At 40.8% G+C, this 102,500-nt stretch overlaps 2 protein-coding genes across 4 annotated transcripts in view; one reads left to right on the top strand and one right to left on the bottom strand.

Annotated features, from left to right (window-relative positions):
- LOC143025354 (uncharacterized) overlaps positions 1 to 6,890 on the top strand; it is a 266,866-nt gene extending 259,976 nt beyond the window's left edge. For both annotated transcript variants that reach the window (XM_076184888.1, XM_076184887.1), the window contains 2 exons: positions 2,584 to 2,887; positions 6,072 to 6,890. In XM_076184888.1, coding sequence (XP_076041003.1) covers positions 2,584 to 2,663 — 80 coding nt within the window. In that variant the 3' untranslated portion in view covers positions 2,664 to 2,887; positions 6,072 to 6,890. The remainder of the gene's footprint in view (positions 1 to 2,583; positions 2,888 to 6,071) is intronic.
- Positions 6,891 to 13,462: 6,572 nt separating this feature from the next.
- On the bottom strand, positions 13,463 to 89,830 carry Gnf1 (germ line transcription factor 1). 2 transcript variants are annotated; one of them, XM_076184891.1, is made up of 19 exons: positions 89,591 to 89,830; positions 84,372 to 84,537; positions 80,514 to 80,707; positions 79,240 to 79,768; positions 78,154 to 78,350; positions 69,709 to 69,888; positions 59,075 to 59,165; positions 58,107 to 58,294; positions 50,866 to 51,121; positions 50,611 to 50,679; positions 44,579 to 44,725; positions 43,991 to 44,214; positions 43,696 to 43,890; positions 41,292 to 41,443; positions 37,517 to 37,634; positions 23,569 to 23,714; positions 20,781 to 20,994; positions 19,082 to 19,261; positions 13,463 to 13,634 (listed from the first exon to the last, which is right to left on the bottom strand). In XM_076184891.1, the coding sequence occupies exons 1-19, from the start codon at positions 89,591 to 89,593 to the stop codon at positions 13,536 to 13,538; spliced, it is 3,348 nt and encodes a 1,115-aa protein (XP_076041006.1). In that variant the 5' UTR covers positions 89,594 to 89,830; the 3' UTR covers positions 13,463 to 13,535. The 2 variants fall into 2 exon arrangements, with proteins under 2 accessions (XP_076041006.1, XP_076041004.1); XM_076184889.1 differs by having other exon boundaries at positions 58,107 to 58,297.
- Positions 89,831 to 102,500: the final 12,670 nt, after the last annotated feature.

A 102,500-nucleotide genomic window follows, 5' to 3' on the forward strand; every position in this document is an offset into this window, starting at 1 on the left:
CTTGTCGAACGCTTTGCTAAAGTCAAGGCAAATAACATGGTAACTATTATTATTATCTGACGCCTTATGTACGTTAGTGTAAAAAGATAGAATACGTTAGTGTAAAAAGATAGAAGATTAGTCACACATGACTTACCCTTGGAGAAACCATGCTGTGAGTCACGAATCAAATTATGTCTCTCAATGTGATCTCTGAGTCTACTATTAAAGATTCAAACATTTTACCTATAACTGATGTCAGACTGATTGGCCTGTAGTTACATATAGACGATTTGTCTCCCTTTTTGAAAACAAGAACAACGTTTGCCTGTTGTCAAGCAATAGGCACAAAACCAGTGTCTACCGACTTATTACATATTTCAGTTAACTGGTCACATATTTCAAATTACACTCTATAAGCACTCTCGGAATTTTTTCATCTGGACCCGGGAATTTTGTAGTTTTAAGTTTTTCAATCTGACTACTACCTTACTAATGCTGATATTTGATAGTCTACTTTCTTCATCCCTACTGAAAATCGGATCGCAGTCAGGTACCTTATCTAACCTCTCCGTAGTAAACACCGAGAGAAAATATTTGTTAACTTCCTCGTTCATTTTTTCCTCCGATTCTATCATGACAGTTTCGTCGTTTTTAATTGGGCCTATCCTTACCCTATTTTTTGTTCTATGGAGATGAAAGAAGCCCTTGGGGTTAGATCTCGCTTATCTGGCAACCTTAATTTCGTAGTTACGTTTAGCTGTGCGCGTATTCTTTTTAACCAGTCTTGCCATATCGTTATATTTGGATCTAAGGTGTATTTCCCCGTTTTTTAATCTTACATAAAGTCTTCTTTTTATTCCGATCTTCTGTATTGACTTGAGAGGAATAAATTCATTTTGTGCATTTAGAATTAAAGCTGTTAGGTTACTGTACATTTCATCCAAATCGCTGACCGGTGTGATGACCTCGTGCTTGCAAGTCACCTGACCCTAGGTACGTATATTACCATCCGTGACCTGACCTCTGACCACACTAATGACGTCCGGACTGTCCGTATATCTTACCTCGTCACAGCCCCCTGGGTCGGTCTCGTAAGTGATCAAATGTCGTATATACTCTCTCATCAAAATTGACTCTCCTGAAGTCCGATATTAGAATGTTATTCGTACTATTTAATTCTTCCCAATTAATATTAAATCTTATTTCTTGATGATCACTAGAGCCTAGAATATCTCCCACTTTTAAGTTACTCGTTAGGTGCTCATCATTAGTTAGAAGTAATTCCAGAGTATTCTCTCCCCTCGTAGGATCGATATTAATTTGTTTTAGGAAATTATCCTGCACAGCATTTAAGAACTTTTGCGCTTCCTGATCTACTAAAATTTCCTAGTCAATGTTCCTATAATTAAAGTCTCCCATGATCACAACGTTTTTGTACTGGGGCACCCTGCGAATTTCATGAATCAGGGGATCAGTCTGCTCAATGCTGAGGTTAGGTCTATATAGGACGCCAATAATAAGTTTCTCATTTTTGCCTATAATCTCCACCCAAATAAATTCCGTACTATCCTCTCCCTTAATCGAACTGTTGGTAATACAGTTTATTGTATTTTTAAAGAAAAGTGCAATTCCTCCCCTACTCCCAACCCTGTCCATGTAAAAAAACTCATATCCTTCTATCTCGATTTCCAGAAGCAAATGCCTATCGGCCATATTGATCCAGGGTTCAGTAATAGTTATATACAATTTCTCTACGCATGCTTTATCTCGCAGCAAATAAATTTTATTTATTACGCTTCTGCTGTTTTTATAGTAAACTTTTATTTTATCCTTTCTCCATCTGATTAGGTGACTCTTTTCACAGTCCCTCTCTGAGCTGTTTCTATTGCTTAAACCATATTCCGATACTTACCCGTCGACTCCCACATAATCTACCCGAAAAAAACCTGGAGGATACCTACTTCTCGCTCAAGGGTTTCGGCAAGGAGCCGAAATCCTTTGGGTGACAAGTGCACCCCGTCCCTTGTATATAGATGGTTCTTACCGTAAAAGCGATCCCAGTTGTCAACAAATGCCCATCCATTAGCCTTACAGTGATGGTGAGGCAGAAGTAAGTCTGCCTGCTTTTGAATCCTGCTTCTTCAAGATCTTGCCTCCCTCTTCTTAGGTAGGAGATGAGACGAAGTGGAGAGAGATGCAAGACTGTGAAACAAAATTCATTGCTGTTGAAGAAAACCCAACCACTTGTGGATGTATGCTTGTATGTGCAATCCATATATTGACATCTGATAATGGAACTGCACATATGTAGAATCTATAATTTGCACTTCACACTACCATGACACAATGTTTCTTACATTATGCCATGACAAACGCCTGAATATTTTATTCTACTTTAAGGAGCAGTGATCAAAACCCCATTCAAAGTGAGGTTGAGCTTTCAGGATTAAAAAGAAAATATTCTGGCATTTGCTACCACAACCAATCAGACAAATGGTCCCACTGGGTGACGCAAAACTAGATTTTCATATTATGTAGGCCAGAGGACTTGAACTTCTTGCCTTAACTGCCCGCTCCCCTCACATTTTGTATATTTTACAGGGCCACACCATGGTGATATCACACTGCTCTGTGTTGTCATCGTTGTCACTATCACAGGATGTGACACTAGCAGTCAGTAGCCAGCCATGTCAGTAAACAATGAAAACACGTCGCATGAGCAGTCGGAGTCCAAGCCAACTGATGAAGAGGAGAAGAAAAAGGGTTTGATGAAATTGTCTCTGCAGAACCTCTCCAAGAGAAAGCAAGTTCAAGAAAGCAAAGGAGGCAGTGAGAACCGAGGCGCGATGCAGGTCATAGACGAAAGAACAGTCATGACGAAAAAGAAGAAAACGTACACCAGTGGGTAAGTTTAAAAAAATCGATATGTCCTTTCAGGAAAGACTGAATAATTTTGTTGGGTAGATGTGTTCTCCGAGTCTGTTTACTATTACTGATTCAAGCATTTTTCCTATAACCGATGTCAAACTGATTGGCCTGTAGTTGCATATAGACGATCTATCTCCCTTCTCAAAAACAGGAACAACGTTTGCTTGCCTCCAAGCAGTAGGCACAAAACCGGTGTCTACTGATTTATTAAATATTTCAGTTAACTGGTCGCAGATTTCAATTTTACACTCCTTTAGCATTCTCGGAAAAATTTCGTCTGTACCCCGGTGTTTTGTAGCTTTAAGTCTTTCAATCTGCTTGACTACTTCTAATTTACTAATGCTGATATTAGACTACTTTCTTCATCCCTTCTGAAAATCGGATCGCAGTCAGGCACTTTATCTAACCTCTCATTAGTAAACACCGATAGAAAGTAATTGTTAAACTCCTCGCTCATTTTTCCTCCGATTCTATCATGACATTTTCATCGTTTTTAATTGGTCCTATTCTTTCTTTATTTTTTGTTCTATAGAGATGAAAGAAACCCTTTGGGTTGGATCTTGCTTGACTAGCAACCTTAATTTCATAATTACGTTTCGCTTTACGTGTATTCTTTTTAACCAGCTTTGCCATTTCGTTATATCTTGATCTAAGGTGCGTTTCCCCGTTTTTATTGTTTTTATTTTACGTAAAGTCATCTTTTCATTCTGATCTCATGTTTCAATCTGTCCGTCATCCATTTGGGAGTATTACTATTTTTCCGTATTGACTTCAGGGGGATAAATGTATTTTGTGCATTAATAATTAAATAAATTAGATTGCTATACATTTCATCCAAATCGCTGACCTGTCTGTTGAGCCCTCGCCCCCAAATGACCTGACCCAAGGTATGTATATTACCCTCCGTGACCCGACCTCTGGTCATGACCTGACCCCCGGTCACGCACCGAGACTCGACAATGTCCGAAACGTCCGCATGACATTTCATATTCAATTTCAAATAGGTTTTTATATTGTCAAAGTTTGCTCTCCTGAAGTCTGGTACTTGGACGTTATTCGTACTTTTTAATTCTTCCCAAATAATATTAAATCTTATTTCTTGATGATCGCCAGAGCCTAGACTATCTCCCACTTTTACGTTACTCATTGGGTGCTAATTATTAGTTAAAACTAAGTCCAGAGTATTTACTCCCCTCTTAGGATCGGAAATAACTTTTTAGGAAATTGTCCTGCACCACATCAAGGAATTTCTTTGTTTCCTGATCTCCTATTAAAGTTTCCCAGTCAATGTTTCTATAATTAAAATCTCCCATGATCACAACGTTTTTGTACTGGGACGCTCTGTAAATTTCATGAATCAGGGGATCAGTCTGCTCAATGCTGAGGTTAGGAGGTCTGTACAAGACGCCAATAATAACTTTCTTATTCTTGCCTATAATCTCTACCCAAATGGATTCCGTACAGTCCTCTTCCTTATTCGAATTGTTGATAATACAGTTTATTGTATTTCTAACAAAAAGTGCTACACCTCCCCCACTCCTGCCAACCCTATCCTTGTGAAAAAACTTGTATCCTTCTATTTCGATTTCCGGAAGGAAATGTTTATCAGCCATGTTGATCCAGGACTCAGTAATAGCTATAATATCGAAGTTCTCTACGCATGCTTTACCTCGCAGCTACGGTAATCAATTTTGTCAATTATGCTTCTATTAATTGTACAGTAAACTTTAAGTTTATCTTCCCTCCACCTGCTTTGGTGATTCTTTTCACAGTCCCTCTCTAAGTTGTTTCTATTGCCTAAACTATATTCTGATACTTCCCCACCCCCTGTACTCCCACGTAATCTACCCGAAAAAACCCTGTAGGATGCCTACTTCTCACTCAAGGGATTCAGCAAGGAGCCGAAATCCCCTGGGCGACAATTGCACCCTGTCCCTTGTATATAGATGATTCCTATCGTTAAAACGGTCCCAGTTGTCGACAAATGCCCATCCATTGGCCTTACAATGTTTTGCCAGCCTGCAATTCATTGCAATAGCCCTGGAATGCCACATAACTCCAACTCTATCCCTCGGAAGGATTCCACATACAACAGGAACATCTCCCCTATTTATAATCTTGTCTAGCGCATCCCAGAACCGCGCAAACAATTCCTCACTCCCTAACTTACCTATATCATTGCCCCCGGCACTTAAACAAACTACAGGGTCCTTATCTTCCCCTACTAAACACTCTTCAATCTCATCTCTAATATCTCCTATCCCCGCGCCGGGGAAACACACCTGTGTCCTATGTTTCCTATCTTTATTGCAGAAAGCCCTGTCTAAGTACCTCACTTGACTGTCTTCTACAACCAAAATCTTACCTATGGGCAGGGATCCAGCGTCTGCCCTTCCCTTCTTCTCTTGAGTTTCATTTGCTTCTTCCTGCAGATTTGCTAGTGCTTGAAATGAGTACTTGCAAGCGAGCGGGGCTGGTGAGGACTTTTTTCCACTATTCTGCATCTCGTTTTTCGTCATTTTCCATCCAAGCTCATAGCTAGTTTTGTCTTCCGTATTTTGGACCTTCGAGCGGAGAACTTGATTCTCCTATTTAAGGCACTTTACAGCATCTTCCAAGGCTTCAATTCTACTAAGTAGAGATTGTACCTCATCGGCGCTGAACACAGTAACACAACCACTCACCTTATCACTAATTATCGCACTTCTAGTACAGAGCCCTGGCTAGCCTGGAGCCATACAGGATCCCAAATCGTCCCCTACTCCTAACAAATGTATTTGAAACTAAGCTAAACAGAACTGAGTTCACCGTATACTTTGTTGTGGCCATTGTACTTGTATATCCCTTATGATTTACCAGTACAACATACTCTGTCAGGTTGCCTCACACATGATCAAGCATGTATTTACAGACTGTTGAGTTCTGGTGTTACAGAGCAATGACCACAAGACTGAGTTGGAAAACCTTTGGGTAGAATCTAGGAGGGTGATTGGATTCCTTCAATGCTATATTCCACTAATACTGTGGCCTAACCAACTACAACTTGCAGTATTTCCAGTTCTCATACTGCTGACAAACTAATCAGTATAATTGACATATAACCCACACTCTTTTACTAAACTACCTCTGTATCTACAAATCCTTGGCACTTTCTGTGACAGGAGCAGACAGGCTACCAGCAGCAATGGCAGACTAAAGCAGAACCTTTCCAACGAGCAACACAAGAAGAACATGGAGCTGGATCGCCTCTGTGGAGCTGCTTTGGATGCCCACTCTGGACTTCGACTATATCTTCTGCTTACTATGCCCCATCCTCCCACAGCAAGTCCTCCTCCAAGTTCTATAAAGCCCTTGTTGAACAATAAACATTACAAATGGTTGAGTAGTAGTGGTGGTCACTAGTGTTTGACTTGCTACTTTTTTATTGGAATAAAGTGAAAAACCTCCCCTCACACACCCAACACAAATTTAAAGAGGGAAATACAGAAAAAACTGGAGGGTACAAAGAGCAATTATTGGGTAAATATCTCGTGCAAGAAAATTACAAATCTAGAGAACTATGTAAATCTGTAGAAAAAAGGCTTACACATATTTTGTAAAATGAAACCAGTATAAATAATGTAAAAAAAAAATTCATTCTAATCGGGGAAGAGGAGGAAATCTATCAACTATTTGGGTCTGGGGACAGTTGGCTTGAGGATGAGGGAAGTAGAAATGGGTGAGGAACAGAATGAGTGGTGATGGTGAGAGGTTGGACATAGTTTGGAGAGTGAGAGCTTGGAGGAAGTAGAGCTTGAGTATTTGAGGTCACTCTTGGCAGTGGGGGCAGGAGTGGTGGCAAAGGTAAATTATACAGGAGGCAATAAAAGTGTTTGCTACTATCGTTCTCTTTCAATATACCTACAGTAGTTCCTCCCAGCCACATACCTCCTTACTACTCCATACATTTGCCCATCTACTTTGGCATTAAAATCCCTCAACACACACACACACACACACAAAAAAAAAAAAAAAAAAAAAAAAAAAAAAAAAAAAAAAAAAAAAAAAAAAAAAAATAATAATAATAATCCTAAAATCTCTCCTCCCCACTTTCCTAACTGCCAGGGCTATATGCACTTGCAAATGCCCATATTTTCCATCCCAATGCCATCTTTGCCCACAAGTAGTTTCACAATAATGTAACACAGACAATAAAACATTTTTTACCCAAAAAGATCTATAGGAAGGCCCAAGGACTGTTGCCAGCCACTGTGGAGCTACAGGTTTCAGTCATTAAATCTTGAGGTACCAATTATATATTAGCATACATTCAGTGTTCTTCCTTAGATCTGTAGTTTTAATGGAAGTTTGAATTACTCCCCTTGGCTATTACTCTACATCCCTCTTAAGTATTTTGCTTCAATTGGGTCTCCAGGGTTAATATGGTGTACAAATACAATTACTAACACTCACAACCACTACTTCTGAGTTCACATTGTAGTATCATCATATGAAGGATTTGTATAGCAAAGTGGTAGCAATAGACCATTCATACCCTTTTATTAGTGTATAAACAAATAAACTCTAGCCAGGTGTATTGCCAGTGAAATACTGAGTCAGTAATATCTGTAAACTGTACCAGTTCCTTCCTACTTACAGTTGTTACATTTGTTATATATATTGTAGGTTCTTTGTGCTCTTCTGAACACCTTATAGATTTTGGCATGTTAGTTCAGAATGAATATCAAAGCTGTCATTGAAAATATCTATCAAATCTCCAATTTGCAATGTAGACTTCAAGAAAAATAAAGTATATATTAATATAAAGGAATATAATATCATTGTAGAAATGAAATTATTGACTTTTTTCTCTGAAATCTGTTCCATGAAATACTGTGAATAAAGTCACTCAGAATATTCATTAGTATCTAAAGCCACATCCACACGGTCGAGCACTGTCCGCCGGGCATGAGGGCTTTGCTCGACAACGGGCAATTTCATTGGGCAAACCATCAAACTGTCCATTCCCGGCACCATTTGCGGGCAGTGGATGGAGGGCTGACATCGCTGCCAAACGCATGAGGTGAGGTGCGAGCAAAGTTAGCAAACCCGCTCAGTACAGACCAAAGTTACCTTACTACCAAGACGTGCTATTGGTGATATGCTTTTCCTCATGTTTGTCTCTTGCCTTTGTATATATGGCTCCACTTTCGAAAGGAGAAAAGCTGATTATGTTCATTCTCATGTAACTGCAAAACAATTGTTCATTTTCATCCTGCAATTCACGTAGGATTGTCACTGAGCTTCCCATTAAATCACGTGTTTGTAACCACTCCCGGCATCAGGCATGTTTCCGTGATTTCTTGTTTTTCTTTTTAATGCAGGCAGCAATTATAATGCTGTAAAGTGCTACCTTCTTTCCAAGTATGGCGGGAACCATGGTTATTGTACCGCACTGAATCCCTCCCTCCCAACCTCTGCTTGCGGCCAACTAACCTCCAACCACCATCGTCAGCCATGTGGAATTTTTGCGGGCAGAGTCTGCGGACTTTGCCCGGTGAGGGCAAAGTCTGCCAGGCACAGCTCGACAGTGTGGACAAGGCATAAGACCTGCTCAGTTGAGTTTGACTGTGGTATAGATAGAGTCAAGTCATTCCTCATGGATTTGGATTTACCACTTTCATGTGGAATGAAACTGCTAAGCAAATTGCACCCAAGATTAATACAACTTTCCCATAGACTGCTAGTATATATGGGGGTGAACTCTAATATTCTCATGCCATCCAACAGTATGTCTCTGAAGAATTAAAATGGTTTTAACTCCTGGCAGATTATCCCAATTTTAACATGGACAAAGGTAAGGATTGAGACCTGGGACTGATGAGGGGCCTGTAAGGCAGGATATCACTGTCACTGATCCCATAACCCACCAAGGAACGTTGCACTGTAGAGTGATGTACCAATTTCATCCAGTTCTCTTGGTCATGAGCAAGGGCTTGAGAAGTGGCAAAGCCCATGGTTTCTTCAGTTGTCCCTGTTTTCTCTTTCCCTGGACTCTTCCTTGGAGAAGTGTCTTGGTGTAGTAGTCCACTTGACCTGGTTGTGTGACCATACCATTTAAGCTTGCATTTCTTTACTGTGGTCTGCAGTTCTTTGTACTGGCCAAAGTGTTGCCTGGGGCAAAGGCCTTTTGGTATGTATGTATCTATGCACATTTGATGCTGACTTTCAGCACATATCAAAGACCTGACAGTAAAAATCAGCAAGAAAACAAATCCATCACAAGCACTGACTTGTGACACCAGAAACACCAATAACTATTTACAAGCAGTTCATACATACATACATATACCAAGGGCTCTTTCCCCCTTACTGAGGAGGTAGCTAAAGTCAAAAGGCATAATTCCACTCCCATCCACCATTCCTCCCTCCTTCTCAACTTGGCTCCCCATGGATGACAGGTCATCCCTGCATCTCACATATTGCCCTGGGTCAGAACCAATATAGCAAGACCCAGCACATCCACAGCAAGGCCACCTCATTTAATTGGCAACCCCCTTCCTCTCCGTCCCCTCATGCAGAAACATTGAAGACAGGGTTAAATCCCTTCGGGCTGCATCAGAATATCATTCACACATAACCACTCCTTTCTATTCATCACAGTATCATCTATACACAGCCATTCTCCACTCACCCCTAACAGATATCCCTCTCTTACTCAATGCCCCTTTCACCCCATCTATCCATCTCATCCTTGGTCACCCCCTCATGTTCACTCTTTCCACCTCTGTTTTTCAAACTTCTTTTACTAATCTTTCTTCACTCATTCTTTCCCAGTGTCCAAACCATCCCAATACTCTTTTATCAACCATATCTTCCATCTTTTCCACCTGTCCTCCTTGTTTCTCACTGCAACCTTGTAACTCCTACCAGACTTCTCAGACATTTCATCTCGAACACATTTAAACTTTTTCTCTCTTACATTCCATGTCTCTGCCCCTTACAATGCTGTTGGCACAATTACCCCTTCATACAGTCTCCCCATAGCATCCATTTCCAAATGTCTACTTCTCATTATACATTTTAATCCCCCAAACCACTTAATACTTGCTCCTCTCAATCTACATTCTACCTCCACCCCTCCTCTTCCCATTCCTACCATGTGTGACCCCAAATACTTAAAGCTATCCACTTCCTCCAGCCTCTCTCCTTTAAGACTCACTTTCAAATTGCTGTCATCCTCTACCCTTGTACATCTCATCACCTTACTTTTACCCACATTTACCTTCAACTTGCTCCTCTAGCATACCTTTCCAAACTCCATTGCTAACTCCCTTAATTCCCCTCTGATCCTGCCACAAGTGCAGTGTCATCAGCAAATGACAACTGCATTACCTCCCACTTTTCTTCATTTTCTTTAACCATCTCCAATCCTCTGCCCATTACCCTCCCATACCACTCCATCCATGTACATATTGAACAGCCATGGCGACATGACACATCCCTGGCAAGAGTGCCACCTTTACCTCAAACCACTCACTCTCTCCATTTCTAATTCTAACACAGGCTCTACTACTATTATAAAAACTCTTGACTGTCCTTAATAGTTTTCCTCTGATCCCATATATCTGCAATACCTCCTACAGTGCCTTCCTGTCTACCTTCTCATAAGGCCCAAAAAACATGCTTACCCTTTCCTAAACTTTTCTCACATATCTGTCTTACTACAAAAATCTGATCCCAGCAACTTCTGCCTTTCCTAAATGCATGTTGTTCCTCACCAATTACTCCCTCTGCTCCTCTCAATCAAAACCCTCCCATAATCCAGCACTCTATCCTTCCTTAGGTACATTAAACAACCTCACCAGCCAGTCAACCATAACTATACCTCCCTTTTTTAGACACTCCACATAACATCCAACTAACCCAGGTACTTTACCTGCTCTAATCATGTTAATAACTACTTGCAACTCATCTTTTCTTATTTTTCCTCATTTATCACTGTCATTTTCTTAGTGTCTCTCACTGCAACCAGTTCCCTCCCAATCCTCCTTCACATTTGGCAACTCCCTAAAATACTCTGCCCATCTTCCCCTTACTACTGGCTCTTCTGTTATCATCTCTCCATCTGTACCTTTAACCTTTTCTTCTCTATTTGATTTGTCTCTCCTTCCTCTCTTAATTTCCTTACAAAATATCTCTTTATTACTTTCAAAATTTTGTCATACTCTTCCCCCATTTCACATCTGTTCTCCTTTTTGCCTACTTTATCTTGTTTTGCTTCCCTTCTTTTTTCTTTGTATCTCACATGTTTCTCATCCTACTTAGTAACCAGTATATGAATGCTTATTTCTTCTCATCTACCACCTTCTTTGCTTCATCATCCCACTATTCACTACCCTTCTTATTCCCTTCCATCACACACCATCTTTATACACCTTGTTACTCCCTCCTTGAAACATCCTCATTCCTCTTCCACTCCTACCTCTACTATCCTTCACCTCCTTCCACATTTCTCTCAGCTTCTTGTACTCCTTTTCCTTTAAACAGTTTACTCTAAGCACCTCCTTACCTTCTGTACTTTTCCTCTTTCTCCATCTATCCTCCACTCTCAACTTTCCTTCCACCAAAAACTTATCTGATATTCTCCACCTTTCTCCCCTAAGAACATGGACATCCAAAACTCTCCCTACTCTTCTCCTGGATACCACTACATATTCTATTAAAGCACTATCAACCACCCACCCACTACCCTCTTCCATGTGTACTTGTGTTTTACTTTTTTTTTTTTCTAAGCTCTGTGTATCATCAACTCTTTATATACATGTCCTCCAACAACTCTCCTTTATGACTTTTTCCTGGCACTCCAACTTCCCAACCATTCTGTCCATTGGTTCATCTCCTACTCTAGCATTGAAATCTCCCTGTACCAGTACATTGACATTTCTCCTTAAACCTTCTATACACTCGTTTATATATGTCCAAAAAGCCTCTACACTCTTCTATCAGGCCCATATGCACTTACGATGACCCACTATACACGATTTTAAGAATAAACTGGATGCAGAGATACGCAAATGGGTCACTATGAGGATAGCTCTCATTCCATAAAATACAACTAGGTAAATACATCTCCCTAATTTCACCTTTATCCACATTAACCTTGAAGAAACCTCCTACTCACATGGACACTTGGAACAAACTGGACGAAAAATAGTGTGTGCAAAAACCATTCATGAATTTAAGAGCAAACTAGACACTGCGAGATACAAAGGCGGGACATCACAAGTGTAGCTCCCCTTCCTGTAAAATACAACTAGGTACATACTCACAGGCAGTTCATAAAAACTATTATTGACCATATCTCCAAAGCATGGTTCCCAACAATCAGCAAGATGAACACAAACAATTTACAAACCTTACAGAATGGTGCATTGAGAGTAATACAAAGATGTACCAAAACAACCCCAATTTGACACTTGAATACAAGAACCAAAATTCTCCCCATAGAACACCACATGAAACTGACAAACATAATGCTGCACCAGGACCCTAAATACCACACACCCATCACACTACATCTCACAAGCACCCTGAACAGGAGAGACACACACAGAGACACTACACCAGCAGCATACTACTCAAACACCTTTAACAATCTACTATATATACACACATATATCAAAGGCTTTTTCCCCCTTACAAGAGGTAGCAAAAAAAAAGGCATAAAATTCACTCCCACCCATTCCATCCCCATATAATCCACTCCCATCCACCCCCAGATAGGGTACACAAAATTACACACACTAAGATTGTGGTGAGGTTTGGTGCCTACTTCCCATGTGTACCTTGTTCATCTCAGCCATTGCGATATGACACATCCCTGTCTAAGTCCCACCTTTACATCAAACCACTTGTTCTCTCCATTTCTAATTATAACACAGGTTCTACTATTCTCGTAAAAACTTGACTGTTCTTAACCTACATATACCCTATATATCTGCAAAACCTCCCAGTGCCTTCCTGTCCACCCTCTTACAAGCCTTTTCTAAATCCATAAAGGCTTAAAAAACATTCTTAACTTTAGTTCAAGCTTTTTCACTTCTGTCTTACCACAAAAATCTGATCCACACAACCCTGACCTATCCTAAACCCACACTTTTCCTCACCTAATCCTCTCAATCAAAACCCTCCCATAAGCCTTCCCAACTACACTCAGCATACTGATCCTTCTGAAACTACTACACTCACATCTGTCCCCCTTTCCCTTGTAAAGCAGAAATATACAGGCACTCCTTCAGTCCTCTGACACTTTTAGACAAACATTAAAAACTTCACCAGCTAGTCCACCATCACTGTATCTCCCTTTTTTTAGACACTCCACTGACACCCATCTAACCCAGGTGCCTTGCCTGCTCTCTGTTAAATATATTCATTAAAGTATTATCACTTTAATATGTATGGCATTGATATGTGCTTTGACTTGGCCAAGTCTCTTATTAGAAGGAAAGGGCCTTGAGTATCATTTGGTAATGCACCTTATATAGAAGGGTAATAAAAGTGTGCAGTTGGCAAAAATCAAGGAACATATATTTATAACACTTCCTACTATTTTTTTTAAATATTCATAAAAGGATTACACAATCTTACTTTCCTCTCCCTCTTCCTCTACCACCACCTCTACCTCTCCCTCTGGTGCTGGTTCCCGCATTGCCACCTTGCTTTCCTTCTCCTTTAGTTCGTTTCTGTGGGAATAGAAAAGTGTGGCAAAGAATTATATTCAAACACAGCTCAATGCTTGGAAGTTTGAAATCCTTAATCATTGTGACAAATTCATCACTATTCAGGATGGAACTATTCAGTCTAATTCAAATACTGCATATGTATAAAATTTTGGGTACAGAGGTGAGGTTATATTTGATATATGGGTTTGTGAAACCATACAATAGGCCCACTGCTCACATGAACACCTGGTTTTCACTTGAAATTTTTAAACATGAAAATATGGTTTTGGTTCTGAGAAATTCATTTCTATAGGACTGTTGGCAAATGCCAGCAAAAGCCCACCTTGCCTTGTTCTTTTGGTTATGACTTTGGCACATTTAATGTTAATGTTAAACTTCTTTCTTTTATTTTAAAAAGTTATGTGATGAAATTACACACATATATACATATACCATTGGCCTTTTTCCCCCTTACAAGGGAGGCAGCCAAAAACAAAGGCATAAAATCCACTCCTACCCATTCCATCCCCACATACATACACACAGATTAAATTGGAACTGTACATGAATTTGAGTCTAGGTATGTTAGAAAATCAGATTATAGGAGACGGCACCCAATGAGCCTTGCTCCTTTCTTATAAACTACAATTAAGTAAATACATGTATCAAGGACTTTTCCCCCATACAAGGGAGGTAGCCAAAGACAAAGGCATAAATCCACTCCCACTCATTTCATCCCCACATACTGCACTCCCATTCACCACCCCTCCCTCTCCCTCTTTTCTTGGCTCCTCCTGGATGACGGGTCATCCCTGCCTCTCAGCCATTATCCTGGGTCAGAAGCAATGCAGCGTGACACAACACATCCACAGCAAGGACACTCAATTAAATTGGGGACCCCACCCTCTCCATCCCCTCATGTGAAAAAGGGATAGGGAAAAAATCCCTTCGGGCTGCATCAAAATAAATATCACTCACACATACTCCTTCACCTAGCCCCATCCCTTCCATGCATCTCAGCATCATCCATACGCAACAATTCTCCGCTCACCTCTATCTTGTCTTTTCCCAACCTTCCTCAACAGACATTCCCCTCTTTCCCAAGGCCCCTTTCACTCCTCTCCTTCTCATCCTTGGTCACTTCCTCATGTTCACTCCATCCACCTCTGCTTTGCACACCTCTTTTACTAACCTCTCTTCACTCATTCTTTCCAAGTGTCCAATCCATTCTTATATTCTTTCATCCACTCTATCTCTCAACTCCCATTCCACCCCTGCTCTACTCCTCACCTTGTTTCTCATTCTAACCCCTACCAAACTTCTCATGCATTTCATCTCGAACACATTTAAACTCTTCCTCTCTTATGTTCCATGTTTCTGCCCCATACAGCCCTGTTGGAACAATTACTCCTTCATACAATCTCCTCTTAGCATCCATTCCCAAATGTCTATTTCTCATTACACTTTTTAATCCACCAAAACATTCACTTGCTTCTCAATTTACGTTCTACCTCCACCTTCACTCCTTCCTTTCCTGCCACATTCACCCCCAAGTATCTAAAGCTATCCACTTCCTCCAGTCTCTCTCACTTAATACTCACTTCCAAATGGCTCTCATCATCTCCCCTTGTACATCTCATCATCTTACTTTTACCCCACATTTATCTTCACCTTCCTTCTTTTGAAAACCTTCCCAAACTCTGTCACTAACTTCCTTAATCCCTCTTCTGATCCTGCTACAAGCACAGTATCATCAAACAAAAAAGTGGCTTATCTCCTATTTTTTCTTTCCTTTTTTATCTAAGCATCTCCAATCCCTGATCCATTACTCTTGCCTCTTGCACCACCCCATCCATGTATAAATTGAGCAGCCATAGCAACATGACACATTCCTGGTGAAGTTCCACCTTTACGTCAAACCACTCACTCTCTCCATTTCTAATTCTAACACTGGCTCTACTACTCTCGTAAAAACTCCTGACTGCTCTTAGCAGCTTTTGTCCTATCCCATATATCCGCAATATCCCCCAGTGCCTTCCTGTTTACCTGGTCAGCCTTTTCCAAATCTATAAAGGCCCAAAAACATCCTTACCTTTTCCTAAAGCTTTCTCACATATGTCTTACCACAAAAATCTGATCCACAAAACACCTACCTATCCTAAACCTACACAGTTCCTCACCAATTACTCCCTCTGTTCCTCTCCTAATCCTCTTAATCTAAACCCTCCCAACTACACTCAACAAACTGATCCCTCTGAAACTATTAGACTCACACTTGTCTCCTTTTCCCTTGTAAAGCGGAACTATACAAGCACTCCTCCAGTCCTCTGGCACTCAACCCTCTTTTAAACAAACATTAAATGACCTCACCAGCCAGTCCACTATCACTGTGCCTCCCATTTTTAGAAACTCTGCATGACACCCATCCAACCCTTGTGCCCTACCTGCTCTTATCATCTTTATAACTACTTTCACTTTAAAAGATCTTACTTATCCTCCATTTTCTTCATTCATCACTGTCATTTTCTTAATGCTTCCCACTCCAACTACCTTTCCCTCCCTATCCTCCTACACATTTAGCACCTCCCAAAAATACTCTGCCCATCTTCTTCTTACTGCCATCCATTTCATTATCATCACTCCATCTGCACCTTTTACCTTTTCTTCTCTACTTGATCTGTCTCTCCTTCTCTTAATTTCCTTTAAAAACATCTTTTTATTTCTTTCAAATTTTCTGTTATACTCTTACCCAATTTCATATCTATTTTCCTCTTTCCCTCCTTTATCTTATGCTTTACTTCGCTTCCCTTTTCTTTGTATCTCTCATATGATTCTCTCATCCTATTTTGCGACCAATCTGTGAATGCTTGTTTCTTCTCTTCTACAACCTTCTTTGCTTCATCATCCCACCACTCACTACCCTTCTTTCTAATTCTTCCTGTCCTCCTTGTTCCACACACCATCTTTGCACACCTTGAAACATCCTCATTCCTCCTCCACTCCTAGTTCTACTCTATCCTTCACTCCCTCCCAAACTTCTCTCAGGTTCTTTTTGTACTCCTCCTTTTCTTTCTCATTTAAGCAGTTTACTCTAAGCACCTCCCTACCTTCTGTCCTTTTCCTCTTTCTCCATCTATCCTCTACTCTCAACTTACCTTCCACCAAAAAAATGATCTAATATTCCCCCACTCTCTCCCCTAAGAACATGTACATCCAAAACTCTTCCTTCTCTCCTTGTTACCACTATATAGGCCATTAACCCCTTCAATACGAGCCAAAATCTCGAGGGCAGCATTAGCTGCCAGACGTGCGATGTTGCGTCATAATACTCGCATTATAAAAAATAAAGTCACCGCTGTATTAATTGTTTTCTCTTTCACCCATGAATTTTGATAACCATAGAAAATATGATGAAGCCAGTTTACAGAGTATGGGGGTCACACAGGTACAACTACAATAAATATAATCAAGACGCCGACGTCGGCATCCTCGTGTACCCACTTGCTCCTCATGACGCCTACGTAGGCGTCACCGTATGGAAGGGGTTAACCTCTTGAATGTGATGACGCCTATATATGCATCATGAGCCATGATGGGGCATATGAGGATGCCAGCATTGGCTTCCTGATTATATTTATTTTGCATCTGTAGCTCAGTGACCCCCATATTCTGTGAACAGGCTTGATCACCTTTTTTGTGATGTTATACTTATAAAGTATGAAAGAGAACAAGTACAACAGAAGTAACTTTATGTTTTGTAATGTGCATATTGTGATACATCACTGTACATCAGGGACGCTGATGTGGGCACAAATAATTGACTCGTATTAAAGAGGAAGCCCTATCTACCACCCTTTCATCCACCACCTTCTCCCATGTGTACTTATGCTTGACTTTCTTCCTAAACACTATTTGCTATCATTAACTCTCCACTATGATTTTTTCCTGGCACTCCACACTTCCCAACCATTCCATCTATTGGTTCATCTCCTGCCCTAGCATTGAGATCTCCCAATATGCCAGATGAATGTACCATCACAAATATAAGGTATGTTTTCATATCATCTTTGGCATGTGAAAGCCTGTCAACTTACTCTTTCAACTGTGTTTTTGTGTGGATGTATCATGTGGTACTGGTGGTAGGTGAGGGTAAATGTGGGCAAAAGATGCAGGTTGCAGGCAGGAGATAAATGAAAAATGAGAGGCCAGAGGAGGTGAATTACAGAGCAAGGGAGGCAAGTATAGTAAATGTCTGCATGAAATGAAAATGGTTATGAGAGGTATGTATTTAGGAATGTGTACAAATAGGTTATATAGAGTCATTATGCACAACACTATATAGAGCAGACTAGGAATCTAAGGGAGGCTGAAAAGAAGAGCCTGAATGTGTTACAAAAATGAATGGTGAGAAATGTGGAGTTAAGGTGGAGTGTGAGGGTGGCAAGAGTGGTTGGATATGGAAGATTGATGTGTTGAGGTGGTTTGGCATATGGGAAAAATGAGAAAATGCTTGTAAAATGAGTGAAAAACAGTTGTAGATGGTGGGAACTTGGGAGGAGGAAGACCATGAATTATATGAGATATGGAATGTTTGCAAAGTAGGTTAATGAGAGTGCAAAAGATAGGAGTGAATGGAGGGAGCCTGTGAATGGATGAAAGGATGAAATGGCCTGAAGAACAAACAAAACCATTCCTTCAGGCCACATAATACTTTTGTCCATTTCTCTCTTCATTCACTCCCATTTTTTCCAATCTTTCTTATTTGACTGATATTCCTCTTGCATTCAATGATCTCTTTACCTTTTCCATCCATCTCATTCTTCATCTTCTTCTTAAGTCCACTCCATCCAATTCTACTTTCCACATTCCCTTTGCTAGTTATTCTTTATTTTTTTCCATCTGCTCACACTACCTCCACTCTAATGATTTATCCTATCTGACCACCCACATTCTATGCCTCACCTACCATATTTCTCAGACACTTCATCAACACATTCAAGTTTTTACTTTCTGACTTTGCTTCCTATTGGCTACCTTGGTATATTGATGGATAGATACATACATTTTCTGCTTCCCTTTAATTCGAAGTTCATTCTATACAATGCCATGGGTACAATCACACCTTCATACTTTTGGATCTACTTTTTTCTTAGGCCCAGCTACACTCAACTACCCCAGATGCAACAACCACATGGAAAACACATACCTTACCTGATACTACCATGTCCTATTCTTTCCACATAGCTACACAAAATTTCCTCGCAGTGCCTTATAGGGTGAACTAGTTTCCTGGGGCCAAAGTTCTCCTCCAAGAGAAAACCAGGTCAAAGATTTGACTAAGAGTAATCGATCTATTGCATAGTTCTTTCTGACAGGCAACCTGAATCTCCCAGGAAACTGGCTACAGCTACCATTTAACCCATAAATCACTCGTGTAAAAAGCCAATACAATATATTTTTCTGCTTACCTTTATCATGGCATCACTACCAATGTCATCCTCCTCTTCTTCATCCTCTTCTTCATCTTCCTCTTCTTCCCCTTCCTGGCTTGAGGCTCCTCTACCTGCTTTCTTCTTTATTGTTGAAACAACAGAGTATGGGTTCAGGTGAGGATCCTTGTTATAAGCTCTTGTGAAAGCTGCTTTCACCTGCCATATTAAAAAGAAGACAAGTTACACTCTTTATAAAGGAACTATGAATTCAGGTATATTTTTCCTCTGATGACATTCTTTTTGAGGGTGTACTTGGGAGAAATATTTTCCTTTCTTAGATGACAGAAGATAGGGGCGAGTGGAGAATGGTTGCATATGGATGATGCTGTGATGTATGGAAGAGAGTGGGTGGGGGATGGGTGAGGGAGTATGGTATTTTGATGCAGCCCGAAGGAATTTCTCCATGTCTTCTCTTTTTCTACAGGAGGGGACTGAGAGGGGAGGGTCACCAATTAAATGAAGCAGCCTTGCTGCATTGCATCTGACCCAGAGCAGTGGGTGAGATGCACAGAGGAGCCAAGAATAGTGGGAGAAAGGGGTGGTGAATGGGAATAGAGCACCTGGGGATGAAATGGGTGGGAGTGGATTATGCCTTTGACTTTGGCTACCTTCCTTATAAGGGGGAAAAATCCCTTGGTATATGTATATATGTATGTAGGTGACAAATGTTATCCTCGATGAGTTGAGAAACCTGTTACTGTATTAAAAACATTATGAATGGTTTGCTGAATCCCAATCTTTGAGAATCAACAATAAGAAAAGAAAATCGAATTTGGGTTTCATGTAATATGACACATCTATGTAACTTTTCAAACACAACAGTGATGGAGATGGGTGGCATTTGCAACAAACTTTGAGATAATACAACTGCCCCCTTTTAAACCTTAATGGGAGCTACCAGGTACTGTCTGAAAAATGGTGCTCCATTGTCTGGGACAGGATGGAGAACCCATGGAGAACCCTGCTACCACCCTAACCTCAAAGTCACCCATTCTCTCCATATTCATAAGAACATAACATAAAAATAAAGGAGACTGCAAGAGACCATAAGGCCTACACTAGGCAGCTCCTAAATCATCTTAGTATTCTTTGATCAACCCAATCTGCCAACTCCCTTTCCAGCCCTACTCTGACTTTACCTGACCTCATTTCTCACTATATCCATTCTCGATACCCCTTAAACACTTCATCTCAAACACATTTAAGTTCCTACTTCCACCAGAACATAACACCTAAGCACTCACCTATGCAAGTGATCTGATGACTGCCCAGCATAACAACTACAAAGTAGCAGCTAAGGACACCAGAATGAGTGGTCATCATGGCAAAAGTCAAAAAGTTCTAAGCCAGTACAAGTACAAAAACAGGCCCAGCCATTGAATCAAATTCCCCTAGATCCAATCATCATGCAGAGGTCAATAAATACTGCATGCTACACTGTATGGCACATTTGTATAAAACACTAAATATTTTTCCCTCAAGTGACCTATGGGCTTGTCTGGTGACCAATGCTAGTTACCTGGGAGCTGTGGATCTCCTACAAAGGAGACCTGAGTTAAAACAGATTGATGAAAACAAGGCATTTATCAAATTTACTTGACCATGCTATCAAAAGATCATAAGAAACAAAACACATAAGCACGCTTAAACAACTACAAATGCACGTGTAACATACTTTGCTGTCTACAGAAGCCATTGGGTCCTTCTTGCCAGGCCATTGTGAAAGCTCAATGACAGCATCCAAGTCTTCTCTTTGGAGGTCGTATGAATTGAGTGCATTTACAGCTTCTGGCACTCCTTCCTGACCTTTCTTAGACAATGGAGTTGTGACTGCATTGCGAATCATTGGGCTGTAGTCAAGGCCCACATCCAACTTATTGCCTGATATTCTGAAAAAGCAAATTTAAATACAAATAAATAATACAGTCCATTTAGCATTTTCAATACTTTGTTGAACTTCTTCATTTAGGAAGTATACTTTTAGAATCAAATTTCAAATCATGTCAGATGCATTAGTATCATTAATCAGTTGATAGTTTCACCTTCTGCTAAATGATATGACACTATGCTCAATAAGATATATATCTATCTATACCAAGGGCCTCTTCCCCATATAAAGGAGTAGCCAGCCAAAGCATACGCCCACTCCCACTCTTTCCCTCTTATCTTAGCTTGTTGTGGATGAAGGGTCATTCTTGTCTCCTGCACACTGCACGAGTAAAGAGCAATGCGCTATGACACCGCACATCTACAGCAGGGCCACTTTATTTACACAATGACCCTCCCTTCTTGTCCCCTTATGCAGAAAATAGTGAAGATGGAGAGAAATTCCTTCAGGCTGCATTAAAAAAAAAATCATCCATACACAACTCATTCTCCACTCACACCTAACCCTTGCCTTCTCCCTTCCCTACTCAAAAGAGAAGTATGATAGGGGTTACTAGGGTGGATAGAGTGAGAAATGAAGAGGTGAGGAGGAGAACAGGGGTGGAAAGGGAGTTGGGAGATAGGGTTGATGAAAGAGTATTGGAATGGTTTGGAAACATGGAAGGCAGAGGTGGAAGGAGTGAATATGAGGGGTTTACCTAGGATGAGATGGATCGATGGGGTAAAAGGGGAATTGGGAAAGAGGGGAATGTTGGTTGAGGAAGGACAGGAGAGGACAGAAGACAGGGGTGAATGGAGAATGGTTGTGTATGGATGATGCTGTGATGCATGAAGAGTGGATAGGGGATGTGGGGTGAGGGATTATGTGTGAAAAATAAGTTGACGCAGCCTGAAGGGATTTCTCCAAGTCTTCTTTTCTGCATGAGGGGACAGAGAGGGGGGGGGGTCGCCGATTTAATGAAGCGACCTTGCTGTGGATGTGCTATGTCTTGCAACACTGCTTCTGAGCCAGGGCAGTGGGGGAGATGCAGGGATGACCATCATTCAGGAGGTGCCAAGATAAGAGGGAGGGAAGAAGGTGGAGGTGAGTGGAGTATGTTAGGGATGGAATGGGTGGGAGTGGTTTTTATGCCTATGCTTTTTGGCTACCTCCCTTATAAGGGGGAAAAAGCCTTTGGTATATGTATGCATCTAGCTACATTATATTTTTCTTTAATACCACAAACTACTATGCACTTTTTTTTTTTTATCCACTGTGTCTCTGACCCAATTCTCTTTCTCCTTAATTACTGTTTCTGTTTCTGTGTGTGTGTATGTGCGCGCATGTTTGTGTGTGTGTTTTTACCTAATTCAGGTATACAGGAGAGGAGCAACACTCGGGTCCCATCTACTACTCTCCAATTTATCATACCTAGCTTGGAATTCATGTACAAATCAAAACTTAATATATATCCTTGATTTCTAATTACCATATTTAGTTTAAAATCTAAATATGATATGTGTGTGTGTGTGTGGGTGTGGGAGGGGGGCCTTTCGGAGTGGGAACGAAGTCATTTACCTCTATAACCAAGTGCTGTAAACTTTTGACAATGTGGCCACATTAAATGGGGCTATGCCTTGAGGCTTCCTAATCTTTAAGTGATCAAAGGAAGTGGAGGGGATCATTTAACTCTTTCTGTTATGTGTTACAGGAATATTAACCACTTCCATACGGTGACGCCTACATAAACTGGCTTCATCATATTTTCTTAGGTTATCAAAATTCACGGGTGAAAGAGAATGAACGAGTGAGCACTGACATTTTTTATAATGCGATTATTATGATGCAACATTGCACGTCGGGCAGCTAATGCTGCCAGATGTGCGATGTGCCCCGGAGTGAAGAGGTTAAAACTCCCTCTTATGCACTAGTGGTTCCATATGACAGCTGCATTGAACTTGGGTGGTTAGTGATGCCATGTGATCGTGTCCTACTGAAGAGAAAACCCCCACCCTCTGTAGCCACAATCAACCTGTATCAAGTGATGGGGTCACATAAAATACACAGCCACACATCAACATGATACACACCTCTCGTGTTCACACATGGGAAAGGATCCTCTCATGCAGTGACCTCATGACGGATACATGAATAGGACAGATGCCTGATATCACCAATCACCCACATAACCACTATACTCTCAAGAGATGATATACATAGATGCATGACTCAACACCAAACACAACTACACACCTTTATTAATATGATGTAATTCAAGAGCCATAGCTCAGACAATGATGTAATATACAACAACTATATTGTAAATCAAACCTGGCACCTCATATAATTAGAAATACCAGATCAGCAGTTTGACCTGTGATGACCAGGTTGGTCGGAGGACCAAGCAGTCTGGTGAGTGAGATCCAACAGGCCACTAGCTTTTAAGTGGTTGAAGGGACTAAAGACACTTGGATGTTTCTTTAACCAGCATGGAAACAAACCCTTAAGCAAACATCTGGTATGAAACAAAATCTGTTAGTGATGTCACCACACTGATGGGACAGATATCAATCGGGCAAATAATACTGGGACTTACTTCAATCTCATGTGGACCTGTATCTCCTGCATTAGTCGATCAAATTTGTTGCGTCTGCTGTTGTTCCCCAGCCACCTTGGGAACTCAATTTGTGATGTCAAGTGACCTGACATGTAGTACCCAGGAAGAACGGAGCTGAACACAGCCTGAAATGAAATTACTTAGTAACAAGTAATCCCATGCACTTTTTCCATTTTATATATACAAACATACTAAGGGATTTTTCATCCTTACAAGGAAGGTAGCCAAAGTCAAAGGCATAAATCTACTCCTACTCATACTCCACTCCCTTTCACCACCCCTCCCTCCCTCTTTTCTTGCTTGGCTCCTCCTGGATGACAGGTCATCCCTGTTGCCTGCATCTCGCCCACTGGCCTGGGTCAGAAGCAATGCAGCAAGACACAGCACATCCACAGCAAGGCTGCTCCATTTAAGTCACGAGGCCCCCTCTCCAACCCCTCATGCAGAAAAAGATAAATCCCTTCAGGATATATATATATATGCTAATAAGAAACACTGGTAACTTGTGTTCAATTATACAAGAGTGACCACTGGGAAAGAGAAGCTAAATGAAAATAAGCACTTTCGTATATTACATCTTCAGTGCAAAACACATTCAAAGGAAAGATTACAAGAATATATATATATGCATCAACAGAGGAATGTGGGACAGAAAACGAGATCAAATTATATCACAGAATTTGGTCACTCAGCTACAACTACAATATAAATGTAATCAAGACGCTGATGCCGGCATCCTTGTATATCTATTTGTGCCTCATGACACCTATGTTGGTGTCATCATATTGAAGATGTTAATAAGCAAATGTTTGACTGTACTGGTGTTCTTGAAAACTACATTTATGTTAAATCTTTTTAATAAATCTGGGATATTTAACAAATTTTCTTGAAATGGTAAAATTAATACATTATGTTTACTGAAAGTTAATTTTGTCTGGAGATTGTGAAATGTTTTCCTTGCAAAAGTGTAGGCACCATCAGGAATTGGTTTACGTTATTTTGAATTATACATACATACATATACCAAGGCTTTTTCCCCCTTCCAAGGGAGGTAGCCAAAAAGGTAAAGGCATAAAAACACTCCCACCCATTTCATCCCTAAATACACTCCACACCCCTCCCACCCTTCCTCTTATCTGAGCACCTCCTGGATGACGGGTCATCCCTGCACCCTGCCCACCGCCCTGGGTCAGAAGCAGTGTCGCAAGACACAGTACATCCACAGCAAGGCCGCTTCATTTAATCGGCGACCCCCCCTCTCCGTCCCCCTTTGCATATAAGGCGAGGACGGGGAGAAATCCCTGCGGGCTGCGTCAAATTTACTCACACATACTACCCCACCCCCCAGCCCATTCCTCCTCATGCAGTCACAACATCATCCATATACAACCATTCTCCACTCACCTCTGTCTTCCGTCCTCTCCCTTCCTTCCTCAACAGACATTCCCCTCTTCCCCAAAGCCCCCTTCACCCCATCCATCCACCTCATCCTAGGACGTCCCCTCATGTTCACTCCCTCCACATCTGCCTTCCATACCTCTTTTACTAGTCTTTCTTCACTCATTCTTTCCATGTGTCCAAACCATCCTAATACTCTTTCATCAACCCTATCTCCCAAATCCTTTTTCACCCCTGTTCTCCTCCTCACCTCCTCATTTCTCACTCTATCCAGCCTAGTAACCCCCACCATACTTCTCAGACACCTCATCTCAAACACATTATTTTGAATTATACCCAATGTTAAAAAAAATTGATTTCTTTGTCAATGTATTCTTCACTGCAGACATGTAGGAAACATAGTTGAGATGACTGCATATTTAATCTCTTTGATATGAAGACATCTACATAGGCGTCATGAGGTGCGAGTGGGTATATAAAGATGCTGGTGTCGGCACCTTGATTATATTTATCTTGTGGTTGTAGCCAAATGACCCCTGAATTCTGTAGACCGGTTTGATAATGTTTTCGGTGTTCATTATTACTCAGTGAAAGAGAACAAGTAATATACCAGTGACTTCATATTTCATAATGAGAGTAGTGTGATGCAATGTACATTAAGCATCTGATATTGTGTGCAAGAATTTGACTCGTATTGAAGAAGTTAATGCTAGGATGACTGCTGATTAGATGAAGCAGGCTTGCTGTAGGTGTGCTGTGTCTTGCTGCATTTTTTCTGACCCTGGGTGGTGGGTGGGATGTGGGTATGGCTCATCATCTGGGAGGGGGTGGGATGGGAGAGAGGGAGGGGTGGTGAATGGGAGTGGAGTATGTGGGGATGAAATGGATGGGAGTGGATTTATGTCTTCTGACTTTGGCTACCTCCATTGTAAGGGGGTAAAAGCCTTTGGTATATATGTGTATGTAAGATGGGTAGAATAATAATGAATGTAAAAATATACATTGATTGGCTTATGATATGAATTTGGGTCTATTTTCGTTGATGGAGGATATTGCAATCTAAGAAAGGTAAAGAGCCATCTTTCTGTTTCTAATGTGAATTTAATGGAAGCAATAAATGTGTTCAATTTAGTTAAATACTCATGTCCTATAAAAATCTTTCCAACCTTGTAACAACTACCATACTTCTCAGACATTTCACCTCATACATTCAAACTTTTCCTCTCTGCTTCTCTTAAATTCCATGTCTCTGCACCATACAGTGCTGTCAGCACATTCAGCCCTTCAGATAATCTAGTCTTTGTATTAATTTCCAAATGCCTATTTCTCATTACACTTTTTAATTCCCCAAGACATTTACTTGCTTCTCTCAGTCTACAGTTCATCTCCACCTTCACTTCTGTCACATCTGACCCCAAATACCTAAAACTATTTCCTCCAGACTCTCTCCTTTAAGACTTACTTCCAAATTGCTGCCATCATCTCCCTTGTACATCTCATCACCTTACTTTTACCAACATTTATCTTCAACTTTCTCCTCTTGCATACCTTTCCAAACTCCATCAATCACTCCCTTAATCCCCTCTCTGACCCTGCCACAAGCACAGTGTTGTCAGCAAACAGCAACTGGCTCATTTCCCACTTTTCTCCATTTTCTTTAACAATTTCCAATCCCCAGCCCATTTTCTCACATTCACCTCCAGCAACACCCCATCCATGTATACAGTGAACAGCTACAGTGACATGACACATCCCATTGCGAGGATTAGGAGAGGAACATTGGTAGTAATTGGTGAGGAACAGTGTGGGTTTTGGAAAGGTAGGAAATTGTGTGGATCAGAATTTTGTGGTAAGACAGATTGTGAGAAAGATTTGGCATAAGGTAAGGATGTTTACTGGGTCTTTATGGATTTGGAAAGGCTTAAGACAGGAGAGACAGGAAAGCACTGTGGGAGGTTTTGCAGATATATGGGATCAGGGGAAAGCTGTTAATGTCAAGAGTATGAGAGTAGTAGAGCCTGTGTTAGAATTAGAAATGGAGAGAAGTGGTTTGAAGCAAAGGTGGGGCTGCATCAAAGCATATATTACAATCATTAATTGTGCATTTGGGACCTGGAGAGATTTGACGAAGTAGGATTTTTAAGTGCTTCTCTTATAATCTGAGTGTGAATGAATTTTTTGTAAGGATATATTGTATGGTTCAAGTGGAAGGTTGTTGTTTAAGTAATATGCTGGTGTGTATTTACCATGTTGTATTACATGGGAAGGGGAGCTATGCTTGTGGTGACCCGTCTTTGTATCTTGCAACATCTAATTTGTTCTTAAATTCTTGTATGGTGTTTGCACACACTATTGTTTCATCCAATTTGTTCCAAACATGCACCACAATGGCATAAAATCCACTCCCACCCATTCCATCCCTAACATACTCCGCTCCCATTCATCCAACTCCCTCCCTATCTTGGCTCCTCCTGGATGACAGGTCATCCCTGCATCTCGCCCACTGCAGTGGGTCAGAGGCAGTGTTGCAAGACACAGCACATTCACAGCAAGGCCACTTCATTAAATCAACAACCCCTCTCTCCGTCCCTTCATGCAGAAATGAAGATGGGAAGAAATCCCTTTGGTATACATCAATTTATTTTTCATGTATACTCCCTCAACCACCACTCCCTTTCATGCATCATAGCATCATCCATACACATCCATTCTACATTCACCCCTATCTTCTGTCCTCTCCCATCCTTCCTCAAAAGACATTCCCCTCTTTCCCAATTCCCCTTTTACCCTGTCCATACATCTCATCCTTGGTTGCCCCCTCATGCTCACTCCTACCTCTGCCTTCCACACCACTATTACTCTTTCTTCACTCATTCTTTCCATGTGTCCAAACCATCCTAATGCTTTTTCATCAACCCTATCTCCCAACTCCCTTTCCATTGTAAATATATGTATTTTTTTTTTTGTTATAGCTGGTGTATATGAATCATGTTACTAATGATTGGAGGTGTGCTGAATGTGTATGGTCACCAAGTCATTGAACGCCTAATACTTAAACTTGTCACACCATATATTCCCCTTGCTGACTCACAACACGGTTTTAGGCCACTACACTCCACAAACACTCTTCTGACAAACCTCACACAAAGAATTTTTGATGGCATCAATTCAGATAGGCCCCACCACAGAACACTTCTTATAACATTGGACATTAGTAAAGCTTTTGATGCTATCCCCCGCCACAACCTAACAAATAAAATATATAACACAGACATGCACAATAACACCAAAAGATGGCTGGCCAATTATCTGGCAGGCAGGAATGCTCATGTGTCATATAATGGCCAATCATCGCACATCAGAAACGTTAAGAACGGAGTACCGCAGGGCTCAGTTCTATCCCCCACATTATTTAATCTATACATGCATGACTTACCCACGCCAGACACCTCAGAAATACAAATCTCTTCTTACGCAGACGACATAACAATCACATGCACACATCGTAACACAGACAAAGCTGCAGAAATAATCCAGCCTTACCTTGACACACTCAACACATGGTTCATCACAAACAGACTCAAAATAGCTCCAACCAAATCTACAGCAACACTTCTCACCAACTGGACAAAAGAACACAAATACATACCTCATCTCTACATCAACAACACTCTAATACCACACACAAACACACCGAAAATTCTTGGTGTAACATACGATACATCCATGTCTTTCAAACAACACCTCACAAACATAAAAAACAAATGCACACCTAGACTTAACGCACTTAAGTCAATCACTGGAACAACATTTGGACAAAACAAAGAAACTAATATAACAATATACAAACAATGTATACGCTCAGTGATGAATTATGCGAGTCCTGCATGGGCTCCTAATCTCAGTGAGACACACCACAACACCCTTCAAATCATACAAAACAAAGCCCTAAAAACAATTACAGGCTGCACAAATACATCACCTACAGACCATTTACACCATGAAACAAAAGTCCTCAAAGTCAAGGAACACCTCGACATGAGAGGCACACAAACACTTGCTGCAGCCACCACAAACACATCACACCCGTTACACTACATAGCAGAACACCCACACACACCAAGAAACATTAAAACTACACCCAAAGACCTTTATTACACAAAGATACTCTCTTCTCTTCCTCCACAACCACCAAATACCAGCCTCCGGAAACATATTCATAATCATATCACTCACCGCTCCATTAACACACTGAAAGACAACACACTGCTGCATGCCAGACCCCCTGATATCCACCCTTCTGAATCCTCTCTCCCACGTAAGGACAGAGTCCACTTGGCCAGACTGCGATGCGGTCACCACCCAGCACTTCTAAGCTACCAGAGGAGGCTGGACGACCGTGTTGTGAACAGCTGCCCAGGATGTAACACTTCACCCCATACCATACAACACATAATGGAAGACTGCATTATACACAATCATGCACGCAAACAACACAACATACACTCTATAAAGGATTTGTGGGAAAACCCAGTCTCGGCTGTGGCCTTCCTTGGGGAGACGGGACTGCTCGGACAGACAGTCTAGGGAACGACAACAACAACAACAACAACTCCCTTTCCATCCCTGTTCTCCTCCTCACCTCGCTTCTCACTCTATCCACCCTAGTAACCCCTATCGTACTTCTCAGGAACCTCATTTCAAACACATTCAAACATCTCTCTTCCTCTCTTATGTTCCATGCTTCTGCCCTATACAGTGCTGTCAGCACAACCATTCCTTCATACAATCTCCTCTTAGCATCCATTCCCAAATGTCTATTTCTCATTACACTTTTTAATCCACCAAGGCATTTACTTTCTTCTCTCAATCTACATTCTACCTCCACCTCCACTCCTCCCTTTCTTCCCACATTCACACCCAAGTATCTAAAACTATCCACTGCCTCCAATCTCTCTCCCTTAACCCCTTCACTCCGGGCCAAAATCTCGCGGGCAGCATTTGCTGCCAGACGTGCGATGTTGCATCATAATACTCGCATTGATACTGCTGTATCAATCGTTTTCTCTTTCACACGTGAATTTTGATAACCATAGAAAATATGATGAAGCCAGTTTACAGAGTATGGTGGTCACGCAGGTACAACTACAATAAATATAATCAAGATGCCAACGTCAGCATCCTCACGTACCCACTTGCTCCTCATGACGCCTATGTAGGCGTCACCGTATGGAAGGGGTTAATACTTCCAGTCTGCCGCCACTTTCTCCTCTTGTACATCTCATCACCTTGCTTTCACCCACATGTATCTTCAATTTCCTTCTTTCGCACACCTTCCCAAATCTGTCACTTACTTCCTCAATCCCTCCTCTCATCATGCTACAAGTGCAGTGATATTTGCTAACAAAAACTGGCTTATTTCCCACTTTTCTTCATTTTCTTTAACCATCTCCAATTCCTGGCCCACTACTCTTGTAAAAACTCTTGACTGCTCTTGAAAGCGTTCCTCCTATCCCATATATCTGCAATATCTCCCATAGTGCCTTCCTGTCTACAATCATAAGTCTTTTCTAAATCCATAAAGGCCCAAAAAACATCCTTATCTTTGCTTAAGGTTTTTTCATATATCTGTCTTACCACAAAAATCTGATCCACACAACCTCTATCTGTCCTAAACCAACACTGTTCCTCACCAATTATTCCCTCTGTTCCTCTCCTAATCCTCTCAATCAAGACCCTCCCATAAGCCTTCCCAACTACACTTAACAAGCTGATCCCTCTGAAACACCTACACTCATACTTGTCCCCCTTTCCCTTGTATAGTGGACCTATACAGGCACTCCTCCTCCAGTCCTATGGCACTATACCCTCTCTGAAACATACATTAAATAACCTTATCAGCCAGTCCACCATTACTGTACCTTCTATTTTCTTTTTTAGACATTCTGCATGACACCCATCCAACCCAGGTGCCTTACCTGCTCTCATCATCTTAACAACTGCCTTCACCTCATCTTTCCTTATTTCTCCTCCATTTTCCTCACTAATCACTGTAGTGTTGGCTTGGATTATATTTTCATCCAATTTATTGCAAGAGTTTACACTGCTAAATGGAAAGATATACTTTTTTTTTTTTTTCTAACCATGGCCTCTTGTCCATCTACTCATAAAATTAATCCTTTTCTGTCCACTTTCTCTAAGGCTGTTTCCAGTTTAAAATAACAACATCATATTGCCTCTCTCTTCACTCCTCCAAAGTGGTGAGTCATACATACATACATATACCAAGGCTTTTTCCCCCTTACAAGGGAGGTACCCAAAAAGGAAAGGGCATAAAATCATTCCCACCTATTCCATCTCTAAATACACTCCACACCCCCTCCACCCTCCCTCATATCTTAGCACCTCCTGGATGACGGGTCATCCTTGCATCTTGTCCACTGCCCTGGGTCAGAAGCAGTGTCGCAAGACACAGCACATCCACAGCAAGGCCTCTTCATTAAATCGGCGACCCCCCTCTCCGTCCCCCCATGCATAAAAGGAGAAGATGGGGAGAAATCCCTTTGGGCTGCGTCAAATTTTGCTCACACATACTACCTCATCCCCCATCCCCCCGTCCATTCCACCTCATGCATCACAACATCATCCATATACAACCATTCTCCATTCACCCCTGTCTTCTGTCCTCTCCCGTCCTTCCTCAACAGACATTCCCCTCTTCCCCAAAGCCCCCTTCACTCCATCCATCCACCTCATCCTAGGACGTCCCCTCATGTTCACTCCCTCCACATCTGCCTTCCATACCTCTTTTACTAGTCTTTCTTCACTCATTCTTTCCATGTGTCCAAGCCATCCTAATACTCTTTCATCAACCATATCTCCCAACTCCCTTTCCACCCCTGTTCTTCTCCTCACCTCCTCATTTTTCACTCTATCTAGCCTAATAACCCCCATCATACTTCTCAGACACCTCATCTCAAACACATTCAAACTCCTTCTCTCTTCCTCTCTTATATTCCATGTTTCTGCCCCATACAGTGCTGTTGGCACAATCACTCCTTCATATAGTCTCCTTTTAGCATCCATTCCTCATTACACTCTTCAATCCACCAAGGCATTTACTCGCTTCTCTCAATCTACATTCTACCTCCACCTTCACTCCACCTTTTCCTGCCACATTTGTACCCAAGTATCTAAAACTATCCAGTTCCTCCAGTCGCTCTCCCTTTATGCTCACTTCCAGTCTACTGCCACTTTCACCCCTTGTACATCTCATCACCTTACTTTTACCCACATTTATCTTTAGCTTTCTTCTATCACATACTCTCCCAAACTCTGTCACCAACTTCCTCAATCCCTCCTCCGATCCTGCCACAAGCGCAGTGTCATCCACAAACAACAGCTGAATCACCTCACAACTTGTTTAATTTTTTCTCATCTTGGTTGCTGCCCTTTGTGTTCTCTATCCTAGTTTCCCAATGGGGAGTATTTTGTGATGTTAACCCATATCATCATCATGTCAGGTCATTGAAAGAGGGACAAATTACACATAATTTGAGATTAGGGGACATCACAAGGTTATGAAAAAGTTAAAAAATTCTACACATGTCTGATGAGTAACTCCTGGAACAGCCTTAGAGCTGATCTTAAACAAACTAGAACCATACATTAATTTGAAGTAAAGTATGAAAACTGGGGAATAAATGACTGAAGTATGTGAGGAATTTGTTTTCCATACTGTACATTAATTCTAGGGATGAAATAGCACAAGCTGGAACCACACATCATTTAAAATTGAATTATAAGAACAGGAGAGTGAGTCAGGAACCTACAAAGCATAGATCCTGTCCTTTATTAGGTAAGAGCCCATAATGGCAACATCATCCCTATATCTACTCACAATCTCTCTCCATTCACTTGTTTTTTGCACTCTCTCCAATCTGCTCATTAGACATTTTATATGCATCCAAAGTCCCATTCACCCCATCCATCCAACTCACTTTTTTTTTTGGTACTGGAGCCACAGCGTCTACGTTGTGGGATCACCCCCAAACCCCAAGAGTTGGGGGCCAAACGGCAGCAACCTGCCCTGGCCACCGGCTCTACGCAGGTGGCACCGATCCCCAAGAGGAGCTATGTCTGCCTTGGGGAGTACCACAATCCTTCTTCTCAACATGCAATATTACGTTTTTTCTGCACCGAGGGGTGATTTTCCGGCGATCACCCCTCTTCTACTTTTAGCCGGAGATGTAGAGAGCAATCCTGGGCCCACCACAAAATACACATGCCCAACATGCTCTAAACCCATTACTTCGAGCAGACAAAGGGCTCAGTTCAGTGCAATATGTGCAAAAACTGGGCCCACCTCACTTGTACAACACTTGCTGACACAAACCAATACACAAACACTTGGACATGTTCTACCTGCCCTCCAGTAACCCCACTCCCACCTCCCCAACCACAGCCAACACCCTTACCCATTCCCAATTTCCCTTTGCCCTTATCCCCAATCAGTACTCCCCTTCCTTAGTCCCCAATCTCTCCTTTCCCCCCCTCTAACCCAGATCCTATACCTTCCCCATTAACATCCCAACCTCAACCCCAAACGGCAACATACAACACATACAGAACACACAACATCAACATTGACGGTATTAACACGAAAAAACATGAACTCGAACACTTTCTTAAACAACACAACATACACATTGCAATTATACAAGAAACAAAACTAAGACACTCACACAAAACACCATCATTTCATAATTACACCACCATCAGACAAGACCGGACCGACGGCAATGGCGGTGGACTCATCACCCTGATCCACCACTCCATCTGTTTTGTGGACACAAGTGCCACAACCAAAATTCTCCTCCCTACCACAGATAACACTACAGAAATCCAATCCATTCGAATCCACACAGGCAACAAATCAACACTGACAATAGTTAACATGTACATTCCCCCCCAATCATCCCCCACAGTTCCAAACACCTTCAGACCTCAATTTAGCCAACTAGCCTCAATCCCCAACCTGATCATGGGTGGTGACTTCAACGCCAAGTCGTCTGCCTGGTATGTCGACAACCCTGACACAGACAGAGGGCTTGATATACAGACTCAGTTTGACTCATTGACTATCATGAACAACACACATATCCCCATGCCTAACCCCAACAACATCATGGAGAGTGGTCGGAACCCTTGGTTCTGACCACCTTCCAATCATCATCACCACCAAAACAAGATGCACCCCAGTTGGCCACAGACACACATACACCAATTACAAGAGAGCTAACTGGGAAGCTTTTACTGAAGAGACAGAACAACATTTTGAAACACTTAACAGTACACCAATCACAAACATAAACAATGCTGTGCACACTTTTAATACAATCATACAAAATGCAGACAAGAGATACATCCCTAGAGGCAACAGAAAATCACACAACCCCAACTTCACACCAGAAATCCAAGGCCTCATCAGACAACGAGACACACTTAAACACAATACCCCCACACCTATCCCTCAAAAGATAGCAGACCAAATACAAACACTAAACACTGTGATTGCCAATAAAATACACGAACAAAAAACACAAAATTGGCAAAACTTTATCAATACACTTGATCACAAAATAAAAATCACCAGCAAATTGTACAAAACACTCAATAGCATTACACTATCCAACAGTAACACAACACGCTCTCACGCAGCAATAATCACAACAACAATCTACCCTCAAACAGACAACAAGCAAACATACATACATACATATACCAAGGCTTTTTCCCCCTTACTAGGGAGGTAGCCAAAAAGGAAAAGGCATAAAATCATTCCCACCCATTCCATCCCTGAAAACACTCCACACCCCTCCACCCACCCTCCCATCTTAGCACCTCCTAGATGACGGGTCATCCCTGCACCTTGTCCACTGCCCTGGGTCAGAAGCAGTGTCGCAAGACACAGCACATCCACAGCAAGGCCGCTTCATTAAATCGGCGACCCCCCTCTCCGTCCCCCCATATAAAGGAGAGGACGGGGAGAAATCCCTTCGGGCTGCGTCAAAATTTTGCTCACACACTACCTCACCCCCCATCCCCCCGTCCATTCCACCTCATGCATCACAACATCTTCCATATACAACCATTCTCCATTCACCCGTCTTCTGTCCTCTCCCGTCCTTCCTCAACAGACATTCCCCTCTTCCCCAAAGCCCCTTCACCCCATCCATCCATCTCATCCTAGGACGTTCCCTCATGTTCACTCCCTCCACATCTGCCTTCCATACCTCCTTTACTAGTCTTTCTTCACTCATCCTTTCCATGTGTCCAAACCATCCTAATACTCTTTCATCAACCCCCTCATGTTCACTCCCTCCACATCTGCCTTCCATACCTCCTTTACTAGTCTTTCTTCACTCATTCTTTCCATGTGTCCAAACCATCCTAATACTCTTTCATCAACCCTATCTCCCAACTCCCTTTCCACCCATGTTCTCCTCCTCACCTCCTCATTTCTCACTCTATCTAGCCTAGTAACACACTCATAAATAATTTTGCACAGACAAGCCATCTCACTTCTCACCCTGACGACCGATGCACTATTCGACGTAAGAAAGACTTTCCCACAGACTCAGACTATACACCCTTCATAGACAGTCAGACAAAACACATAATACATAATCTCAAACACTCATCTGCCTGTGGCCCTGATAACATAAGTAACATCCACCTAAAACACATTGGACCACAAGGTATACACGCACTCACAAACATTGCAAACTACAGCTATTCACACAACACTATACCCGACATCTGGAAGCATGGTAAAATAATCACCATTCCAAAACCAAACAAAGACCCAACAATCCCAACATCGCACCGCCCAATCACACTTCTCTGCACTCCCTCTAAAGTCATTGAACGCCTAATACTTCAACTTGTCACACCACATATTCCCCTTGCTGACTCACAACACGGTTTTAGGCCACTACACTCCACAAACACTCTTCTGATAAACCTCACACAAAGAATTTTAGATGGCATCAATTCAGATAGGCCCCACCACAGAACACTTCTTATAACATTAGACATTAGTAAAGCTTTTGATGCTATCCCCCGCCACAACCTAACAAATAAAATATATAACACAGACATGCACAATAACACCAAAAGATGGCTGGCCAATTATCTGGCAGGTAGGAATGCTTATGTGTCATATAATGGCCAATCATCGCACATCAGAAACATTAAGAATGGAGTACCACAGGGCTCTGTTCTATCCCCCACACTCTTTAATCTATACATGCATGACTTACCCACACCAGACACCTCAGAAATACAAATCTCTTCCTACGCAGACGACATAACAATCACATGCACACATCGTAACACAGACAAAGCTGCAGAAATAATCCAGCCATACCTTGATACACTCAATACATGGTTCATCACAAATAGACTCAAAATAGCTCCAACCAAATCTACAGCAACACTTCTCACCAACTGGACAAAAGAACACAAATACATACCTCATCTCTACATCAACAACACTCTAATACCACACACAAACACACCGAAAATTCTTGGTGTAACATACGATACATCCATGTCTTTCAAACAACACATCACAAACATAAAAAACAAATGCACACCTAGACTTAATGCACTTAAGTCAATCACTGGAACAACATTTGGACAAAACAAAGAAACTAATATAACAATATACAAACAATGCATACGCTCAGTGATGACACACCACAACACCCTTCAAATCATACAAAACAAAGCCCTAAAAACAATTATAGGCTGCACAAATACAACACCTACAAACCATTTACACCATGAAACAAAAGTCCTCAAAGTCAAGGACCACCTCGACATGAGAGGCACACAAACACTTGCGGCAGCCACCACAAACACATCACACCCGCTACACTACATAGCAGAACACCCACACACACCAAGAAACATTAAAACAACACCCAAAGACCTGTATCACACACAGATACTCTCTTCTCTTCCTCCACAACCACCAAATACCAGCCTCCGGAAACATATTCATAATCATATCACTCACCGCTCCATTAACACACTGAAAGACAACACACTGCTGCATGCCAGACCCCCTGATATCCACCCTTCTGAATCCTCTCTCCCACGAAAGGACAGAGTCCACCTGGCCAGACTGCGGTGCGGCTTCCACCCAGCACTTCTAAGCTACCAGAAGAGGCTGGATGACCGCATTGTGAACAGCTGCCCAGGATGTAACACTGCACCCCATACCATACAACACATAATGGAAGACTGCATTAAACACAATCATGCACGCAAACAACACAACATACACTCTATAAAGGATTTGTGGGAAAACCCAGTTTCGGCTGTGGCATTCCTTGGGGAGACGGGACTGCTCGGACAGACAGTTTAGGGAACGACAACAACAACTCACTTTTTTTTTTCAATACAAGCTTACAATTTCAAAATAAATGACTAGAACATAAGAGTATCTTGTCTGTCATACCTGTGTAGGAAGTAGACTCCAAGCATTATATGATCGTAGTGTCTTTTCAACCAAGTCACCATCAGCAAGAATAGCTGCAGTCTTACTTAAGCTGTTCAATAAAGCTTTCCTGTCACCTCTGTCAATGAAGATAGAATTTTTATATATACATAAATTCCAAAAAAGGGCTTTTCCCCCTTATGAGGGGTTATCTGAAGGAATGGTTGTGCCCATCACACTGTACGGAACACTGAATTTAAAAGAAGCAGAAAGGAAGAGTCTAAACAACTTTGTGATGTGTTAAAGAATGATGGGGTGTGGTTTATGAAGATGAGTAGAGTGGAAAATGTGGAGAAGGAAAGAGAGCTGGCAGATAGGATGGATCAAAGAATGCCAAGTTAGTTTGGGCGTATGAAACGAGTGAGAAAAAAAAAAAAAGCTAAAAATGTGGAAAGTGGAAGCGGATGTAGGAAACAAGGGAAAGGCCAAGAATATGGTGGATGGACAAGTTGAAGGGGGCAGTGGATAAAAGGGGAATGTCTATTGAGCAAGGATGAGAGGGTGCAAAAGATGCAACTGAATGGAGAGTGGCTGTATTTGGATTAGGATAAGAGACTGAAGGTGGAGGAAGTAGATGAGGATTAGTGGGAGAACTTTAATATTTTAACATTTTGAACCCAAGGGTCTTGATCACAAAGGATGAGAATATGATACTACCTAGAGGGATGTTTTTGTCTATTCCATACAGTATCATTAATGGATAATTCCCAAGGGAATTTCTCAGTCTTCTCTTTTTCTGCATGAGGGTATGGAGAGGGGGGTCACTGATTTAATGAAGCAGCCTTGCTGTGGATGTGCTGTATCTTGTGACACTGCTTCTGACCCAGGGCAGTGGGCGAGATACAGGGATAACCCATCATCCAGTGGGAGACAAGATAAAAGGGAGGGAGGGTAGTGAATGGGAGTGGAGTATGTGGGGATGGAATGAGTGGGGGTGGATTTTATGTCTTTGTTTCTTGGCTACCTCCCTTGTAAGGGGGAAAAGCCTTTGGTATATGTATGTATTTATCTATATATTATTATTTTGCTATATAATGTAGCTGTGGGTGGTACACCAGCCTTGTCTGGCAGGCCCTACTAGGTGCTGTCTTGCTGCATTGCCTCTAACCCAAATTATGTGACAGGGGACAGAGATGTCCCTTCATCCATGAGGTGCTAGGATGAGAGAGACAGTGAACAGGTTTAGGATAGGTGTAGGACAAGCAAGTGCTTTGACTTGGCCCTGATAAGAGGATGCTTTGGTATGTGAATATTTCTCAGTCATTCCCTACAAGTCATCAAACCCTGATACCTATCCAGTTTTCATCTCTCTCAATGCTACTTGCAACTCTTGCTCTAGCCTTATCAATCTCTGCATCTTCCACCACAGTTAAAGTCTCCCTATCTTCCTCTGTATTCAACAACCCCTTCAATTACTCTACCTATCTTTTTTCCACAGTATTTACTTCTATTAACAACTGTACATCTACTTCCTTTATACTCTCTTTTCTATTTGACTTGCTTCTTAACACTTTCATCCTTACAAAACATCTTTATACATAAACAAAATCCATTTAACATTCCTCCTGTGTCATGAACTCATGGATAAAGTATCATCCTAATCCCTTACCACACCACATGGAACAAAGAGGATGCAGTGAGGTACTACACTTCTTCCACAGCATATCTTGGCCCTAGCTGGAGCTGTTTTACTTCCCTCGTGCAGAAAAAGAGAAGACGGGGAGAAATCCCTTAAGGCTGCATCAAAATGTCATTCACACATAATCACTTCCTAACCCACATACTCCTCCCTCACTCCCTTCCATACATCACAGCATCATCCATACATACATATTCCAAAGGCTTTTTTTCCCCTTTATAAGGGAGGTAGCCAAAAAACTAAGGCATAAAAACCACTCCCACCCATTCCATCCTTATCACACTCCCCTCCCCTCCACCCTCTTATTTTGGCAGCTCTTGGATGACAGGTGATCCCTGCATCTTGTCCACTACCCTGGGTCAGAGGCAGTGTCATCCATACACAACCATTATCCACTCACCCCTATCTTGTCTTCTCCCTTCCTTCCTCAACAGACAACCCCTTCTTTTTCAAAGCCCCTTTTACCCATCCATCCATCTCATCCTCGGTTATTCCCTCCTATTCACCCCATCCATCCCTGCCTTCTACACTTCTTTTATTAATCTTTCTTCACTCATTCTTTTCATGTATCCAAACCATCCCAATACTCTTTCATCAACCCTATCTCCCAACTTCTTTTTCACCCCTGCTCTCCTCCTCATTTCTCACTATCCAGCCTAGTAACCCTTCCCATACTTCTCAGACATTTAATCTCAAACACATTTAAAATCTTCCTTTCTTATGTTCCATATTTCTGCCCCATACAGTGCTGTTGGCACAATCACTCCTTCATACAATCTCCTCTTAGCACCCATTTCCAAACGTCTATTTCAAATTGCTGTGTTTTGCTGCATTGCTTCAGACCCAGGGCAATGGGTGAGATGCAGGGATGGCCTGTCATCTAGGAGCCAAGATAAGAGGGAGGGAGGGAGGGAGGAGGGCAGGGGTGATGAATGGGAGTGGAGTGGGTGGGGATGAAATGTGTAGGAGTGGGATTATACCTTTTGACTCTGGCTACTTCCCTTTTAGACATTAAATAACCTCACTAGCCAGTCCACCATCACTGTACCACCCTGTTTTTAGACACTGTGCATGACACCCCAGTGCCTTGCCTGCTCTTATAATCTTAATAATTGCTTTCACCTCATTTTTTCTTATTTTGCCCCATTTTCCTCATTCATTACTATCACTTTCTTAGTGCCTCCCACTGCAGCCACCTTTCCCTCCCTATCCTCCTTCACATTTAGCAACTCCCTATAATACTCTGCCCATCTTCCTCTTATCGCCACCTCTTCCATTATCATCTCTCCATCTGCACCTTTTACCTTTTCTTCTACTTGATTTACCTCCCCTTACCCTTTTAATTTCCTTCCAAAACATATCATTTCTTTAAAAAAATTTGGTCATACTTTTACCCCATTTTACATCTTTCCTTTTTGCTTCCTTTATCTTTTGTTTTACTTGTTTTTTTTTTGTTTTTTTGTACCTCTCATATGATTCTCTCATCCTATTTTGCAACCACTCTGTGAATGCTCCTTTCTTCTCTTCTACAACCTTCTTTGCTTCATCATTCCACCACTCACTACCCTTCCCTCTATTTCCTCCCGTCCTCCTTGTTTCATACACCATATTTTCACATCTTGTGACTCCCACCGTGAAACATCCCCATTCCTCCACTCCTAGCTCTATTCTATCCTTCACTTCCTCTCACTCTTCTTGTACTCCTTTTTCTTCTTCTCATTTAAGCAGTTTACTCTTAGCACCTCCATCCCTTGTCCTTTTCTTCTTTCTCCATCTATTCTTCATTCTCAACTTACCTTCTACCAAAAAAAATTATCTGATATTCCTCTACTCTCTCCCCTAAGAACATGTACATCCAAAACTCTTCCTCCTCTTCTCCTGGGTACCACTATATAGTGAAACAAGCAAAATGAACATTCCTTTGAATTGCATCATACCTTCATCCATTTGGCATTCATTTATAATTTTTCTCTATTCAGGAGTAAAATGTAATCAATGAATGAAAAGATACATCAAAAAATATATATTTGTGTGCCTACATATTTGATATTTACCAAGACATTACAGTCACAACATGTTCAACAAATATGATCATACCTGGCAGCATGAGGCATCACTTTGGGGTAATTTTCTTGCACAAACAGAGGTCCAATGGAGTAGTCATGGAAAAATAGATCTGATCGATCATACAGAGACATGTTTCTGTGGTCAGCCTCCGAAAACACTTTTTTTGCTACATCCCATGGTCCCTGAAATGGCAGACAGTATTTATAATTTCACCATAAGGAAGACTATTTCAAAGGCAAAATTTAAAGGTAAAATAAAAACACATACCTCTCATCTCAACAACCTGTAGATGAAGGGTTATTTTGTCCCGAAAGGACAAATAAGAGATGATGATGACCAGTTGGATGCGAATTTGAAGGGTGAGAGACTAGAGGAAATGGTGAGTTTAAAGTGTTCAGGGTTGTTGTTGTTGTTGTTGTCGTTCCCTAGACTGTCTGTCCGAGCAGTCCCGAGTGTTCAGGGTTGCATGTGGCAGTGAATGGAGGCAAGTAAGTCAATCAATCTGTTGCCCCATTTCTCTTTTACAGGACATCCACAGCTCCCGGGTAACCAGCAACAGCCACCAGATTGGCTCCTAAAGTCAGGTATTGTGGTGTTGTCTAATATAAGTGAGGCTAGAGTGGGGAAATTGTGGATGAAGAGTTCTATGCCTTCTGAGTGGTGATTGCATCTGAGGCAATTTACATCTTTGACCAGGCTTATTTTGTGTTGGTGATGTATTAAAGCTTCATGGGGACCTGAACATGTAGGACTCTTACACATCCTGGAAGGGATTTCTTTGTGGGGTGGGCTGATGTCTGGAGATTTTGGAGTAGGGAGTTTGGTGGTCAGTTTTAGAGTGCTTGTTTTATGACCAGAGTTTGTATGTTTTTGTATGGTTGTATTGTGCAGTGCAGGTGATTGATATGTTGTTGTGGGTGTTTGAGTATGTAATGAAGGGGTGAGGGGTAAATTATCTCTGGTTTTTGGGCCCTGATGTGGAGGTGTTGTGTCTTGCTGCACTGCCTCTAACCCAAGCAGTGTAGCAGGGAACAGGGATGATTTCTCATTTATCTTTGCACACCATGTGAATCCATCCTTGAACCATCCCCATTTCTCCACTCCTAGTTCTACTTGTTCTACTCCATCCTTCACTCCCTCCTACTCTTCTCTCAACTTCTTCTTGTACTCCTTCCCCTTTTCTTTCTCATTTAAGCAGGTCACTCTAAGCACCTTACCTTCTGCCCTTTTCCTCTTTCTCCATCTATCCTCCACTCTCAGGTTACCTTCCACCAAAAAATTATCTGATATTTCCCCACTCCTCTTAGAACATGTACATCCTTAACTCTTCCTAATGTTATCCTGGTTACCACTATATAGTTCATTAACACTCTACCACCCTTTCATCTATCACTGTCTTCCATGTGTACTTATGCTTGACTTTCTTCCTAAACACTATTTGCTATCATCAACTCTCTAGATACATCTCCACCGTCAACTCTCCACTACAATTTTTTCCTGGCACTCCACACTTCCCAACCACTCTGTCTATCGATTCATCTCCTACCCAAGCATGAAGATTCCCCAATACCACTACAATGACATTTCTCCCAACACCCTCTGGACTCATTTAAATCTATCCAAAAAGCTTCTTTCCTCTTTATTCTTCTCACTACCAGGCCCATATGCACTTACAAATACCCACCTCTCCATTCCCAGTTTCACCTTCATCCACATTAAGAAACCTCCTGCTCCACCACATGCTTACCTATCTCTTTACTTACTAGTATAGCCACTCTTTCTCTCCCTTGTCCTCTCTTCACTCCCGAGATCCTCCCAACTACACTCCCAAATTCAAAATCACCCCTCCCTTTCACAATAGTTTCACTTAATGCCAACACATCCATCTTCTCACAAACATACTGCCTATCTCTTCCCTTTTACTCTCATCTGTACCACATCCATGCACATTAAAAGATCCAAACCTTAAAAATGCCCCCTTTGGGGCTACAGGGAGAAGGATACCTAGTCCTATCCCTGTCCTGTTTTTGTCGCCTTATATGACTCAAGTGGTAATACTTGGTGGCAGTATTCTTTTTTCCCACCACAGGGTTCAGCAAAATGAAAAAATGAATATTCAGAAGTGGCACATGACAGTAAAAAGAGTTGGGGGACAGCATATTGGAGGGACAGTTGCAGTATAATAAAGTATCATCATTTCTCTATGAAAGATATTTCCTCTACCACACACAAAATGATGTGTGGCTCTGGTTCGTAGGGGTTCCCCATATACCCCCTAAAATATCAGCTGTATGCTACTTAGCAGCTTTTAACCCCACAATAACATGCAACCAATACCCCAGATGGGGACCTACCTGTTAAGGGGGATAAAACCTTTGGTATGTAGATAGACAATAACCTTTTATACAAATTTAATGGTTACACAAATACTTGCCATTTTCATGTCCTTTTTAGCTTTTTGTGCTTCTGTCTTCATCTGTCCTACTTCTAAATTCTTTTGGTTGGCTGACCAAACTGAAAGGTGGTGCAAGATCTGCCGCACATCTTGGTTGGCACCGATAACAATCTGCTCTAAAGCATCTGGCTTAATTTTTATGTTCTCCCGATAACATATGGACATCATGGGACCCTGCAAAGTACATGAATTATTACACATAAATTTTATTACAAAAACCCCGTCAACCCAATACTAAGTAATGACACAGCACACTGCTCTGTTCTACTCTCACCTTGATCTGTTCCAATCTTGGCTTTGAGAAGCGTAAGTCAAAGCAATAATTGGCTAGGGAGCGAATCTTTGGGTGGTTTCTGTCATTGCACATGCAGATGATGGGTATTTTGGACTGCTTAATCAAACCAATCAGTTCCTGGACACCACCACGATCTTCATTGCCAGACATTCCATCAACCTCATCCATGACTAGGGCTAAGTTGGTTGTTTTTCCTCCCTGACCTATAACAAGCATACCAAAATACATCTCAGCTGTATTAATTTCCAACTACTTTTTCAACACTCAAACATAGCTCATGCAATACATATACACAAGATCAGGTGCTTGAGAAGTATGTGGTAAGTGCCTCCAGGGGGTAGAAAGAAATGTCTTGGATAAGATGAGGTGGTTTGAACATGTGTAAAAAAAATTAGTGACAAAAACTCCTAAAAAGTGTGGAAAGCAAAGTTCATGGAGAGAATCTGAAGATGAGGAAGGAGGTGAAAGGAGAGATGGAAGATAAGAGGGGTGGAGGGGCATTCAAACTCTTCTACATCCTAATTATCCACAAAAGCTCAACTTGGTCATACCACAATTACCACAAACCTTGAACAAATCCTGACAGAGATTTGTTGCCGATGAGCTGTGACACCATTTCCTCCATTGATCGCTTCGATCTTGTGTCTGAAGCATTCAACTCTACAGCATCAAATCCCAATTCCTTGCACACCAGATGAGCTGTGGTGGTTTTACCTGGATGGAAGAAGAAAAATAAATAGATGAAAAAAAAAAATAATAATAATAATAATAAAAAATAAAAAAAATAAATAAAATAAAAAGTAAAAAACAAATAAAACAGGAAGTCTTCTGGATTTTCTATCTATATACCAAGGGCTTTTACCACTCATAAGGACGGTCGCTAAGTCAAAGGCACACATCCATCCACAACTCTCGATTCAATCTCATCTTAGCTACTTATGGATGAATGGGCCATCCCAGTCTCCTGCCTATTGCTCAGGTCAGAAGCAAAGTAGCTCTGCACCTTTTACCTTTTCTTCTCTACTTGATTCGCCTCCTTTTTCTCTTTTAATTTCCTTCCAAAACATCTTTTTATTGCTTTCAAAATTTTCTGTCATACTCTTACCCCATTTCACATCTGCTCTCCTCTTTGTTTCCTTTATCTTATGCTTAACTTCCTTTCTCTTTACTTTGTACCTCTCATATGATTCCCTCGTCCTAATTTGCAGCCAATCTATGAATGCCTGCTTCTTCTCTTCTACACATTTCTTTGCTTCCTCATCCCACCATTCACTACCCTTCTTCCTATTTCCTCCCGCCCTCCTTGTTCCACACACCATCTTTGCACACCTTATGACTCCCTCCTTGAACCATCCCCATTCCTCCTCAACTCCTAGTTCTACTCTATCCTTTACTCCCTCCCACTCCTCTTTCAGCTTCTTCTTATTCTCACTCTCCTTTTTTTTCCTCATTTAAGCAGTTCACTCTGAGTACCTCCCTACCTTCTGCCCTTTTCCTCTTTCTCCACCTATTCTCCACTCTCAATTTATCTTCCACCAGAAAATGATCTGATATTCCCCCACTCTCTCCCCTTAGAACATGTACATCCTTAACTCTTCCTACCATACTCCTGGTCACCACTATATAGTCCATTAACGCTCTATCTGCCACCCTCTCCCATGTGTACTTATGCTTGACTTTCTTCCTAAACACTGTATTTGCTATCATCAACTCTCTATCATCCACCATCATTTCTCCACTACGATTTTTACCTGGAACTCCATACTTCCCAATCACTCTGTCTATTGGTTCATTTCCTACTCTAGCATTAAGGTCTCCCAATACAACTACATTGACATTTCTCCCTAATCCCTCTATGCACTCATTTATATCTACCCAAAAAGCCTCCCTTTCCTCTACGCTCTTCTCACTATCAGGTCCATACGCACTTACAAAAACCCACATCTCCCTTCCCAGCTTCACCTTCATCCTCATCAAGCTTGATGAAACCTCCTTCCACTCCACTACCCACTTACTTATCTCTTTACTTACTAGTATAACCACCCCTTCTCTCCCTCGTTCCCTCTTCACTCCTGAGTACCTCCCAGCTACACTCCCACACTCACAGTTGCCCTTTCCTTTCATTTTAGTTTCACTCAAAGCCAGCACATCCACCTTCTCACAAACATACTGCCTATCTCTTCCCTTTTACTCTATCTGTACCACATCCACGCACATTAAAAGACCCAAACCTTAGGGTACTGGTTGGAAAACCCACAGACCCTCTTATGCATTTTCTTCTTTTTTTAGGAATGTCCCCTTTTGGGGCTACAGGTAATAGGACTCCTAATCCCATCCCCGTCCCGTTTTTTGTCGCCTTTTACAACTCAAGTGGAAAGACTTGGTGGTGGCATTCTCTTCCCCACAACAGGGTCGGCGAAAACAGGAAATGTATATTCAGAGAAATGGTACAGGACAGCAACAAGGGGTTGGGGGAGAGCATAACAGAGGGACAGTCGTAGTATAAAAGTGTCATAATTTCTCTATGCACAGAGTTTTCCTCTATCACAGACAAAATGATGTGTGGCTCTGGTCCATAGGGGCACCCCATATAGACCCTAAAGTATCAAATGCATGCTACTTTGCCACAATACCCCCAGCTCCCTAAAATACTCTCCATATCTTCTTCTTGCTTTGTACCTCTCATATATTTCTCTCTACTTTGCAACCAGTCCATGAATGCTCACTTCTCTTCCACAACCTTCTTCACTTCATCATCCCACCACTCACTACCCTTATATTCCCTCCCATCCTCCTTTCTCCACATACTATCTTTGTACACCTTGTTACTCCCTCCATGAAACATCCCCATTCCTCTTCCACACCTAGCTCTACTTTATCCTTCACCATCTCCCACACTTCTCACAGCTTGTTGTACTCCTGCTCCTTTTCCATCTCATTCAAAAGTTAACTCTAACCACCTCCCTACCTTCTGTCCTTTTCCTCTTTTTCCATCTATCCTCCACTCTCAACTTACCTTCCGCCAAAAAATGATATGATATTCCTCCACTCTCTCCCCTAAGAGTATGGCCATCCAAAACTCTTCCTACTCTTCTGGATACCACAACATAGTCCATTAGTCTTATTGACCACCCTTTCCCATGTGTGCTTATGTTTGACTTTTTCATAAACACTGTGTTCACTATCATCAACTCTCTAAACCCAACTTCACCATTAACTATCTACTATGATTTTTACCCAACACTCCAAATTTCCTAACCATTCTGTCTATTGGTTCATCTCCTACTCTAACATTGAGATCTAATACCACAACATTAACATTTCTCCCAAAACTCTCTATGGATTCATTTAAACCTATCCAAAAAAGCCTCCCATTCTTCTATACTCTTGTCACTACCAGGCCCATATGTGCTTACAAATACACCCATCTCCCTTCTCAGTTTCAACTCATCCACATGAATCTTGAAGAAACTTTCCACTCCACCACATGCACAGTTATCTCTTTACTTACCAGTACAGCCACCCCCCTTCTTTCCCTTGTCCTCTTCTCACTCCCAACACCCTCCCCACTATAATCCCAATCTCAAACTTACCCCTCCCTTTCAACTTAGTTTCACTTAATGCCAACACATCCATCTTCCTTCTCACAAACATACAGCCTATCTCTTCCCTTTTACTATCATCTGTACCACACCTATACACATTAAAAGATCCACATCTTTGGGTTATGGTTGGGAAACTCCTACCAGAACCTCTTATGCCTTGACTTCTCATAGGAATGTACCTGTTAGGGCTACAGAGCAGGATACCTAGTACCTTCACTCTGTCCAGTTTAAGCTGCCTTTTAGAACCCAAGTGGGGAAACTTGTGGGGTAGGTGAAACTGGAAATATATATTCAGAGAAGTGGTACAGGAAAGTATTAAGAGTGGGGGGAACAGCTTAACCCCTTCCATACGGTGCCGCACACGTAGGCGTCATGAGGAGCAAGTGGATTCGCGACGCTGCCATATCGGCATCTTGATTATATTTATTGTAGTCGCCCCTGTGTTTTTACATTCTCCCTAATATGCTCTTAATCCCATTCTCTGTGGTTTTCAAAATTCACGGGTGAAAGAGAGAACGATCGATATAAGCCGTGACTATATTTTATGATGCGAGTATTATTACGACACGTCGTACGGCTGGCATTGGCTGCTGCCCGCGAGATTTAAGTCCCGTAGTGAAGTGGTTAATGGAGGGTCAGTTGCAGTACAATGAAGTAGCATTATTTCTCATGAGTGAGGAGGAGAACAGGGGTGGAAAAGGAGCTGGGAGATAGGGTTGATGAAAGAATATTAGGATGGTTTGGACACATGGAAAGAATGAGTGAAGAAAGACTAGTAAAAGAGGTATGGAAGGCAGATGTGGGGGGAGTGAACATGAGGGGACGTCCTAGGATGAGGTGGATGGATGGGGTGAAGGGGGCTTTGGGGAAGAGGGGAATGTCTGTTGAGGAAGGACGGGAGAGGACAGAAGACAGGGGTGAATGGAGAATGGTTGTATATGGATGATGTTGTGATTGCATGAGGTGGAATGGGCGAGGGGATGGGGGGTGAGGTAGTATGTGTGAGCAAAATTTGACGCAGCCCGAAGGGATTTCTCCCCGTCTTCTCCTTTCATGCAATGGGGGGACGGAGAGGGGGGTTCGCCGATTTAATGAAGCGGCCTTGTTGTGGATGTGCTGTGTCTTGCGACACTGCTTCTGACCCAGGGCAGTGGACAAGGTGCAGGGATGACCCATCATCCAGGAGGTGCTAAGATAAGAGGGAGGGTGGAGGGGTGTGGAGTGTATTCAGGGATGGAATGGGTGGAAATGATTTTATACCTTTTCCTTTTTGGCTACCTCCCTTGTAAGGGGGAAAAAGCCTTGGTATATGTATGTACATATTTCCTCTATCACAGCCAAAATGACATGTGGCTCTGGTCCAATGGGGCACCCCATATAGACCCTAAAATATCACCTGCATACTTCTGAGATTTAACTATACAATAACATACAACCAATACCTCAGACGAAGTAATAAACAAATACATACATGCCAAGGGCTTCCCTCTTACAAAGGAGGTAAAAAGAGAAGAAATGAGCATTCACAGATTGGTTACAAAATAGGACGAGAGAAGCATATGAGAGGTACAAAGAAAAGAGAAAGTAAAATGTAAGATAACGGAGGCATTAAGGAGAGTAGATGTGAAATGGTTTAAGAGTATGACAGAAATTTTTTAAAGTAATAAAAAGTAGAGAAGAAAAGGTAAAAGGTACAGATGGGGAAATGATACTGGAAAAGATGGCAGTAAGAGGAAGATGGGCAGAATAATTTAGGGAGTTGCTAAATGTGAAGGAGGATAGGGAGGGAAAGGGAGTTGCAGTGGGAAGCGCTAGGAAAATGACATTGATGAATGAGGAAAATTGAGAAATAAGGAAAGATGAGATGAAAGCAGTTATCAAAATGAGAGCAGGTAAGGCACCTGGGTTAGAAGGGTGTTATGCAGTGTCTAAAAAAAATGAAGTACAGTGATGGACTGGCTGGTGAAGTTGTTTAAGGTTTGTCTACAAGAGGGTAGAGTGCCACAGCCCCTACCTGTCCTAAACCCACACTGTTCCTCACCAATTACTCCCCCTGTTCCTCTCAATCAAAACCCTCCCATAAGCCTTCCCAACTACACTCAACAAACTGATCCTTCTAAAACTACTACCCTCACACTTGTCACCTTTTCCCTTGTAAAGCCAAACTATACAGGCACTTTTCCAATCCTCCAGTACTCTACCCTCTTTCAGACAAACATTAAACAACCTCTCCAGCCAGTCCACCATAACTGGACCTCTCTTTTTTAGATACTCTGTATGACATCCCTCTAACCCGGGTGCCTTACCTGCTCTCATCATTTCAATGACTGCTTTCACCTCGTCTGTTTTTATTTCTCCTCCACACTTCCCATTTATTACTGTTATTTTCTTAACACCTCACACTGCAAATCCCTAAAATATTCTGCCCCTCTTCCTCTTATATCTCTTCCATTATCATCTCTCCATTTGCACCTTTTATCTTTTCTTCTCTACTTGATTCACCTCCCCTTCCTCTCTTAATTTCCTTCCAAACATCTTTTTATTACCTTCAAAATTTTCTGTCACTCTTCTACCATTTCACATTTGCTCTCTTTTTTTTGCCTTCTTATCTTACACTTTACTTCGCAATCAGTGAATTCTTGTTTCTCCTCTTCTACAACCTTCTTTGCTTCATTATCCCACCACTCACTACCCTTCCTTCTATTTCCTCCCATCTTCCTTTAAATAAATAATTACAAATGACACAGAAAATATGATGTGTCTTGGTGCATTGTTTCTGACCCAGGGTGGTCTGTGAGATGCAGGGATGACCCATCATCCATGAGGAGCCAAGATGTGAGGGAGGGAGGTGTGGTGAATGGGAGTGGAATGGGTGGGGATAAAATAGGTGGGAGTGGATATATGCCTTTTAACTTTGGCTCCTTCCTTGGTAAGGGGGAACAAGCCCTTGGTGTGTGTGTGTGTATGTATGTATGTACAAATGACACAACCTACCTACTCCAGGTGGGCCTGAAAGAAGCGCAGTTTTGAAGAATGCACCATCATCATCTTTGGCCCAGGGACCTGTAATATAGGGTTTATTTTAAATCTACGTACATTTAACAATCTTAGGTATATATTAAAAATAACATGTACTTTTGGTAATAATAATTATGAATATATATATATATATATATACACACATATATATTTTAGACCAATTACCAAATAATATGACAAAAAATATACAACACACAGTGATGAACTTACTTGGTCTGGTTAGTTTCTTGTTTCCATTATGATTACTGTGCCAGTTGGTTAACCATTTTATCAACTTCTTGACATTGGACTTCTCTCCTTGCTGACCGATAATGTTTTTGACACTCACTGGTTTGTATTTGTCCACCCACATCATCATCTCCCCGTCATGCTTGGCCAGGTCTTGGGAGGACAGTGGCTGAGTTGATGTGGACTGGGAGGACTGGGAGGACATGGAGGACATGGTGGAACTCTGACTCAAAGTTGTCTGACAAAATAAATAAATAAATAATCAGTCAATCAAGCAATAATAATAATTTTATTCTATACTATATACCAAGGGCTTCTTGCTCCTTACAAGGAAGGTAGCCAAGCTAAATGTTTCCATTCCCATCCAATACCCTTGTTTCTTTCTTATTTTAATTCTGCATGGGTGAAAGGTCATCTCTGTTTCCTGCCCATTGCCTGGGTTGGAAGCAATGCAGCATGACAAAGCATATCTACATCAGGGCCACTTCATTTACATGGTGACCCCCCCCCCTCCCTTTACCTTAACTTTATGGGGTAAATAAAGAAAATGGGAGAAATCCCTTTGGGCTGCATCAAAATTTCATCCATACACAACCATTCTCCACTCACCCTTATACCCTGTCCTCTCCCTTCCTTGCTTATTATTATTATTAATAATAATAATAATACATACATATACCAAGGCTTTTTCCCCCTTACAAGGGAGGTAGCCAAAAAAGAAAAAGGCATAAAACCAATCCCATCCATTCCATCCCTAAACATACTCCACCCTCCCTCTTATCTTAGCACCTCCTGGATGACGGGTCATCCCTGCACCTTGTCCACTACCCTGGGTCAGAGGCAATGTCACAAGACACAGCACATCCATAGCAAGGCCGCTTCATTAAATTGGCTACCCCCTTCTTCGTCCCCCCCATGCAGAAAAGGAGAAGACAGGGAGAAGTCCCTTTGGGCTGCGTCAAAATTTTCTCACGCATACTACCTCACCCCCCATCCCCCGCCCATTCCACCTCATGTATCACAGCATCATCCATATACAACCATTCTCCATTCACCCCTGTCTTCTGCCCTCTCCCATCCTTCCTCCACAGACATTCCCCTCTTCCCCCAAGCCCCATTCACCCCATCCATCCATCTCATCCTAGGACGCCCCCTCATGTTCACTCCCTCCACATCTGCCTTCCATACCTCCTTTACTAGTCTTTCTTCACTCATTCTTTCCATGTGTCCAAACCATCCTAATACTCTTTCATCAACCCTATCTCCCAACTCCCTTACCACCCCTGTTCTCCTCCTCATTTCTCACTCTATCCAGCCTAGTAACCCCCATCATACTTCTCAGACACCTCATCTCAAACACATTCAAACTCCTTCTCTCTTCCTCTCCTATATTCCATGTTTCTGCCCCATACAGTGCTGTTGGCACAATCACTCCTTCATACAGTCTCCTCTTAGCATCCATCCCCAAATGTCTATTCATCATTACACTCTTTAATCCACCAAGGCATTTACTCACTTCTCTCAATCTACATTCTACCTCCACCTTCACTCCACCTTTTCCTGCCACATTTGCACCAAGGTATCTAAAACTATCCACTTCCTCCAGTCGCTCTCCCTTAATGCTCACTTCCAGTCTTCTGCCACTTTCACCCCTTGTAGATCTCATCACCTTACATTTACCCACATTTATCTTCAATTTTCTTCTTTCACACACTCTCCCAAATTCTGTCACCAACTTCCTCAATCCCTCCTCCGATCCTGCCACAAGCGCAGTGTCGTCTGCAAACAACAGCTGGCTCACCTCCCACTTTTCTCCATTTCTTTAACCATCTCCAATCCCTGACCCACTACCCTTGCATTTACCTCTCGCACCACCCCATCCATGGATAAGTTGATCAGCCAGGGCGACATAACGCATCCTTGACGAAGTCCCACCTTTACCTTGAACCACTCAAGTCTCTCCATTTCTAATACTGACACATGCTCTACTACTCTTGTAAAAACTCTTGACAGCTCCTAGAAGCTTTCCTCCTATCCCATATATCTGCAAAACCTCCCACAGTGCCTTCCTGTCTACCCTGTCATAAGCCTTTTCCAGATCCATAAAAGCCCAAAAAACATCCTTACCTTTTCCTATAGCTCTCTCACATATCTGTCTTACCACAAAAATCTGATCTACACAACCTCTACCTGTCCTAAATCCACACTGTTCCTCACCAATTACTCCTTCTGTTCCTCTCCTAATCCTCTCAATCAAGATCCTCCTATAAGCCTTCCCAACTACACTTACAAGCTAATCCCTCTGACACTACTACACTCGCACTTGTCCCCTTTTCCTTTGTATAATAATAATAATACATACATATACCAATGGCTTATTCCCCCTACATGGGGGGTAGCCAAAAAGAAAAAGGCACAGAAACCACTCGCACCCACTCCACCCCCTATACATTCCATTCCCCTCCACCCTCCTTCCTATCTTGGCACCTCCTGGATGACGGGTCATCCCTGCATCTTGTCCACTGCCCTGGGTCAGAAGCAGTGTCGCAAGACACAGCGCATCCACAGCAAGGCTGCTTCATAAATTCGGCGACCCCCCCTCTCCGTCCCCCCATGCAGAAAAGGAGAAGACGGGGAGAAATCCCTTCGGGCTGCGTCAATTTTTTTTTTCATACATACTTCCTCACCCCCCATCCCCCACCCACTCCCCCTCATGCATCACAGCATCATCTATACACAACCCCTCTCCATTCACCCCTATTTTCTGTCCTTTTCCGTCCTTCCTCCACAGACATTCCTCTCTTTTGTAATGCCCCTTTCACCCCATCCATCCATCTCATCCTAGGACGCCCCCTCATATTCACTCCTTCTACCTCTGCCTTCCACACTTCTTTTACTAATCTTTCTTCACTCATTCTTTCCATGTGTCCAAACCATCCTAATACTCTTTCATCAACCCTATCTCCCAGTTCCCTTTCCACCCCTGTTCTCCTCCTCACCTCCTTATATCTCACTCTATCCAGCCTAGTAACCCCTATCATACTTCTCAAGACATTTCATCTCAAACACATTCAAACTCCTTCTCTCTTCCTCTCTCATGTTCCATGTTTCTGCCCCATACAATGCTGTTGGCACAATCACTCCTTCATATAACCTCCTCCTAGCATCCATTCTGAGATGTCTATTTCTCATTACACTTTTCAATCCACCAAGGCATAATAATAATAATAAGGTGCATAAAAATTTCATACATACACAACCATTCTCCACTCACCCTTATCCCCTGCCCTCTCCCTTTCTTGTTCAATAATAATAATAATCATACATACACCAAGGCTTTTTTCCCCCTTACAAGGGAGGTAGCCAAAAAGGAAAAGGCATAAAATCATTCCCACCCATTCCATCCCTGAATACACTCCACACCCCTCCACCCTCCCTCTTATCTTAGCACCTCCTGGATGATGGGTCATCCCTGCACCTTGTCCACTGCCCTGGGTCAGAAGCAGTGTCGCAAGACACAGCACATCCACAGCAAGGCTGCTTCATTAAATCGGCAACCCCCCCTCTCTGTCCCTCCATGCATAAAATGAGAAGACAGGGAGAAATCCCTTCGGGCTGCATCAAATTTTGCTCACACATACTACCTCACCCCCAATCCCCTGCCCATTCCACCTCATGGATCACAACATCCATATACAATCATTCTCCATTCACCCGTCTTCTGTCCTCTCCCGTCCTTCCCCAAAGCCCCCTTCACCCCATCCATCCACCTCATCCTAGGACATCCCCTCATGTTCACTCCCTCCACATCTGCCTTCCATACCTCTTTTACTAGTCTTTCTTCACTCATTCTTTCCATGTGTCCAAACCATCCTAATACTCTTTCATCAACCCTATCTCCCAACTCCCTTTCCACCTGTTCTCCTCACCTCATCATTTCTCACTCTATCCAGTCTAGCAACTCCTATCATACTTCTCAGACACCTCATCTCAAACACATTCAAACTCCTCTCTTCCTCTCTTATGTTCCATGTTTCTGCCCCATATAGTGCTGTTGGCACAATCACTCCTTCATACAGTCTCCTCTTAGCATCCATTCCCAAATGTCTATTCCTCATTACACTCTTTAATCCACCAAGGCATTTACTCACTTCTCTCAATCTACATTCTACCTCCACCTTCACTCCACCTTTTCCTGCCACATTTGCACCCAAGTATCTAAAACTATCCACTTCCTCCAGTCGCTCTCCCTTAATGCTCACTTCCAGTCTACTGCCACTTTCACCCCTTGTACATCTCATCACCTTACTTTAACCCACATTTATCTTTAGCTTTCTTCTATCACATACTCTCCCAAACTCTGTCACCAACTTCCTCAGTCCCTCCTCCGATCCTGCCACAAGCGCAGTGTTGTCAGCAAACAACGATACATCCATGTCTTTCAAACAACACCTCACAAACATAAAAAACAAATGCACACCTAGACTTAACGCACTTAAGTCAATCACTGGAACAACATTTGGACAAAACAAAGAAACTAATATAACAATATACAAACAATGCATACGCTCAGTGATGAATTATGCGAGTCCTGCATGGGCTCCTAATCTCAGTGAGACACACCACAACACCCTTCAAATCATACAAAACAAAGCCCTAAAAACAATTACAGGCTGCACAAATACATCACCTACAGACCATTTACACCATGAAACAAAAGTCCTCAAAGTCAAGGACCACCTCGATATGAGAGGCACACAAACACTTGCTGCAGCCACCACAAACACATCACACCCGCTACACTACATACCAGAACACCCACACACACCAAGAAACATTAAAACTACACCCAAAGACCTTTATTACGCACAGATACTCTCTTCTCTTCCTCCACAACCACCAAATACCAGCCTCCGGAAACATATTCATAATCATATCACTCACCGCTCCATTAACACACTGAAAGACAACACACTGCTGCATGCCAGACCCCCTGATATCCACCCTTCTGAATCCTCTCTCCCACGAAAGGACAGAGTCCACTTGGCCAGACTGCGATGCGGTCACCACCCAGCACTTCTAAGCTACCAGAAGAGGCTGGACGACCGTGTTGTGAACAGCTGCCCAGGATGTAACACTTCACCCCATACCATACAACACATAATGGAAGACTGCATTATACACAATCATGCACGCAAACAACACAACATACACTCTATAAAGGATTTGTGGGAAAACCCAGTTTCGGCTGTGGCCTTCCTTGGGGAGACGGGACTGCTCGGACAGACAGTCTAGGGAACGACAACAACAACAACAACAACAGCTGGCTCACCTCCCACTTTTCTCCATTTTCTTTAACCATCTCCAATCCCTGACCCACTACCCTTGCATTTACCTCTCGCACTACCCCATCCATGTATAAGTTGAACAGCCAGGGCGACATAACACATCCTTGACGAAGTCCCACCTTTACCTCGAACCACTCACTCTCTCCATTTCTAATCCTGACAGAAGCTCTACTACTCTCATAAAAACTCTTGACAGCTCCTAGAAGCTTTCCTCCTATCCCATATATCTGCATAACCTCCCATAGTGCCTTTCTGTCTACCCTATCGTAAGCCTTTTCCCGATCCATAAAAGCCCAAAAAACATCCTTCCCCTTTCCTATCGCTTTCTCACATATTTGTCTTACCACAAAGATCTGATCTACACAACCTCTACCCATCCTAAATCCACACTGTTCCTCACCAATTACTCCCTCTGTTCCTCTAATAATAATAATAATAATAATAATAATAATAATAATAATAAAAGTAGTTGTTAATAGACCTGGATGGTCCTTGACAAGTTCAGAGTATTTCAAGTGAAATGAGGCACTGCCAGGATGTATCTAGCTGCAGTCAAAGCTGTTATCTTTGCTCTAAATGCCTGGACTGCTTGGGCAAGTAGCAGTCATCCTTACTTAATTATTACCCATTAGAACTGAACCCTGGTCCATGTTGAAAGAAGGTATATGTGCTATAACATGTAACAACACATGAAGAGTCAAGTCAGAATTTGAGAGTACATAAACTAACAGCTAACACCATCCACTGTAATACACTGGCTTCATTCTTCCCTTGTACCATGAGAATGCAACTGCTACTGGTGACAGAAGTTTGACCTGGCAGTTACATCACTTATGACAAAGGCAATGGCTTCAGTTGAAGCTAAGGACCTCCAAATGTACACCTTTATCTTTTTAACACATAACACATCCCATTATTTAACATCTCCTTCCCTTCCTTGCCCTGCACTACTCCTGTGACCCAACCTACCATATTCCCAAACTCTAACTCACCTTTCCCTTTCAGCTGTTTCACTCATTGCTACATCAATTTTTTTTCTCATGACCCTATTATTAGTGTTCTGGTTGGATTCCTCTTCCCAGTCCTTCATATGCCTTGTCTCTTCACAAGAGAAAACTAAAAAAATACATAGAGGGTACTCCTAGTCCCTTCATTCCACCCCATTTAACTTTCTTAACCCCTTCGTTACCGACCCGTCAACCTTACATAAACAAATGCTTCAAACCGTCGCACGAATGGCTGGAGCCTTATGTTTGTAAACACAGACACTTGCCACCACGTGGGTAGAAATAACCCAGAAACCGAGGCCTTGAGAGCCCTCAATACACACAGCTTATAACTGTGACACGTGCGTGTCATGGGGAGCACACTCGGTTCCTGGCGGGTGCACTCAGCCGTGACACGCAGGTGTCACAAAACACACATCCAGTACTCAAGGGGTTAATGATAAGTATGGGAATAAGGGGACCAGAAAATAAAGAGGAGAAGCCTTACACAAGGTAAAGCATAGATTTGAGGAGACAGCTAAAAGGAGGGGAACCATTAGTAAATTTGTCTCATTCCTTTATGAGATCAAATTATTTTCTACCCACTTAAGAAGGCCAATAGTCTTTACAATGTAACAAGACACAGCACATACACATAAGGGCCCCACTGCTTCATTTACATGGCAACCTCCCCCCCTACACACACACGAACATAAACATAGAAAAGAAGAGGAATCTCTCTGGGCTGCATCAACTTGTCCATTCACAACGATTCTCAACTCATACCTTTCTCTTGCCTTTCCTTTCCCTCCTCATCAAACATTCCTGTTAATATATTAAATCAATTAATCAATCAATCAACAAGCTTTCCAAAATGATAGGTACTCACAGTCTTTGGTGAAAATGAGGCCAAAGTTGGTTTGGGAGACTCTTGCAAGTACTTAAATTCAGGAGAGTCTTTCTTCTTTTTGACAGAAGATGTCATCTTTTGGCATTCTTCAACCTTCTTTGCTGCTGGTGCTGCCTCGAATTTGGAGAACTTCTCAGTCAATCCCACTTTGCTACTCTTCTTGATATCTGCTAGCATTGAATCAATTAAAATTAATTTGTTAATGGAGAGGGAGAGAAAAAGAAAGAGAGAGGGGGGGAGGGGGAGATAACATAAGAATGAAAGTGACTGCAAGAGACCATAAGGCCTACACTAGGCAAATCCATGTCCATTACAACCTATCATCCCCATCCATAAAGTTATCTAACCTTCTCTTTTCTCTATCAACCAATAGTTCTGGCACTCAATACAGGGTAACTAAGTCTATTCCATTTGTTCACCACTTTATTGATAAACCACTTCTTACCTATTTTCTTCTTATATCTAAATTTGTCCAATTTAAATCCATTACTGTTTGGCCTACCCTGCTGTCTTCATATGATGACCTTGTCTGCATCACTCTTATTAAAGCCCATTGACCCATTGGTATAGCTCTATTAGATCATCCCACACTCTTGTCTTTCCAGTGTAAATTACGGTGCCTAAGCCTGTCTTCATAAGGGAAATTTCTGAGACCATGCATCATTTTGGTCATACTCCTCTATACTGATTCTAGTGAATTAATATCCATTCTATAGGATGGAGACCAAAATTGTACCACATAGCCAAAGATGGGTCTAACAAACACCAGTTTGATTACTACATCTGCACTTTTGTTTGTAACCATCCTAACAATAAAGCCTAATTCCCTGTTAACTCTGTTCCTGGTGCAATTTTCTGGATTTAAAGCCAGGACTCACTAGCACTCCCATGTCTTTCTAACAGAGTGAGGGAGGAGGGGGGGGGATTGAAATGGAAGGTGAACTCACCTGGATTGAGCTTGTCCCCTTTCCCAGGTCGTGTCCTTAGCAATTCCAACAGGTCATCTTCCACGATCTGTTTAGTGTTCAGCTGTTCTGCCTGAAAGCAGAATGGCAAAAATTGATATACATGCAAATATATCTAAGATCTGATGACATTTTAGGAATTTTAGGTTATAAATGTGGTGCCTGCAATACAAAGGACAACAATAACATCTGTACCAAGAGGCTTCTTTCCTTCATAAGGGAGGGAGCCAGCCAAGGAATACAGCTACCCTCCCCCACTCTCCCTCTCATACACACACACACACAATGGCTTAGAAATAGGGAGGAGAAACAAGGTGGAGGAGTCATGTTCTTGGTTAAGAAAAACTTAAATGCAACAAAAGTTGCATATGGAGTGAACAGGGTAGAGATGATCACAATAAAAGTGGAAGACAATGACATGAAAAGCAGAAAATTTGCAGTGATTCATGTGCTCCCAAAAACAGGGTCTCTGACAGACAAAGACCACTTAAAAATGTTAAATGATACTAAATCTTCATTAGACAAGATGCCGATGGATGGAAGTAATGTAATACTCATGGGAGACTTTAATTGCAAAGAAATATGTTGGGAAGTGATGACAGTGAAAGGTGAAGATTACTGGGAATTGTATTCCTTGGCATGACCATGGAACATACAATGACACAATGGGTGAAGGAGAGCACTAGATTTAGAAATAATGAAGAACCATCAAGACTAGATCTAATATTTATGTCAGAGCCAGAAATAGTAGACAAAATTGATTACAAGACACCAATTGCAAAGTGACCATATACTACTAAAGTTGGAATTAAAAGAGGAAATATAAAGAGAAATGAGAAACACAGAAAGGGCAGACTGATGTATGGCAAAGTGGACTTTGAGAAACTTAAGAAATTGTATCTTGAAGCAAGCTGGGAAAAATTCTACAAAGATGAAACACAAGTGGAAGAAAAATGGATGATTCTGATGAAGATTTATAAAGGAGTGGAAAAATATGTACCAAAGCAAAAACAAGAAAGGATGTAAATAAAGTTCTGGTTTAATAGAAGGTGCAAGGAAAGGAAATATAGAAGAGACAAAGCTTGGAAGAGATGGAGAAAAGACAAGAAACACCTAAAGTGGCAATCATATGTTAACCAAAGGAACAATTACATAAAAATACATAGGGAAGAAAAGTGTAAATATGAGAAAGACATAATAGATAAATGTAAAGATCAGCCAAAACTATTCTATTGATATGTAAATGGGAAACTGAAAAACAAGCAGGAAATAGTGAAACTACGCCAAGGGAACACCGGATACACAGAAGGTACTGTATTGGAGGAAGTTACGTGCAAAAATTTTTAAGTTGGTTTTCACTGGAGACAAAATACAACAGGTTGAAGGGAGTGAACGGTAATCCCCACCCCATGAAGGAAATAACACGGAAAGAAATAATGGATCACACAATGAACCTCGATGTCAGAAAATCACACGGCCTGGATGGAATAGCAAATTGGATATAAAAAGAATATAAATAAGAACTAGTAGACAAAATATACAACATAATATGTTGCTCGCTCAAAGAAGGAAAAATGCCACAAGACTGGAAAAATGCTGATATTGTACCAATCTATAAAGGAGGAAATAAAGAAGACCCAACAAATTACAGACTGGTTTCCCTTACAAGCACAGTAGCACAAAGCTGCCAAAAACTTATAAAAAGTAGATGGGTAAAACATCTGGAGGAGAATGATATACTAAATCCAAGACAATTTGGATTCGGACAGGGAAGATCGTGCACCATATATTTGATCTGTTTTTACTCAAAGGTACTAGACATAATACAGGAAAGGGACGGGTGGGCCAATCGCGTTTTCCTAGATCTACTAAAAGCTTTTGATAAAGTCCCTCACAATTTTTTTTTAAGATGGAAACTATAGGTTACAAGGTAAACTACTGAAGTGGATGGAGGATTTTTGCATGGAAGAAAAATGAGGGTAGTGCTCAGAGAGAAGACTTCTACTTGGGAAGAGGTAATTAGTGGAGTAAGTTTAGTGCTGGCTCCAATAATGTTTGCCATTTATATGAATGACATGGATGAGGGAGTGGAATGTTATATGAGCTTCTTTGCAAATGATACAAAACTGAGGAGAGAAGAGGTGACTTGTTGACCATCTATAGAATTATGAAGGGCATGGAAGTCCTTGACAGAGAAGACTTACTAAATTGGGATGAGAGAAAGAAAATAGGACATGGAAAGAAGCTTAAAAAGTACAATCATAGAAGGGACCTGAAAAAGAACAGCTTTTCCCACTTGTGGTAGATATATGGAACACCTTGGATGAAAAAACAGTGTGTGCAAAAACCATACAAGAATTTAAGAGCAAACTAGATATGGAGAGATACAAAGACGGGACACCACAAGCTTAGTTCCCCTTTCCTGTAAGATACAACTAGGTAAATACACACACACACACACACATACCAGATATAGAAATAATGAAGAAATAATGAAATACAGTCGAGACTAGACTTAATATTTATGTTGGAGCCTGAAATTGTGGTTAAAATGGAATACAAGACACCAATTGGGAAGAGTGACCAATTAGATATTCAATAATATTTAGATAAATTACAGCAATGGTCTGAAAAGTGGCTAATGAAATTTAACACAAGTAAATGCAAGGTTATGCACATAGGTAAAAATAACAATAGGTACGATTACAAGTTATTTGGAAATTCGTTAACAAAAGTGGGTAGTGAAAAGGATCTCGGAGTAATTATCAGTAATGATCTCAAATAATTTAAGCAGTGCATTTCTGCCTCAGAGAAAGCAAACAAGATTCTAGGACTAACTGCACCATCTTTTGATTTTAACATTCCATCTGTCATTAATAAGCTATATAAATCGTTAGTTCATCCACATTTGGAATATGCTCTCTCTGCATGGTCACCGAATCTTATTAGACATTGACAGATTGTAAAATGTACAATGGCAAGCCACAAAATTGATTCCAAATATCAAAAATAAATCACATGAAAATAGACTAAAACATATGCATCCGTTTTCCCTAGAAAAGCATAGACTCAGAGGTGGCTTGATAAAGGTCTTCAAGATTCTAAAGGGAATTGACAACATCAAAAGTGACGAAATTTTCACAAAGAGAATCCGACGAGAAATAATGGTCTCAAACTGTCGGAGAATAGATTTAATTTGGAACTGGGTAGAAACAACTTTGCCAACCATGTCGTTAATGAATGGAATAAACTTCCTGCAGAGGCATTGCAATGTAGTTTAGTTTGAAGCTTTTAGTTTAGATAAACACCTAAGTAAGATGCTGTAATGCCTGCCATCTATTTTATATTATTTATTTGTTTGTTCTTATTTGTCTGTTTATTATTATTTGCTTGATTTTCATTTATTATCTGTCAATTTATTATTATTTACTATTTACCTGTTTATCATTTAGCTATACCTATGCATTTATTTATTCTACTATTATTTACATGATTATATTTTCTATTTATTATTATAATTATTTTTCGCATCCGACCTAGTTATGGACCAAAAGGTCTCCTGTTGGCATGGATCTCCTATGTAATCCTTTGTAATACTAATCGAGTTTGAACTAAAAGAGGAAATCTATTTGGGAAGAAATGAGAAACACAGAAAGGGAAGACTAATGTAAAACAAAACGGATTCAGAGAAATTCAGAAAATTCTTTCAAAAAGTGAACTGGGAAAACTTCTTTAATGAAGAAACAAAGATGGAAGAGTAATGGAAGATATTAAAAGAAATCTACAATGAAGGAATAGATAAACATGTACCAAAACAAAAACATAAAAAGGTGTACATTAAATGCTGGTACAACAAAAAATGCAGCAAGGCAAAAGATAGAAGAAACAAAGCTTGGAAAAGATGGAAAAATTAAAAAACTGGGTAAGTGGCAAATATACATCAAACTAAGAAATGAATATGTAAAAATACGCAGGGAAGACAAAATAATCTATGAAAAAGACATAATAGACAAATGTAAGGATCAACCTAAATTATTCTACAGATATGTAAATGGTAAATTAAAAAATAAACAGGAAATAGTGAAACTGTGTCAAGGGAATGCGGAATATATAGATGTAGAAATGGCTGAAATTATGAACAAACATTTTAAATCTGTATTCACAAATGAAAATACACACAATTGGGATGAAGGAAAGGGAGAAAGATCCCCCCTCCAATGAAAGAAATAATTGTGACACAGAAAGAAATAAGGGACCAAATAATAAACCTTGATGTCAGAAAATCACACAGCCCAGATGCAATTGCAAATTGGATACTAAAAGAATGTATAGATGAACTAACAGACAAAATATATAAGATAATAGATTGCTCACTCAAAGAAGGAAAGGTACCACAAGATTGGAAAAATGCAAATATTGTACCAATATATAAAGGGGGAGATAAAGAAGACCCAACAAACTATAGACCAGTCTCCCTTACAAGCACAATAGCTAAAATATGTGAAAAAGTTATCAAAAGTAGATGGACTAAACATCTGGAAGAAAACAATATACTGAATCCAAAACAATTTGGCTTTAGACAAGGAAGATCATGTGCCACAAACTTGATTTGTTTTTATTCAAGATTAATAGATATAATGCAAGAAAGGGACAGATGGGCAGATTGTGCTTTCCTGGATTTACAAAAGGCATTTGATAAAGTACCACACAAAAAGCTATTAAGAAAACTCGAAATAACAGGAGGTGTATAAGGAAATTTATTGAAATGGATGGAAGATTTCTTGCATGGGAGAAAAATGAAAGTGGTGCTTAGAGATAAAAACTCAACCTGGGAAGAAATAAGTGGAGTCCCACAGGGTTCAGTATTGGCTCCAATAATGTTTGCTATATATATGACATGGATGAAAGTGTAGAATGTTATATGAACTTTGCAGACAATGCAGAACTACTAAAGTAAATAAGTGCACAAAAAGACTGTGAATCGCTACTGAGAGACCTGGACAAAGTCTGGGAATGGAGCCAAAAGTGGGAAGTGAACTTCAACATTAAGAAATGTAGTATAATAGAATTTAGAATATATATATATATATATATATATATATATCAGGACAATATAAAATTGGTACAAAGGAAGTAAAGAAAGTTAGTTCCAAAAAGGACCTAGGAGAAATTATCACCAAAGATATGTCCCCAGAGAAGCATATAAACAAAATAGTCAGAGAAACCTACAATTTACTAAGATCAGTAAAGGTGGCTTTTAATTACTTGGATGAAGTAATGGTTAAAAAAGTATTAGTTACACTGATAAGACCATGATTGGAGTACGCTGTGACACTATGGACACTCGGTACAAAAAAGAACATAAGGAAATTAGAAAGAATCCAAAGACCAATGACAAAGATGGCCCCAACACTTTCAAAATTGACATACAAACAAAGATTGTCTAAACTGGAACTACCAACCCTGAAACAAAGAAGAGAAAGAGGAGATCTATTGGCCATTTACAGAATTATGAGAGGGAGGAGGGTGGAGGGGAGTGGAATATATGGGAAATGAAATTGGTGGGAGTGATTTCTATGCCTTTCTCTTTTTGGCTACCCCCCGTGTAAAGGGAAAAAGCCTTTGGTATATGTATGTATGGATGGATGGGAGTCCTTGAGAGAGAAGATTGATTAAATTGGGATAAAAGAAAAGCAAGGTGACATGAAAAGAAACTCAAAACGGACAGTTATAGAAGAGATCTGGAGGAGAGAGAGAGAGAGAGAGAGAGAGAGAGAGAGAGAGAGAGAGAGAGAGAGTAGTGGATGTCTGGAACAAATTGGACGAAACAACAGTGGATGAAAACACCATACAAAAATTTATGAACAAACTAGATATTGAGAGATACAATGATGGGTCACTACGAGCATAGCTCCCCTTCCTGTATAATACAAATAGGTAAACACACAAACACACAAGAAGTGGGCAGTGGACTTCAACATTAAGAAATGTAGTATTATAGAATTTGGAAAATGAAAAGAGAGTACATACATACTTATACCAAAGGCTTTTTCCCCCTACATGGGGGGGGGGGAGGTTGCCAAAATAAAAAGGCATAGAAACCATTCCCACCCATTTCATTTCCTATATATTCCACTCCCCACCACCCTTCCTCTTATCTTGGCGCCTCCTGGATGACGGGTCATCCCTGCATCCTGTCCACTGCCCTGGGTCAGAAGCAGTGTTGCAAGACACAGCACATCCACAGCAAGGCCGCTTCATAAATTCGGCAACCCTCTCTCTCCATCCCCCCATGCAGGAAAGGAGAAGATGGGGAGAAATCCCTTCGGGCTGCGTCCATTTTATTTTCATACATACTTCCTCACCCCCCACCCACTCCCCCTCAGGCATCACAGCATCATCTATACACAACCCCTCTCCATTCACCCCTACCTTCTGTCCTCTCCTGTTCTTCCTCCACAGACATTCCTCTCTCTTGTAATGCCCCTTTCACCTCATCCATCCATCTCATCCTAGGACGCCCCTTCATATTCACTCCTTCCACCTCTACCTTCCACACCTCTTTTACTAATCTTTCTTCATTCATTCATTCTTTCCATGTGTTCAAACCATCCTAATACCCTTTCATCAATCCTATCTCCCAGTTCCCTTCCCACCCCTGTTCTCCTCCTCATCTAGCCTAGTAACCCCTATCATACTTCTCAGACATTTCATCTCAAACACATTCAAACTCCAATCTCTTCCTCTCTCATGTTCCATGTTTCTGCCCTGTGCAATGCTGTTGGCACAATCACTCCTTCATATAACCTCATCTTAGCATCCATTCCGAGATGTCCATTTCTCATTACACTTTTCAATCCACCAAGGTGTTTACTCGCTTCTCTCAATCTACATTCTACCTCCACTCCCACTCCTCCCTTTCCTGCCACATTCGCACCCAAGTATCTAAAACTATCCACTTCCTCCAGTCTTTTACCCTTAATGATCACTTCCAGCCTGCTGTCACTCTCTCCCCTTGTACATCTCATCACCTTACTTTTACCCACATTCATCTTCAACTTCCTTCTTTCACACACCATCTCAAACCCTGTCACTAACTTCTTCAATCCCTCCTCTGATCCTGCTACAAGCGCAGTGTCATCAGCAAACAACAACTGCCTCACCTCCAACTTTTCTCCATTTTCTTTAATCATCTCCAACCCCTAACCCACTACCCTTGCATTCACCTATCACACCACCCCATCCATGTAAAGATTGAACAGCCAGGGTGAAATAACACATCCCTGACGAAGTCCCATTTTTACCCCAAACCATTCACTCTCTCCATTTCTAATCCTAACACAAGCTCTACTACTCTCGTAAAAACTCTTGACTGCTCTTAACCTCTTCACTCCGGGCCAAAATCTCGCGGGCAGCATTAGCTGCCAGACGTACGATGTGTCGTAATAATACTCGCATCATAAAATATAGTCACCGCTTATATCGATCGTTCTCTCCTTCACCCGTGAATTTTAATAACCATAGAAAATGTGATTAAGACAGTTTAGAGAGTATGTCATTACACAGGGGCAACTACAATATAATCAAGACGCCGATATGGCAGCCTCGCATATCCACCTGCTCCTCATGCCGCCTACGATGCGGCACCGTATGGAAGGGGTTAACAGATTTCCTCCTATCCCATATATCTGCAATACCTCCAATAGTGCCTTCCAGTCTATCCTGTCGTAAGCCTTTTCCAAATCCATAAAAGCCCAAAAAACATCCTTACCTTTTCCTATAGCTTTCTCACATATCTGTCTTACCACAAAAATCTGATCTACACAACCCCTACCTGTCCTAAACCCACACTGTTCCTCACCAATTACTCCCTCTGTTCCTCTCCTAATCCTCTCAATCAAGATCCTCCCATAAGCCTTCCCAACTACACTCAACAAGCTGATCCCTCTGAAACTACTACACTCACACTTGTTCCCCTTTCCCTTGTAAAGTGGACCTATACAGGCACTCCTCCAGTTCTCCGGCACTCTACCCTCTCTTAAACAAACATTAAACAACTTCTCCAGCCAGTCCACCATAACTGTACCTCCTTTCTTCAGACATTCTGCATGGCATCCATCCAGACCACGTGCCTTACCTGCTCTCATCATCTTAACAGCTGCTTTCACTTCATCCTTCCCTATTTCTCCTCCATTTTCTTCACTCATCACTCTCATTTTCTTAGCGCTTCCCACTGCAACTACCTTTCCCTCCCTATCCTTCACATTTAGCAACTCCCTAAAATACTCTGCCCACCTTCCTCTCACTGCCTTCTCTTCCATTATCATCTCTCCATCTGCACCTTTTACCTTTTTTTCTCTACTTGATTTGTCTCCTCTTTCTCTTTTAATTTCCTTCCAAAACATCTTTTTATTGCTTTCAAAATTTTGTCATACTCTCACCCCATTTCACATCTGCTCTCCTCTTTGCTTCCTTTACCTTATGCTTAACTTCCCTTCTCTTTACTTTGTACCTCTCATCCGATTCCCTCATCCTAATTTGTAGCCAATCTATGAATGCCTGCTTCCTCATCCCACCACTCACTACCCTTCCTTCTATTTCCTCCCGCCCTCTTGTTCCACACATCATCTTTGCACACCTTATGACTCCCTCCTTGAACCATCCCCATTCCTCCTCCACTTCTAGTTCTACTCTATCCTTTACTCCCTCCCACTCCTCTTTCAGCTTCTTCTTATTCTCATTTTTTTTTCTCATTTAAGCAGTTCACTCTAAGTACCTCTCTACCTTCTGCCCTTTTCCTCTTTCTCCACCTATTCTCCACTCTCAATTTACCTTCCACCAGAAAATGATCTGATATTCCCCCACTCTCTCCCCTTAGAACATGTACATCTTTAACTCTTCCTACCATACTCCTGGTCACCAATATATAGTCCATTAATGCTCTATCTGCCACCCTTCCATCCACCACCCTCTCCCATGTGTACTTATGCTTGACTTCTAAACACTGTATTTGCTATCATCAACTCTCTTGCAAGACAGATCTCCATCATTTCTCCACCACGATTTTTACCTGGAACTCCATACTTCCCAATCACTCTGTCTATTGGTTCATTTCCTACCCTAGCATTAAGGTCTCCCAATACAACTACATTGACATTTCTCCCTAATCCCTCTATGCACTCATTTATATCTACCCAAAAAGTCTCCCTTTCCTCTACGCTCTTCTCACTACCAGGTCCATACGCACTTACGAAAACCCACATCTCCCTTCCCAGCTTCACTTTCATCCACATCTACCTTGATGAAACCTCCTTCCACTCCACTACCCGCTTAGACATAGTATAGTATAGCCACCCCTTCTCTCCCTTGTCCCCTCTTCACTCCTGAGTACCTCCCAGCTACACTCCCAAACTCACAGTTGCCCTTTCCTTTCATTTTAGTTTCACTCAAAGCCAGCACATCCATCTTTCTTCTCACAAACGTACTGCCTATCTCTTCCCTTTTACTCTCATCTGTACCACATCCACGCACATTAAAAGACCCAAACCTTAGGGTGCTGGTTGGAAAACTCCCAGACCCTCTTATGCCTTTTCTTCTTTTTTTAGGAATGTCGCCTTTTGGGGCTACAGGTAGTACGACTCCTAATCCCATCCCCGTCCCGTTTTTGTCGACCTTTATGACTCAAGTGGAAATACTTGGTGGTAGCATTCTCTTCCCCCACAACAGGGTCTGCAAAAAAAAGGATATGAATATTCAGAGAAATGGTACAGGACAGTAACAAGGGGTTGGGAGACAGCATAACAGAGGGATAGTCGTAGTATAAAAGTGTCATTTCTCTATGATGACATCAAAACCTACAATCTATTAAGATCAATAAAAGTGTCTTTTAATTACTTGGATGAGGTAATGGTAATGAGAATACTAGTCACACTGATAAGACATGATTGGAGTATGCAGTGACACTATGGACACCCAGTAGTAAGGAAAATAGAAAGAATCCAAAGAGCAATGACAAAGATGGCCCCCAACACTTTCAAAACTGACATAGGAGCAAAGACTGTCTAAACTGGAACTATCAACCCTGGAACAAAGAGAAAGAGGTGATCTGTTGGCCATTTGATAGAGAAGACTTATTAAATTGGGATAGAAGAAAAACAAGGGGAGATGAAAAGAAACCCAAAGAGGACAGTTATAGAGAGATCTGGAGAGGGAGAGGGAGAGGGAGAGGGAGAGAGAGAGGAGAGAAAAAAAAAAAAAAAAAAACTTTCCACACAGATTGGTGGATATCTGGAACAAATTGGATGAAACAATAGTGTGTGCAAACACCATATATGAATTCAAGAACAAACTAGATGTTGCAAGATACAAATCTTACCTCTTGAGTGTGTGTGTGTGAGGGAGAGAGGGAGAGAGAGAGAGAGAGAGAGAGAGAGAGAGAGAGAGAGAGAGAGAGAGAGAGAGAGAGTGTGTGTGTGTGTGTGGGCGGGGGGGGTTGCTGCTGCTTCTTGATTCATCTCCCCCCTAGACTTTGGGGTGGGGTGTGCAGGCACCAATGCACCCACACCAGTCACTCTAAGTAACATGAATTCAAATGGAGTGTCAGTTAAGTCACCTACCTTCTTAAGCTTACTTTGTCCTGGATCGTCCCCCACCAAGAGATAGGATGTGTTCCGTGAGACGCTAGTGGTTACCTTCCCTCCATATCTTTTGATGATCTCGGCTGCCTCCTCCCGGTCGAGACTTTCCATCACGCCGGTGATAACAAAGGTGAGACCTTCTAGGCACCCTGGCTCACCCTTTCAGACAAAGCATTCACACTTGTGATCAAACCATTCAGTGGTACCTTGGGACTTGAGTGTCCAAAGTCGAACAACTTGGGATCCAAATAATTACTTTAACAATTTTATTAGCACATGACAAGAAAGTTTGGACTCCTACTAGTCTTGATTTATAATTGTTATGCATCACTTGCAACACAAGTAAATATGGAACATCTTTTAAAAATGAAAAAGTGTATGCTTGGGGAGTATAGATGATTTACTTATCTCCAGTATTCATAAAATTCTCTTAAACTTATACATACATACATATACCAAGGCTTTTTCCCCCTTACTAGGGAGGTAGCCAAAAAGGAAAAGGCATAAAATCATTCCCACCTGTTCCATCCCCGAAAACACTCCACACCCCTCCACCCTCCCTCCCATCTTAGCACCTCCTAGATGACGGGTCATCCCTGCACCCTGTCCACTGCCCTGGGTCAGAAGCAGTGTCGCAGGACACAGCACATCCACAGCAAGGCCGCTTCATTAAATCGGCGACCCCCCCCTCTCCGTCCCCCCATATAAAGGAGAGGACGGGGAGAAATCCCTTCAGGCTGCATCAAAATTTGCTCACACATACTACCTCACCCCCCAGCCATTCCACCTTATGTATCACAGCATCATCCATATACAGGTAATCCTCGTTTTACGCGGGTTCACATTACGCGATTTCACATTAAAGCGGTGTCCAAAACTAGGGGGTATTCCTCACATTACACAAATTCCTCAGAGTAACGCGAAATCCGGAAAGTTAAAATACGCGGGCTGCGATTTAGTTCCGTAAGGCAGCCGCTAGGTGACGCTAGCTGATTCCAGCCTCCGCATCCCTCTCGCCACCAAGCTCATTGTTTACCAACGCTTCGTTGTGTCAGCATCTCTGTGTTCATCAAATCATCAGTGTTCTTGTTTACCATGGCTCCCAAGCGCCCAGCGACATTTCCAGCCTGTGATGGTAGGCAGAAGAAAGCAAGGAAGACATTGACATTGGAGCAAAAGCTGGAAGTTCTGGACAGGTTAGATAAAGGGCAGAGAAACAATGTGATTGTGGCGGCAATGGGCCTCAGCGAGTCTACGGTGAGGACCATAAAACAAAACTCCACCAAGATTCGTGAAGCTGCCAAATCAGGAACGCCTCTACAAGCTAACAAGTCATCATATTCTCGCCCTATGGAGATGGAAAGGATGGAGAAGATGCTTGCAACTTGGATTGAGCATCAAAATAAGACTCGTGTGCCGGTTAGCTTGGCGCTGATTAAGGTGAAGGCGCTGTCTATTTATGACAGCATTGAAGGGGACAAGAAGCCTTTTTCTGCCAGCAACGGGTGGTTTAATAAATTTCAAAAAAGGCACAGTTTTCATAATTTGAAGTTGGTTGGGGAAGCTTCTTCAGCTGATGCTCGAGCTGCAGCCGAATTCCCAGAAGAGCTCAAGAAAATTATAGAAGACGGGAATTATTCATCAAAGCAAGTGTTCAACATCGACGAAACCGGCCTCTATTGGAAGAAACTACCCAACCGCACCTACATCTCCAAAGAGGAAGCTTCTGCCCCCGGATTCAAGGCATCTAAGGACCGCTTAACGCTGCTGTTGGGGGCCAATGCAGAGGGCGACTACAAACTCAAGCCAGCACTTGTGTATCACTCAGAGAATCCTCGAGCCCTCAAGGTAAGAGTTGTAAAACTAACCTTATTCCATGTTACCATTTTCTATGCAAAAGATTGTGCGAATGAATTTTTTAGACCGTATAAAATCTTACGTTTCTTTTTTTTTGGCCAGGGTTACGACAAGGCCTTTCTGCCAGTGTACTGGTACGCCAACTCGAAGGGCTGGATGACTGGGACAGTGTTTGGCGATTATTTCAAGAATAAACTGCACAGGGAGCTGGAGGTGTACTGCAACAAAGAAAACATCCCCTTCAAGATCTTGTTGATTGTGGACAACGCGCCAAGTCACCCAGCATACCTGGCCGATATCAGCAACAACATCAAGATCGTGTTTTTAACCGCCAAACACGACCTCGCTCATCCATCCTTGTGACCAAGGGATAATCTCGACATTCAAGGCGTATTATCTACGTTCAACATTGGCGAACCTTGTGAAAGTGACGGAGCAACAAAACATCTCAGTCCGTGATTATTGGCGGCAGTTCACGGTAAAAGATGCTCTAACCTTCATCAAGGATTCGTGGAGTGAAGTGCCAACATCATGCTGCAATGGAGTCTGGAAAAAATTGTGTCCTCAATTCGTCCACGACTTCAAAGGATACAGCATAGACGACAATGTAGCCAAGGCCAACGTTAAAAGTCTGCGTCTAACACAGCAAGTTGGCTTCGAGGATTTGGAAGAGGAGGACATCGACAACTTGCTTCAGTCTCACACACAAGAGCTCTCCAATGAAGATTTGTTTGACATCGAGAAAGAGAGAGTGAAAATGATGGAGGAGAAAGAGGAAGCAGCAGCAGCAGCAGCATCACCAGGACCACAGCGAGCCCTCACAGCTGCCAACTTGTCTGAGTGTATGGACTCGTTGATGCATGCAATGAGGGTCATAGAGGAGAATGATCCTAATGTCGAGAGGAGCAGCACCATCATACGACGTGTGATGGAGAACATGGCTTGCTATAATGCTATGTTAAAAGAAAAACAACAAAAGACAAAACAACAGCCGATCACAAACTTCTTCCGACAACGCACACCAAGTCAGCTAACCAGCGAATCGGAGACAGGCACCGAATCGGAGATGGACGCTCCCGATGACCCTGCCGCCCCTGCCTCACCACAAACATCACACACACACACCGAGTCCGATATAGCGCGCAGTGACACGTCAGGGGGTGAAGCCTAGTTAGGAATCTACAATAGTACACAGCGAGCGGTGAGTGTTGTGTTGTTGTCAGTATGGAAACGTGTGAGAGCAACATCTCAGCTTGCGGGATGGTTTCCTGACCCATGATTTTTTTCATTGTCCAAGGGTAATTTTATTTTCATAAAAGTAAAATAAAAATGAATGTAGAAAAAAACTTGAAAGAAATTTATTCATCCTTGAATCGCAATAAGCTGCCGCTACAACAACAACAACAGCGTGCAGATCAGCAGAGGGACGCTACTTATCAAGGCGTAAAGGCCAATTAACCCGTGATCCCATATGTGGTGGTAAATCAACAACAACAAGGCAGGTCAGAGGTTATATGCTTAGCTCGTGGCTCAGCTGCAGGAAGGATTATGGTATTGGAAACACTTGTAACAGCAAAGTAGTGAGTTTAATTCCTCACATTACGCGAAATTCACATTACGCGCTGCCTTTTGGAACGCATCTAGCGCGTAAAGTGAGGACTACCTGTACAACCATTCTCCATTCACCGTCGTCTTCTGTCCTCTCCCGTCCTTCTTAAACAGACATTCCCCTCTTCCCCAAAGCCCCCTTCACCCCATCCATCCATCTCATCCTAGGACGTCCCCTCATGTTCACTCCCTCCACATCTGCCTTCCATACCTCTTTTACTAGTCTTTCTTCACTCATTCTTTCCATGTGTCCAAACCATCCTAATACTCTTTCATCAACCCTATCTCCCAGCTCCCTTTCCACCCCTGTTCTCCTCCTCACCTCCTCATTTCTCACTCTATCCAGCCTAGTAACCCCCATCATACTTCTCAGACACTTCATCTCAAACACATTCAAGCTCCTTCTCTCTTCCTCTCTTATGTTCCATGTTTCTGCTCCATACAGTGCTGTTGGCACAATCACTCCTTCATACAGTCTCCTCTTAGCATCCATTCCCAAATTTCTATTCCTCATTACACTTTTTAATCCACCAAGGCATTTACTCGCTTCTCTCAATCTACATTCTACCTCCACCTTTACTCCACCTTTTTCCTGCCACATTTGCACCCAAATATCTAAAACTATCCACTTCCTCCAGTTGCTCTCCCTTAATGCTCACTTCCAGATTACTGCCACTTTCACCCCTTGTACATCTCATCACCTTACTGTTACCCACATATATCTTCAGCTTTCTTCTATCACACATTCTCCCAAACTCTGTCACCAACTTCCTCAATCCCTCCTCCGATCCTGCCACAAGCGCAGTGTCGTCCGCAAACAACAGCTGGCTTACCTCCCACTTTTCTCCATTTTCTTTAACCATCTCCAATCCCTGACCCACTACCCTTGCATTTACCTCTCGCACTACCCCATCCATGTATAAGTTGAACAGCCAGGGTGACATAACGCATCCTTGACGAAGTCCCACCTTTACCTCAAACCACTCACTCTCTCCATTTCTAATCCTGACACAAGCTCTACTACTCTCATAAAAACTCTTGACAGCTCTGAGAAGCTTTCCTCCTATCCCGTATATCCGCATAACCTCCCATAGTGCCTTTCTGTCTACCCTGTCGTAAGCCTTTTCCAGATCCATAAAGGCCCAAAAAACATCCTTCCCCTTTCCTATAGCTTTCTCACATATCTGTCTTACCACAAAAATCTGATCTACACAACCTCTACCTGTCCTAAATCCACACTGTTCCTCACCAATTACTCCTTCTGTTCCTCTCCTAATCCTCTCAATCAAGATCCTCCCATAATCCTTCCCAACTACACTTAACAAGCTAATCCCTCTGAAACTACTACATTCACACTTGTCCCCCTTTCCCTTGTGAAGTGGAACTATACAAGCACTCCTCCAGTCCTCCGGCACTCTACCTGCTCTCCAGCAAACATTAAATAACCTCACCAACCAGTCCACCATCACTGTACCTCCTTTCTTAAGACATTCTGCATGGCATCCATCCAGACCAGGTGCCTTACCTGCTTTCATCATCTTAACTGCTGCCTTCACTTCATCCTTCCTTATTTCTCCTCCATTTTCCTCACTCGTCACTCTCATTTTCTTAGCATTACCCACTGCAGCTATCTTTCCCTCCCTATCCTCCTTCACATTTAGCAACTCCCTAAAATATTCTGCCCATCTTCCCCTTACTCCCTTCTCCTCCATTATCATCTCTCCATCTGCACCTTTTACCTTTTCTTCTCTACTTGATTCGCCTCCTCTTCCTCTCTTAATTTCTTTCCAAAACATCTTTTTATTACTTTCAAAATTTTCTGTCATACTCTTACCCCATTTTACATCTGCTCTCCTCTTTGCCTCCTTTACCTTTTTCTTTACTTCTCTTTTCTTTTCTTTGTACGTCTCATATGACTCCCTCGTCCTATTTTGTAACCAATCTGTGTAAGCTCGCATCTTCTCTTCTACAACCTTCTTCATTTCCTCATCCCACCATTCACTACCCTTCCTTCTATTTCCTCCTGTCCTTCTTGTTCCACACACCATCTTTGCACACTTTGTGACTCCCTCCTTGAACCATCCCCATTCCTCCTCCACACCTACCTCTACTCTATCCTTCACTCCCTCCCACTCCTCCTTCAGCTTCTTCTTGTACTCCTTTTCTTTTTCCTCTTCATTTAAAGAGTTCACTCTAAGAACCTCCCTACCTTTTGTCCCTTTCCTCTTTCTCCATCTGTCCTCCACTCTCAACTTACCTTCCACCAGAAAATGATCTGATATTCCCCCACCCTCTCCCCTTAGCACATGTACATCCTTAACTCTTCCTATTATAATCCTATTTACCACTACATAGTCCATTAAAGCTCTATCTACCACCCTTCCCTCCACCACCCTCTCCCATGTGTACTTATGCTTGACTTTCTTCCGAAACACTGTATTTGCTATCATCAACTCTCTAGACACATTTCCACCATCAACTCTCCACTACGATTTTTTCCTGGAACTCCACATTTCCCAACCACTCCATCAATTGGATCCTTTCCTACCCTAGCATTAAGGTCTCCCAGTACTATTACATTTACACTTCTCCCTAAACCCTCTATGCACTCATTTAAATCTATCCAAAATGCCTCCCTTTCTTCTACACTCTTCTCACTGCCAGGCCCATATGCACTTACAAAAACCCACATCTCCTTTCCCAGTTTCACCTTCATCCACATTATCCTTGAGGAAACCTCCCTCCATTCCACTACACGTTTACCTATCTCTTCACTTACTAGTAAAGCCACCCCTTCCCTCCCTCGCCCTCTCTTCACTCCTGATAACCTCCCACTTACACTCCCAAACTTACAATCGCCCTTCCCTTTCAGCTTAGTTTCACTCAAAGTCAACACATCCATCTTTCTTCTCACAAACATACTACCTATCTCTTCCCTTTTACTCTCATCTGTACCACATCCACGCACATTAAAAGACCCAAACCTTAGGGTGCTGGTCCGAGAACTTCCAGACCCTCTTATGCCTTTGCCTTTACTTTTAGGAATGAGCCCTGTGGGGCTACAAGGAGAAGGATGCCTAGTCCCAATCTCCGTCCCTTTCTTCTCGCCTCTTACGATCCAAGTGGGAATACTTGGTGGCAGTATTCTTTTCCCCCACCACAGAAAAAGAAATACTCAGAGAAATGGTACAGGACAGCAACAAGGGGTTGGGGGACAGCATAACGGAGGGATAGTCGTAGTATAAAAGTGTCATCATTTCTCTATGAACAGAGTTTTCCTCTATCATAGACAAAATGATGTGTGGCTCTGGTCCGTAGGGGCGCCCCATATAGACCCTAAAGTATCGACTGCATGCTACTTTGCCACAATAACAAGCAGCCAATAACCCCGGGTCTATTTTCATCTCCACCACTGTTTTTCTATTTCTTTGTTACTTTCCCATCATCCAGATCATGGGAAAATAACTACCAAGGGCTTCTATCCCTTATAAGGGAGGTAGCCAGTCAAGGGACACACCCACTCCCATCTACCACCCTTATGTGTTACACATGTTACAAATATATGAAAAAGCTGCAATTCTAGGTATTGCTACAAAACTGATACCCATAATAGATGAAATTAATAATAATACAAATAACTGATAAATAAACAAAATTATTCCAAATCATACGTACATGGGTGGGATAAATGCATGGTGATAGTTAAAGATGTTGAAGAAAAGTGGAGCATGAGCCAGCTGTTGTTTGGTTACAACAATGTACATGTGGCAGTCAGAAGGGGGATTAAGGGAGCTAGTGATGGAGATTGGGAGGTGTGTGGGAGGGGAGAAAGTTGAAGGTAAATGTGGGTTAAAGTAAGGTGATGAGATGTACAAGAGGAGAGGATGTCAGCAATTTGGAAGCAAGTCTTAAAGGAGACAGGCTAGAGGAAGTGGATAGGTTTAGGTACTTGGGGTCATATGCGGTAGAAAAGCAAGACGTGGAGGTAGATTGTAGATTGGGAAAAGCAATTAAATGCCTTGGTGGATTAAAATGTATAATGAGAAATAGGCATTTGGGAATGGATGCTCAGAGGAATTTGTATGAAGGGGTGATTGGGTCAACACTGTATGGGACAGAGACATGGAATATGAGAGAGGAAGATTTTAAATGTGTTTGAGATGAAATGTCTGAGAAGTATGGGAGGGGTTACAAGGTTGGACAGAGTGATAAATACGTAAGTGAGGAGGAGAACAAGGGTGGAAAAGGAGATGGGAGGGTTAATGAAAGAGTATTAGGATGGTTTGGACACATGGAAAGAATGAGTGAAGAAAGGTTAGTAAAGGAAGTGTGGAAGGAAGAGATGGAAGGAGTGAACATGAAGGGGCGACCAAGGATGAGATGGATGGATGGGGTGAAAGGGGCATTGTACAAGAGGAGATTGTCAGTTGAGCAAGGAAGAGAGAAGGCAAGAGATAGGGGTGAATGGAGAATGGATGTGTATAAATGATACTGTGATGTATGGAAGGGAGTGGGTGGGGGATTAGGAAGTGATTATGTGTGAATGATATTTTGATGCAGCTCAAAGGGATTTCTCCCCATCTTCAATGTTGCATGAGGGGACGGAGAGAGGTCACTGATTAAATGAAGCAGCCTTGCTGTGGATGTGGATGGATATGGAGCTGCCTAATGTAGGCCTTATGGTCTCTTGCAGTCTCCTTCATTCTTATGTTCTTATGTTATGTTGTGTCTTGCTGCATTGCTTCTGACCCAGGGCAGTAAGCAAGATGCAGGTATGACCCACCGACGAGGAGTCAAGATGAAAGGCAGGGATGAATGGGAATGAAATGGGTGGGGATAAAATGGGTGAAGTGGATATATGCCTTTTGATTTTGGGTACTTCCCTGGTAAGGGGGAAAAGCCCTTGTTATATGTATGTATATTTTCAAAATTAAACTAAACTAAGCCAATCCCTCTTACCTCAGGTATGGGTTTGCTTCCAGGGTTACTTGGTCCTGCTCGCTGCAAGAACTTTTTGTATGCCAAAGCAGACTGTTTTCTTTTTTCATTTGGATCAGGTGTTCCTTCAACCACACTGTCATCCAGGTTTTCTGAGGTCTTCATGGGGGATTCTGTTGGCTTGGTGCTACTGCCACTACCCTTTTGTTTCACTTTACCTTCAAGAATACAAAGACAAAACATTATCATACAAACATACACTCTAAGACCTTTCCCTTTTCTGAAACACTGTGCTCACATCCATTAGTTCCATTATGCTGAAAAACTATGCAACATTTGTGAGAATAGAGGGAAACAAATGGGTGGTGGATAGGAATGGAATGGGTAGAGGTGGGTTGCATGCCTTCGCTGTCTACCTCTCTTATAACCTTATAATATGAGGGATGATGTTCCCTAGACTGTCTAGACTACTAGTCCCATCTCTCAGAGGAACACCATGGCTAGAACAGGGTTTTCTAATAAATCCCTTATGGAGTATATGTTGTGTTGTTGGTGTGTATAGTTGTGTACAATGCAGTCTTCCATGTGTTGAATAGTATGGAGTTAAGTGTTACATCCTGGACAGATATCCATGATGCATTCATCCACCAGCATCTGGTAATTTAGAAGGGCTGGATAATGGTAAAGTGCAGCCTGACTGGGTGGACTCTGCCTTCTTGGGGGTGAGTGGATTCAGAGGGATGGATGTCAGTAGTGTGTGAAGAGGCCCTTGGTATATAGATTGACAGTGTCACACAACTGGAAGAAGCAGAAGGAGAAAAGACAATGAAGAAAAAAGAAGACGAAAAGAATATCAGTAAAGTTGAATGAAAAATTCAATGACTGGTAACAAAATTCATAGCCTTGGTAACCTCTCATGGAAACTGGAGGGAAACACTCAAATTGCCTCAGCATACCCTGGCCATCATCTTGTCACATAAAAACCTAGTGTAGTTGTCACCTGATACAGAATTCAGGAACTTTCCTTCCTTTAATCTGAAAACAATTTTGATCTGTTTACCATCATTACCGTTAAAACCAAATTCCGGAGCACAAAAAAACACTTACCATCTGAAGGTGAAGCAACTCCACTCTTTTTCTTTTCTTTCTTCTCAGGTGAAACAGACTTTTGTTTGACATGTCCATTCTGCCCACTAGTGGGAACAGGGATCTTTTCTCCTCTTTCATGTTTAATATTTGAATCTTCCTTTACCTTCCCTGCTACCTCCTTCTCATTCTTGACATGTTCACTCTTCCTTGTGCTGCTCTCAGACACGTTTGGTTTCTTCTCCTTATAACTGAAGTCTGGGCTCCCTTCCAAGTCCTTTGGGCTTTTATCCTTGTATATTTTGTCTACTTGTTTCAATTTGGAGAGTTTACTTGCGAAGCTCTTTCCAGGTGCAGCACTTGGTGAATGCTTGCATTCTTCTTTGACTTCAGAGAGTGAACTCTTCCCAGCTGCAGTGTTTGAACTATCATATTCTATAGTTTCTCCCTTTATCTCATGTTTTGCCTTCTTGGTATTACATTTTTGTTCATCCAGTTGGTTCAATGTTTTCTCAAAATCATCATCACTATGACAGCTTGCATCTTCATTCTGTAAAGGGAAGTTATTTCAATTTACATAGACACTTGAAGACAACAGGTCCTTCAAACATGGTGGTGAGGCAAATAAAAACTCACCCTCAACCCATTCAACTCACATTCATTGCCCCTCAAGGATGAGAGGACATCTTTGTACCCTGTCACACTGGCTGCACTGAAGACAATACAATGAGACACAGCACTTCTATGGCTGGGGCTTGTTTACCCTCACTGCCTCTTTACATGGCAACCCCTCCTTCATCCACTTGTACTATTTACAGAGCAGACACAAATGTCCTTTTAAACCATGTCATTTCTTCATCCATTTACAACCACTTGCCATTCACACCAACCTGTTGCCCTCTCTTCCTTGCTTGACAGACATATTGCATCCAATCACCTCTTTACTCCCTGTCCATTCATCCCATTTTTGTTCCCCTTTTCATGATTACTTTATCCACTCTTTTTTTGTGCCTAAATAACTTTTTTTTTTTCATTTGCCCAAACCATATCTGCACTTTGATCTACCCTGACAACAGTCTACAGCACCCCTCTTCCAATCATTTTTGGCTGGTGACATAAAAACAGTCCCATACTAATACAATGTAGACATCAGTCCATTCACCCTCTCTGAGAGTTCTATGGGAGATCCCAAAGACCACTGCCAGCTGCTGTGGTGCTGTGGGTTCCCAGTCAATGAAATTCAAGGCAACATTTGAAGTCATTTCCTTTGAACACACTCCTCATTAATCACTAACCTTTTTTCTCTTAACAGAAATGGACTTGGACTCTTTCTTCTTGATGGGTGCAGAGCTGAAAAAGTCCTCTACTGATACCAATTTCAAAGGAGGACTCTTGGGTTTAGTGTGCAATCGTTCCGACTTTGGCAATTCTTTCTTCTTTTTCTCAGGTGTCTTCTTGATTTTAAACATGTCATCATCTTCATCATCATCTGAGAAATAAAATACCAAGTTAAGAAACATACAATGGTTGAGTGGGGAAGACCATACAATGAGGATCTGATCTATTTCTGTACAGGTAAATTTTCAAGGATAAGCATACCACACATGTACTAATCTGCATAAATGTATGGTAAGTCACATTAAGCAACTAATTTTTTTTCAAACTGCCCCATTAATTGAAGGTACTATACTGGTTTTTTTTTTTTTTCTACTCTAACCTTCCATCCATCATCAGCTAAAAACTTATAGCCAGCGCCATCTTCTGTTGATGACACATATCCGTGTATTGCAAAATTAAACAAGGCAGACTCAACACAAACAGAATATTTCTTTGAGAGTGATAATGAAATTTTTTCTACTTCAAGCAAAAGAAGAGAGATAAATTTATTGGCAACAGGATATATAGATATAAAAATATAATATATAAACTTGACAGGATAACACAAGCAAATGAAACTAATTTCCACTGTAGTCCTCATGAACAACAAAGAATCCAGATACATTTAAACAAGTAATAATACAACTAAGAACAGAACATCTTAATCATAATAAGTAGTGAAAATAATAATCATTGACATAATCATTATGTAAAGAAAAAGCTAATGTATATAGCTAAGAGCAGAACAGGTTAATCATAATTAGTACATACATATACCAATGGCTTTTTCCCCCCTTACAAGGGAGGTAGCCAAAGTCAAGGGCATAATCCAATCCCACCCATTTCATCCCCACATAATCCACTCCCATTCAGCAACCCTCCCTCCCTCCCTCTTTTCTTGTCTCCTAGATGATGGGTCATCCCTGCATCTTGCGCACTGCCTAGGGTCAGAAGCAATGTAGCAAGTAAGCATATCCACAGCAAGGCCACTTCATTTAATCAGTGACCCTCCTCTCTGTCCCCTCATGCAGAATATGAGAAGACAGGTACTCTTACTGCCATCTTTTCCATTATAATCTATCCATCTACACCCTTTACCTTTTCTTCTTTACTTGATTCACTTTCACTTCCTCTCTTAATTTCCTTTCAATTTTTTGTTATTACTCTAAAAAATTTCTGTCACTCTTACCCCATTTCACATCTCTCCTTTCTGCTCCTTTTATCTCGTACGTTACTTCTCTTTTCTTTGTACCTCTCATATGATTCTCTCATCCTATTTTGCAACCAATCTGTGAATGTTCGCTTCTTCTCTTCTACAACCTTCTTTGCTTCATCATCCCACCACTCACTACCCTTCCTTATATTTCCTCCCATCCTCCTTGTTTCACACACCATCTTTGCACACCTTGTGACTCTCTCCTTGAAACATCCCCATTCCTCCTCCACTCCCTCCCACTCTTCCCTCACTTCTTGTACTCATTCCCCTTTTCTTTCTCATTTAAAGTTTACTTTAAGCACCTCCCTATCTTCTGTATTTTTCCTTTCTCCATCTATCCTCCACATTCAATTTACCATCTACCAAAAAATGATCCACTTCTCCCCTTAGAACATATCCAAAACTTCCTACTCTTCTGGTTACCACTATACAGTTCATTAAAACCCTATCTACTACACTTCCATCAACCACCCTCTCCCATATGTACTTATGCTTGGCTTTCTTCCTAAAGATTGTATCTGCTATCATCAACTGTAAACACACCTCCACCATCCCCTCCACTGCAATTTTTTCCTGGCACTCCACACTTCCCAACCACTCTATTGATTGGTTCATCTCCTGCTCTAGCATCGAGATCTTCCAATACCACTACTTTGACATTCCTCCCTAAACCCTCTATTCACTAATTCAAATCTGTCCAACAAGCCTCCTTTTCCTCTACACTCTTCTCATTACCAGGCCCATATGCACTTACAAAGACCCACATCTCCCTTCCCAGTTTCACCTTTCACCTATAATAAAATAATAATACATACATACATAGATATTAAAGAAGTTACTGATGGAGTTTGGGAAGGTGAGGGAAAGGAGGAAGTTGAAGGTGAATGAGGGTAAAAACAAGGCGATGAGATGTACAAGGGGAGAGGATGGCAGCAAAGTGGAAGTGGGTAATAAGGGAGAGAGGCTGGAGGAAGTGGACAGCTTTAGAGACTTAGGGGTGCATGTGGTGTGAAAGGGAGGAGTGGAGGTGGACGTAGGATGTAGACTGAAAGAAGCAAATAAATGCCTTGGGGGATTAACAAATGAAATGAGAAATAGACATTTGGGAACGGATGTTAAGAGGAAATTGTATGAAGGGGTGATTGTGCCAACAGCACTGTATGGGAAGAGTTTAAATGTGTTTGAGATGAAATGTCTGAGAAGTATGGTAGGGGTTACTAGGCTGGATAGAGTAAGAAATGAGGAGGAGAGGAGGGGTTGAGTTGGGAGATGGGGTGGTTTGGGCTGGAGTAGTGCACATAACAGTGGTATTAATATCTTGGCTCTTGGGGGTGGTACAGATTGTCCCATGTCTTGGGCTTTTAGCCATCAGGTTTGGATTTGGATGAGTATGCTCAACTAGCCTCCAATGTATCTTTTCTGGCTGTCTCTTAGTTATTGGCTTGTAAATGCTGAATATAGCCAATGTTTGATATGGAAGATTCATCAAAATGATTGGCACAAAGTTGCAAAGTACCCCAATTGTACACAAAATCTATCAGTGTGCAAGAAATGACAGAGCACCAGAACTTGTCTGGGTTTGGGAACTCAAACACATCAACATTATCCTTTAGTTTTGATTTGCTACAATTCCAAGCAACACATAGGTTTCCCCACTCTTTTCTCAACCATTTGGACATGGTCAAAACAGAGGGAAATTGAGAAAAGTACAATTCACAGCACAGATCTACATATCCTATGCACAAAAACAATGGCAGCCTTGTGTTTAGATACATCGATATATGTCATCATGATGGCAACCACTATTTCTAACTTCTGTAGCAGACAACCCATTTAGGTGAAATAAAAATGCTGATAAAAAAAAATGAAAATTCCAGGATGATAGAAAAAAAAAATGTAATCTATTTAGATAGAATCTAAAAGTCAATATAAAAAATTTGGGTTTGAAAATTGTGATGTGCTTATCCTTAACAAAGAATGGCAAGATGGTTTGGGCATATGGAAAGAATAAATTTGGAAAGCATAAGTGGATGGAAGAACTTCCGGGGCAGACCAAAAATGAAGGTGCATATTCAATATTTCCCCCTGCCTGATTCATTTGCTTCCAACTGCTCACAAAATTTTAGAAAGCTATCCCTAGTTGCCCTGCACACCTTTTTCTTCTAATGACTTTTGTCCATCCTCAGTGAAGAATTGCCTTCACCCTATTTTCTTCTTTTATTCATTGGCAGTGACCAAATGTCCTGCACCCAGACAATTGATCAATTTTCTTAACCGTTCCTAGGGTCCAATGAACTCCCCCATTCCCCCCCCCCCGATCCTCTTATTTAATCTCAATTATGTGTATCATGACTGTGTACTTGATAAAGCTGTAACAAGCAAAACATCATGCTAATAAAGGCTCTGTCCTTACATGGTGTTTATTTTGCTAAAGTAGGATATATACATACATATATATTAAATATATACATATGTGTGTGTGTGTATATATATATATATATATATACAGAGAGAGAGAGAGAGATGGGAGCACTTTACCATATAATCTTTTAACTCTAACCTGAATCTAACACAATAACCTTTGGTTTCTTATGAATTCTGGGTATTGGGTCTTCTTCATCAGAGTCTTCAATGATGTGTTTCTTCTTTTTCTTTCTGTCTTGGGCTGAAGAACTGCTACTTGGCTTCTTTGAAGAACCCACAGCAGTAAAATACTTTCTGATGTCCTGAAAAAAGGAAATTTATAACATTAATAAATCAATAAAAATCTATCTATATACCAAGGGCTTTTTTCCCTCATTAACCCCTTCCATATGATGACGCCTACATAGGCATCATGAGGCATGAGTGGGTATACGAGGATGCCGGTGTCGGCGTCTTGATTACATATTCTTTGTAGTTGTAGCCGAATGACCCCCATATCCTACGAACTGGCTTGATCATATTTTCGGTGGTTATTAATATTCAAAGTGAAAGAAAACGAGTAATACAGTGGTAACTTTATATCTTATAATGCAAGTATTGTGGTGCATCATCAAATCATCGTACATCAGGCAGCTGATGCTGCCTGTGAGAATTTGACTTGTACTGAAGAGGTTAAGAGAGGTAGCCAATCAAAAGGCTCATACCCACAGCCACCCATTCCACCACCCGTTTCTCCCTCTCATCGTAGCTCCCCTCAAGTTCACTCCATCCACCTCTGCCTTCCACACCTCTTTTACTAATCTTTATTTATTCTTTCCATGTGTCCACACCATCCCATTATTCTTTCATCAGCCCTATCTGCTATCTTCTCTTTTGCCTCTGCTCTCCCCCTCACCTCATATCTCACTCTATCCAATCTTATAACCCCTACCATATTTCTCAGGCATTTCATCTCAAACACATTTAACCTTCTTTCTGCCTCTCTTAAATTCCAAGTCTCTCCTTCAATAAATATGAAACTCTAATATCCAATTCATAAGAGCCACCCTGGAATATGCCTCCACAGCATGGTTCCCAACAATACATTTTTATATCATACCATGTCTTAGGGGGCAAAGTGCACCTTACTGGGTGTCAGGGTGGGACAAAGCCCCCCACTAGAAGGTCTGGAGGGCACTGGCCCCTGGCTCAGTAATAAATGGCCCACTGGTGGGGGAGGGGGGTTGGAGCAAAACTATGTAATAGCACACATCAGGGAGTCTCTGGGGGGCACTAGGTAATATGCACCTCATTAGCAAATCCTGGGGCAAAACATCCTAACTACAGAGGAGGGGTCTGGGGATCATTTGCCCTCCACTTCGGTAACATTCACCCCATGTTAGTTTAGGCAAGGTTAAAGGTTACGTATGGTTAGGCTGAAGTAGGTTATGTTGGCAGGTTAGGGTAGAAAATAAATGTATTCCAATGTTCTTGCTGCTTTGAACAATCCTGTCTTTAGTTTCTATTGAAATATATACATATTTTTATTGCTACTACTCAAAACCCCAATTCTTCAACATAACCACCCAGATTATTGGGGTGGGATAAAGGGTGGGAAAAAAATCAATAGAAAAGTCTGATTCTTGCACATTAACAAGAAAACTAATAGAAAAATGTGTTTTTAGAACAAAATAGCATGCAGGTTGTTTATGAATTTTTAACCCCCCACCCCCCCATTGGGGATGAGTGGGAGGTCTCTTGTAGATAAGTTTTGGTGTCAACACCATGGTCTGTCTTGGGATTGGTCTGTGATCGAATTTGTTGCTACTACTTGTGAGGTTGGGCCATGTGGAAATGTGAACCTATGCAAAAGTACAGATCTATCTCACATCTAGAATTGGAGGGACCGTTTGAATGGGGCATTCTCTGTCAGATTAACCAGTGCTTAACACCCTCATCTCTCAGATTTTGCTGAAATTTGGTATAGACGGAAATTGTGGGCCCTGAATCCATTTCTGGAAATTTTTAAGATCAATTGGACAAACAGTTCAAAATATATGACCTCAGGAAATTTGTGGTCGCGTGTGAGGTCTATGTTTTCAGTGACCTATAACTTGGTTAATAATGATAAGAGTTGCATATATATGTGTATATATTTAGAATCAGAAAAAGCCAAGGAATTAAAATATACAGGTTTTAAAGCTCTAGGTTAGAAAATAAAAAAATTAAGCTCACAATTTGACCTCGGGTATCAAATGAGAATTTTTTTAAGATGTAAAAAATGAAGGCAAGGGCATTAGCTATTAGAATCAGCAAAAAAGAGTTTGTGTATGTAATTATTTTTCATAAAACTAACCTATAAATGATCACCATATTCATAAGTCTGGCATCAGTTCTACCTATTTTGCCACACTTATGCCCATGTTTTGACATAAAGATTTTTTTTTATAGATATAAAAACAAAGATAGAATTATTAGCAATGAGAAACAATCATAAAATGTTTGGTAACGTTAGTACTTTTTATGTAACTAATTTACAAGTGAACAAAATAAAAAATCATTATTGGTACTTTTCTTGTCAATAAAGAAAACACCAAATTTATATATTGCATACATATTCCAGGAATTGTAATATCTTAGTCCTTAGATCTGAGGTTGGAAAACACCAAGAATATAAGAAATGAAACTTATATCACTGTTAACCTGCACTGAAAATAATATAAATGACAAAGAACAATGTTCACCTACTTTAAGGATTCATGTGCTAGCCAACACCAGTCTTGCATTTGCAATGCTTTCATCAATTTCTTTTTTGGGAAAAATGTATTGAATTCTGCTGCCTCCTCCTAGGCTAGGACAACTCATTACAGATAATATATGATGTCCTGGCAGAGCACATGAATCCTTGTTTGCGGGATAATAATATGAACTTGTTCCTGATGACCCAGAAGGGTGTAGAAAGTTCACTATGAAATCATCAAACTCCACAGTATTCTTCCACAATTCCATACCAAAATTCCTTGTTGTAAATACACCCAACATACTCTCCTGGTTTGATATGCACTGGGTCACCAAGTATTTTAGGTTCATTAGAAATGTGACCTTTCCTTATTCTTTTCTTTTCTCCAATGCCACTTGAGATGGGATACACCATCAGCTCTTCCTTGTTCAGGGGTGCAAGAACTGAGGTTGAAGGATTTTCCGCTATGAAGCAATCACCGTAATTTTTCACATCTTTAATTGGAGACATATTACTTAAATCACTGTCAATAGCACATGGTTCACTTGAATCTTGATCAGACTTGTTTTCAGTGGTACTAAGTACAGTGGGGTTTTTCATTATAATTTTCCAACAGTTCACACAGCAAGTTTCTCTGTCACTTTTCTAATATTGATTGTTACGCGTTTTTTGTGTTTTTTAATTGGATCCCAGCAATATTTCAAATGTCGAACCATTGTGATATAATCTATAGACATGAATACAGGAAAATTAATTAGATGACATAATATTTTTTAGAAAATATAGCCATGTGCACTTGATGTTTTGAGTCTGAGTCACAAAGGATCAGAGCAACATACCCACCAACCACCCAGTTATATGGCTGCAATTGTACTAACCTGTGGACAAGGATGCTAAAATTAGACAAGTACCAACTTGTTTCAACAGGCTGTTTAGCAACACTGTTCATTGTTTCTCATAGCTTACCAACATACACTTTGGATTTTATGATTGTTTCTCATTGCTAAGAACCCTGTCTTTGCTTTTATATCTATAAAAAAATCTATATGTCAAAATATGAGCTTAAGTGTGGAAAAATAGGTAGAATTGATGCCAGACTTAGGAATATGGTGTTCACTTATAGGTTAGTTTCATGAAAAATGCTTAGATATACAAACTTTTTTTGCTGATTCTAATAGCTAATGCCTTTGCCTTCATTTTTTACATCTATAAAAAAAATCCTCATTTGATACCCCGGAGGTCAAATTGTGACCTCAAATATTGTTTTTTGTATAACATATTCATTTTTCAACCTAGAGTTTTAAAACCTGTATATTTGAATTCCTTGGCTTTTTCCAATTCTAAATATATATACATACATGCAATTCTGATCATTATTAACCAAGTTATGGGTCAGTGAAAACATAGACCTCACACGCGACCTCAAAATTCCTAAGGTCATATCTTTTGAACCGTTTATCTGATTGATCTAAAAATTTCATAAATGGATTCAGGGCCTATGATTTCCCTAAACAAACCATATTTTATCAAAATCTGAGAGATGAGGGTGTTAATCTAAAAAAAATTTGGTTGATTTAAGAGAATGCCCATGAATATTTGAATGCAACTGATTTAGAAGCATCCCCATGAAACTTTCCATAAACAACTTAATGTGTAATATAGTAGGAGTCATGGGTGGATCACAACCATGTACATGCATAAGTAGTGTATTCCACATGCAGAATACATACACGTACAAGCATTATTTATCTATTTTGACAGCGACAGGTCCTCCAGATATCTAATTTTGAAATTTAAATTATCTTTGCTTGAATACACAAGGTATCATTGGTCATTCATTGGTTATATTTAGCATAGGGGTGTGTGGGTGGGGCAAATTGTGGTGCTGGGCAGGGCCACTATACTCCAGGAGTGTCCCATGACCATCCAAAACCCAATCAATGAAACTACCAGTAGCTTGATAGACCTGACATTACAGCTTATAAATAAAGTATCCATTCTTCCCTGCAACCATGAACTGACTGGACAAACATTTGATTAAATGCTGGAAGAAGAGAGGTAAAAAAAAGATGAACAAAATGGGAGGTAACATCATAATTTTTATTTACAAATCTGGCTTCTGGTTCTGCTCAACTCTATATTCCTGTTGTTTCCTTTTAACAGCTGTTTATTTAGGCAATCCCCAACCACCTACAAACGTCCAATATCTCAAGCACATCATTGTAATCATTACCATTATATCATGATTATAGTATCATAAAATGATAAAGTATGTATTGTGCGCGCAAGTTCTGGGCCAATGGAGGTCTGATACAATTATACTATGCGTAGCATGATCCTACAAAATGAAAATAATATAACCTTAGCTTAGCTGTTACTGCCATAGTTTCAGACAAACATTACATTTATTGCTGAAAAATCATCTTACACCAAACATATATATTCTTTCGATATCCAATATAGTACTATAAACCGCCAAGAAACAATTCATGGGCCATGCAGGCTGTGCATCAATAACACTGGATCTACTGGATTAAATATGTGTTATATCGACATGTACCGTATCAGGACAACTGAGCGATGTCTTACACATAACATGAAGTTGTAACAAATATGGTTTAAATGAGTAGAATTACCATGGTTAAGTTCCGTCTTCCCGCGTAAAATGGTCGAGGGTAACAAACACTTTCGTAAATGATACCGCTGTAGATTTCACCACGTTTCTTTGTTTACATACTACCACCATAGACTGTTTTTAGTTTCTACCATATGGTACACAGACGTCACAATTAATTTTCTTGTCTTTAATGCTGCAACTTCAAAACACCTTCAAAAATTTTAACGCCACCACCACAAATCTTGCTTATTTACATCCAACCAATAGTAACATGGAATGTGACGTCATAACATACAACGAGTTCGATTGGTTAAGAATGTTGACGTCATGAATAATAATAATAATAACAATAGCAATAATGATAAATAGATAGATAAATAAATAAATAAATAAATAAATAAATAGATAATAAACATATATATGATATGCATATATATATACATATATATATATATATATATATATATATATATATATATATAGATATATATATATATATATATATATATATATATATACACACACACACACACACACACACACACACACACACACACACACACACACACACACACACACACACACTTCAACGAACGGACGGCTTAGAAGACGTTCTGAAGAAAATTGTAGTTTAGTGTATCCCAACGCAAAGAGAAGTGCCTATTGTATTTACAGGGTGGGGGGGGGAAATTGCTCGTGGGGTAGTAGAAAAGTAGGGAAAGAGGAGAAGGGGAGGGATTACTGAGGGAAATGGAAGGAAATGAGGAAGGAGTAGACTTGGCCCAGGCAGACAGGCGAAAGGTAAACAAACGGCCCCCTGATCAGCTGAGCGACGATGAAATGTCTAATAAAAATGTAAAGATTAGAAGTATAGATAAGAGCAATACAGTAGAAAGTGATGAGAATATTTTCCAGGGATTTAAAGAGGGTGGGGGGGACACAAACCCCCCCCCCCCGACTGACAAGACTAGAAGAGAAGGTCGATAAGATGATCGAGGACTTGGAGCGTAGGTTCGGTCATGTTAACAACATTATACGGAGAGTTGAAAAATTGGAAGAACTAGAGAAGGCGAACAAAAGCTTAACTAAGGAAATTGAAGAATTAAAAAAAAAACAGTTAAAAGAAGTAAAAGATGAGAATAAAGTCTTAAAGGAGAATAATAAGGAGAACAAGGAGGGTTGGAAAAATTCAAGAAAATAGCAAAGTTGCATTCACTGACATAATCAGACAGCAAATGAATGAACAAACTGAAAACTCAGTTATTAAAGTGATGAGACAGAAGGAGAATATAGTAGGAGACTTAGCAGACAAAAAGAAATGTATAATTATATTAGGAATGGAAGAGAAACATAACCCAGATAGAACCTCAAGAATCAAAGAGGAAAATGAAAAAGTAAGAAATTTACTACAATTAGTTCAGGAAGATGAACCAGAAATAATGAAACAAATCGAAGAGAAATTCAGGCTCGGGAAATATAGTACAGACAAGACCAGACCAATTAAGATTAAATTCAGGTCACAAACTACGGCTGATAATATCTTATCCAAAACAGGGAAACTAGCAACAAGTGAACAATGTAAAAAGGTATGGATAAAAAGGGAAATGAATAAAGAAGAAAGAGAGGAAGAAAAAAAAGAAAAGACTTGAAGCAAAGGAAAAAAACGAGATAAGAACGGAGTCAGAAAAAGAGAGACTCTATTGGAGAGTAGTGAATATGAAACCAAAGAAAGTCGACATGCAAGAGAAAAACAAAAGGGAAACAGAGAACACAATGGAAGTGACAGAAAACTAAGAGTGTCTTACACAAATATAGATAGATTAATAACAGGATTGAATGAGCTGAATGATTATTTGAAGGAAAAAGAACCGGACATAATGGGAATTGTAGAAACAAAATTAAAAGGTCCACTACCACCCAACAGTGTAGGACATGATGCATATAATTATTGGATTAGAAACAGAGTGAAAAAGGAAGGGGGTGGAGTTATGTTCCTGACTAAGAAGGATATAAACGTGAAGGGTGTCACATATGGAAAGAATACAGTAGAGATGATAATGATGGAAGTAGAAGACAGAGATAAGAAGAGCAGAAAGTTTGTGATAAATTATGTGCCCCCGAAAACATCCTCATGGGAAGAGAGTGAACATAAAAGTATGTTAGAGGACACAAAGATAACATTAAACAAGATAATGGAAGAGGGAGGAAAAATAGTTATGATGGGCGACTTTAATTGCAAAGAAATATGCTGGGAGGAAATGACAGTAAAGGGTGGAGACGGCTCATGGGGAAACGCTCTACTTGAGATGGTTACTGACCATACAATGACACAATGGATACAGGAGAACACTAGGTATAGAAATGAAGAAGAGCCATCGAGACTAGACCTAGTAATTACATCCGAACCTAGAATAGTGGACAAGATTGAATATAAAACACCAATAAGTAAAAGTGACCACATATTGATTGAACTGGAACTTAATGAAGAAAAATATATGAAAAGAAATGAACAATACAGAAAAGGAAGAATGATGTATGAAAAAACAAACTTTGATAGAATAAGAGGATTCTTTCAAAAGGAAAACTGGGAAGAAATATACAAAGAAGAAACAACAGTAGAAGAGAAACGGAATATTTTGACAACAATTTACAAAAAAGGAGTGGAAAAGTATGTCCCAAGACAAAAACAAGAAAAAGAATATGTAAAATGCTGGTACAACAAAAGCTGTAGGGAGTTAAAAGACAAAAGAGACAAAGCCTGGACCAGATGGAAAAAAGACAGAAGACATGAAAAATGGAAAATATATACCTGTTATAGAAATGAATATGTACAAACGTGCAGAGAGGAAAAGAGAAAATATGAAAAAGATATCATAGAAAAGTGTAAAGATCAACCAAAACTATTCTACAGATTTGTAAACAATAAACTGAAAAACAAACAAGACTTGGAGAAATTAAGACAGGAGGGAGTTGAATACACAGAGGAAATGGAAATGGCGGAAATTATGAACAAACATTTTAAATCAGTGTTTACAAGGGAGAACATACAACCTGAAGAGAACGAATGGAAAGAGAAAGTCCCCCCTATGGAAGAAATAGAAGTAACAAAAAATGAAATATTAACACACTTGAGTAATCTTGATGTCAGAAAATCGCATGGACCAGATGAAATAGCAAACTGGATACTGAAAGAATGCAGGAATGAACTGGCAGACAAAATACATAGCATACTAAATAGTTCCTTGAAAGAAGGAAAAGTTCCAGAAGATTGGAAAAAAAGCAAATATAGTACCTATATATAAAGGAGGAAATAAAGAAGAACCTACCAACTATAGACCAGTCTCTCTAACAAGTACAATAGCAAAAATTTGTGAAAGAATTGTCAAAAGTAGATGGGTAAAATATTTAGAAAAAAAACAACGTGTTAAATCCAAGGCAATTTGGATTCAGACAAGGACGATCATGCGTCACCAATTTAATATGTTTCTATTCAAGGCTAATAGATATAATACAAGAAAGAGATGGATGGGCGGACTGTGCATTTTTAGATCTAAAGAAAGCTTTTGACAAAGTACCACATAAGAAGTTGCTTAAGAAATTAGAAACTGAAGGAGGAATACAGGGCAAACTACTAAATTGGATGGAGGACTTTTTGCAAGAAAGAAAAATGAGAGTAGTGATAAGAAATCAGCACTCAAAATGGGATGAAGTAATAAGCGGTGTTCCGCAGGGAACAGTTCTGGCCCCAATAATGTTTGCTATATATATTAATGATATGGATGAAGGAATTGAAAGCTATATGAGCTTCTTTGCAGATGATGTAAAACTACTGAAAAGAGTGAACACGGAAGAAGATTGTGAATCACTACAGAGTGATCTAAATAAAGTACAGGAATGGAGTAGGAAGTGGGAGATGGAGTTCAATACAAAAAAGTGTAGTATAATGGAATTTGGAAAAAGCAAAAACAAAATAACAGGAGCATATAAATTGGGAGAAGAAGGAATAAAAAAAGTAGAAAATGAGAAGGACCTGGGAGTTATTCTTATGAATAATATGTCACCTGAGAAACATATAAATAAGATTTTTGGAGAAACTTATAATTTAATAAGAACAATCAAAGTTGCATTTACATACCTGGATGAAGAAATGGTGAAGAAAATTCTAATCACCCTGATAAGACCAAGATTGGAATATGCAGCAACGATATGGTCACCAAGTACAAAAAAATGTATAAAAAAACTTGAAAGAATACAAAGAGCAATTACAAAATTGGCACCAACACTCTCAAAACTATCATATGAAGAGAGACTAGAAGAAAAACTTGAACTACAGACACTAGAGCAAAGAAGAGAGAGAGGAGATTTGATAGCTATTTACAAAATCATGAAAGGCATAGAAATTACTGATAGAGAGAATCTGATAAAATGGGATGATAGAAATACAAGAGGACACGGAAATAAAATAAAAAAAGACAGCTATAAAAGAGATTTGAAAAAGAACAGCTTTCCTCACAGAGTAATAGACAGCTGGAACAAGTTAGATGAGAAAGTGGTGTGTGCAAAAACAATACATGAATTTAAAAATAGTTTAGATAAAATGAGATATGAAGACGGGAGCCCACGAGCATAGCTCCCCTTCCCGTAAAATACAACTAGGTAAATACAACTAGGTAAATACACACACACACACACACACACACACACACACACACACACACACACACACACACACACACACACACACACACACACACACACACACACACACACACACACACACACACACACACACACACACACTCGGTGGCACAGTTGGTAGAGCGCTGAACTGGGAAGTAGAATTGCTCCCAGTAGCCAGTTCAAATCCTGCCCAGGGCCGAAATTATTTCGGTATCGCTGTGCCTCGGGTCGTTACTCTGACTCTCGTGGGCGGGGAGTTGGGTGTGTGTGTGTGTATGCAAGGTCATAGCATTACCCATAGATCGGACCTACGAGCTCTGAGCTCTCTTCCAGGAGGGAAATAGCTGTCGATCACGAGTCCAACACGTGATCCAAAAGACCAAGTGAACACACACACACACACACACACACACACACACACACACACACACACACACACACACACACACACACACACACACACACTTCAACGAACGGACGGCTTAGAGGACGTTCTGAAGAAAAAGTGAAATTTCGTGGATCCCGAAGCAAAGGAAGTACCTATTGTATTTACAGGGTGGGGGGGGGAATTGCTCGTGGTGTAGGGGATAGTGAGGAAAAAGGAGAAGGGGAGGGATTACTGAGGGAAATGGAAGGAAATGAGGAAGGAGAGGACTTGGCCCAGGCAGGCAGACGCCATGTAAACAATAGAGGTCCCGACCAATTTAGTGACGACGAAATGTCTAACAAAAATGTAAAGATTAGAAACATAGATAAGAACAATTCAATGGAAGGTGAGGATAACAATTTCCAAGGACTTAATGAGGGGGAGGCGGATACCAACCTCCCCCGACTAGCAAAACTGGAGGAAAGGCTTGAACAAATGACAATGACTGAACATTGGGAGGTTAGGTTCGGTAAAATGTCAAAACTTGCGGAAAGGGTTGAAAGATTGGAAGAACTAGAGAAGGCGAACAAAAACTTAACTGATGAAATAGAAGAACTAAAAAGACCTTTAAGAGAAGTAAAATAGGAGAATAAAGAATTAAAAAGGAACAATAAAGACAATAAAGAAACAATAGCAAAAGAGGCACAGGGGTGGAGAAAGATACAGGAAAATAGTAAAGTTGCATTTACTGATATAATTAAACAGCAAATGAATGAACAAACTGAAGACTCAGTTATCAAAGTGATGAGACAGAAGGAGAATATTGTAAGAGACTTAGCAGACAAAAAGAAATGTATAATTATATTAGGAATGGAAGAGAAACATAACCCAGATAGAACCTCAAGAATCAAAGAGGAAAATGAAAAAGTAAGCAGTTTACTACAATTAGTTCAGGAAGATGAACCAGAAATAATGAAACAAATCGAAGAGAAGTTCAGACTCGGAAAGTATAGTACAGATAAGACCAGACCAATTAAGATTAAATTCAGGTCACAAACGACGGCAGAGAATATCTTATCCAAAACAAGGAAACTAGCAACAAGTGAACAATATAAATAGGTATGGATAAAAAGGGAAATGAATAAAGAAGAAAGAGAGGAAGAAAAAAAGAAAAGACTTGAAGCTAAGGAAAAAAAAGAGAACAGAACAGAGTCAGAAAAAGAGAGATTCTATTGGAGAGTAGTGAATATGAAACTAAGGAAATTCGACACACAAGAGAAAAACAAAAGGGAAACAGAGAACACAATGGAAGTGGCAGAAAACTAAGAGTGTCTTACACAAATATAGATGGATGAATAACAGGATTGAATGAGCTGAATAATTATTTGAAGGAAAAAGAACCGGACATAATGGGAATTGTAGAAACAAAATTAAAAGGTCCACTACCACCCAACAGTGTAGGACATGATGCATATAATTATTGGATTAGAAACAGAGTGAAAAAGGAAGGGGGTGGAGTTATGTTCCTGACTAAGAAGGATATAAACGTGAAGGGTGTCACATATGGAAAGAATACAGTAGAGATGATAATGATGGAAGTGGAAGACAGAGATAAGAAGAGCAGAAAGTTTGTGATAAATTATGTGCCCCCGAAAACAGCCTCGTGGGAAGAGAGTGAACATAAAAGTATGTTAGAGGACACAAAGATAACATTGAATAAGATAATGGAAGATGGAGGAAGAATAGTTATGATGGGCGACTATAATTGCAAAGAAATATGCTGGGAAGAGATGACAGTAAAGGGTGGAGACGGCTCATGGGGAAACGCTCTACTTGAGATGATTACTGACAATACAATGACACAGTGGATACAGGAGAACACCAGGTATAGAAATGAGGAAGAACCATCGAGACTAGACCTAATAATTACATCTAAACCTAGAATAGTGGACAAGATTGAATATAAAACACCAATAAGTAAAAGTGACCACATATTGATTGAACTGGAACTAAATGAGGAAAAATACATGAAAAGAAATGAACAATACAGAAAAGGAAGAATGATGTATGAAAAAACAAACTTTGATAGAATAAGAGGATTCTTTCAAAAAGAAAACTGGGAAGAAATATACAAAGAAGAAACAACAGTAGAAGAGAAACGGAATATTTTGACAACAATTTACAAAAAAGGAGTGGAAAAGTATGTCCCAAGACAAAAACAAGAAAAAGAACATGTAAAATGCTGGTACAATAGAAGTTGTAGGGAGTTAAAAGACAAAAGAGACAAAGCTTGGACCAGATGGAAAAAAGACAGAAGACATGAAAAATATATACTTGTTATAGAAATGAATATGTACAAGCATGCAGAGAGGAAAAGAAAGAGAAAATATGAAAAAGATGTCATAGAAAAGTGTAAAGATCAACCAAAACTATTTTACAGATTTGTAAACAACAAATTGAAAAACAAACAAGACTTGGAGAAATTAAGACAAGGAGTTGAATACACAGAGGAAATGGAAATGGCGGAAATTATGAACAAACATTTTAAATCAGTGTTTACAAGGGAGAACATACAACCTGAAGAGATCGAATGGAAAGAGAAAGTCCCTCCCATGAAAGAAATTGAAGTAACAAAGAACGAAATATTGAAACACTTGAGTAATCTTGATGTCAGAAAATCGCATGGACCAGATGAAATAGCAAACTGGATTTTGAAAGAATGCAGGAATGAACTGGCAGACAAAATACATAGCATAATAAACAGTTCCTTGAAAGAAGGAAAAGTCCCAGAAGATTGGAAAAAAGCAAATATAGTACCCATATATAAAGGAGGAAATAAAGAAGACCCAAACAACTATAGACCTGTCTCCCAAACAAGTACAATAACAAAAATTTGTGAAAGAATTGTCAAAAGTAGATGGGTAAAATATTTAGAAAAAAACAAGGTGTTAAATCCAAGGCAATTTGGATTCAGACAACGACGATCATGCGTCACCAATTTAATATGTTTCTATTCAAGGCTAATAGATATAATACAAGAAAGAGATGGATGGGCTGATTGTGCATTTCTAGACCTAAAAAAAGCTTTTGACAAAGTACCACATAAGAAGTTGCTTAAGAAATTAGAAACTGAAGGAGGAATACAGGGCAAACTACTAAATTGGATGGAAGATTTTTTGCAAGAAAGGAAAATGAGAGTAGTGATAAGAGACAAACACTCAAAATGGGATGAAGTAATAAGCAGTGTTCCGCAAGGAACAGTTCTGGCCCCAATAATGTTTGCTATATATATTAATGATATGGATGAAGGAATTGAAAGCTATATGAGCTTCTTTGCAGATGATGCAAAACTACTGAAAAGAGTGAACACGGAAGAAGATTGTGAATCACTACAGAGTGATCTAAATAAAGTACAGGAATGGAGTAGGAAGTGGGAGATGGAGTTCAATACAAAAAAGTGTAGTATAATGGAATTTGGAAAAAGCAAAAACAGAATATAAATTGGGAGAAGAAGGAATAAAAAAGTAGAAAATGAGAAGGACCTGGGAGTCATTCTTATGAATAATATGTCACCTGAGAAACATATAAATAAGATTTTTGGAGAAACTTATAATTTAATAAGAACAATCAAAGTTGCATTTACATACCTGGATGAAGAAATGGTGAAGAAAATTCTAATCACCCTGATAAGACCAAGATTGGAATATGCAGCAACGATATGGTCACCAAGTACAAAAAATGTATAAAAAAAAAAAAATTGAAAGAATACAAAGAGCAATTACAAAATTGGCACCAACACTCTCAGAACTATCATATGAAGAGAGACTGGCAAAACTTGAACTACAGACACTAGAGCAAAGAAGAGAGAGAGGAGATTTGATAGCTATTTATAGAATCATGAAAGGCATAGAAATTACTGATAGAGAGAATCTGATAAAATGGGATGATAGAAATACAAGAGGACACGGAAAAAAAAAGACAGCTATAGAAGAGATCTGAAAAAGAACAGCTTTCCTCACAGAGTAATAGACAGCTGGAACAAGTTAGATGAGAAAGTGGTGTGTGCAAAAACAATACATGAATCTTAAAATAGTTTAGGTAAAATGAGATATGAAGACGGGAGCCCACGAGCATAGCTCCCCTTCCCGTAAAATACAACTAGGTAAACTAGGTAAATACACACACACACACACACACACACACACACACACACACACACACACACACACACACACACACACACACACACACACACACACACACACACACACACACACACACACACACACACACACACACACATATATATATATGTATATATATATATATATAGATATATATATATATATATATATATATATATATACACTAGCCAAATTACCCGCGCGTTGCTGTGAGTTCGTGAATCATCCCTAACCTAACCGTACCCCACCTAACTTTAACCCTTAACCCAAACCAAAAAATATATATTTTAAATGAAACATAGTTATCCAAGTACCTGAAGTGATAGGATATCAGAATATATATAGTTATGGGGGTCTATCCGCAAAACCCTAGGAGGAGTTCGTGAACATACATACAAACAAACAAACAAACAAAGAAATATATTGACAGACAAATGAAAGATAGTAATCCAAGTACCTTGGGTTATAAGGTTTCAGAATATATATGGTTATAGGGGTCTATCTGCAAAAACCTAGGAAGAGTTCGTGAATAATTTCTAACCTAACTATATCCCACCTAACTTTAACCCTTAACCCAAACCAAAAAATATATTTTTTAAATGAAACATAGTTATCCAAGTACCTGGAGTGATGGGGTATCAGAATATACATAGTCATGGGGTCTATCTGCAAAACCCTAGGAGGAGTTCGTGAACATACATACAAACAAACAAACAAACAAAACAAAACAAAAATTGACAAACAAATGAAAGATAGTAATCCAAGTACCTTGGGTTATAAGGTTTCAGAATATGTATGGTTATAGGGGGTCTATGTGCAAAACCCTAGGAGTACCTGAACTAACAACAAATAAACAAACAAACAAACACAGACAAATGAAATATAGTTTTTCAAGTACCTTGGGTTATAAGGTTTCAGAATATATATGGTTATGGGGGTCTATCTGCAAAAACCTAGGAGTAGTTCGTGAATAATCATTCACCTAACCATAACCCACCTAACTTTAACCCTTAACCCTAACCAAAATATATATTTTAAATGAAATATAGTCATCCAAGTACCTGGAGGGATAGGGTATCAGAATATATATGGTTATGGGGGTCTATCTGCAAAACCCCCGGAGGAGTTCTGTTGGCGTTTTTTTTTTTTTTTTTTTTTTTTTTTTTATGTGGGAAACGCGGATGTTTTTTTTTCCGGTTTATTGGGTGATCCTATTCTGATACAATCTCGACCTGGCAGCTCCGAAGTCAACTTCTGGAGGTGCCAGATCTTCCTAGCTAAAAGAAAAAATTACAAAAACTGGGCGTGCCGTACGAGAAGGCACCCAATAGGAAAACTGCAGCAGGGTGGCACTCTTGTGATGCCAGCCCGTAGAACGTCCGTCGTCGAGTTGGCATATGACCCCGACTTGAGCAAACTTCTAGCTTGTTTTGATGTCCTGGCAGATCTATGGGAGTAAGGGTCACTTCGTGACCTCCGAGCTTAGCTGAGAGGTCTTGTTTGTTCGATCTTAGCTGAGAGGCCTCGTTGTAATGAAAGGACTTGTTGTCTCTTCATGGTGGAGAGATGGTGGAGGGAAAGAAATCGTCCGACGGCGAAAGATTCATCTGCCGCCTCACATTGCTCAGCCAAGCTATCGTCACCGTCCTGGTGACTATACACTTAGAGAAACAAGAAGAATAAAAAAAAAAAAAAAACACAAAACAAGGTCCTTATCAAGGCCTTGGCATGAAGGTTTTATACATATAAGTTTGGCAAATGGGTGCCGGAAAGGAAATTTGCAAAAAGAATACATATGAACAACGTGAAGAACTTAAAGGTACGAATTTCGGAAAGTAGATATTATTTACGTTCACCTAGGCAATAATATACATTTATGAGGGTGTGGCTCTGTTATGAAGACTATAATGGGGAAGTGGCAAGGGTGGAATTTGCGAAGAGGGTGAGTGTTCTCCTCTGTCCTGATTATGGGGAGCTTGAGAAACAACAGTTTCTATGTCTAAGCCACGGGGAACCTTTTTTTATGTGATCTTTATGCAACAGGGTCTCTGTCAGACTTGGCAAACTAAGTGCCTTGATTTTATGGTTAGATTCGTGGTCAATTATGCGATAGGGTCCAGAGAATTTAGGTGAGAGGTTAGAGTTAGGTGTGTGGTTAAGAGCATAAACAATGTCTCCAATATCAAAGGTATCAGTTCTGGATGATTTGTTGTGCAAACGGACCATTTCGTCCTTCGTTAGATGGAGGGAATTATGTATTCTTTTGAAAAGGTGATTGAAATTAGCTACTTTAATCTTTACAAAATCATTGAAGTTACAGATTAGCGGCAAATCTGAAAGGAGAAGATCATACGGGAGCTGTTTGTCTGAACCAAAAAGAACAAAATGGTGACTCCGGTATTGATTTATTTACCGCAGAATTTAGACACGCTTGAATCATGGGGGCATGTTCATCCCAGGAAGGTTGAAAATCAGAAGCAAGATGTCTGATAACATTGAGAATCTTTCTATTCTGGCGTTCAACTAGGCCATTTGAACTAGGATGGTAAGCAGTAGTATTACCTTTATTGATTTGAAAATAATCGCGAATGTGCGAAAGAATCTCATTGTTGAACTCACTTCCGTTGTCAGAAATTAGTGTCTTGGGTGTCGTAAATGGGCATATGAGTTTGTCAATAATTGTCTTTGCTACGTGCTGTGATGTCTTGTCTGGTAAGGGGGCGAGGATACAGAATCTAGAAAGGTTTCGAAGGTGTAGGGTAAGTTAGAACTGGAACATGACCACTAATATGACCTTTGTGACTCGCGCAAGAAGGACAAGAGTCGATGTGCTTGTGTATGTCCTTACGCATGGTTAGCCAGCAATAATGTAATTTAGCCTGAGCTACGCATTTCTCCTTGCCAGGGTGTGCAGCAATAGGGGAATCACGTATAAGTTTTAAGACTTCCGGAATGAGATCTGTGGGGACTACTAGTTGGAGGACCGATCTGTTGGGTTCCTGCTTGTTCATTAGTGTTGTTTTATGATAGAGGATGTCATCCACTAGTGTGTAGTTGTCAATATCTGGAAGAAAGTTATCTGTGTCAAATGTGTATGCAGACTCGAGGGAATATATGGCACGTTTTCAAAGAGGATCTGATCTCTGTACTGCTGCTATGCGCGCTTGAGTAATATTAACTGAAATAGGGTCTTGAATAATGGTCGCAAAATGTCGACTAAGAGCATCTACGACAACGTTAGCCTTTCCCTGAATGAAATGGAAGGTAGGCATGAATTCCTGTATGGTGAGGAACCAGCGGGCAAGTTTCCCGGAAATTTTTTTTCCTTTGAACAGCTGTAAGATTGGTTGATGGTCTGTGTATACGTGCATTTCGTAACCGAGGATGATGTCTTTGAAATGCTTGAGGGCGTATATCATTGCTAAGGCTTCTATCTCTGTGACTGAGTAATTACGTTCGTGTTTGCTAAGTTTGCGGCTTGCATAGGCAATAGGTCTGAGTTTTAAGTCGTGTTCTTGCATGAGAACAGCGCCTAATCCGGAATATGACGCATCTGTGTAAATTGTAAAGGGAAGCTTGTGGTTTGGGAAGGCAAGGACAGGTGCTGTGGTTTGATAAGCATTTTTGCTCTATGTTTGATGGTGTAAATTATATAATCTACAATCATACTATTCTATTCTGTGTAGCCCATTTATAAT

This window comes from Oratosquilla oratoria, chromosome 5, assembly GCF_046742065.1.
Source record: "Oratosquilla oratoria isolate Oo_2021 chromosome 5, ASM4674206v1, whole genome shotgun sequence".
Taxonomy (NCBI): domain Eukaryota; kingdom Metazoa; phylum Arthropoda; class Malacostraca; order Stomatopoda; family Squillidae; genus Oratosquilla; species Oratosquilla oratoria.

Coding starts and splice junctions, on each gene's coding strand:
- Gnf1 (XM_076184889.1), bottom strand. Junction 58,298..59,074: donor AGGGGACAAGCTCAATCCAG/GTGAGTTCACCT, acceptor ATTCAATGCTAG/CAGATATCAAGAAGAGTAGC. Junction 44,726..50,610: donor TTCAGGCCCACCTGGAGTAG/GTAGGTTGTGTC, acceptor TCTTCCATCCAG/GTAAAACCACCACAGCTCAT.